The 143,409-nt window shown below is 47.3% G+C and overlaps 2 protein-coding genes and 1 pseudogene across 4 annotated transcripts; 2 read left to right on the top strand and 1 right to left on the bottom strand.

The window, feature by feature from the left end:
- The first annotated feature begins 25,659 nt into the window (after positions 1-25,659).
- LOC138992575 (tetratricopeptide repeat protein 4 pseudogene) lies at positions 25,660-27,480 on the top strand (annotated as a pseudogene).
- Positions 27,481-34,990: 7,510 nt separating this feature from the next.
- Positions 34,991-129,449, top strand: RYBP (RING1 and YY1 binding protein). 3 transcript variants are annotated; one of them, XM_070391028.1, is made up of 5 exons: positions 34,991-35,136; positions 35,777-35,902; positions 124,338-124,514; positions 124,605-124,703; positions 125,109-129,448. In XM_070391028.1, the coding sequence occupies exons 1-5, from the start codon at positions 35,105-35,107 to the stop codon at positions 125,359-125,361; spliced, it is 687 nt and encodes a 228-aa protein (XP_070247129.1). In that variant the 5' UTR covers positions 34,991-35,104; the 3' UTR covers positions 125,362-129,448. The 3 variants fall into 3 exon arrangements, with proteins under 3 accessions (XP_070247129.1, XP_070247130.1, XP_070247128.1); XM_070391029.1 differs by lacking the exon at positions 35,777-35,902 and having other exon boundaries at positions 34,992-35,136; positions 125,109-129,449; XM_070391027.1 differs by lacking the exons at positions 34,991-35,136; positions 35,777-35,902 and adding an exon at positions 107,493-107,728 and having other exon boundaries at positions 125,109-129,449.
- Positions 93,908-94,975, bottom strand: LOC138992307 (protein SET-like). Its single transcript, XM_070391026.1, is given in 1 exon segment — positions 93,908-94,975. A coding segment is annotated over 1 exon segment (870 nt). The 3' UTR covers positions 93,908-94,105.
- Positions 129,450-143,409: the final 13,960 nt, after the last annotated feature.

Genomic DNA, 143,409 nt, shown 5'->3' with positions numbered 1-143,409 from the left:
TGGGGGTGCACGCTGGGTAGCTCCTGGGCATCTGCATTTGTATCTAGAAGGAACCGGCCCCATTGAGGTGTCCGTGTCCAAGCCACAGGCACCTTCTGCGTGATCTGCTTGTAGCTCAGGGCCCGAGGTCAGCTTGCCACCGCTGGGAACACGGGCCAGGCCCACGCTTCTCTCTCAAGAACTGCGGGAGGTGCTTCGTGTGTGAGGCGCCTGGTGGCCTGGGCTGGAGCGGGAGGCTCTGCTCCTGAGGGCCCGGAGGCAGCGCACAACATGGGTCAGGTGCTGGGAACTGAATGTCAGGTCACCTGACTTCACCTCTGAGTTTTGTTGACCTGCCAGCCTCACGGTCTTCACCTGTGAAATGAGACCAACAATACTAAGTTGCAGTGTGATGCTGCATGAACGAGGCGCCTGGCACACCGTCCGTGCCTAAGAACATATATATTTCCCTCTGGGGATGTCTTTCTTAACCTTGACAATCTGAAAGCAGTGCCCGCCACACAACCCCAGGGCTTTTGCAAGAGGAGCTCATTGATGAATCCTGCCCACAGGTGGCCTCCTACCAGCAGCACTTGTATGCCTAACACAGACCCTCTCCCATGCGACTAGGAGATGCTAAGTACAACTCTAGGCCATGACACCAGTGGGCCACCCAGAAGTCCCGGGAGCTCACTCCCAGCACCGCCTGCGGAGTCAGGACTCAGAGGAGGCTGGTCCCGAGGAGGACAGCGGCTCTGCTTCTGGGGCCTCCTTTATCCTGCTGATGGGGACAGACAGCGCCTCTGCTGTAGGTTCAGGGACTGAAGCTGAACCTAGGAAGACCAAGGTCTCAGAGACCACCTGAGGGCCTGGCGCGGCGGGTCAAGGGGTCTCTGGGCTCCCTGCCAGTCTCTTGCTGGACCCTTTCCTCCCTCTGGGCATCACTGGCCTCTTTCACTATGGCAACTTCTTTCTTCATCAAAACTTACCTATTCCCAGAGTGACTCTAAAACTAATTGCTTTGGCAATCCAGGAGGAAGAGTTACCAGGTCATCGTTTGAATAGGTGACAATGTACAATGAAGTAGGTGTCTCCTGAAGACACCGCCCGAATTTGCTGGGCTGTAGGACTGGAAGGCATGCCCTTCCTGCCTCCAGGATGCCCCATCTTTCCACAGCAGCTGGGAGCAGTCACAGGGTTCATTGTGTGTCATCTTGGATCTAGACAAAGCCCAGCCTTACTTGGGCGATGAAAAACCTGAGATTTTTAGGACTTCTCTAAAGTCTCATGTTGACTTTGTGGCAGAATCACAGGGGAAAACAGATCTCCTGCCGTCTTTCCAATGGCCTGTCCCTGATTGTAGGGTCATTCTACTCAGAATGTTATCTGGGAGCCCGTGTTCCCGGGAGCTTGTCAAAGGCTCAGGATCTTATAACCAGCCCTGATCTGCTGGGCAGAATCTGCATCTAGCAGGAGCGCTAGCTGGTTCCAGAGTACTTGAGAATTTGAAAGCACTGATCTAGAATTTCCATGTTTTCCCTGATTCCTTGGTCATCATTGCTTCAGCCTCAAGGGTCTCGGGCCCTCTGAGGCTGACCTTAACCCAATCTTAACATACAATGTTCAAGAAGTCCTGGAGTCATTACCTATATCACAGTGTTCTGGTGGAAAAGATCTCTGCTCTGATTTCCGACATTTTTTTTCTTTGCCTTATTTAAAATTCTAAAAACAAAGGCCTCGTTAATGAAGTCCTTCTGATAAAGGTCAGGAGAATACAGCACCTTGAATTCCTGGCAGAAAAGGTAAGATAGACAGACACTTAGGAAATAGCCACTGGGTGGTGCAATGTGTGTGAAAGCGCTTAGTCAGTTCTAAGTCGGCATCTAAATGTCACTTCCTCCAACTCCAGACTCCAGGGCCATGGAGGGATTCTCGTGAGCCCATTCAGGGTAACAATCTTTCCCAGGAATATAATGCAGAACTCACAATTTTCTAATTATTGTCATTTTATTAGACATCTGAGGGAGCTAGAATAGTGGTTATCAACATGGCAACACATCAGAATTACTTGGGGAGCTTTATTTTAAAATACCTGATGAGAGAGAACCAAGATGGTGGCGTAAGATATAGACCTGTGTGTGCTGCCTCCCACAACAACATTGAAACTACCAACTATAAGACAAACAGCTATCATGCAGAACCACGGGAAACCTGCCCAGTGGAAGTTCTACAACTGGAAGGAAGGAACGAAAAAGAGCATTGAGACTGAGTAGGATATGCAGAGGCGCCAAGAACAGAGGTACGGAGTTGCGCGCCAAGTGGGTTGCAACTGGATGCATGGTTTTTTTCAATCAGAAGGGGTTACAAACTCTCGAATCCACTGACCTTGTTTGGGGCGGGATTCTGAGGTCCCAGACCCCTACGGGGAGAGGCGAGACAGCTTTGCAGCGGGTCAGAAAGTGAGGGTGGCTGTCTCACGGAGCTGCTTGCTGGCACTCGAGGACTTGGAGTCACGGAGAGGCGAGGAGTCGCAGAGACGCCATTGCTGCTTGCTCTGCCCTGGTGATTCCTTGAGATCCTGCCCTACTCAATTTACATCCCCGCCCAAGCTGTGCCAGAAGCACAAAAGGAACCACCTGTGCTTTTGCAGCATAACCCAACAAACTGGAGATTTCAACTCCTCGCACCCATAAGGGACACACTCAAGAAGCAGACTCAGGTTCAGAGGAAGCTGGCTGGGCCGGCGACATGGAACCGCTGTACCAGCAAACGCACAAGCAGGTCCACCAGATCCAGTCTCACATGGGACGCCGGGAGACGGCAGACAAGCAGTCTGTGCACTTAGTAGAAAATGAAACCCAAGCAAGCATACCAGATATTCAGCCACCAAGAACGCCTGGAGATTTTGTCCAGCAAGGAGCCTCCCAACAAAAGACAGAATGCCAAACTTCGTGTTGACCAGTTAAAGTATGATGTCCAGCACCTGCAGACTGCTCTCAGAAACTTCCAGCAGGAGAGACAGCAAGAAGAGCTTCTGACTCGCACCTTCACCCCCAACGTGGGATGTGGCGCCCCCTGCGAAGCTGTGGTGCCCCCTGGGAGGCTGCAACAGCCCCTGTGAGGCTGCGACAGTCCCAGTTAGGCTGAGATGGTCCAGGTGAGGTTGAAATGGTCCCAGTGAGGCTGAGATGGTACCAGTGAGGCTGAGTCAGTCCCAGTGAGGCTAAGACGGTCCCTGTGAGGCTGAGACGGTCCCTGTGAGGCTGAGGCGGTCCCTATGAGGCTGAGACGGCCCCCGAGAGGCTGTGACAGTCCCTGCGAGGCTGCAACGGCCTCTGGGAAGCCAGCAGAACCGCGCGAGCCACCCAGACGGCTTCGTCGATGGCCCGAGAACCAATGTGCAGCCCCACGCACAACTATCACCCGAAGGGCGAGAGGGGCGAGAGCAGCTGTAGTGTTGCTTTCTCCTCACTTTTGGTAACAAAATCCTCATTTTAAACATAAGAGGACACATTATTTTAAAAAGCCATTACGTGTCTCCGTACCCTTTCTGAGTAGAGTGTGAACAAGTCGTGAGAGACCTTTCCGAACACAGGGACATGTCACAGATGGAAATAGCTACATTTTCCATGTGTATGACCTTTGACCCTGCAACAAAAAGCGTACACCTATGGATGAGGACAGTGGGGGAGGTAAGGGCAGAGGGTGGGGTGGGAACTGGGTGGAGGGGAGCTATGGGGGGGGAAAAGAGGAACAACTGTAATAATCTGAACAATAAAGATGTATTAAAAAATAAAGATAAAATACCTGAGCCTAGGGCTCTGGTCATAGATTCTATTTCTTGAGATTTTGAGGGTCAGGGCTGGGCAAGGGTATATTTTTAAATACTCCCAAGTGATTCTAATACCCAGAACCACTGAGCTGAAAAGTTGTTATTTCCAGGTTTAGGGTAAATATATGTGACTGAGCATTTTATCCATATTTATGTAATGGCTAAAGCCCAAATTTTCTAATTTCTAAATCTTGAAAAACTACCAGGAGATACAGCCTGAATTGAAATATTAATGGCTGCTGGTTCGAAATGGCATTAACTTGAGAATGACAATTTCATTCACCGTTCACTCGCTCAGTCTGACAGGGCCAGCTAACAGGCCCAACGTGAGGCCGGCCTGAGACCCTGTCCGCAGGTCTGCATGCAGGCTAGTCCCCCAGTGTTCCAAGCAGATTCTCAAATCACTTCTGTTTCTTACTCCAGTGGTAAACATCTTCATAACACAAGCTTCAAAGAATATCAGTGAGGATTTAGGAGACCTAAATTCCAGGCAATATTCTTTCCCAGACTTGTCTGACCTTGGGTCAGTTTCCTGCTCTGAAAAATGAGAGTGTTGGACAGGTGGTCATCGAATCTGGCTGATCATCAGATTTCCTTGAAGAGCTTTGCAAAGCCACAGATTTCAGCATCCCAGAGCTACCAAACCTACACTTCTAGGATTGTGGGAGAGAGTGTTGGAAAGCAAGATTTAAAAATGAATCCTAAAAGTTGATTGGAGGATGAGCTGTGTTTAGGAGCCATTGGACAAGATAAGCTCCTAAGAATTTATGACACTGGATCTACTTAGTTATAGTCTTACATCGGAAGAAGCTGGTAGGGGGGCAGGGCCTGGCCAGCAGGCAGGGTCTACAGAGTGATCAGACAGAACACACACAGGAAGAGGCACCATCTTTGACCACCTTCTCCATGTATCTCAAAATTTTGTGTTCATGAAACTTCGCAGGTTTTTCATTAGAGTCTTGTTGCTAACCTTTGACCTGCCATCTCATCACATCACCAGGAAAAGCTGTTGAGAGGTGCCCCTCGTTCCTGCTGCCCACCTGACTGCGATTCTGCTCCAAGCCTGGTTTCGGGTGCCAGTCTCCCGGGAAGCCTGTTTAAACACAGACTCCTGAGCTTCACCCGATTATAATTCAGGAGTCTGGGTTGGGCTTAAAAAGCTTCATTCTTACAAGCATCTAAACTGCTTTTGCTATCCCTGTAAACTGAGTTTGCAGCCTTTCTCAACTTTCCCTAATGGTAAGAATCTCCTGGGCCCATCAACAAATGAGTGGATAAACAAAATTTATGGTCTGGAAGAACCAAGATGGTGGTGTAAGGTACAGACCTGTGCATGCTGCCTCCCACAACAACATCGAGACTACCAACTATAAGACAAACAGCCATCATTCAGAACCAGGGGAAAGCTGGCCCAGTGGAAGCTCTACAACTGGAAGGAAAGAAAGGAGAGCATTGAGACTGAATAGGTTGTGCAGAGGCTCCAAGAACGGAGGTACGGAGTCGTGCGTCAGGCAGGCAGCAACTGGATGCGTGGTTTTTTTCAATCGGAAGGGGCTGCAGACTCTCGAGTCCACTGAGTTTGTTTGGGGCGGGATTCTGAGGTCCCAGACCCCTACGGGGAGAGGTGGGATGGCCCTGCAATGGGCCGGAGAGCGAGAGTGGCTGTCTCACGGAGCTGCTCGCCGGCACTCAGGAACTCGAGATGCTGAGTCGCTGAGAGGCGAGGAGTCGCTGAGATGCCATTGCCCCTTACTCTGCCCTGGTGATTCCCCGAGATCCCACCCTACTCAATTTACATCCCCACCCAAGGGAACCACTGGCACTTTTGCAGCCCAGCCCAGCAGAATGCAGATTTCAACTCCTCTCATACATAAGGGACACACTCAAGAAGCAGAATCAGTTTTGGAGGAAGCCGGAGCCAGACCTGGCTGGGCCAGTGACATGGAACCGCTGCACCAGCAAACGCACAGGCAGGTCCACCAGAACCAGTCTCACATGGGATGCTGGGAGATGGCAGACAGGCAGTCTGTGCACTTGGTAGAAAACGAAATCCAAGCAAGCATGCCAGATACTCAGCCACCAGGAACGCCTGGAGATTTTGTCCAGCAAGGAGCCTCCCAACAAAGGACAGAATGCCAAACTTCGTGTTGCTGAGACGGCCCCCATGAGGCCGAGACGGCCCCCGTGAGGCTGAGGCGGCCCCCGTGAGGCTGAGGCGGCCCCCGTAGGGCTGAGGTGGCCCCTGTGAGGCTGAGACAGCCCCCGTGAGGCTGGGACAACCCCTGTGAGGCTGAGACGTCCCCGGTGAGGTTGAACTGGCCCCGGTGAGGTTGAGATGGCCCCAGTGAGGTCGAATTGGCCCCGGTGAGGTTGAGATGGCCATGGTGAGGTTGAGACCTGCTTCTGGGTCAAGGTTTTGTATATAGCAGAGCAGCTCCCTTGCTGCAATCTATTGAAAGGCAGCCTTCAACACAAGGGTTTGTCTTGCTCCCATCCTTTCCCTTCCCTGGGGGCTTCCCATGTACAGTGGCAAGGGAAGGAGGAGGCAGGGGAGACGGGGAACTGTGCAGTGGCAGGGCACTAACAGTGGTGTCAGCATCCGTTCCTTCAGTGCCCAGCTCGGCGACCTTTGCCTCCTCTCCTGACCCCGTCAGGGCCCTTGGGCCCAGGCTGGAACAGGGAACCAGGGATGGGTGGTGACGGATGCAGCCCCTTTCCCAAGGGGTCCAAGGGCCAGCTCCCTCCTTGGGGGCCAGAGGCCAACCTGCCACAGTTACCCTCCACCCTCCATGCACAAATTTGTGCACCAGGCCTCTAGTCCTATATAATAAAAGAGAAATATGTAAATTGACCGTCCCTCAGCTATGCTCACAAGCCAATCAGGAGTGAGTATACAAATTAACCCGACAAAGATGGCAGGCCTGTGGGCAGCACGCACATGCACAGGTGCCGAGTGGCTGGGGGCAGGCGTCCTGCCCTGCCCCGGCCGCTCTGGGCCGGTGCATAGCATGCGGAGGCAAGGAGCAGCAGGGGCGGGGTCGGACGCCTAGCTTCTGCCCAGCCCCAGTCACTCCAGGCAGGTGAGCAGCGCACGCCGGCACCCCGCCCCGGCCGCTCCGGGCAGTGCCCGTGAGAGCCTCTGGGCAGGGGAGGCGGGCCAGGGGAGGGTGGCCTGTACTCCCCACATGGCCGTGGTGGCAGTCGTGAGTGTGCCAAGTGGAGCCTAGGAGCCAAGCTGAAGTAGCGCCTGCAGGCCAACAGCGCTGAGGAGTGGCTGCGCAAGTCCCGCCTCCTGGCCCAGAAGGTGCGCAATCGCAGGGACAGCCACCATGGCGGGCCAGATTGACATCCTCCTGGCTGCGCCACGGGGGTTTGAGGATCCTCTCCTCCCCCCTGGCATGCAAACATCCCCCATCACGCTGTCACCCTCACACGCCTGCAACAGTCCCGAACCAAGGCATGCACAAGTTCCCCCAGCATGCCTCCGGCACACTCATGTCCTTTGGAGAGTGTCTGGGTGTTCTGGGTGCTGAGAGTGGGCGCCTGTGAGATGACAGTGAGAGGGCGGAGTGGTGATGCCCCGTTTCTGCAGAGGCCAGTGCAGCGAGGAGATCACCTCCATGGGGCTAATGCAGGTGCTGAGGCAGGAGCAGGTGCAGACAGACACACCTGGTGGGTGCGGGCGGCCCTCGCTGAGGTGCCTTCGGTCAGCGTTCAAGATCAAGAACCCAGAGGCGGAGAGGAATTCCGTCCTCTCAGTGAAATCGTGGGATAGTCAGGGTGACTGCAGAGGAGGGATGTGCACTTTAGGTGCCAGCACCCATGAGCGAAGGCTGCCCAGATTGAGCCTCGCTCGCTTGGGGCCTAGTGCACTCCTGCCGGGCAGCGGGTGACAGGACATGCTTTTCCGAGTTAATGAGAGAAAACATTGATTCTCCCACTGCCCCTGAAGGTGGAAAGTGGAGTGGGGAGACATGTGGAGAGTGAGTGGGGTTCCCTGTCTGGGGGTTCCAAATTTGCCGTTGGTTCCTTTCACTGCTGACTAGAGATATACAGGGTGTCCCCCCAAAATGTATACACACTTTGAATACCTACTAATTCCAATGGGTTTAAGCATGAAAAGAAAGAAACAACAATGGAGCTGTCATCTGTTAAAAGTGCAGGCACAAACCCGCAGTCGGACATCCCCCAAGGGGTCCGGGATTGGAGAGGGTGCAGGCCAGACTGAGGGGCCCTTTTCCCTCCTGCCCCCCATGCATGAATTTCGTGCACCAGGCCTCTAGTATCTTAATAATAAAGAAAGAATCCCCAGATGGTTTTTTAAAAAACAGATTCCTGGGATATACCCAAGACCCACTGATTTGGCACTTCCAGGGAAGGAACCTAAGACTTTGTCTTTAATGAGCCTCCCAGTGATTCTACTCAAAAGGGAAGTTTATGAAAAGCTCCTTGGTGCCCTGCGGGCTGAGCCCCTTCCCATGGGCCTGGACACCATCTGTGGCCAGCAGCCTCTCAACGGCCCCTTGAGCCCTGCCTCCTGGCACTGGCTCCACGTGACACTGGAATGCACTTTCTGACTCACGTCTAACGAACAGAATACAACAGAAGTGATGGGATGTCTCTTCCGATAACAGGTTTTCGAAAGACTGCGGCTTCCATCTAAAGAGCATACTCTACAGATGGCTAATGGCCTGTGAGAGAAGCTCAACATCCCTCATCCTTAGTGGTGCAGACCAAACCACAGTGAGATACCACCTCACACCACTACGTGGCCACTATTGAAGGAAAAAGAAAACAGAAAATAACAAGTGGTGGTGAGAATTGCAGAGATACTGTAAGGCACATGGTGGCACCGTTGGTTGGGATGTAAAATGGTGCAGCAGCTGTGGGAACGGTAGAGAGCGTCCCCCCAAATTAAAATAGAACTTTCCAGCAGTCCCCATCCTGGTATATATTCAAAAGAATTAGAAACAGGATCTGGCAAAGGTATTTGCACATCTGTGCTCACAGCAGCATTATTCACAAAACTCAAGGGATGGAAGCACCAGATACCCATTAACAGATGAACAGGTAAAAAAGAGTCTGTGGGCCACACATACCATGGAACATTATTCAGCTTTAAATGTATAGGAAATTCCACCTGCAATATGGATGAACTGGAAGACATTACACTAAGTGAAATAATCCAGTAACAAAACAAAAATAGATAATGTAAGATTCCATTTATGTGACATACCTAGAGTAGTCACAACCTACAGTTGTCTTCAAAAAGACAGAGAGTAGGTGGTGGCTGCCAGGGAATGGGGAGGGGCAAAGAGGTGCTCAGTGAGTATGGAGTACTGGTTGGCAAGATGAGAAAGTTCTGGAGATCTGCACACAGCGATGTGAGTGCGTGTACACCACTGAAGTGTGCACTAAAAATGGGGAAGGTGCTTGCAAAAGAAGAAAGATGTGGCTCCCGCCCAGGCTCTCGCGCTCGGTGCACTCACTCGGCTGCTCCCTGCCTCCGGCTCTGTCAGATCACTCACCCAACTCGGAGGTGAACTTTCTGAGGCTGCCAACATGTGATAAACTTGGAAGTAGATCTTCAACCTCTCAAATCAATGAAGCCCCTTCAGTTGAAACTGCAACTGGGTAACTTCATGAGAAACCTTGGACTAGAGCAGGGGTCCTCAAACTACGGCCCGCGGGCCACATGCAAATACAAATATTGTATTTGTTCCCATTTTGTTTTTGTACTTCAAAATAAGATATGTGCAGTGTGCATAGGAATTTGTTCATAGTTTTTTTTTTAAAACTATAGTCCGGCCCTCCAACGGTCTGAGGGACAGTGAACTGGCCCCCTGTTTAAAAAGTTTGAGGACTCCTGGACTAGAGGCACTCAACTAGCTGCAACTGATTGCTGACTCCCGAAAGGCTTATCTTGTGAAGCTGCTAAATTTGGGGGTAATTTGTTCTGCAGCGATAGGTAACTGACACAACATTAATTACATTTTGCTCAGTTAGTCAGATTGCAATGCAGATCCCACCAGGGCTCAGCTATAATGCTGCTTTTCAGGATATAAAAGTATATGGATATTGTGGCAGGCCACATAATGGGCTCCCCCAAAATATCAGTGTCCTAATCCCTGGAACCTGTGAATACGTTGTGTCATCTGGGACTTTGCAGCTGTAGTTAAGGTTACAAACTTTAAAGAAGAGAGATTAGCTGGGTGATCCACCTGGGCCCAATTTAATCACATGAACCCTAAAAGTACAGAACGTTTTCTGGCCGATGACAGGAGAGATTCCAAGTGTGAGAGGAACACCATCTCTGTGGGGTGGGCAGTGTGCCAGCTCGAGGAGGATGCAGGTGCCTCTGGAGGACAGAGCAGCAGCAGCGACTGGGGAGGAGACTGGGACTAGGTCTACATCTGAAAGGAACTGAATTCAGCCCCAAACGGGAATGAGCTTGGAAACCCAACCCAAAGTCTCCAGAAAGGAACACAGCCCCAATGACTCCTTGATTTTGGCCTTATGACAACCAGAGTAGAGAAGCCAGTCCGGCCAACCAGGACTGCAGATCTACAGAGGCGTGAGCTAGATAGAGTGTGTGCTATTTCAGGACACCACGTGTGGGGTCATTTGTCACGCAGCAACAGAAAACGCATACTTATATGTATGATACCTGTTGGTTTTCAGTACTTTCCTCCCAGGTGTCAGAGCTGCACAACTATGACAGCTGGTAGGAAACAGAGTGATGCCTTTATCACTTTCCACTTGTTCTGCTGAAGCAACCGCCACAACCTCCGTGCCTCTGTGCTGCGGGCTGAGGTCCAGGCGGTGTTGCCAAGGCTCCCTGAGAAAGGCCTGCTGCGGTGGAGACGCCCGTGTGCTGGCGGGCTTGCCTAAGGCTGCTAGCCGGCACCGCGAGGACCGCTCCGGGCCTCACCACACGCTGGCCTCTGCGCCCTAGAGCAGGCCCAAGGTGCCAACTATGTGCAGGCAATGGACATATTCCTCAAATGCAAGACCCACATCTCATTCATAGCTTCGCTGAAGTCAATGAATGTTAGAGCTTTGCCAATGGCGACGTAATGTTGCTAACAATGCACCAGCAAGCACAGGGCACTCGGGTGGTTGTATGGAAGTAGTTGTGTTTGTGGTTTTTTTAAAAGATATTTTAAATTGACACTGTGCTTGGGTTGTTGACTAACTTCTACACAACGGAGTGATGCTGCCGGACGTGTTCCTACGGCCGTGAAGTGCATGCCCTGAGTGCCTACGGCCTGGGGCGGGCAGCTGCCTCCCCAGCAGAGAAGCTTTCAAAAAGCTCCTGGAAAAGAGCCTGAAAAAGCCTAAAGATCTTGGATTGCACTTCTGTTTTATCTACAACTTTAAACATTTTATCTCCCCAAAGTGTGTGATTTTCAGGGAGCGCTCCCTAAGCCTGCCGTCACATAGAATAAAGGCGGACACCCTGATTTCCTGGGTGTGTTTAAATGGCTACAGCTGCCAAACAGTTGTTTGGATTAAAAACCAAAATAGTGAGTCCAATCAGGCTTTCTAGAGACAGTTATTTTGATGAAAGAAATCATATCTGAATGACCTTTGGCAACTTCTTATAGACAGTCAGTGGGTCCCACACATTCAGCCCTTCTGAGGAGCCAGGGGCGTTGATTGCTCAGGGAAAGGGGGTTCATGGGAAGAGAAGACTCGGAAACCTCGGTGATGAACACGTAGCCCGGCCTCCCAGGGACTGGGAGGCCATTAGGAACCACAAAAGGCTGCTACCGCCACCCCTTTCTCATCTCTTTTTGAACATGGCTTTGGGCCTTTCATGGTTCTGAAGTTTTCCTAAAACTCCTTTTAATTGAGTCTTTCCAGGCTAAGCTGCAGGATTTAAGTAATCCAACAACACTCGAAAAGGAGTTTCTGGAATGTCCCTGCTGTCTCTTCAAGCTGGGTGAGAATGTCCACAGCTTTCTGCTTTCAAGTCCTGGGAAACACTCTGGGAACGAGACTAGGCTGGATCGGGGCCACATTTCTTACTGTGTTCTGCACAATGAGGGCTGAAATCAGGGCTGCCCTCCACTCTCCACCACCTGGCCGTCCTAGGGCACTGGTAGTGAGGGGTGGGGATCTGTGAGCTAGGGGCAGCCTCGGACAGACAGCCCATCATTCTGGATCCCCTGCTTTAGGTTCTGATTGTGATTTGTGATAATGCCATTTCTAGATAATACCTCTAATCTCCAAACTGGAGAAAGGAACCCAAATTCTGTAAGTCATCTTGAAGGGAGAGGGGCTGACAGCGGTGGTTGGAACTGGGCCTCACTCCCCAGCCGTCTCCCCTCTGACTGAAGCAGGCAGGCCAGCAGCTTGGGAAATGGGAAGGAAAGAAACTGAACTCAGCAAAATGACCGCATGAAGACCCAGCCTGGAGCAGCCAGGGTTATCCGTAGAAAGGCCAGCTGGCCTTCGACCTCCTCCCCTAGGACACTCTGAGTGTAGCGTGGGTGTCATCTTGTACTTGCAGTCTCTTCACTTTTGTTCTGACTGTTACAGATGACTTTCCAGCACGCTGCCATGCATGTGTGCTCATCCTGAAATATACACATCTTGGAATATATTTGGAACAGAAATGGGATTTTAAGGAAACAAGGACTATGGGTTTCAGGACCACTTTGTCTGCCCCCAATCCCCCCACCAGCTCGCTCTGCCCAGGGCACCTGGGCCGTGGTCTGGAGACAGAGCCGGGGCACCGGGTTCATCGCTGGCTCTCACAAGCTGTATAGCTTTAAGCAAATTGCGTAGACATTCAAGGTCTCGTTTTCTGGGCGGTAAAATGGATAATGCAGGTGTCTCTCCAGGGCCTCGGTGAGGAGCAGGGAGATGCCCGGGTGAAGCTGAGCACCGAGCTGGGCCAGATCGCTCGAAGCCGCCTCTTCTCCCGTCTCAAGTGAGCCGAGCCGCGTAGGGAACCTGTGCAATTTCGACAGCTGGTGTCATCTGTTGTTGGATACTCTCTTTCCTGCGTCAGAATGTGCCCCTCCTGCCCCAAGTGTCGCCTGTGTCATTACTCTCCCTCGGAAAGAGTCCTGGCCCCAGACGGGCACTTAGCCCATGCGCACGCCTAACCGCCCTGTTCTCCAGGCCCCAGAGGTGCCGTGAAGACCAGTGAGCTGTTAACAAGGGTGAGAGATGGAAGGCACAAGCTGTCTGATGGATGTGCTTTAGTTGCAAAATTGTGTGGAACATGAAATGCTGAAGACTTGGACACTGGTAAACAGGATGCTTATGGCAGCCAATTCCCCATTCGAACATGCAATTGCTCCCCCTCTGGTCTAGCAGAGCTTGCCAGCAGCTTCCTCTTACTGCCGAGTGTGGGGGGCCAGGGTGTGACCTCTGAGACGAGGGCCTGGGGCTGGCTGCTGCTAGCCAAGGGCTCAGGCAAATGATCAGTCCTCCCTCCACATTCTGCTTTCTCTGCAGAACAGATACTCACAGCACCTGCCCCTCTCGCCGGTTTTGAGGAGAGACTGGGATGGTGACTGTGAAGAGCCTGGCATGCAGGAAGCGCCCCTTGAGCACAGCATCCTGTCACCAGCTCCGCCACCATAAGGTCACCCTCATCTTGGTGGTGCTCAGTGTACAAGATAAAATCGTAAAGCAATCCGCCTCCTGCCCCAAATGGGCGCTCAGTAAATGGTGGAGGTATCACGTCTGTCGTGAATATCAACTCTAAAATCTAATCCTTCTTTTCCTTCTAATCCTTCAAGGGCTTGTCCCTTCTGCAAGGTCTTTGGTTCTTCCCCACCCTCACCCATGGCTACCAAACGGTGTGGAAGGGTGGATTCCTATGGCAGACACTGCCAGTTGCCACCCCAGCAGCCAGCCCCCTTCCTCCTTGCTCAGCCGCAGGGGAGGAGTCAGGATGGGTGCCAGCCAGCTCTGCAATCCCAGTACCTGACCCTCAGGTTCCAGGGGAAGGTATGTGCTGAGCTCTGGCCAATGACACCTAAAGGGCAAGTCTCCCAAGGAAAGAGTGAGCGCTTCCTTCCGCCCGCCTCCTCCTGCCCACGGGAGGCGTGGTGCTTGGAGCTGCAGGCGCCGTGTGTGACATGTGCTCCCAAGGATGAGGACATGTCAGCGTGTGAAAGACAGCAGAGTGGGAAAGTAGAGTGAGTCCAGATGCGCAATGACGGTGCTGAGCTGCTGAATCCGTGATGGGCTGCTTGCCGCCAAGCCTTCTTTTCCACCAAATGAGCTGCGCTGTGGTTGGCCCAGTCAGTCCGGTTTTCTGCCTCTTTGTTGATATACTGGTTTCCTGTTTGCAGCCTGGACAACGACTGCTGTTCAAATCCTGCCCAGATGTAAAGGGGTTCCTTCCCACCTTCTTCCCCCGCATCTGGGGAGTCAGCGTCTTTAAGGAAACCCCACGCTCACCACGACGGTGAGCTGCTCGGAGAAGGTCGCCAAGGGCCTCGTCATCGGTATGTCCAACCCTCATCTGCCACCGCCTCCTGCCCCACCCCGGCCTCCTGCCCCAACCCCCGCCTCCTGCCCCACCCCTGCTCGCGGACAGCTTGACCTTTCTCATTCTTTCTTTGAGTCACTCACCTTTATGGTTGAAAGTGTCACAGAGTCCCCTTTGCTCCCCCTCTTGTTCCTAAAGAGGGTGCCTGCCGTGATGGAGTCATGCTCTTCCTGTCTCTCTGGTCTCGCCTCTGCTGCCCCTTCATTAGGAGTGAGCCCAGCTTCCTGCCCTTCGCCGCCTGGTCTCCCCAGACATTTCCCTAAATAGGTTCTCCACCTGCAAGACTGTGGAGACTCCCACGGCCACGGCGACCCCACACCCACGTCAGGAGCGCAGCTCTCGCCTCAGCACCTGTGAACAGGATGTGTCCCCTGCATGTCCCCACAGGACCATCAGCTCTGTCCCCCGCAAACCCCTTCTCTGTGATCCTCCTCACCACTCACAGGAGCCTCAGCTGGGAGCCTCGGAGCCACTACTCCCAACCACCCTCTCCCACAACCTTCATCAGTATAAATTGTCTTGGGTGGGGGGTGGGGGGGTAGCGGGGCCCATGGGTGAGGGGTACACATGATGTGATCCTTTCAACAATAAAGAGGATCAGTGAAGGAATGCCACGCCTCTGTTCTCATGAGCCAGCTGCTGCAGGCTGCCCAGCCACGCCTGCGCTCCTCTGGGTGCAGAAACCTCTCGACCTTTAGCCTCTCCCCACTCCAACCACCTGCAGTGCCTAGAGTGAGGGCTCCAAACCAAACTAATCTCACTGAGCTCCAGCTTTCCGAGGAGGTGAGGCGGGGAGGGCATTGGTGAGGAGGCTGCGCCAGCCACCGTGCCACCACCACAGGGCAGAGAGCCTCCCTTCACGCTGCGGACATGCTGGGATATGTGCTACCACCCCCTCCTTTCCACCTTCTCTGCACCCTCAGCTCAGGCTCCTGCGCCTCATTCCCCGCTGCTCCCCGCATCCTGAACAGCTGGCCTCCTCCACCTCTCACATCAAATGCACCTCTTCCCCAAGGACCCCTGAGCCCAGCCTAGGTCAGACTTCCCCCGCCTGGGCAGGGGCAGTGGGGCTGGGTAATTCGGCGGGGGGGGGGGGGGGGGGGCCTGGCAGGGAGGTGCTTAGAGGCATCCCTGGCCTCTCTCTACATACTAGATGCTGGTCTCCTGGGGGGTGGGTGGGGGGCGGGGAACTGTCCCTGGTTGGAAACCATGGACCCTTCTAATGATCTCAGTTTCCATTCCTCCAGGATCGCAATGCCCCGAACAGTTTTGAAGTGACTTGTCTGATTGTCTCATCTGTTTACGCAGCCTGTGCTCTCCCAGAGGTACCTCCCAGGCCGACACACGCAGGCGGCATTCGCGTGAGCTCCGTGGGGGGACGATGTCTGCCGTCTGCCTAGTGCCCAGGACAGTGCTGCACGTGATAAGCCTCCATAACTATGTGTTGAATGAAGGAAAGATGGAGCCAAACACTTCTTTTTCTGTGAAACTTGTATTAAGTATCTCAGTCACTTGTTACTTTGGATAATAATTACAATTGATTTGTTAATAAACGTCTGTGGAACTAAATCATGCTTTCTATTTCCAGGCCTCTCTCTGGAAACAGAAAAACTAGGCCCAGTGCTGTGTCCAGGATCTCATGCTCTCCCTTCTCCTTGTCCGTCTCCTGCTGCTCTCAGACCCCCTGCCACAGGCACAGTCACCTCCCTTCCTTAGCCAATGGTACAGAGGAGCAAGGTCTCAGAGCTGCTGAGAACCAAGACCCGCCTTCACTGTGGGCTGCCTCTGCCCTGCCCCTGAGCTCAGGGAGTGCAAGGCGCTCACTCACAGCTCCTCCCAGGACAGGAGGCCCACCCGGCATCATCCCAGCATCCCAGCACCCCAGCATCCCAGCATCCCAGCATCCCAGCATCCCAGGATCCCAGCACCCAGCAGCTTCCCAGCTCCTGGCAGCATCCCAGCATCCCAGCACCCCAGCATCCACCAGCTTCCCAGCATTCACCAGCATCCCAGCACTCACCAGCACCCCATCACCCACCAGCATCCCAGCATCCCAGCATCCAACCAGCATCCCAGCATCCCAGCACCCCAGCACTCACTAGCATCCCAGCACCCACCAGCATCTCAGCATCCCAGCATTCACCAGCATCCCAGCATCCAACCAGCATCCCAACACCCCAGCACCCACCAGCATCCCAGCATCCCAGCACTCACCAGCATCCCAGCATCCCAGCATCCAACCAGCATCCCAGCATCCCAGCACCCCAGCACCCACCAGCATCCCAGCATCCAACCAGCATCCCAGCACTCACCAGCATCCCAGCACCCCAGCACCCACCAGCATCCCAGCACCCCAGCACCCACCAGCATCCCAGCATCCCAGCACTCACCAGCATCCCAGCATCCCAGCATCCAACCAGCACCCCAGCACCCACCAGCATCCCAGCATCCCAGCATCCAACCAGCATCCCAGCATCCCAGCACCCCAGCACTCACCAGCATCCCAGCACCCACCAGCATCTCAGCATCACAGCATTCACCAGCATCCCAGCACCCCAGCACTCACCAGCATCCCAGCACTCACCAGCATCCCAGCATCCCAGCACCCACCAGCATCCCAACACCCCAGCACCCACCAGCATCCAACCAGCATCCAACCAGCATCCCAGCATCCCAGCACCCCAGCATCCCAGCATCCAACCAGCATCCCAGCATCCCAGCATCCCAGCACCCACCAGCATCCCAGAATCCCAGCACCCCAGCATCCAACCAGCATCCAACCAGCATCCCAGCATCCCAGCACCCCAGCATCCCAGCATCGAACCAGCATCCCAGCACCCCAGCACCCCAGCATCCCAGCACCCACCAGCATCCCATCATCCCAGCACCCGGCAGCACCCCAGCACCCCAGCATCTGACAACCTGAAATGCAAGAGGCTCCAGTGGACTTCACAGTGGAAAAGAGCTGGGATACTTTTTTAAAAATTTTAAAAAGAACTTTAAATTGCATTTTTCAATTACAATTTACATTTAATATTATCTTGTTTTAGATTTAGGTAGTGCTGTGGTACCACTAAAGCAGTGGTTCTCAACCTTCTGGCCCTTTAAATACCGTTCCTCATGTTGTGACCCAACCATAAAATTATTTTCGTTGCTGCTTCATAACTGTAATGTTGCTACTGTTATGAATCGTAATGTAAATATCTGATATACAGGATGGTCTTAGGCGACCCCTGTGAAAGGGTCGTTCGACCGCCAAAGGGGTCGCGACCCACAGGTTGAGAACCGCTGCACTAAAGTAAGCAAACCTTGGAACTGGTTGCTGGGAGAGCTGGGGAGCGGTTAGGCCCGCAGGGGGTCAGCTGCTCCTCCGGTCACAAAGGCCTGTGGGGAAGATGGCGGAGTTAGTACTTATATTTGGCATCCAACCTTCCACCTCAGTGAGCCCCAGTGTTGGTTTGAGATGGGCTCCACTTACACAGCCAGGCCAGGTGCAGATACACCTGCGGGACCTGTGAACTCAGAGCTGCAATCCAGATGTCTGGTGCTCTCTTCCAGCACCTTCCACAGGGCGCTCTGGACAACAGACTTGGTCCTAAGCCCACTTTCCTTGCCAGAGTCCAGAAACAGTAGCAGCTGCAGCCTCGCTGGTGCTGAGGGACCGTCCACTGGGCGGTGAGCCAGCGGGAGTGGGGGCAGGAGGCGGCAGGACACTGAGCCTCAGCCGCGCCCGCCCGGTCTGCCTCACAGGGCGCACTGAGCAGCGGAACAGTACCAGGCTTTCAATGGCAGCCCTGGCCAACACGATCCCTGTGACCGACTGGTCTCGGAAGCAGCTGCTATCGTTCATTAACGGTGGGTTTGCCCAATTGCTTAGGTCTAGGGTTTTCCTAGTCTCACACTTTGCCTCAAAAATGTGCATTCACTTTGCCTCAAGAAGGAGGAGTTTGAACTTTTTAAATTTAATGCAAAGTACATATGTTGTTTGGGCTTTGTTTGTTTGTTTTTGTGGTTGCAAATATGACTATTAAACAAGAACCACGTAGCAATGAAATAATGCAACGCAAGCCTCCGAAAGGACATGCCTATTTCTAAGGGAAGGGAACGGCGCCTTCGTTTATCCGCAGAAAAGTCCAAGTGCTGCCTCGGGCCTTCGAGGGGCGTGGCGCCTGCTGCTCTCTGCGCTCCAGCGGCCCTGGCCCTGGCCCCGCGGCGGAGGAGGACGCGGAGCGGGTTTCCGAGCTGCAGCAGCTCCTGGCTGGCGAAGGGCCCCTGCTGCTGGCAGCCAGGCAACTGGAATTCGGGGCTTGACATTGGCCCTGGCCCCTGGCTCCCAGCCCCTGCGCCCCATTCGGCGCTCTAGCCCAGGGCCCAGCGCCCTTCTGGCTGCTAAGTCCAGGGGGCACTTTTCAGTCTGCTTCTGAGCTGACCTGTCATCCGATGCGATCCCCGCGGGGGGGCTCCCCCGTCACTCTCAGACCCTCCGAGTCTGGTTTCTTTTCCGCCAAGAGAAGCTGCTGGGGCTGATGTCCTGTGAGGCTTTGTGTTCATCTCTTATCAGCTCTTTCCAGCAACCCTGGGGGGTAGGACTAGTGCAGTGATGGCGAACCTTTTGAGCTCGGCGTGTCAGCATTTTGAAAAACCCTAACTTAACTCTGGTGCCGTGTCACATATAGAAATTTTTTAATATTTGCAACCATAGTAAAACAAAGATTTATATTTTTAATATTTATTTTATATATTTAAGTGCCATTTAACAAAGAAAAATCAACCAAAAAAAATGAGTTCGCGTGTCACCTCTGACACACGTGTCATAGGTTCGCCATCACTGACTTAGTGGTTCCACTTTATAAACAGGGACAGCAAGGCTGTGAGTGACGCCGGGACCCTCACCAGGTCCCACTGCTAACGACGAGCAGCAGGACCGGGATTCCCTCCACTCCCTTTGAGTTCAGAGTCAGGCTCTCAGCGACCACTGTCAGGTCTCTTCTTCGGGCAGCCCCTCACATGGAGGGCGTCTCGGGGTTCTGCTAGGCACCCTTCTCTCTGCCTCCACTCATAGCTCCTCTACGATGTCTTCAGGCAAATGCTGGCCTCTGACCCTCATTTCCAACTGTTTCCTAGACTTCTCCACTTACGTGGGCTGGTCGCCACTCCCCCTGAGGATCGGTCCAAACCCGTGTGAGCTTAAGGAGTGGGAACGCGACCCAATTCTGCTGATGGGGAGATGGCTGGGACAGGCGAGGAGAGGCTGTCGTCCCGCTGGCCAGACTGGGAGATGGTTTCCTTTCTCCCTCTGGATGCGGAGCCTGTGGTATTGGGGTGGCGACAACCACCTGCACCCGAGGGCGGGTGGGGCCCAGTTAGAGAAGGAGCCGGGTGTGGCTGCGAGCTGCATCTTCGCTGGAATGGCCTCCTGCTCTGTGACCTAATGCATTGCCCACCATTTCGGGGTTTTATTACTTGCAGCCAAAGCCCCCTAAGTGACCCATCCCCTTCGTCACATCGTCACCTCAACTCACTGTCTCCTCTTCTAGCAGCCGCCCTCCCAGCTCTGGTCATGTCCCCGCGATGGACTCGTTTGCCCAAGTTACAGTCCTGGGCATCATCCTTGCCTTCTCCCCCTGCACCCCTCCACTTCCGCCCTCAAAGTCCAATCAGGAATTAAGTCCAGGAGATTCTACTGTTGAAAATCTCTCATTCTTTCTTTCCACTACCCTTTTCCTTGTTCTTTTCAGTTATTTGCCATTTTTACTGGCCTTCTGCCCCCCTTCTCATTTTGACCCAGCCACCACAATCTACATTGCTCCCAAAGAGATTCTAAAAACTCAGTACAAGTCCTGCAAACTGATTAAACTCTACCCTGATTTAAATGTGTGCACAGGCTACCTTTGTCTTCCAGATACAATCCAATGGACCTGCATGGCTGTAAGCTGCCTCAGGATGGGCTTGCTCTGGCCTCCCCACCCTCCACGTGCACTGAGCTCCAGCAGCTGCTGTCCTGCGTCCAGTACCATGCTCCTGCTGTCACTCTAGCTGTGCCCGGGCTGGGATGCCTCCCCAGCTGGTCTCCCGGACCATCCTGGCCGGCAGTCCTTCCTCGCACTGGGCTTGCCTCTGGCAGAACCCTGCAGGGGTGAGCTTCCTCACCCTGGACTCTCCCTTGTTTGTATGTTGACCCCCAGTCAGCTTGCTGCTTCCTGTTTCTCCAGTGCTTGGCTCAGGGGCAGACCCTGGTGCCCAGTGCTGGTCTCAGAGCATCTGCTCATCGCAGGTGCCACCGGCCTGCTTGTCTCTCCACGGCTCCTTCCTGTCCAGGAGGCGTCCTGACAACGCCCACTCCTCTGTTCCATCCAGAATCGCCGCCAGGCAGCCACGGCTGTGTCTGCACAAATGCCATTCCCGGTGCTCCTGCTCCGAGGTCCCGCCACTCTCCTGGAGGCCTGCTTGCTGACAGGCCACTCTGCTCGGTGTCTCTCAGCCCCTCCTTTTCAGCCCTCCCACCGCCCTCCCTCCCAAGGCGGCTGGGAAGGCTTTTTTGTCTGGAAAAAGCACTCCCCTCCCCTTCCTTCTTCCAAACACAGTGTCTGTCCGTCCTGCGCCTTCCCGAGTGAGTTCTGCTGTGGGAATTCAGGGGGAGGAGAGGTTAGGATGACGGAACACAAGAGACAGAAGCTGGCAGGCTTAAAAATAAATATACATTTCTATTGATTTCAGAGAGGAAGGGAGAGGGAGGGAGAGAGAGAAACATCAGTGATGAGAGAGAATCATTGATCGGCTGCCTCCTGACACCCCTCACTGGGGATCGAGCCTGCAACCCAGGCATGTGCTCTGACCGGGAATCGAACGGTGACCTCCTGGTTCATAGGTCGACGCTCAACCACCGAGCCAGTCGGCTGGGCACTGCCAGGCCTTTTGCTTCTACTATCACATTTCTTCCTGAGGACAGAGAACAAGAGCCCAATAAACCGCCTGGGACAGGGAAGAGTACCAGAAGACAAAGGCGCACAGGGGGCGATGGCGGCCACCTGGCCCTCACGACCCTCACCACCATTGTCATTACCTGTGTCTGTGCCCGTTTTCCCCGACTGCTTTCTAGAGGCCAAGGAATACTGTGTCCTTTACACGTGTGGGGTCAGCACCTGGCATCGGGCACATAGTAGGTGCCTCATAAATAGCTGTCAAACTTAAAAACAAAAGTAAGAAGAGTGGACTTTGGCGTCAAGGAGATCTGAATGCATCTCCAACTGCCTTCCTCGTTGTGTGACGGGGCAGATTGCTTGACCGCTCTGTCCATGGGCAGCAGAAACAGGGAGGAGAGGCCCTGAGAGGGGGGAGGGGCCCAGTGCTCCTCCAGCTCAGTCCTTTGCCCATTTCCCTCTTCCTCACCTTCCTGGCCCAATTCTACCATCTCTCCTGACCCTTCGAGTGGCCCCGCCTTCCGTGTCAGATGCCCCTGCGAACTTATTCCTCCTCCCTCCCTCTAAGTAAGGATGTGTAGGAGCCTTGAGTTCCAGGGACTCAGTGTGTGAGTACAAAGAACTGAAGTTCTGGTTCCACCTGCCCTGACTGTGGGATGTTGGACGAGTATCAATTTCCTCATGTGAAAAACAGGAGTGATATCTAACCTTAGAAGGTTCTTTGAGCCCAGGAGCCCTGGGTTCAAAGCCCAGCCCTGCCGCTTTCAAAATGTGCAGCTCAGCGCAAGTGAGTGCTTTTGGTCCTACTTTCCTTACTTATAAAAGGGGCCTCATCGGAGCACCAAAGCCCCATCAAAGCAAGTCTAGCCCCAGAGGGGTGTCTCCAGCACAGAAGTTCTCCCACTGCAGACACAGCTGATTCTCACAGCCAATTGGCCTGGAGGTCAATTCCTCACAGTGATAACTACAACAATCAAGGCTTAACTACATCAAGACTGTGCACAAAGCCCACAAGGGGGTGCACCAAGAGTGTCTACCTCAGGTAATTGGGATACTTAACACAGAAAGGCACTCTATTGACACAGCGAAGCATAAAAAATGCCGAGACAAAGAAACAGGACACAAACGACAGAATTGGAGGAAAGCAAACTGTTGGATATAGAGTTCAAAACCACACTTTTAAGGTCTTTAAAGAACTGTCTAGAAGCCGCCGATAAATTTAATAAGGCCCTCGAAAAGACTGGTGAGACCGCCAATAAATGTAGTGAGATCTTCAAGAAGACTGGTGAGACCGCTGATAAATGTAGTGAGATCCTCAAGAAATCTAATGAGACACTCGATGTAGTGATAAAGAACCAACTAGAAATTAAGCATACACTGACTGAAACAAAGAATATTATACAGACTCCCAACAGCAGACCAGAGGGTCGCAAGAATCAAGTCAAAGATTTGAAATACGAAGAAGCAAAAAACACCCAACCGGAAAAGCAATATGAAAAAAGAATCCAAAAATACGAAGATAGTGTAAGGAGCCTCTGGGACAGCTTCAAGCGTAGCAACATCCGAATTATAGGGGTGCCAGAAGATGAGAGAGAGCAAGATATTGAAAACCTATTTGAAGAAATAATGACAGAAAACTTCCCCTACCTGGTGAAAGGAATAGACTTCCAAGTCCAGGAAGCGCAGAGAACCCCAAACAAAAGGAATCCAAAGAGGACCACACCAAGACACATCATAATTAAAATGCCAAGAGCAAAAGACAAAGAGAGAATCTTAAAAGCAGCAAGAGAAAGAAACTCAGTTACTTACAAGGGAGTACCCATACGACTGTCAGCTGATTTCTCAACAGAAACTATGCAGGCCAGAAGGGAGTGGCAAGAAATATTCAAAGTGATGAACAGCAAGAACCTACAACTAAGATTACTTTATCCAGCAAAGCTATCATTCAGAATTGAAGGCCAGATAAAGAGCTTCACAGATAAGAAAAAGCTAAAGGAGTTCATCACCACCAAACCAGTATTATATGAAATGCTGAAAGGTATCCTTTAAGAAGAGGAAGAAGAAGAAAAAGGTAAAGATACAAATTATGAACAACAAATACATATCTATCAACAAGTGAATCTAAAAATCAAGTGAATAAATAACCTGATGAACAGTATGAACTGGTGATTGTAATAGAATCAGGGACATAGAAAGGGAATGGAATGACTATTCTTGGGGGGGGGGGGGAAGGGGTGTGGGGGTGAGTGAAGAGATTAGACAATAATTGTGCACCTATGGATGAGGACAGTGGGTGGGGAGTGAGGGCGGAGGGTGGGGTGGGAACTGGGTGGAGGGGAGTTATGGTGGGAAAAAAGAGTAACTAATGTAATAATCTGAACAATAAAGATTTAATTAAAAAAAAAGGGGGGGGGGCCTCATCACAGAACCTACAGGAGGGCTATCATCAGCATTCATTGAGTTAAGGCACCTGAAGTGTTCACATCCCGCCCGAGTACACACGCCACAGATTCTGGTTACTATCCCACAGCAATGTTTCGTTAGCCACACACACATTCAGAACCTGTGTATTAATCTGCTCGGCAGCCATACACAGACCACAGATGGGCAGCGTAAACACAGAGTCTATTGCCTCACGGTGGTGAAGGCTGGGAGTCCACCGTGAGGGTGTCCGCGGGCTGGTTCCTCCTGGGCCTCTCCCTTGGCTGCAGGGGCTGCCTTCTTGCTGTGCCTCATGTGGCCTTTCCCCTGAGCACATGTGGCCCTGGGGCTTCTTCCTGTGTGTGTCAGGCCACAGTGAGATGGGGGCAGGGCCACCCAAACAGCCTCATTTTAACTTAAGGCCCTGACAAGCCCTGCCTCCTAATGCAGTCACATTGTGAGGTCCCGGGGGGCTATAATGAATGTAAGGGACAGGAGGCAGTGTGAGACAACATTAGATGTCCCTGTGGTGAGCCTCTGTCTTCATCTAATTCGTAATTCATGAATCCCAGGATGCTTGGGTTCTAGGGACTCCATCTGTGGTCATAGCAGAAAGAACCTGGGATCCGGTTTTAAAACTGAGCTCAAAACCTGCTCAGGTTCTATGGCCTGGGGCCAGTCCCAGCCCTGCCTGAGCCTCAGCCAGCGTCCTCATCCCGAGGAGCCAGGGCTGCTGACAGCGAGGGAAGCGATGCTGGTCCAGGACAGCGTGTGTGTGTGTGTGTGTGTGTGGGGGGGGGGGGGGGGCATCTGTGACCTCCGCGCTCCAGGTTTCTGCCTCTGAACTCAAAGGACAGGCCTAGATGACTGGCCTTCCCTCACCTTCCCACCCTCAGAATTCTGTGACTCTGATTCTAAGGGTGGAAATTCAAGTGTCAAGGACAAGCTGCTGGGGAAGCAATTTCTGGGCCTGAGGCATCAATCGATATTATTGACTCAATGAAGGAAATCATGCCATTACAGGGAGCCCCCCACTCTGCATACTCCTAAGGCCCAGACAGGAGCAGCGCCCATGCGCTCCTTGGGTTCTGGCACCTGTGGCTGTCTGCTTTGGCAGGAACTCACAGTAATAGGGGCCAACAAACTAGGAGTGCAAGGGCCAGCGCGCCGCCTGTCTTCACGGGGACTCTGTTGGAGAGGACCAGGCCAGCGTCCCTGCCTGCCCACCGTCCTGGCCTCTCCAGAACCCTGGCCCTCCCAGTGCGTGGGCCGCAGCAGCAGCCTGGGGAGAGAGGTCAGGGTTGGACTGGGAGGTCAGCTGTGGGTATGAATTCAGATTCTGACCCTGACTCTGGCCAAATCACTTCTCTGACTCAGTTTCCTCATCTACCAACTAGGGCAACAATCGGTCTTACCCACTGAGTCATTTGGGGTTTCAATGGGGTAACAAGTATAAAAGTGTTTCATTCATTCTATACATAATTTTTGTGTTCCTGCTATGTGTAGGAACATTTACTGTATTGCTCCTTTTACTAGAGATATAGAATAAAACAAGACAAAGTCACTGTCCTGATAGAAATTAAGCTCTAGTGGAAGAGTCAGGCAAAAACAAATAATACACCATGAAATGCTCAGTCATACGACTGTAAAGAAAAAGACAGTAGGACAAGGGATGGTGCCAACTCGGGAGGCCATGTAGGACGGCTTAGGCAGGGCGGCCTCCTGAAGGGGGGCCATGAGCAGACACGGGGGAGCAGAGATGTGCCCTGCAGCTTCCGGGGAACAGGTGGGAAGGCCCAGGAATGACTGGACTTGGCAGACACAATCCAAGGTCAGTGCACCTGGAGCTGGCCAGCGGCCTGGAAGCTGAGGGCCAAGATTCTGAATTCTAATCCATGTCATGAGAAGTCATTGGAGGACGCCAGCAGGGGGTGACTTAGTCCCGTGCGCCTTAAAGAGCCTGCCTGCTTGGAGAAGAGGTTTAAGGGATCATGGCAATCACAGACCTGCTGGCCAAGTGTGTCCAGCTCTCCCACCTGGCACACGGTGGGCTGTCTCCTGCTGCCGACGGGGCCATGCAGCTTTGTGAGCAGAAGCCACAGTGTCACTTCCAGGCCAAGCGGTTACTGGCCCCTGGGAGGCCCTGCTCCTGGCTCAGTGACCAGCAGTGTTCAGGTGGTGCTGCCCCTCCAGTTGGAGTGCCGGGAGGCGCCATGGGCCCTGCAGCGCCTGCTGACTGCAGGGGACAGGCCACTTCAGTGAGCACCCGCCGCTGCAGGGATAGGTCATGGAGATTCGGGAGCCACAACCACAGCACAGGCTCGCATGTCCTGACAGGTCAGAGCAGAAGTAGGGAGGCCAATCAGAGTCTAGAAGACAAGCCTGCCCTGGAGTGGAGTGGCAGTGGCAGAGGTGATAAGGAGTCAGAACAGTGCTGGGCGCCGGGCGGCGGCCACAGCTGGAGGGCCCAGGAGCTGCCCTGGAGCGGCTGAGCCGGACGCCGCCTCCGATGGCGACCACATGGACTCGTTGCCGGGGAAGTTCCAGAGCCAGCCTTACTGTGGCGGCTTCTGTGAGGATGCAGGGGAAGAGGAATTTGAAAAGATTGCCCTGTTTATGAAGAAAGCACCATCAGAAACGGCTCCCAAGGAGAAGCCTGGCGTGCTTGCCTCCCGGCAATTATGTTTGATGCCGAGGGACCTCCAGAAGAACAGGCCAAGACAGTGAACACTCTACAGAAGATGACTATGAAAAGCTGTAACTTCGCAGCCTGGAGCTCACAGGGAACATGCACACCCTGAGCTGCATGCAGTTCTTTAGCCAACCAGGCAGCGCAGCATGGCCGGGGCATTGCTCCCATGATGTGACTCTGCCAGAAAGTGAAAACCCTGCCGCCTCAACGCAGCAGTAAGGGGTGCCTTATGCCATCTGGAACGGAAAAGCTGCTGAGGCCGTGAACTGGTGTGAGGAGGGGCTGTAGATAGATGCCAAAGAGAAGAAGCTTCCGGAAATGAGAACTAAAGCAGATAAACTAAAGCAAACTGAACCGAGGGATATAAGGAAAGCAAAGTTGAAAGAGAAGAAGGAGCAGAACCAGAATGAGTCTCCTCCCCCCACCCCCGGACCTCAAGGCTGGGAGCATCGGCCAGCCGCTGAAGCTGCCAGTGATGATGAAGACGCTGCCTCAGGAGGGCTAGTGCACTCCCGGGGCTCAGCTGGAGAGCTCCTGTGCCAGGCTGCGCGCCGGTGACCCGGCAGACTGAGCTGGCCTGTGCTCTTTCTGGACCCAGAGTATGCCCAGTCAGACTTCCTCTCTGCTTTTTGTGAGGACTCCAGGTTTATTGATCATCTAATGGTGATGTTTGGTGAAACACCCTCTTGGGACTTAGAGCAAAAATACTGCTCTGCTGCCCGGCCGGCGTGGCTCAGTGGTTGAGTGTCGACCTATGAACCAGGAGGTCATGGTTCGATTCCCAGTCAGGGCACATGCCCAGGTTGGGGGCTCGATCCCCAGTGTGGGGCATGCAGGAGGCAGCCAATCAGAGATTCTCTCTCATCATTGATGTTTCTATCTCTCTCTCCCTCTCCTTTCCTCTCTGAAATAAAATTAAAAAAATACTGCCCTTATAATTTAGAGGTCTACTTTGAGGATGAGGACAGGACAGAACTGTACCAGGTGCCTCCTCAGAGCACCCAGCTGCAGCACCCCAGGTCCCTTGTAAAAACCCTGACACCAGCATTTTTGGTCTGTGTGGGATCCTCTGCTTTTTTGTAGAAATCTCCAGGGGAGAAAGGTGTACCAGGTAAAGTGACTGAGCCAGGCTGATGAGCCAGGCCACCTGTATCTCCTCCCAGATCCGCCTCTGCCTGGAATACTGCATACGGGAATCAGCTGGACATACTCCTAGACTCCAACACTTTCTTTCTCTCACCCTGGACACAGTCCCTCCTCACACTGGGGGCGGGGGGAGGAAGATGCTGACTTCCTGGAGCTGCAGCCTCTGGTCAAAGTGCCGAGCCTCAGCTAGTCTTCACTCTCTTCTGTTGATGCAGAACTCTGCACCTTGATCATGACATCCTTGGACTCTGAGCTGTGCTAATGACCAGCCTCCCTCTCTGAAGGGACCATCTGTTGCAGTTACCACAGCAACTGACTCAAAGAATTCCTGATTCAGGATCCAGTGACCCAGCTCTGAACCTCTGTGGAGTTAGAGGCTTTGGAGAAGCTACCCCTCAAACTGCATATACCATGCATGCAATTTTAAGGCACTAAAGCTGACACGGGCCTCCAGTTACTCCACGAGCAAGGAGTGGATGCTGAAGATGCCTCGGGGGAGGATGGGGCCAGGAAAGCTGGGTCCTGCTGTTGCATCTGTAAACACCTACAATCTGGGACTCTCCAGAGCCCCTGGAAGCTTTGCCAGTTTTCCTGATCTTTGCCACATGAGGACTATGATACACTTGGACAGTGGACTCTGCATTCTCCCCCAGTTTCCACATTTTAGAATGTTGTGCCTTTTAAACTGGAAAACCCTTTGGCACATTGAGTCATTGTCATAAGTTGTACCTAGAGGGTTTCCTATGTCCTTACCTGTAGCCAGGTGACTTCTTGCACTGTCCACCGCCTCCCCGGGGGAGGAGTGTACTTCTCTGAAGAGCCATGGTGTGGAACATTCTGTTCTTTTCCCTTTGCCATGAGAACATATTTTCCAAATTGAGCTGTTCCTTCAACCTGGGTACCAGAATGGTGCAGCGTGTGGGGCAGAGCTGCAGCAGCCGCCTGTATTCCCCGATTGTAACACGAATGAGGAATAAAGGCTTGTTGTGGTAATGGCCAACAAAGGAGTCGGATTCAGGATCTATATTGAAGGTCAAGCCCAGAGGGTTTGCTGATGGGCTGATGTAGGGGGTAGGGAAAGAGAGGAGTTAGGAATGACTCCAAGACTTCTGACCTGAGAACACTCAGAAAAGCACAGGCTTACCCACAGGGGCAGGTACACAGCTAAACTACAGCACGCTAGCTCTATAGTTATTACTTGAAGGGAGCAGGCAATATGGAATGCAGAGGCTTGGAGAACTCTCCATTCTGAATGATCAGAAGCCAGATTTATTAAAGTGTAATTTGTATATGGTAAAATTTACTCTTCTTGGCATATAGGTCCAAGCTTTGACAAATGCATTTTTGTCTTGTAACCACCTCCACAATCAAGATGTAAGTTACGTCCATCACCTCTCCAAATTCCCTTTGCTGCTCTTCCTTTATATTCCAACCCTCATTCCACCTCTCACCCCGGCAACCACTGATCTGTTCTCCATCCCTATAGTTTTGCCTTTTCCAGAACGTCCCATAAGTAGGATAACAAAGTATGTGACCTCAGAGACTGGCTTCTTTTACTTAGGATATGAAGTCGAGGTTCCTCTGTGCTGCACATGTAAACAGTGTCTTCCTTTTCTCTCATGGTGTGGATGGACGCGCAGCCCTCGCTGAAGGGCCTTCGGGCTGCTGCCAGCTTGTGGTGATTGTAAATAAAACTATAAATATCTGAGTCCAGATTTTCCTGTGAACACAGGTCTTTATTTCTCTTGGTAAATCTCCAGAAGTGGGATTTCTGGCTCATGCTATAAGTGTATGTTCAACTTTATAAGAAATTGCCAAACCATTTCCCAGAGGAACTGTAGCATATTGCACTCCCGCCAGCACTGTGGGAGGGTTGCTCCACCTCCTCCCAGCACTTGGGATGTCAGGGTTGTTTGACTGAAGCTGTTTCAAAGTGCAGTGGTATCTCCGTGTGGTCTTCATCTGCATTTCTGCAGTGAATAATGATGTTGGGCATCTTTCATGTGTTCATGAACTATTCCTACATCTTTTTTGGTGAAATGTCCATTTAAATCTTTTGGTCATGTTTTCATTAAGTTGCTTGTCTTCTTATATTCTAGATTCTTTTATCAAATACGTGCTTTGCAAGTATTTTCTTCTAGTCTTTAAATTAATTGTTGTAAATGGTGTAAGGTATAACCCAGGACAGTTTTGTCTGGTGGTACTTCCCACAGTGCAAGAAGCAGACCAATAAAACCTCACCTCTCTGATCAGCACACACACAAGTGGCTTTGCAGCTGATTGCAAAATCCGGCTAAGGTTCGAACACAGATGGTCAAGGACGCTCCACCTCTCTGGCTCCAAGCTGCTTCTTTAGACGTTAATCCGCCCTGAGCATCTCCGCACGGCAGACCCCAGCGAGGTCAGCACAAGCCTGAGTCTTCAGGTGGAATGAGCTGGGCGCCCCCAGTTCCCGAGGCCCTCCAGGCACTGAGTTGCTTCAGGAACAATGTTCTCTCTTAAACCACTGAAGGAATATCCAGGGCAAAGTAGGACACTAAATCTTAGCAATTAGAATCAAAATCTTAGACCTTCCTAGTTACTGTCTCTCTTGGGTGGCTTTTTCAGCCACCAAATGATACTGTTTTCACCTTCCTTTTCCCTCAATACTAGCTCTGAATGTTTCATTAAAACCATTCAGATCTTGGTTACTTAAAATTTCAAGAATAAAATTGGTGACAAGAAAGAAGGTTAGGAAGCCAACACAGAATCATCAACTTGTGATCTGACCAACTGAGGACATCTGAAGAAAGGCCACTACCATCTGCTATTGCCATCCCTCCTCTAAAAGGGTCGCTCAGGCACCCGCCTCTAGGGCTCTCTGGAGCATGCGCATCTTTCCCTCCTTCCTCCAGGTGCTTTCTTTTCCTCTCTTTCTCCTTGGTTCCAAGGGCCCTTCCTTGGCCTCTGTAACTTGTTTCGTGAGTCCATGCAGCCCAGCTGGCTCCCTTCTTCTACAGCTCACTTCTACCTCTGTGACTTTCTAAATAAACTTTCACTTGTACTTGAAAAAAATGAAAAACATTTACCCAACCCTCCAAGAAACTATTTGGAAAGACATAATCTCCAAATAAAAAGCCCCCCCCCCCCCCCCCAGAGTCAACTGTTGGTAATTTACTTGGGTGTAAACAAGCATTTATACATTTACCCCTTAGTTTTCTCATTTCACTGCAGATTGGTGAAAACCCCGCCCCAAACCACAATTTGGAACTCAGACCATAAGAAGGTGTAACAGGGTGGGGTGGTGTAAGCCCTGAGCTATTTGGAGAAAGGCCTTTTGCTTTCACTTGTTTATGATAACTTTATTGGGTGTTCCTTGTTCTAAGGTTCAAAGTCCGGGTCTTAGTATTTACATTTTCTGCCTGGGAGTAATGTTTGCAAATAAAGACAGGAGGATGCTGTGCTGATAATAATCCAGATCCTGACTTTGCAGGCACCAGTAGTTTTTGCTTCTTTCTTGAATAAAAGAAAGGAAGGAGGCACAGGCAAGCTGCCCTTCCTGGTCCATTTCTCTGGCCAATCTAAAGTCTCCCTCACTACCTCCTCCCCAGGGCTCTGCATTCTCCCAGCATCTCAATCACTAAGGTAGACTGCAGACAGTCCCAGGTAGACAAATATTCTTGGCAAACTTACCAATGTTGTGGATAAAAAGGGGGTGCTGTACAAAACCACAGATTCCTAACTGGGCAGGCCATGGTGGGTAGTACCCTCAGGCCTATCACTTCTTCAGTGAAAGGTTTTTAAGCCAGCCCTGCCCGTTGTTCTTGAGCATCGAGATTACTGCACCTTTAAAACGCCAGGTTAACATCCCTTGAGAGAGCACCTAATGTTAACTAGCCTGGAATCTAATCCCCACCTTGCTTTCTTTCACCTCCATGTAATATTCCCATGTTCCTACCTTATTTCCAAATGCACAAAAGAAAATGCAAATTGTTATTCTCCAGAACATTTGAGATCCTGCTTTAGCAATTGTTGTCACTTTTGGCACAAATATACTCATAGAAGTTTTCTACAGGATGTTCCTTACTTAGACAATGGCTTCCATGTACTCAGGATGAAGACCCCATTCCCAGCTAAGCCTGCCCTCCTTGCAGGACCCAGCCAGAGCCTGTCTCTTCAGCCTTATCTCTCCTCTCCCTCAGGGGACGCTGGGCTCCAGCCCAGAGGCTGGCCTTCAGCTCCTCCAAAGCGCCCTGGCCCTCGGGAACCTCCTCCCCTGCTCCCCTCCTCCCCTCTTCCCCTCCTCCCCTAGGCAACAGAACTTCTTCAGGGCCTCCCTCTCTCCCTCCCTGCCCTCTGGCCTTGCATCCTATACTTGGCCTTTGCAGCAGCTGTCACCATCATAATTAATTAATTATAAAAAGTTTGGCTTCTCAACTAGAATGTGAACTCCAAAAGGTTAGGAATCAAGTCTATCTTGTTTATCCGATCTTCTGTCCCTGGAATAAGGCATGGCTCAAGATTTTTAGACTGGGTGACTGGGAATCCGACTTTTGGACAAAGACCTGAAGGAAGCGAGGTGGGGAAATGTGGTTATCTGGGCAAAGACATTTCCCCGCAGACAGAGCAGCAAGTGCGAAGGCCCTGAGGTGGAGGCTGCCAGTTCGGGAGCGGCAAAGAAGCCGCAGGACTGCACTGGAGGGCCCTGGAGGCAGAATGTGGTCTTTTACGCTGGGCTATGATCGGTGGAATCATTTACAGGAGATGCTTCTAAACAGCATCTATTACAAAACCATGGGCTTCAAATAATTTTTAAAGCAGTAGAACCCTTTCTTTAAGTGAAACATGAAATGGAAGTTCCAGATAGGAAGCAGGGGAGCAGGGGAGGGGCTCGCTCCTCACCACTTTCACACCACAATGCTTCCAAGCAGCACAGTAGAGGGAGGTCTGCCCCCAGGGCGCAGGCTTCCCTGCTCAGAGCCTGGTCCTACAGCGCCTGCCTCAGAGGCAGTCTGTCCGGCTCCTGTCACTACAAGGAGACTTTCAGGGGGTGCGAATGAAACTAGAGCCTCTACAGTTACAACCACATGGCGATGTGTGGGTCTGATATGTTCCTAGAAATTAGTTCTCTGTACTGGAACTTCTCTTTTTCCCCTTAAGCAGCGGTTCTCAACCTGTGGGTCGCGACCCCTTTGGTGGTTGAACGACCCTTTCACAGAGGTCGCCTAAGACCATCCTGCATATCAGATATTTACATGATGATTCATAACAGTAGCAACATTACAGTTATGAAGTAGCAACAAAAATAATTTTATGGTTGGGTCACAACATGAGGAATTGTATTTAAAGGGCCAGAATGTTGAGAACCACTGCCTTAAAGCATGTTTAAAACTATGTATTTTTTTTTTAAAAAGGTAAAACAGCTTAAAATACACACACAAAAAACAAAAAAACAACAACACTAAAAAAGTCAGTCTCCTATGGGTGACAACTAAATTATGTTGTATTTGTAGTGGAATTCTACACACTTAAGCAAGTAACAAAAATGAACTACTGATATAGGCAACAATATGGATAAATGTCACAATTATTATGTTAAGAAAAAGGTGCCAGACAAATGAGTACCCACCATAAACCCAGGTATATGACAATCACAAACAGGCAGAGCTGGTCTTTGGTAACAGAAGTTGAAATAGTGGTTACCTGCAGCGAAGGGATGAAAGGATGACAATATTCTATATCTTGATCTGGATGGTGGATACAAAGGTTTAGTATCTATCTGTCTATCTTTCTATCTATTCATTCACAGGGCTGCAAAATGATTTGTGCATTTACTCTACACTAATAATAATGATAATAACAGTAATAAGGTAAGTCTCCTTTCCACCACCTGTGCTCCCAGCTGCACAGTTCTCCTCCCCAGAGGCCACTTCTGCAGCTGGGATTGTTTTTACCACCCGCTTTCTCTCAGCACCTTCACACCAGGGTTGGAGTCCTGGAAGCATGCCAGGCCGACACCAGAGGTCAAGGCTGTGGGCACAGGGCCATGGCTTGTGTGCATGCCCTCGTGGCTTTCTCTGTCCCCTTGGGCCCTCTGCCCCATGCCTCCCTCCTCCTCTTCCTCCCCCCCCCCCCCCCCCCCCCCCCCCCCCCGCGGACTCTGAGAGAGTGGCCTGAGGGGCGCTGACCCTTGTGCACAGTGCTGTCCCTCCTGGGTGTGCTGCCTAGATAGGACAGCATGTGCTGATCAAGCTTCGAGCTGACACATTCCTTCCCTCTTTCGTTCTCGGGTTTCTGACCCCTGGACTAACCTAGGACTTCCTGCTCCCTGGCCCCTCAGCCTCAGTGTATCCCTCTACACTCTTCTCCCCACCCCCCAACCTCTCTAGCCGCATTCTTTGACTCGGTCCTACCCCTACCAGGGCTTCAGCCCAGCCACGCCTTTATCTTATCACCTGGGATCCTCGCCTCCCAGGAATACCTAGTGCCTGAGGGCAGAGGGGCCTGAGTCAGGTCGAGTCAATTTGGCAGGCAGCCTTAGAGAGGGCAGAAAGCCGTGGGTGCTGCCCGTCCACAGTGCGGGGAGTGGTGCACACTCAGGCCCCGCTAGGATAGCTCTCACCCAGTGTTTTGTATGGTCCTTCCCACGTGTCAGGCACTGACCTGCGTGCTTACGGTGCACAGGTCTCTGAATTTCCCAGACAATCCTAGGAGGAGGGTGATGAGCCTCATGCTGGAGATGAAGCGCTGAGGCCCAAGGTTTGACTGCTGGCACGTGGCTGCCAGGATTCCAGCAGCTGCTTCCCGAGGGAAACGCCCTATTGAGGTCTGGGCGGCTGCAGGGGGAGTCGGTGCGCAGCGGCGCGCCCAGCCTGGGGAGCGGTCCTCGTGCCACACCCTTTCTGCAGTTTCCCCGGCGCCAGCGGCCGGCGGGGCTGAGGGCTGGCGGCGGGCTGGGAGCAGACACAAAGCTCTGCGTGGCCGAGGCGCCCGAGGGCGCGGGCGAACCCAGGCCAAGAGGCCCGCCGGCTCCGGGCTCTGCGACCCTCCAGGCGTGGCTAGCGGCGCGGCTGCTGCCAGCCTCAGCGCGGAGCTACTTCCCCGGGGCGCGGTCGGGCTGCGGGCCCGAGGACCGCGGCACTCGGCGGCCGCGCGGGGGTCCCAGCCCGACGCGGGCTCCCGGTGCGGCCACAGGCGCCCTGCGGGGCACGCCCGCTCCGCCGCGGGGCCGCGGAGCCGCCAGCAGGCACGCGCGCCACTAGCGCGCACGGCAGCGCACGCACCCCGCCGGCCGGCCCACATCCGCCCGCCCCGCGCCCCGCCCCTCGGCGCAGGCCGTGCCTCCCATTGGCTGCACGAGGCGTGACGCGCGCCGCCCGCCCCCGCCCCTCGTCAGTCACTCGGAGGAGGCGGCGCTAGCGGGGACTAGTCTCGGCCGGAGACTGGCGGCGGCGGCGGCAGCGGCGGCGGCGGCGGCGGCTGGAGCTCGAGCCGCGGCGGCTGAGGGCGGGTGCGCGCGGGGGAGGGAGGGGGGTCGGTCCGCGACGACTCCCCGGACGGCGTTTCTCCTCCGAGGCGCGCCGGTTTCGGCTTTGGGGAGGCGGCGGTCCAGCCCATCCATGACCATGGGCGACAAGAAGAGCCCGACCAGGTACCTGCTCGGAGCCGGGGCGGAAGGGGAGGGAGGACGGGGCGGGCGGGGGCCGGCGGCTAGGCCCGGAGCCCCCGGGCGGGGGAGGCGCCGCTAAGATGGAGATCGGGGGCGGGGGCGGCGTCGCTGCGCTCCGGCCGGCGGCCGTGCGCGCCGCAGCCATGGCGGCTCCTCCCGGGCCTCCGCCGCCGCTCCGCCCAGACAAAGGGAGATTTAACCAGGTGGGCGGGAGGCGGCGGGCCGGCGGGAGGGGAGGGGAGGGGGCGGCCCGGCCCCGCCGCCGTCGCGGGCGGCCCTGCGCGCCCCCGGGTCCGGCTGCCGCTTCTCCCGGCCTCCGGCCCCGGTCCCACGCTCGGATCGCCGAGTCCGCCCGCTTCCTGCGCGGCCGCGGCCCAGCTCCGGAGCCGCCCGCCGTGGGAGGCCACGCGGCCCGGAGGTGGCAGGGCGCCGGTGGGGGCCGGGTCCCTCTTCTGGTTCCGGAAAAGGATGGGTGGGTGGTCGCCGGAGCGAAGTTTCCAGCCTAGGATTCCTGCGAAATTACCACGGCCTACCAGAGCCTGTGATGTGCTGTCTCCCCTTCCTGCCCCGTCCCTTCCCTCCTCGCCCCTCGCCCCGCTCCCCTCGCCCCGCTCCTCTGCAGGCCGAAGAGACAAGCGAAACCTGCCGCAGACGAAGGCTTTTGGGATTGTAGCGTCTGCACCTTCAGAAACAGCGCGGAAGCCTTTAAATGCAGCATCTGTGATGTGAGGAAAGGCACCTCCACCAGGTACTTGAACTGTGTTACCTTTTGTGAAAGGACTTTTTTGTTTTTAATGTGGAGGAGAGGGCAGTGAGCTATTCGTTTTGCCCTCTTTCCAACTTGTTGATTACGGCTTCTGCCATTGGTGGTGGGTGATGCGTGGTTTTGGTTGTATTTCGTTTTGGCTGCAAAGCCTCCTGTTGAATAAATGATGTCTGGTTTTTGTCTTATTTCAAACAGACACTGAATTTACTTTATACTTGTATCCATTGGCTCATTGGTATTGGCGCCCTAAAGAGAGGAAGCAGTACTTTGCTGTGGATTGATTGTAGGGCAGAAGAGCTTTTATTTTTGGCTTGCGCAGAATGTTTTTAATTTGCCGGTCTTGAACTATTTTTCCCTTTGAGACATTTAGTGGTGGTTATACAGTAACGCTGGTTGTGCTTTTCCTGTCTTGAGCAGCAAATGTTTGTTGTTTTCTTGCACTTGAAAATAAAGATTGAGCTTTGATAAAGAAAGCGCATTTTTTGGAAAGCCTAGCTGTCCGTTTGGTGTGTTTTTGCCTGATCTTGGCGCAGAGCGCTGATGGAAGACGATTTTGCAAAATGGTGAAATGAATTGTGTGACTATATTGAAGTTTGCGTTTAAAACTTGATGATAACGAAAAGTGCTGAAAGGATTTCTTTTTATTTTGGTGAAGTAGTAAACTGCATCTGATGTCACATCTAGAGGCACTGGAGTGAGAGGCCAGCGCTGATGTTGGAGTCTTCCAGTCTTCTGACTTCCATCTTGAGTTTCTTTCACTGATGGTATAGTTTGAGGTTAAACTATTCTTGATGTCATAGAACGTGCAGACATTGGAATATGTGTGTGAAAGTGAGACAGAATGAGTGCGTTTTGGTAAGTCCTTGAAGGCTTAACTTGGATTGCCAGAAGCCTCATTTCATCAGGTACTTGTTTTTGAGTTGGTGGTATTCCACTATGACTATAGTAGTACTCCATAGTTTTAACTGGATATTTTTCTTTCACTAACTCAGTGTGTCTATTAGGATATCATTGCTTTATTTATATGTGGAATTAAATAGGATATTGGGCAGGCTAAAGAATATAACAGATGGGAGGAGAGACCAAGATGGCGGCGTAGGTAAACACCGGAGACCGCTGCCGCAAACAACCATTTCAAAAATACAACTAAAAGACTGAACGGACATCACCCAGAACCACAGGAAGGCTGGCTGAAGAGAGACTCTACAACTAGAAGGAAAGAGAACAGCAAATCGAGGCTCAGAGGCGGCGCAGTGTGGAAAATACAAAGGTACTGAGGTGCGCGCGCAAAGCGGGCTGGTGGCTGAGGGCGCGGTTGTCGTTTTCTGCCGGGAGTGAGTCTCAGACTCTGGGCTCCAGATCCGGGCGAGTCTCTAGGGACCCAGACTCAAACGGGAGAAGCGGGATTATCCGGCATCAGTTGGAACCTGAGGGCAGCTTTCTCTCCGAGGTTTGCAGCGGCTGCCGGGGTTCTGAGAAGCAGAGCCTCTGGGAACGGGACTGAGCGTGGCCATAACTGCTCCCTCCGCCCGCCCTGTTGATCCCGCCCCGCCCAAAACCTGCGCACAGCCATTTGCCGATTGCCTCAGGCAAAGGCTGGATTAGCACCTCCCCAGAAGGCAGACGTTTTCCACACAGCTGATTTCCACAGCCAGCCGGCCTGGTGGTCAAACCCCTCTAGTGTTAACTACAACAATTAAGGCTTGGCTAGAACAAGACTGCGCACAGAGACCACAAGGGGGTGCACCAAGAAAGCATAAAAGATGCGGAGACAAAAAAACATGACAGAAATGGAGGATATGGAGCTAAGAATCGCAATTTTGAGGGCTTGCCATAAATTTGTGCAGAGCCTCACGAAAACTAATGAGACCCTCGATGCTACGATAAAGAAATTAGAAAGTAAGCATACACGGACTGAAATAAAGAATATTATACCCAATAGCAGACCAGAGGAGTACAATAATCAAACCAAAGATTCGACAAAAAACACCCAATTGGAAAAGCAAAATGAAAAAAGAATCCGAAAGTGTGAAGATAGTGTAAGGAGCCTCTGGGACAGCTTTAAGCGGTCTAATATCAGAGTCATTGGAGTGCCAGAAGATGAGAGACAGCAAGATATTGAAAACCTATTTCAAGAAATAATGGCAGAAAACTTCCCCCACCTGGTGAAAGAAATGGACTTACAGGTCCAAGAAGCGCAGAGAACCCCAAACAAAAGGAATCCAAAGAGGACCACACCAAGACACATCATCATTAAAATGCCAAGAGCAAAAGACAAAGAGAAAATCTTAAAAGCAGCAAGAGAAAGAGGCTCAATTACCTACAAGGGAATACCCATACGACTGTCAGCTGATTTCTCAACAGAAACTTTGCAGGCCAGAAGGGAATGGCAAGAAATATTCAAAGTGCTGAATACCAAGAACCTACAACCAAGATTACTTTATCCAGCAAAGCTATCATTCAGAATTGAAGGTCAGATAAAGAGCTTCACAGATAAGGAAAAGCTAAAGGAGTTCATCACCGCCAAACCAGTATTATATGAAATGCTGAAAGGTATCCTTTAAGAAGAGGAAGAAGAAGAAAAAGGTAAAGATACAAATTATGAACAACAAACATGCATCTATCAACAAATGAATCTAAGAATCAAGTGAATAAATAACCTGATGTACAGAATGAACTGGTGATTATAATAGAATCAGGGACATAGAAAGGGAATAGACTGACTATTCTTGGGGGAAAAAGGGGTGTGGGAGATGCGGGAAGTGACTGGACAAAAATCATGCACCTATGGATGAACACAGTGGGTGGGGAGTGAGGGTGGAGGGTGGGGTGGGAGCTGGAAGGAGGGGAGTTATGGGGGGAAAAAAGAGGAACAAATGTAATAATCTGAACAATAAAGATTTAATTAAAAAAAAAAAAAAAAAAAAAAAAAAAAAAAAAAAAAAAAAAAGAATATAACAGATGAATTGGTCCTATTACTGATGGAACAGTTCTGTGAATTCCACTCTTTTAGAAAGGAGACCTTTGAATAAAAATACTCAAGTGAAGATATTTCATCATAAGTAGTTTTTAAAGTAAATTCATGTCAATTTTTTTGTATTATAGAATAGATTAATTTAAAGTAAAAACACTCATTGTGAGCTTAATAGGTTTTTCTCTTTTTTTGTTGTTGTTAATCCTCACCAAGGATACTTTCCCATTGATTTTTAAAGAGAGTGGAAGGGAGGGGGAGAGACAGAGAAATACTGATGTGAGAAAGACACATTGGTTGCCTTCAGCACGCACCCAGAATCGAACCTGCAATCAAGGGACGTGCCCTTAGCCGGATCTGAACCCAGAACTCTTCAGTCCATTCTGAGGGGCAAGGTGGGGGAAGAGTCGGGCCAATGCTCTATTCACTGAGCCGGACCAGGGAGGGCTAGATTTTGTTTTGCTATCCAAAACAGGGAATTTGATCAAGTGGCATGGAAGTTTAGAAATGTATGTGCTATTTAAAGCAATTGCGATGGTATTTATGAGTACTTTTTTTTACACGTAGATTCCCTCAGAGGCCAGACCTCTTTATTGTGGTTTTGTTTTGATTTACTGTAGGTGATGTTCAAGTAAGTGACTAGGAAACTCATAAGAACTTGAGAACTTTACTGGTGAAAAGAAACTTATTACCAGATTCAAAAGTTTGCATATGATATATTGCTGGGAACACTTACCTCAATAATGAAAAGCATTTCAGTTTCTACATGTATTAAAAATCTGACTCAGCCGAAACCGGTTTGCCTCAGTGGATAGAACGTCGGCCTGCGGACTGAAAGGTCCCAGGTTCGATTCCGCTCAAGGGCATGTACCTGGGTTGCGGGCACATCCCCAGTAGGAGATGTGCAGGAGGCAGCTGATCGATGTTTCTCTCTCATCGATGTTTCTAACTCTCTATCTCTCTCCCTTCCTCTCTGTAAAAAATCAATAAAATATATTTAAAAAAAAAATCTGACTCAACAACTTTTTGGAAGCACATGGGAGATTTTGATTTTAAAAACAATACGGAAAAAAATATGGATGTTTAAAGTTTTTTTCAGAGTCACAGATGACAGTGAAATTCAGTTTTTAAGTAAACATTAATTATTAATTAAAATATTTTAGAGTCTATTTAGGAATAGGATACTCACCTAGTATCTTTAAGGACCTTTGTGTAATTTTTTTATTGAGTAGGCTTTGAACACAGACTTCAGAGACCTGAGGACTTAATGTCTTATCAGCTCATGATAGATATTCTTACATACCCTAAATTTGATTCATTTTGGTTATTGCTAGTATTTTGGTGTTTTAGAGCTAGTCTAGAAGTCATCACTAATGGAAGGCAAATAATATTGTTCTTCAAGTGGAAAGGTAAATTTCACAGGTTTTGATCTTATCCTACGTAGCATATTGATTAATTTTTCTGATCCTAGATCAGTGATGGCAAACCCTTTGAGCTCAGCGTGTCAGCATTTTGAAAAACCCTAACTTAACTCTGGTGCCGTGTCACATATAGAAATTTTTTGATATTTGCAACCATAGTAAAACAAAGACTTATATTTTTGATATTTATTTTATATATTTAAATGCCATTTAACAAAGAAAAATCAACCAAAAAAATGAGTTCGCATGTCACCTCTGACACACGTGTCATAGGTTCGCCATCACTGTCCTAGATACTTCATGTTTTTTTTCCTGGGACTTTTCCTTGTAATTTTCTCTGTACTTCAAAGGTTTGACATTTTCTGCCTTGCATAATGTTTTAGTCAGACTTGGTAGTGATGGTAGTAGAAATCCTGTTGCTCGGTTTTTGGATGCTTGGTAATATGCAAAAACTTGTAATTTTTAAATAATTTTTCTAACCTGTTAGTTTTTCTAACCTGTTGACTGGCATAGAAATTGGGTTTTGTGTTCTGAGCTAGTGTTTGGTTTTAGAACAGCAGCTGGTTAGCTAGCCCAAGGTGATTTTTGAGTTAGTTCATCCTCCTTGTCGTCATTGTTGTCATCATTTACCAGTCAACCAAGAAGTTAGCTTTGAATTAGTGGTAGTCCAGTAGGACTCAGAACTGTATTTATCCTCTGAGAATAGAATTGATATTCCTCAATTGGGTTAGGAAAATATTGCCCCTTATCTAGAGAACATTTTTATATTCTCAGGATGTGAAAGATACTGCTCAAGACATTGGGGAGAGGAGGAGGGCGTTAAAGGTTGGTAAGACGGGTACCAGGATGACCACACTCCAAGGTCTGAAGGCTCTAAGAGAGGTATAAAAAGCGATGGGAGGTTGGAGCAGTCTGGCTTGGGGATCAGTTAGGAGGAGTCCCCCTCCCTTTACTACTTCAGAACAGGAGAATTGATTTCTACAAAATTACCTGCCTACTCTTCACTATTACTGCCATATATACCAAATATATTTAATTCTGCAGGTGGAGTCATGAAAGTGATTCAGAAGTTATTTTATTCTTCCTTTTTGGAGCAGCATAGAGCAGAATGAAAGGAAGGTTGTTAGAAACTCCTAAGGAATATGTTAAGGGGAGAAGGAGGGAATATACTTAGACTACTTGGAGGTTCAGGGGGAAGTAGAGATCTTACATTTTTGGATGTAGTATCAGTTATGTGTTGGGTCTCTACCTCTTGCTGCTTATTTTTTTATTGCTTTGTTGGGGTATAATATACATACCATAAAATTCACCAGCTGTAATGATTTTTAGTAATTTTGAGGAGTGTGGGACCCTCCCTGCAAACCAGGTTAGAACATCTCCATCCTGTGGTCTCCCTGTGATTCACTTTTAAGTCTTGACCCTGGCACTGAGGAGCCACCTGCAGTGGGGAAGGCGGCCTCTCCACCAGCCCTGCTGACACACTCTCAGCCTTTCCAGCTGAAGATGTGTATGTAAGGCGATGGTGGGTGGGAAAGAAACACTTCCTTCCTGGGTAATAGCTAGTATTTCCTAGCCCACTTGGCCAGTTTCATGAAAAGAGAGGATACCAGCTTTGAAAAGGAAAAACAAAAACAAAAACCCACAAATTTGCACATTTAACTAACCATTAAATTGAAGTTCTTGACTGTTGGGCAGAGTAAGTATATTTTACTTTTAGTCTTGTTGTTTTTGTGAATGCAGTGATGTCTTTATTGTAAAGTAAAAATTACCAAGACGGGTTGCGAGTCTTGCTGATGAATGGTTCTTTACTTGCAGCTACTGCTTAAATCACACTCACTTGAAAAATTGGAATTTTTTTGCATTGCATAATTACCAGAGATTTAGAACTTTATTGGTCTTCAACTCCAGATTTTATCACCATGTTGAGTTGAAAATCATGTTTTATTTAATCCGTGTTTATTTTAATGCTACCCCTCTGAAAATGGTAGTTTCTAGAGATTTTCAGACAAGCAAAAGTGAGGAATTGACTTCAGATGTGTGATACGATTGTGGAGCTTAATAAAAAGCTGATACTTAGGGTATTGAATTGGAAGTTGGTATTCAGTTGTTTTGTGAGTAAAATGTTTCCCTTGTTCCCTGATTCTTTGCAGTTGTAACTGGACTTTTTCTCCCATTAAACTCCGACACGCTGACAACTCAAAATCTCTTCAGTAGTCATGAAGGACTTTAGAAGGTATAAGGGGTCACATACGTAATTAGTGATAATGTCAACATTTTCATCTTTGCTGAAGCTTCAAAAGTGCATCATCCTGTAATACTTTTCAGGGAGGAGAACGTCAAGAAAGCAGGAGTAGGTGCCTAATCTGGAGCAGGGGCAAGCCTCTTTTCCAGGGGGCTCAGTCACCCACCCACCTCTGGGCTTTTGTTCCTTAGGTCACATTGATTTTATTATAGTGTTTGTCTTTCATAAAATTTCTCCAAAAAATACATAGAAAATTACCTGTCTTCCAAATTTTCAAACCTTGTCTAACCTCTCAGCCGCAGAACTGATACAAAAGCTGGGTCAATTACTCTCACCCAGAAACAGGTGACCTTGAACCTACCGATTTCTTGGTACTGACATGATCTTATATATGCACAGTATTCTCCTACTTGGGGACCTTAAAGTAAATTACCTGGATAGTTGTGGTTATTGAACAGGTTTTTGTTGAGCACACAGCCATCTGGGCTCTGGCTACGGTGGTCTAAAGACAGGTAAGGTCCTTGTTCTCACGGAGCTTAAAATGCTATGGAAAGAAAATAAACAAGTAAACAAGATAATTTCAGCGAGTGGCAAGTGCTACAAAGAATTTAGAGGAGGATCGGGAACTTTATAATCAGGAATTTACTACAGTGGGGCCTTGACTTACGAGTTTAATTCGTTCCGTGACGGAGCTCGTAACTCAAATTACTCTTTGTCAAATCAAAAAATGAACGAGCGAGACACATGATGCTGGGCTGATGTTGTGGTGTTCACTGTGACGTTCGCTGCGCCAACTAGCGGTGGGGTATCTGAAGCTGGCTCGTAACCCGAATTTTAGCTCGCAACTCAAAGCAAAAAATGGGCCGAGAGACGGCTCCTATCTCAAAAAACTCGTTAGTTGGGACACTCGTAAGTCAAGGCCTCACTGTATTTTAATCAATTTTCAGGCCACAAAGGAGGGCAGAAATACCTTACTTTACAAAGCCTTTGCTTAACAAGAGTGCTTTTCTCTTTTTAAAAATATGTTTAGAGAGGAAGGGAGAGGGATAGAGAGGTAGAAACATCGCCGAGAGAGAAACATCACTGATAGGCTGCCTCCTGCACCCCCCTTCTGAAACCCGGGCATGTGCCTCGAGGATCGTGAACTTCAGTGATGAGAACTGGGTGAAGTGGCTGCTTTATAGATTGTGGAGACGCACATTTGCCTTCCTAAGAAACAGTGCTGCTTTCTTTTGGAAAAGGAGACAGTTATTCCTGTCGGCTGCCCAGTGCCATTTAGTTAATTTGTATGGAACAGTAGAGTTGGAGCCTTTGTGTGCAACGTTTTTTAGTTCCTTGTTGCAGACTAAACCTAGGCCAGCTAACTTGCCAGTATATCTTTTTTTTTTTTAAGAGAGGAAGGGAGAGGGCTAGAGAGATAGAAACATCGATGAGAGAGAAACATCATCCATTGGCTGCCTCCTGCATGCCCCCTTCTGGGGATCAAGTTCACAACCTGGGCATGTGCCCTGACCAGGAATTGAACCAGCGACCTCTTGGTTCATAGGCTGATGCTCAAACACTGAGCCACACCGGCCCGGCTGCCAGGATATCTTATTAGTTACTAGGTGGGAGATTCAGAATGGATTCAGTTGTGTATTTGTTAATGTGGCATACATTTACAGTGTGCTTCCATAGATGTTGAAGGAATTTTAGAATTAATAAAAAGTTCCTTAAGTGGCTATAATTTACCAAAATAGTTAGCACTAATTCATTGATTAGTACTTTAGGTGACAGTAGGTCTCTAAATGTCTGCTTTCCCACTTGAACTAAAACATTCTACAGTCTTTTTGGCTCTTTTCTCTTTTGCCCCATCACCAGGTCCTTTTCTTTGTGGCATCTTCCTTTATACTCCTCATCACTGGTGCTTCCTCTTGTTTTTTTGCCTGTTGATTTCAGTAAATGTTTTGAACTGCAGCACACATACAGAGAAGTGTGCAGTCAATAAGACTTGATGAACTTTCACTAAGTGAGCACACCTGTCTAACCAGCACCCAGGTTAAGAAGCAGAACAGTACGAGACCGCCAGAAGCCCCTGGTACGCTGTTGTCACCCCCCTTTCCCCCTCCTCTCCCGCCACTCTTCTAACACCCGAGATGAGTTCTGCTTATTTTTGAAGGTTATGTAAGTGGATCGCATGGTATGTACACGTCTGGGTTGTGAGACCCATCCCAGTTGTGTGTGGTTTGCTTATTTAACCAGGGTTGTTTAATCCTAAGAATATCTGAGAGCTCAACTGTGCATGCAGACCTTATGCATTCTAGAGATAGGATCTTTCTCAACTAGAGTCTCCTCCCAACAGTAGCATAAATCCCCACATCATTAGGTGAAAGGGACAAAACCTGGTGTGTGGCACTTTCTAGAATACGTAAGTGGAAGTAAACTTTGTCTCTCATCGGTAATATTGTTCATCAGTCATTTATATTTCAAGATATGGTTAAATAGACAGAAAATTACGGCTTTCAGGGAACCTAACAAACTTTTTGAAAAGGTACGACCCTGGAAAGATAACCAGTGGTGTGAAGCAGTGAGTGAGTGAACTTCACAGCAGGCATGGCGTGGATGGTACCTGGTAGAGAACACAAGTGCTTTTGGAGGAGGTAGAGGCCCTCAGTCTAGGGCATTGACGGCGAACCTACGACACCTCTGACACGCGAACTCATTTTTTTGGTTGATTTTTCTTTGTTAAATGGCATTTAAATATATAAAATAAATATCAAAAGTATGTCTTTGTTTTACTATGGTTGCAAATATCAAAAAATTTCTATATGTGACACGGCACCAGAGTTAAGTTAGGGTTTTTCAAAATGCTGACACGCCGAGCTGAAAAGATTCGCCATCACTGGTCTAGGGGGTGCATTGAGGGACTCGTCACTCAGTCTGGGCTTTAAACTAGGCCTTTATGATTCGTGGATGTAGGATTTGCTCTATAGACTGATTTATGCAAGTTAATTAGTTCTTTCTTTCCTCCTACCTCCTTATTAACTGTACTTACTGTCTTCAGATGGCATCCACACCTTTCCACTGCTCCCACAGGCTGGAATCCCCAAATACTATTGACGAAGCACCTGGCACCACCCCATGCACACATGCCCGTGACACAAAAATCCAGCTGGTTCTTGGGCCTCTCCTCTTGGGCAACTTAAATTATCTCCTGGTTCCCACTGCCACTAGGATACAGTCCAAATCCCAAGCAGCATCACAAGGGACTTCTTGGTCCTTTGCTGTTTTTTCTTTCTTTCTTTTTGTTTTTTTGATGTGTCTTTTTGTTTGTTTTCATGGCTGTGGTGTATTACAGTAAAAACTAAAAGGAAAGGGAAAGGTGCACGGGACAGAGCCTGGCTGTCCCTTTCTGTAGACTGTCTGGAAGCAGTCTGCCATCACGCCACCTGCCACCATAACAGTTTGTGCGTTTCCTACCACATCGCTTGGTGTTTTCCAAGCAAGGACCATGCTGTCTTGTTCCCATACCTTTCCACAGTCTGCTCCTCTGGATTGTCTTCTCACCTGCTTTTCCTTTCCTGTTGTGCCCTGGCTGACTCCTGTCTGTCCTTCTGGATGTCTGGCCATCGCCCTCCATTGGGGTAGACCTCCTCATTACAGTTGAACTGTATTGTCATTGATCACTTTTGCTGTTTTCATCTTTGTTGAGGACAGGACCTTTCTTTTCATAGCTTTATTTTCCTATGTCTGTCACAGTGCCTGGCACTTGGCAGGGGTTCAGTAAATATCTATAATAACAAAAGGGTAATATGCTAATTAGACCAGATGTCATTCTGGACGAAGCCGGGGCCGAGGGAAGCAGCCTGGGTACTGGGCGCTGGAGGCCAGCCGGGGGAAGGAAGGCCTACTCTTGCACAAATTTTCTTGCATCTGGCCTCTAGTGTATAGAATAAATGAAGACCTGGGGTTTCAATTGGAGTCCCCTGTAAAACTGTTATAGTTAAGAGTTCCAATAAATATTCTTTCATATTAGGGCATCTGTCTTGTGTATATAAATGTCACTAGATTAGGGGAAAGTTGTCTTTAGAAGTATGTCTGTAAAAGTAGTATCCTGCTTTTCTGGCTTTGTTTTCTAAATGTGTACTAGAAATTAAACAGAACTAGAGCTTCAAAGACTGTAGCCCAGGGGAGGGCAAACTTTTTGACTCGAGGGCCACAATGGGTTCTTAAACTGGACCGGAGAGCTGGAACAAAAGCATGGATGGAGTGTTTGTGTGAACTAATATAAATTCAAAGTAAACATCATTACATTAAAGGGTACGGTCTTTTTTTTTTAGTTTTATTCATTTCAGACGGTCCGGATCCGGCCCGCGGGCCATAGTTTGCCCACGGCTGCCAATGCACTTGCAGTGCTTCCAGGAGTGGCTTCAGTTTTAGAGCTTTATTTTAGCGCACTGGCCTACGTTATAGTAACTGGGATGCTTCTTAATCATTTCTGGTTGCTTATTTAAGCAACCAAAAGTCATATGGAAAAGCCTGGTAATAAAGCAGAGGCCCATTTTGTTCTGCAAAACCACTTTTGAGATCTGATAAGGAACTGGATGGATGTGCTGGTAAGCTGGCACCTAAAGATAGTTTTAAAATGGCTACTGAACATTTGGGCTATAGAAATGTTTTGCTGTCCACTTAGTCATAACTTGGTCATTGTACCATATACACGTTGTACATTACTAATCTGTTTAATAATTTGCATAAATTCTGTTAGGTTGAAATCTTGAGTCATTTGCTTTATTTAGTTATAATTTCACTACTATGTATGTAGGTTATGAGTTTATGCACTGTTCTCTTCATTCTTTTACAAAATTAAAAGTTGTTTAATTTCTTAAGTGCTGCAAGGATATTCAGGGCTGTAAGAAATGGAATTTAACTTAAACTACATTATTTTGGAAAAAAAATGAATTTATTGGCCCAGATAACACAAAAAAGACAAGGATACCATTTGAACTCAGAATTAAAGGAATAACTGCAGGAATCAGGACCCCTGTCACTTGCCCAATTCCTGGACCATTTTTAGTTGTCTGGAGGGTGGGATACTGTGATTGGCCAACCCTGACACATCTGCAGGAGCTGTTACTTGAAGGGAGAATGGACATTTAACCAGGTGGACAGGAAATAGCTGCCATAGTTTAGTACTCCATTTCGGTTTGTTACTGGGTTAATACTCATGATAGGCTCAGTTCTAAATATGAACTATAATTTCTTACCCCAGCACCTTAATTTTTATCACATAGTTAGAATAAAAATGGTCAGTGATGTTCTGTAGGTTAATTTCCTTTATCATTATATGCTAGAGGCCCAGTGCACAAAATTCATGCCCAGGGAAAGGGGAGTATCCCTCAGCCCAGCTGGCAACCTCTCCAATCTGGGACATCCCTCTTGCAATCTGGGACCACTGGCTCCTAACAGCTCACCTGTCTGCCTGCCTGATCACCCCTAACCATTCTGCCTGCCTGCCTGCCTGATGCCCCTAACTGCTCCCCTGCCTGCCTGACAGCCCCTAACCACCTCTGTCTGCCAGCCTGATCGCCCTAACTGCTCTTGCCTGCCAGCCTGTTCGCCCCAACTGCCTCTGCCTCTGTCCCGCCACCGTGGCTTTGTCCGGAAGGACATCCGGAAGGTTGCCCAGAAGATGTCCGATCTGATTAGCATATCACCCTTTTATTAGTATAAGTGGTCACTGGTTCTTTGTCCTTTAATTTAGTTAATGAAGGTAATACTTTTTCATTACAGAAAATTTTGGGGGAAACAACTAAAAACATAAACAAAGGTCACTCATAATTCTGTTATCCAGAATTATTTTTATTTATTGAGCAATTTATTCACCAAAACCACAAATATTTGAGAAACTATAGTTTTTCACATGCTGTGTTTTAATATACTAGTTTATCGAATTTTCAAAATGATGTAGATGATAGTTCCATGTGGGAGTTGGGAAGTCAGGCAGTATGTGATAAGCAAATCAAGTCTCTTGATTTGAAAAATATGTAGTAAATTCATTTTTAATTTTTTTTTTTTTGAAAATAGTTTGGCAGCTTCTTACAAAACTAAACATGTACTTATCATATGACCTAGCATTTGCACTCATGGTATTTATCCCAGAGAAGTAAAAACTTACATTCACATAAAACCTGTATGTGGCATCTTTGTGTATAATAGCTGGTTAGTTTATATGTTCATTTTTTGGATTCTTCTAAGGGAAATTTTTGTGAACACTTAATGGTTTTAGGATTCCTATTTGTAGAAAATAAGGCTAAAATGCAGTTTGTAGGTGTTTTTTTAATTCAATTTGGGGAAGAACGAAAATGTCATTGAATTAGTATCTGTAGCTTAATTTACTTCTCCCAAATCCTTTATCAGAGAACAATTATGTACATAAGACAACCTTGATTTAATGTTTTTATGTTAGTTTTGTGTAGATTGGCAGTTCTCAGACTGTAGTATGCATCTGAATCACCTGGAAGGCTGTGGAAACATGTTGCTGGGTCCCACCCCCATAATGTTTGATTAAGTAGGTCTGGGGTGCCTGGGAATTTGCATTTTTTAAAAATAAATCTTTATTGTTCAGATTATTACAGTTCCCCTTTTTTCCCCCCATAGCTCCCCTCCACCCAGTTCCCACCCCACCCTCTGTCCCTACCCCCCGCTGTCCTCATCCATAGGTGTACGCTTTTTGTTGCCGTGTCAAAGGTCATACACATGGAAAATGTAGTAGCTATTTCCATCCGTGATGTGTTCCTGTGTTCGGAAAGGTCTCTCACGACTTGTTCACGCTCTACTCAGAAAGGGTATGGAGACACGTAACGGCTTTTTAAAATGTGCCCTCTTATGTTTAAAATGAGGATTTTGTTACCAAAAGTGAGGAGAAAGCAACACTATAGCTGCTCTCGCCCTCTCGCCCTTCGGGTGATACTTGTGCTTGGGGCTGCGTGCTGGTTCTCGGGCCATCGATGAAGCCGTCTGGGCGACTCAAGTGGTTCCACCGGCTTCCCAGGGGCCGTCGGAGCCTTGCAGGGGCCGTCTCAGCATCGCAGGGGCCGTCTCAGCCTCACAGGGGCCGTCACAGCCTCGCAGGGGGCGCCACATCCCACATTGGGGGTGAAGGTGCGAGACAGAAGCTCCTCTCGCTGTCTCTCCTGCTGCTCCCTTGCGTATCACCCATGCTGGAAGTTTCTGAGAGCAGTCTGCAGGTGCTGGACATCATACTTTAACTGGTCAACACGAAGTTTGGCATTCTGTCTTTTGTTGGGAGGCTCCTTGCTGGATAAAATCTCCAGGTGTTCTTGCTGGCTGAATATCTGGTATGCTTGCTTGGATTTCGTTTTCTACTATGTGCACAGACTGCTTGTCTGCCGTCTCCCGGCGTCCCATGTGAGACTGGATCTGGTGGACCTGCTTGTGCGTTTGTTGGTACAGTGGTTCCATGTCGCCGGCCCAGCCGAGTCCGGCTCCGGCTTCCTCCGAACCTGATTCTGCTTCTTGAGTGTGTCCCTTATGTATGCGAGGAGTTGAAATCTGCAGTTTGCTGGGTTATGCTGCAAAAGTACAGGTGGTTCCTTTTATGCCGCTGGCACAACTTGGGTGGGGATGTAAATTGAGTAGGGCGGGGTCTCAGGGAATCACCAGGGTGGAGCAAACAGCAATGGCGTCTCTGCGACTCCTCGCCTCTCCGAGACTCCGTGTCTCCTCGTCTCCTCGAGAAAGCCACCCTCACTTTCTGACCCGCTGCAAGGCCGTCTCGCCTCTCCCCGTAGGGGTCTGGGACCTCAGAATCCCGCCCCAAACAAACTCAGTGGACTCGAGAGTTTGTAACCCCTTCTGATTGAAAAAAACTGCGCATCCAGTTGCAGCCCGCCTGGTGCGCGACTCCGTACCTCTGTTCTTGGCGCCTCTGCATATCCTACTCAGTCTCAATGCTCTTCTTTCTTTCCTTCCAGTTGTAGAACTTCCACTGGGTCAGCTTTCCCATGGTTCTGAATGATAGCTGTTTTGTGTTATAGTTGGTAGTTTCAATGTTGTTGTGTTAGGCAGCACACACAGGTCTATATCTTAAGCTTCCATCTTGGTTCTTGAGAATTTGCATTTTTATACGTTCCTGGGTGACGGTGGCGCTGCTTGTCTGGGGAGCGCACTTTGAGAACTGCTGGTTTCTATGGCCAGCCAGGCTTCCTACTGAAGCTGGTTGATAGTATTTGGTGTTTGTTATGGCAAATGATGCCTTGACATTCAAAGTGAACTTAGAGAAATAAGGGATCAGCGTTCTAGGAACCATCCTGGAGCTGGCACCAGAGGAGATGCCTTAATTATCAATACCTCGTGTGAAGTGTAGGGATGCTTATAAATTGTGAGACTCAGTTAACCTGGTATCTTATTTACATTCTAAAATCAGCTATTGTCTCCCATTACTAGCACTTGCATTGGATTTCAGGTATATGTATTTTAAAAACCTATATTTTTGTAAAATATGCTAGAGAAACAGAACTAGGTCTTTATAATCAGTAAATCCACATTCCAATAAAATGTTGGCAATGAACAGAATCAGGTAATTCATAAGAGAACGACAAATGGTTAGAAAAGATGAGAAATGTATAACCTTACCATTTCTCGAATACAAAAAAAGTTAACAGTTTTTTAGCAAGTCAAATATTAAATATTAAAAAAAAATTTGGTGAAGTTGGAAAATGGACATTCTCTCACAGACCTTTGGCAGATAGGTAAGTTGATGTATGTTTTCTGAAGGCTATTATATATGGTGGTTGGCATCAAATTTCTTTAAAATATTTGTACCCTGTGACCCAATTCTAGGAATTTGTGTGATCTGCATGTAAAAATTTTTGTGTACATACAGGTATATTAATTGTGTCCTTATTATAACAAAATGAAAATCACCAATATAGGAATCAGCAGGGAGTTGTTTAAACAGTATGGAATAGCCATGAATATTTTGCATCTCTTGAAAATGTTTTGAGATCTCGCCTACATTGGGAACGGGCGAGATCCCGCAGCTTCTTACAAAACTAAACATACACCTATCATCTGACCTAGCATTTGCACTCGTGGTATTTATCCCAGAGAAGTAAAAACTTACATTCACATAAAACCTGTTTGTGGCATCTTTGTGTATAGTAGTCGAAAACTGGAAACAACCTAACTGTCCTTCAGTAGGTGAATGGTACATTCATACTATGGAGTACTACTCAGTGATTAAAAAGGAGCAAACTATTGACACATACAACTGTCATGGGTCTCAGGGGTATTATTCTGAGTGAAAAAAGCCAATCTCTAAAGGGCACATATGAGAGGGTCCATTAACATTCTTGAAATGACAAAGCACCTAGAGAACTGGTTGGTGGTTACCAGGGTTTAGGCTTGTGGGGAGCAGGGAGATGAGTGTAACTATAAGGGGTAACAAGAGAGATCTTTGTGGTTCTGAATAGATCTGTATCTTAATTGTGGTCATGGTTACATGAATTGATGTGTGTGATACGATGGCAAAGACCTATGTACACTCACAGAGTACCAATGTCAGCTATCTGGTTTTCTTTTTTTTAAATATTTTTTTATTGATTTTTTTAACAGAGGAAGGGAGAGGGATAGAGAGTTAGAAAAGAAACATCGATGAGAGAGAAACATCAATCAGCTGCCTCCTGCACACCCCCTACTGGGGATTGCCCGCAACCAAGGTACATGCCCTTGACTGGAATCGAACCTGGGACCCTTCAGTCCGCAGGCCGGTGCTCTCTCCACTGAGCCAAACCAGCTAGGGCCAGCTACCTGGTTTTGATATTGTTCTGTAATCAAGAAGATGAAATCATTTCCAGGAAACTGGATGATGGGTATATGGGACCTTGTACTATTTTTGCAACTTCCTATGAATCTATAATTATTTCAAAATAAAAAAAAATTCAGGAAGACTGTGTAATAAAAGATAACATAATAGAAAGAAGCAAGTTACAAAATAAGCAGTGTGATTCCGCTTTAAGTAGTATTCATGCCGTTTAATATACTAGTCCACACTGAGAAGCAATGACTCACTAGAATATTCTGATTGGTAGCATGATGTATTTGTGTGTGTAATTTCTATAGTGTGGATGACTTGGTATCACTTTTGTAGTTGGAAAGACCAATTTTCATAATAGGACATTTTAAAAAAATTCTGCAATATTGAAATTTAAATAAGTGGAACTATATTTTTACACTAAGGGAATTTGAAGTTTATATTGGTTACATTAACTTGATATTAGAACAGCTATTGTGATTGGAAAGTATCTGTACTCTAAACATGTTGTTTGTAAATTTAAAATTGTTTTGTGCTCTTTGTATTTGTAAAATATCCTGTATGATATTCTAATCAGTGCTGTCCAGTATAAGTAAATGCATTGCAAGGCCACATGTAAATTTAAACTTTCTAGTAGCCACAGTAAGAATATAAAAAGAAGCAGGTAAAATAACTTTAAGAATACATTTTATAAAAAATATTTCAACATGTAATCATTATAAACTTGCAGTGAGATATCTCACATTCTTTTTTTCATAAGTCTTCAAAATTTGGTGTGCATTTTACAATTATGGCCATATTGGAGAGTAGTTGAGAGCCAGGGCTTTGGGTCACATCAGCCCTCTCTGTCACTCGCTAACCTTGTGACCTTGGACCTGCTACTTGAGCTTGTGCTTTCATGTTTCATGTATGGATAACTTCTCCACAGGAGTGGGCACTGTAAGGATAAAATGAGTGTAGCATACTAGGCATAGGACCTGGCACAGAATACATAGTATAAGCAGTATTCATTCACCTGTTGGTAATGTTATTGTTATTGCAATAGAGTATGTATTAGATTGAGTGACTAATCATTCTAAAGACATGATTGATTTCTTTTAATATTACTAGTGAATAAACATATAATTAGTACAGGAGGTAATCTTTATATTATGACTGGTGAATGGACAAATACTTGAGCACCAGCCATTTGAATATTTAGATTTAAATTTTAAGATGATATCCTCCAATACCATATATTTGCACAGTACTTTACGTTTTGCATGCCCATTTTATATGCACTTTCCCACTGTAACACTCAGAATCCTGAGAGAGACTCGTTATTCATCTCACAGATGAAAAACACCCAGGCTCAGACAAGCCTAGTGACTTAGTTGATTCCACACTCAGTAGAAGAGAAGAAATAGAAAGGTGGCTTAATTGAACGGACACATTATTCACTGCATTCTTGTGATTCTTTCCCTTGCACCTTGGCTGTTTTGGAGAGAGCGCCTCCTCCTCCAGGGCCATTTGAATGAGAAGAGGGGATGCAATTACCCCAGATTATTGGCCTAATCAGATCAGCTATGGTGTGAAAAGTTGACATGTGCCTGTATAGATTAGTTGGTTTATTATGCTTCTGATGTTTCTCTTTCATTCTGTCTCTTGGTTAAATATATCCATAAAAGTAGGCTGAGAATATGTAGTATATGCTGACTGCCTTAAAATCAGATTCTTGAAGTGTTGCTCATTGCTTGACTTATTCAGAAAATTACAGTTCTTTTTTTGTTTTATCCTCACTAGAGGATATGCCTTTTTATTGAGTCTAGAAGGAAAGGAAGGGAGAGGGAGATAGAGAGAAACATTGATTGGTTGTTTCACGCACGCCTCCTGACCTGGGATAGAACCAGCAACCTTTTGGTGCATGGGATGGCGCTCTAACCATGGAGCCACACTGGCAAGGGCTACACAGTTCTTCGAAAGAACATTGTGTGCCACCTTTAATCAGTGGTGGGAAGCAGTGAGTTGGTGAATAATTGACTCTCCCAAGGCAGGAGTGCAGTGGAAGGACTTGTCCCCTGGGTAGAGTCAGTATAGGATATGTCATTAGATGTTCAGTGTTCATGTTCTAATATATAGATTCTGCTTTCGTTTATTTCACATTTCTTCTCCAATTAGGAAAATTAAGGAAGTCACATGACGTCCATTTGTTGTTGGGTACTCTGGGACAAAATGTATGATAGTAATCTATCAGCTCATTTCGACAAGTCCTTTTGGTATGCATCAATGATATATATGTATTTATAATGGGTAATTTTATATTGGTGCTCAGAATTGGGGTGATGATAAGGGGAAGTAGGTGGTGTGTTCTTTGCCCCTTGGTTTTCTACCTTTTCAGATTTTTTTTCCCTTTGGCTTCACATTATTTGCCTGAAAATGCAGTCTCTCTCTTCTTGTCTACCTAACCTTTACTATAGATTTAAGACTATAAATCTTACAAAAAACCCATCAGAATCCTATACTAAGAACTGATCACTCCTGATCTTGGTGAATCTTAGCAACATAAAATTCTTCATTGGTGTTTTCTGTATTGAAGGATTGTTGTAAGGTTTGTGGAATGTAGCTATCCCAATTGAATTTTGGGATGAAATTTTGTGTAATGCAATCATGTTTCAAATATTTCTGTTTTGGCAGGGGGAATCTCAGTGCCTAGGATTTCTGAAAAGTCTAATTGTACGCAGTCTCTGCTACTGCAGTTATATTGTGAATAAAAACTTTAAAAGTAACCACATTGCAAGACACTATATATGTGCAGATAGATATCTATGCTGAGTTTGGATTTTAAAATGTGCGTTGCAATTAATATTTTAAATTTTGTGAAATTTCCAGAACTAGATGATTTCTATGTTTCCTTTGGTTCTAAAATACTGTGATTTGTGTAGCTTTGGCAATTTATAATAAACTAGAGGCCCAGTGCACAAAAATTTGTGCACTGGCGGGGGGGGGGGGGGTCCTTCAGCCCGGCCTGTGCCCTCTTGCAGTCTGGGACCCCTCAGGAGATAACAACCTGCTGGCTTAGGCCTGCTCCTGGGTGGCAGAGGGCAGGCCCAATCCCTAGGTGCAGCCCCTGGGGCTCAGAGCAGGGCCGATTGGGGAGTTGAGGCGCCGCCCCCTGTCTTGCACAGAGCAGGATGGATCAGGACGTTGCGATGCCACCCTCAGTCACCCTCAGGGTGGGGCCGATTGGGGGGTTGGGGCACTGCCCCCTGTCACACTCAAGGCAGGGTCGATGGGGAGGTTGCGGCGCCACCCCCTGTCATGCACAGAGCAGGGCCAATCAGGGGGTTGGGGTGCTGCCCCCTGTCACGCACAGAGCAGGGCCCATCAGGGGGTTGGGGCATCGCCACTGTCACACTCAGGGCAGTGCCGATGGGGAGGTTATGGCTCTACCCTGTCACACACAGAGCAGGGCCGATCAGGGGGTTGGGACTCCTTCCCCTGTCATGAACAGAGCAGGACAGATAGGGAGGTTGTGGCCCCGCCCCCTGTCACACACAGAGCTGCAGGGCGGTCAGGGGCTTTGGGCGCTGCCCCCTGTCACGCTGATCCCGGTGCTGGGAGGCATATTACCCTTTTACTATATAGGATAGAGGCCTGGGGGCCGGCTGGTTTGACCTGAAGGGTGTCCTGGATCAGGGTGGGGGTTCCCACTGGGGGCCTGGCCAGCCTGGATGAGGGGATGATGGCTGTTTGCAGCTGGTCACACACCCTTCAGGGTGGGGGTCCCCACTGGGGTGCCTGGCCAGTCTGGGTGAGGGGCTGAGGGCTGCTTTCAGGCTGGCGGTTGTTGACTGAAGCTCCCAACTACTCCTTTTTTTTCTCTTTTTTAATTTTATTCTGGGCCAGCTTTAGCTCTGGCTCTAGCTCTGAGGCTTCGTATCTGGTTTGTTTGCCATTCTATAATCGAAACAATGTATAACTTCAGCTCTGAGATCCCAGCAGGCTGAAAGCTGGTTTCTGGGGTTTTGTTTAGCTTCTTATTTGCAACATAGTACATAGTTGCTTAGAGTTGCAACTCAGAGGCCGGCAAGTCAGGCGGGGAATGTTGGAGTCTGCAGTCACTGGAGCAAGCAAGCCTCATGTTCGCTTCCAGATGCCTGGCTGCCGGCCGCCATCTTGGCTGACAGTTAATTTGCATAAGGATATGCTGCTTAGCCAATGGGAAGGGTATCGGTTGTACGCTAATTACCATGTTTCTCTTTTATTAGTGTAGATAATAAAATGACCCTTAGCTATCACAGTGCCAAATTGTCTAAAAATACATAGAAAATAATTTATTTGTAATGTCTCACCTCCCAAGATATATTCGGAGATATTTATACATTTCAGAGTATCTGAATAGGAAAGCTGTATCTTTTTTTTTTTTTTAAATATATTTTATTGAGTTTCCACAGAGAAGAAGGGAGAGGGCAAAAGAGTTAGAAACATCGATGAGAGAGAAACACCGATCAGCTGCCTCCTGCACACCCCCTACTGGGGAAGTGCCTGCAACCAAGGTACTTGGCCCTTGACCGGAATCGAACCTGGGACCCTTCAGTCCGCAGGCCGACGCTCTGTCCACTGAGCCAAACCAGTTAGGGCAGAAAGCTTTATCTTTTAACATGTTTTGGCATTGTAGAGTTTATGTGTAGCTGAACAGTTTCCTTATTGAAGTTATAGTTAATGTTTTTATTTCGCAGTCCTTCAGGTGTGGGTAACAAATCCTTGTTCCTGATATCCCAGTCTAAGAAATTCATTGCAGACTGACCAAAATACTAGATTCAGTTCATCTCCTGTTGAGGATGTTTCAGATAAGGGCTTTCTCTTAGAACACCTAGTATGGAAGAGGAAGATCCTTCTTTGTTAGTGTGTGTGTTTTTCCAAACTGTATCCAGCTTTATTAAAGACACTTTTCTTAAACAATTATGGTATTTCAGGCAGGACCAGGGCAGCCAATTGTTAACAGTATACAATTTTCAAACTCCCTTCTTCAATGAACTACCAAAATCAGAAAGCCACTATAAAACCCAATGAAGTCTTCCTCTGATGCTCAGAACAGGGAGAGTTTAGAGTGAGGGTTGACATTTCACATTGAGCATGTTGTTTAACAACTTTTCACAAGCCAACTGCGACTTTCAGGAAATGAAATGAATGGCAGAGCACATCAATCTGTAGATCCACAACCTTAAAAGGAACTGCTGCTCTTCTGAGGGAGGCCATCTCAGTGGTGACATTGGAAAGTCCAGGTTGCCAAACATACTGGAAACCAATTTTTGGGGGGGTCAGGTCCCAATAGGTCTCTGGGCTTAAGAGAGCCACAGTCTATACTTAAAGTGGAGAGGGAGGAAAGGACTTAAAAATGAATTTTAGTTTTCCCACACAACAAGGTGTTTGTGCCACGATGGCTATTGTGTGTCAACATCAAGAGATCCCTCCTCCCAGGAACCAAGAGGAAGTTTCTCAAAACTAAAAGGGAAAGGTGTTTGTGCCCCCATGCCAGTCCAGCTTTGGAGACATTCTATTAGTATTATATGTTCTTCCCCCCCAAAATAAGAATGAAGTGTTCTGTGTGCTAACAACATAGCTTTAAAAAAAAGTAAAACAAAATTCTGCATTTTTATAAAACTTGATAAAAAATAGTATTTTGGACTGTGCAGTCACCAGAACGGCACAGCTATCCAAAATGCACACACCTCACTGGCACCTCCCGCACCTGCAGCTTCCTGTGCCTGTCTGGCATCTCCATTTGTGCAGGGTCCCTCCCATCCTTGCCAGCATCAGCTTCCCCCTTCCCTTTCGATACCTTTTCTCCCTTCTTTGTAGGGGCCTTTTTAGTCTTGGGCTCTGGCTCTGGGGGAGCAGGTTGAGCTGATAACCTGGCGGATCTTCTCTGTGGTTCGTCCTTCACCTTGGCTTTAACTCCTTTAGCATCCCCTTCAGCCTTTCTCTTGGGCATGATGGCGATGGTGGCGGGCAGGACGCGGGGATGCAGCAGTGCACGGGATTTGCTACAGGTGTACTGCTACAGCCCTCAGGATCTTCCTACCTAGTCCTTGTTATGTCACTTAAAAGAATTACTTTGGCCCGAGCCTGTTTGGTTCAGCGGATAGAGCACTGGCCTGCAGGCTGAAGGGTCCCGGGTCTGATTCTAGTTAAGGGCACAGACCTTGGTTGCAGGCTCCCAGCCATGGTTGGGGGCATGTGGGAGGCAACCAATCAATGTGTCTCTCTCAAATTGTTTCTCTGTCTCTCCCTCTCCCTTCCACTCTCTCTAAAAACCAATGGAAAAAATATCCTCCGGTGAGGACTAAAAAAAAAAATGGATGACTTTGGTCCATCTTTTTTTTTTGAAACATTTATATTACTGAAATAGTTAGTACTTGGGTCATGCCCCAAGGCAATGCTTAGTTCTAATAGAACAGTTGTACCTTGGACATTTTTCATGCTTAGCATTTTTTAACAACTTTTCCTGAGTTAGCTAGGTGCTGTCAGTGTAACACAGGCCCAGAGGAACTTCATTAGATAACACGAATGCCAGTGGGACATGGCTCATCAAAGGCTTTATTGGTGATCTTCATCCAATCCAATGAGAATGCTTGTAAGGGCCAACATTTAATAGGTGTGATCATAGTGCAGTTACTATGTTAAATCCATTTCATGCATGGTCTCATTTAACCCTAAGAGTCTATGATGTATATACATATATTCCCATTTACAGGTAACAAACAGGCTTAAAGCTACATTCCTAACCCAAGTTTATAGAGCAGAGTTGCCCTGGACTCTGATCTTTTCCAGTGTCACAGTATTGTCTATTGTTTCTCTTTAGTTTTTTCTCCAGTAATGGCACTATCATCTGTAAAGCCACCCAATCTATAGACTCAACCTAGACATCCATCCGTAGCAATCAGACAGAAAAGGGGACCCTTGCATATTCATATGTTGCCAAGAAATCTAAAGTATTCTCATCACAAGAAAAAAAATTGATACTTATGTATGATGACAGTTGTTAACTACATACAGTATAGTGATGATCATTTCACAATACTGTATATATGAATAGTGAATTGTTATGCTGTACACCTGAAACTAATAATGGTAATAATATAATGTATGTCAGTGATACTGCAATATAAAATGCTTGGCCGATGAATCAGGAGGTCACATGCTCGAGTTGCTGGCTGGATCCCAGTGTGGTGCATGTGGGAGGTGGCCAATCAATGATTCTCTCTCATCATTGATGTTTCTCTCTCTCCCTCTCACTTCCTCTCTGAAATCAATTAAAAAAATATCCTGAAGCACCGTTTGTTTTAAAAAGGCGACCTTTCAGGAGAACTAAAGAATGCCTCCCTCTGGAATTCCATTCTGTTCTGTGTGGCTGGCTTAAGGTTTTGGAAACAGGTATCTCAAAAGGTTTGTAAAGCAGTGACTATAGAGAAGCGGTCACCAACCGGTGGTCTGCGAGGTCTGAAAGGTTGGTGACCGCTGCTATAGAGGACCTTTCAAGACAAAGAATATGGCTTAAGGAGGTAAAGGTGGGTTAAAATTGGCAAGATCACGAAGTCTATATTTTTCTTAGAAATTTTGTAGCTGAATTAGGACTCATAACGGTTGTTAATTCTCTTAGAAGATTTTCAAGAGGTAGGCTACAGACTTTTTTGAATTGATGAATAGTTTAGATACTAGAATTTTATCTGTTAGAGAGGCCTGGTGCACAACATTTGTGCACTGGGGGGTGGGGGTGAGGGAGGTCCCTCAGCCCAGCCTGCACTCACCAGCCATGAGCCAGGCTCAAGGCTTCTGGCTGAGCGGTGCTCCCCCTGTGGGAGCGCACTGACCACAAGGGGGCAGCTCCTGCGTTGAGCATCTGCTCCCTGGTGGTCAATGCACATCATAGTGACCCATGGTTCCGCTGTTCGGTTGATTTGCATATTTGCCTTTTATTAGATAGGATTCTTCAGGAGTGAAGTTCCGGATGGTCTTTCCCTCTTAAGAGGCTCCTTCCATTTTATAAAGTCTTAGGAAGACTTAGGAGTGGAAGTCTTAGGATTGCATGTTAGCATTTTCAGAATTCTGGCCTAATAATGAATTTTATGAGAGAAGATGTTTCTCAGGATGAATTGGGATGTTTTGTTAAAAAGAGGATTTGTTACATTAATCACTTACTGGAACACCAACTTTGAGAATAGATAAGTTCTCAATGAAAATAGAGATTAATAGTGAACCTCAGAGTTGGTTTCTAAGTAGATGTTATATGAAAACTTTTGTGAAGTCAAGACCTAGTTTTTAAAAATAGCTACAAAAAAAGAAAATAGCTACAACCGAAAATGTCCTATACAAATATAAATACATTTAGTACATAGCAACCAGGTTCCCTAGATGGGGGAACTTTCAAAAAATTTACTTAATCCCAATAGTTAAACTAAGTAATGGTAACTTGAGTCATTTTGAAAGGTGTACAGTATTTTCAGAATTAATTTTATTGATAACATGATCACGGGAAATTAGCATAAGGACATTATTTTGTCTCAGTGACAGTATCATCTTTAAAATGCGCTTTTTAGCTTTGCTTTACTGTCACCAGCAGTTTGTTTTGCTTCCAGTTGTGATTTTGTTAGGTAAATATGTCCTGATTATCTCTTCCTAATTCCCTCTCCTTTATCCAGGCTCTATAGTTTTATATGAAATAATGCTTATTACTGATGGATTGTGTGTGTGTGTGTGTGTGTGTGTGTGTGTTTTAATCTTTATTGTTCAGATTATTACAGATATTCTTCTCCCCCCCCCCCCCCCCCCATAGCTCCCCTCCACCCAGTTCCCACTCCAGGTCTCCCCTTGCCCCACTGACCTTGTCCATAGGTGTAAGCTCTTTGTCCAATCTCTTCCCACACCCTCCACAACCCTTTCACCCCGAGAATTGTCAGTCTGCTCCCTTTCCATGCCCCTGATTCTATTAAATTCACCAGTTTGTTCTGCTCATCAGGTTTTTTATTCATTTGATTTTTAGGTTCACTTGTTGATAGATATGTATTTGTTGTTCATAATTCTTTATCTTTACCTTTTTCTTCTTCTTCCTCATCTTAAAGAATACCCTTCAGCCCTGACTGGTTTGGCTCAGTGGATAGAGCGTCAGCCTGCGGACTCAAGGGTCCCAGGTTCGATTTCGGTCAAGGGCATGTACCTTGGTTGCGGGCACATCCCCAGTAGGGGGTGTGCGGGAGGCAGCTGATCGATGTTTCTCTCTCATCGATGTTTCTAACTCTCTTTCCCTCTCCCTTCTTCTCTATAAAAAATCAATAAAATATATTAAAAAAAAAAGAATACCCTTCAGCATTTCATATAATACTGGTTTGGTGGTGATGAACTCCTTTAGCTTTTTCTTGTCTGTGAAGCTCTTTATCTAACTTTAAATTCTAAATAATAGCTTTGCTGGGTAGAGTAATCTTGGTTGTAGGTTCTTGCTTTTCATATTTCACTTTGCATATTTCTTGCCACTTCCTTCTGGCCTGCATAGTTTCTGTTGAGAAATCAGCTGACAGTCCTATGGGCATTCCCTTGTAGGTTACTAACTGTTTTTCTCTTGCTGCTTTTAAGATTCTCTCTTTGTCTTTTGCTCTTGGCATTTTAATTATGATGTGTCTCGGTGTGGTCCTCTTTGGATTCCTCTTGTTTGGGACTCTCTGCATTTCCTGGACTGGTAAGTCTGTTTCTTTCACCAGGTAGGGGAAGTTTTCTGTCATTATTTCTTCAAATAGGTTTTTAATATCTTGATCTCTCTTCTTCTGGCACCCCCATAATTCGGATGTTGGTATGCTTGAAGTTGTCCCAGAGGCTCCTTATACTATCTTCATATTTTTGGATTCTTTTTTCCTTTTGATTTTCCAGTTGGGTGTTTTTTGCTTCTTCATATTTCAAATCCTTGCCTTGATTCTTGTGATCCTCTCGTCTGCTGTTGGATCTCTGTATATTCTTTATTTCGGTCAGTGTATGCTTAATTTCTGATTGGTCCTTTTTCATATCCTTGAGGGTCTCACTAAATTTCTTGGAGGTTTCTAGAAGATTCTTGAGTAGCCTTATAACCATGGTTTTGAACTCTGCATCCAGTATTTTGCTTTCATCCATTTCTTTCATTTGTGACTTGTTTCTTTGTCTCCGCATTTTGGCTGCTCCCCTGTGTTTGTTTCTATGTATTGGGTAGCTGCTAAGTCTCCTTGTGTTGATAGAGTGGCCTTGTGTGGTAGGTTTCCTATAGGGCCCAGTGGCTCAGCCTCCCCAGTCACCTGAGGTGGACGCTCTTGGTGCACCCCTTTGTGGGCTGTTTGCACAGTCTTGTAGTTAAGCGTTGATTGCTGTTGGTATCACTGGGAGGAATTGACCTCCAGGCCAATTGGCTTTGATGACCAGCTTTGTCTACACTAGAAGATTGGTTGTGCAGGAGACACCCTTATGGGGCAGGACTTCAGTGGGGCTTTGGTGCTCACTGAGTCTTCCCCTTGAGTGTGTCTCTTATGGATGTGAAGAGTTGTAATCTGGTATGGTCTCACTCTGACCACTGGGTACACTGACTCTTGGATCTCCAAGGAGGTGCAAGTTCAGCCACTGTCTGGGGCCACCCAGCAGGAGCTACAGAGACATCTACCGATTCCTCCTCTTTGTATGGGGTTTGGAAGTGCCCAGAGGAGGCCCAACTGTGAAGCAAGGCAGGCTGCTGCTGCCACCCTTGGGCCTTCTTTTGGAAGCTCTGGGACTCTCTGACCCAGTGGCAGTTTGACAGGTTTTAGGTGGAGAAAGGACAGGCCATTCATATGCTAAAGCCAATGCACACAGCTTGGGTGTGGTTGTAAATTGGGTGGGACGGGTTCTCTGGGAATCACCAGGGTGGAGTAAACAGCAGTGGCTGCCAGTCAGCCCTGCACCGGAGGGGTCCCCGGGTCTCTGCGTCCTGTGCACACGCGTAGGAACAGTGATCGCTGCGAGCACCTCTGAGAGAAAGCCGCCCTCGCGTTCCTGTCCTGATGCCAGACAGTCCAGTTTCTCCCCTTATGTGTCTGGGTCCCCCAGAGTCTCGCCCGGAACTGGAGTTCAGAGCAAGCAGGAGCTTCTGTCTCCCTCCCAATGAAGAGCAGCACATCCAGGTGCCAGCACCTTCTGCGCCTCCGCACCTCTTACCAGTCTCAATGCACTTTCTTCACCTCTAGTTGTGGAACTTCCACTCAGCCAGCCTTCCTGCGGTTCTGGGTGGTCGTTCTGCCTTTTAGCTGTTATTTTGATGTGGTTGTGAGAGGCAGCAAGTATAGGTGTTTACCTATGCCGCCATCTTGGTTCTTCCTGTGTGTGTTTTTTAAAAAATCTTTATTGTTGAAAGTATTACATGGATCCATTTTTCCTCCCCATTGATCCCTTCTAGTTCGCCCCTGCCCCAGGCCTTCTCCACCCTATTGTCTCTGTCCATGGGTTATGCATGTCTATAGTACAAGTTCTTTGGTTGATCTCTTCCCACCGATCCACTTCTGTCTTCTCTCTGAGATTCCAGTCTGTTCCATGCTTCTATGTCTCTGCGTCTATTTTCTTCTACAGGTTATTTTGTTAATTAGATTCCACACATGAGTGGGACCTTGTGATACTTGTCTTTCTCTGGCTGGCTTCTTTCGCTTAGCATAATACTCCATGCTGTACCAAAGGGTAAGAGTTCTTTCTTTTTTACAGCTACATAGTATTCCATGGTGTAGATGTACCACAGCTTTTTTAGCCACTCATCTGCTGATGGGCACTTGGGCTGTTTCCAAATCAGCTATTGTAAATTGTGCTGCTGTGAACATAGGGGTGCATACTTTCTGATTGGTACTTCAGGTTTCTTAGGTTATATTCCTATAAGTGGGATCACTGGGTCAAATGGGAGTTTCATTTTTAAATTTTTGAGAAAACGCCATACTGTATATTGTTCTTTAATAAGAATCAGGATATGTGTAGCATGCAGATAAATCAAACTTTTTAAAGTTCTGTACTTGAGTATATAATTTGACCTTTAGTTTAGCAAGTGTTTGCATTAAGTTGTGTTGTACTTTTTATTGTATATGAATGAACACATTTTAAATTCTTGTTATGGGCTATTTAGAATCAGAAACAGCAATCTTGCTGGCCTCTCCTGCTTTACAGCAGAAAGCAACATAAGAATGATGAATGCAGAGCAATTAGTCCAATTGTTTCCAGTTGTTTTATGATTTAGAATGTTCTCATCTAACCCTAAAATTTATTTAATCATTACCTTTGACCTTTTCATCACCACCACTACCTCCCAAAAAACCTAAATTCTGGAATTAAAGAAAAGAAGGCTTCCGGCAAATGAAAATTGATTTGCTGTTGTCTTTTTATCTTTACCATTTGCTTTTTAAGGTTTAGGGATTCAAAAGTAGTGAAAGAAGTCCCATCTCTCCCATTGTCCAGCTGCAGGAAAACTTTTATTTTTTTTGTTAATCGTCACCCGAGGATATTTTTCCAGTGATTTTTAGAGAGAGTAGAAGTGAGGAGGAGAGACAGAGTGAAACATCGATATAAGAGAGACACATTGATTGGTTGCCTCCTGCATGTGCCCTGACAGTGCCGGGAACTAGCCTGCAGCTGAGGTACATGGCCTTGATTGGCATCTTCAGTCCACGGGCCCATACTCTAGCCACTGAGCCAAACCGTCTAGAGCAGGGGTGGGCAACCTTTTTGTGAGTGCATGCCAAAACCAGCAAAATCTCTGACTCAAAATTCTTCTGCGTGCCAACCCTAATTTTTTGAGAACATGTTACGCCTACTTGATATCTCTTAAGGTGTACGTATGTGAAGAACTTTGAAGAAATAAAATTCATTCGAGCGACAAAAACACAGTATATGATGTTGAAAAATACATTTATTTTTTAATGTATCCATGTACACTGATAGTCCGACAGAAAACTTTATGACTCCGTTTGATATTATCAGTGGGACTTTTGCTGCTGCATCACCGATGACAGAGATTTTACGTCAGGTTTATATTTCGTGACCTTCAGAGATATGCATAAGCTACTACTTTCATCCGTCAGGCTACTCCTATTACGAGACTTAACAAAATTCATCACTGAGAACAAAGATTCACAAGCGTATGTGGATGAAACCAAAACACTGGTCGGATCTAGGAAGGCAGGGAGAGTTAAGGCAGAGGCATAGAAATTGCTCTTCCCCTCTCGTCAATCCATGTCTATGGTCTTTAAGATAACTTGTTATGTAAAATTATTTATTTATCTAAGATGCACCTACACTGAATTTATCTGAAAAATAAAAAAGTCGATATTAAGAAAAAAATTGTAAATGGAAGATTATAAGAGAGGGTTTCGAGTGCCAGCAAAAGTTACTGGCGTGCCATGTTTGGCACGCGTGCCATGTTTGGCACGCGTGCCATGTTTGGCACGCGTGCCAGGGGTTGCCCACCCCTGGTCTAGAGCTTGAGACAGCAGAAAGCAGGAAAGAGCTAACTAGGTAATTGACTTTGAGTAAACTCAGCCTGGTTGTGTTTCTTTTCTTTCACATCTTTTCTTGTGCTGTACATAAAAATGTTTGGACCAGATACTGGTGTGGAGATAAAAGAGTCAGATTACTCCGCCATAGGGAATATGATAAATAGCATAGTGACCTCAATTAGGTGAAGTTGTAAACAGGCTAGATTTATGATCTCTTCCGGTCATCAGGAAAGCCATTTATGCCTTGGTGAAACCCTGGCTGAACAGATTGTTTCTGAAGAGATACATGTTATAATTTGTAGGGTGTGTGTGTGATGGTAATAATGGTATTGATAATAAATTTTCAGCTAAAATGTTAGGCTCTATGATAATAACTAGGAATGAAGATAGAACATTTTGAAAATACTTAAAGGTAGTGAGAAAATACATTTCTCTATAAAAATATGTTCTGTTTTGTACCATTTCTAGAGTACATCCTCAAATAATTATAAACAAGTAGATTTTATCTCGATTTTAAAAGATGATAAACAGTAACCCTTATAAAATACATATTGTGCACTAGTGTATAATTTCTGTATTTCTGTAGTGATCACATCTTTCACCTCTAAAAATGTTCTCTTTTAGTAATTCCTTCTTTTATGTCCTTAGGCAACACTAACCTGCTTTCTGTCACTATAGGTTAGTTTGCATTTTCTTTAATTTTCTATAAATGTAATCGTGTATATACTCTTCTGGGGGGCGGGTCTATTGTCTTGCAGTCAGCTTGCTTATGAGATGCATCCATGTACATCCCTTTTCATTGCTGAGTAATATTTCATTGTGTTCATATTCTGCTATTAGTTCACCTTTGGCAGACATGTGAGGTTCCATGTTCTGGCTGTTGTAAAGCTGCTTTGTCCATTCCTGAACACCTCTCTGTAGACATAAGCTCTCACTTCTCATGCATGCTTTAAGGTGTAGGAGGGAATCAGTGGGTAAGTTTAACTTAACGCCAAACTGTTTTAAACTGATTGTATCTTTGCTAAGAGTTCTGATGGCTCCACATCCCAGCTAGCCTTGACGTGGTTAGTTATTGGAAGGGGGTTCTCTCTTCCTGCAACCGTGCAGAGAGAGAGAACTCGGGGGTTGATGAAATCTTGATTAGAACGCGACGAGGTTTAAGGAAAAATGAAAAAACACAAGACTGAGACAGAAATAGAGTGAAAGCTGGGCCTGCGTGTGGCGTCTGCCCTCTGATGGAGGGACAGACGCAGAGAGAAGGAGCGCGCGCCAGCACCGGAAGGAGTTTATTAAATACTCAAATAACAGGAAGTTACATCACATCTTGGTGGGCCTTGAGTTCCTGGCGACATCATGAGATTCACCCCCTTAACACTGGGCGGGAAGGGCAAACTGAGTGGCGTCCCAATCTCTTGATTAGGTCCACCCTGGGCGTGGCTCTGCCTTTGCTCTGAGTTTCAGCCACATATTTAAAGATGCCCAGTGTTTCCTAGCGGCCCTCAACAGTTAGTCTTTTTCATTTAGACCATAGCAGGTATCTCATGGTGGCCCTTTATGGTTTTAATTTGTGTTTCCTAATAACTAATTATGTTGACACGTTTTCATGTGCTTATTTACCATCTGATCTTTTCTTTCTTCTTTTGCTTATTCCCTTCACCATTTTTATATTTTCCTTATAAGTTATTTTCGTTTCATAGCTTTTACAAACCATTTTTAAATTTCGTTGTTTGATTTATTGAATTGTGCGGGCTCATTATTCTAGATTCAGATATATGTTTTCAAAGTCATTTGAAGAGCAGACTTACTAATTTTGATGAAACCCAATTATTTTTTTAAATAAGTTTCACTTTTTGTGTCATATTTAAGAAATCTTTGCCAAATCCAGCATTACTAAGGTTTTCTCAGACCTTTACTTCCAGTTTTATAGTTTTACTTCCTATAGTTCTTTAGTCTATTTTGAGTTAATACCTGTATACCAATTTGTAAGGGTGAGGCAATTTTTTATTACTTACGGCTATTTAATTTTTCCAGCACCATTTATTGAAGAGATGATTCTCCCCTCACTGAGTTGCCTTGACATTTCTGTTGAAAATCGATGAACTGTATGTATGTCACTCTGTTTCTAGACTTGTTTTGTTCTGTTGACCTATTTGTCTTTTTTTACATGGGTACTGCTGTCTTAATGCAGCTTTAGAATGTCTTGAAATCAGAGTATAACACTTGTAACTTTGTTCATTCTCAAAGTTATTTTGGCAATTCTAGGTCCTTTGCGTTTCTATATAAATTTCAGAATCATCTTGTCAATTTCTACAGAAAACCTGCTGGAATTTTTATTGGGATGTATTGAATCTATAGATAAACTTGGGGTAAACTGATGTTTTAACAATATTGAATTAAGTATTCTAATCCTTGAACATGGTATAGCTCTCCATTTATGTAAGTCTTCTCTCAGCATTGTTTTGTGGTTTTCAAGCCTTGCATATCTTTTGTAAAATTTATCTGAAAGTGCTTAACAATTTTTATGCTAAGTGAATGTTACTGCTTTAAGTTTCACAATTTCTGGTTGTAGCTGATGTATAGAAATAGTTATTTTTGTATATTTTGTATACTGCAACTTTGCTAAACTTAGCTATTCTATTAGCTGTTTTTTTCTTTGTAGTTTTTCTAGATTTTTTCTCAGAGATGATCTTGTATGTGAATGAAGGTAGTTTTACCTTTCTAATTTGGACGCTTTTTTTTTGTTTTTTACTTGCCTATTGCACTGGCTAACCCTTTCATCACAGTGTTGAATGGAAGTTGTAAGAGTGAACATCCTTATGTTGTTTCTGATTTTTAAGGGAGGCTTTTACTATTAAGTTTGGTATAAGCTGTAGGTTTGGGTTTTTTTGGGGGGGTAGATTGAGGAAGTTCCTTTCTATCCTGGTTTGCTGAGACTTTTTATTAAGGAATAGATGTTGGACTTTGTCAAAAACATTTTTCCTCCTACATTAAGATACTTTTATGGTTTTTCATATTAAATGATGAATTACATTTGTTGATTTGTAGAATTATAAACCAACTTGGCATTCCTGGGGTAAACCTCACTTTGTCATGATGTATTCTCATAGCAGTAATCCATGTTGGATATGTTTGGTGGAATTCACCAATGGAGCCATCTGGGCCTAGATAGATTTTAACTATAAATTAAATTTCTTTAAAATGCATAGGAATACTCAAATTACTCATTTCTTTTTGAGTGAACTTTGGCAGTTTGTGCCTCTCAAGGAATGTAGGACTTTGGCCATTCATTGAAATAAAGTTGTTCATAATATGCTCATACCATCCTTTTTAGTATCTGTAGAAATGTCACCTCTTTTATTCTTCAGTGGTAATGCATTTCTTCTCTTTTTCCTGATGAGTTTGGCTTACCAGGATTTTATTGATCTCAACAGCTTTTGATTTCACTGAGTTTTCTTCGTTTCACCTTTGTATTCTTTTGATTTCTTGTCTGATCTTTACTATTTACTTTTTTTGTTTAAATGTTATTTGTTCTTCTCTCTATAGTTACTTACTTAAGGTATAAATTGAGATCACGGATTTGAGAACTTTGTTTTTCAGGTTATATATTGGGTAATTTCCCTCTCAAGTACTATTTTTGTTACAACCCATAAAGTTAGGTAATTTTGTGTTTTCATTTTCATTCGATTCAAAATACTTCCTAATTTTCCCTTTAATTTATTTTGACTCATACATTATAGTCACGTGCTGCCTAAGGACCAGGATACAGTCTGAGAAATGTGTCTTTAGTGATTTCTTCGTTATGCAAACATCATGGAGTGCACTTACCCAAACCTAAGTGGTGTAGCTACTACTGTAATTGTATACACTGGTACACAACTGGCAGTGGAGTAGGTATGTTTATACCAGCATCACCAAAAAGCACATGAGTAATGTGTTGTGCTGCACCGTTAAGACTTCTGTGACATCACTAGGCTGTAGGAATTTTCAGCTCTATTACAGTCTTATGGGGTCACCATCATATATGTGGCCTGACTTTGACCAAGATGTCATTATGTGGTGCATGACTATATTTAGAATTATGTTATTTAGTTTGAGAGTATGTGTGGACTTTCCAGATAACTTTCTGTTTTAACATCTAATTATGCCAGTTTTGTTATTAGGTGCATAAACATTTAGAATTCCTCAGTGGAGTCTTTCGTCATTATGAAATGTCCCTGGTAATTTTATTGTTCTGATATCTACTTTGTCATAAAATAATGTAGCCACTCCTGCTTTTTTTGCTTGTTTGACTTGGGTTAGCATGGCTTACCTTTTCCCATTTTTTGTGTCTGTGTTTGAAATGGGTTTCTAATATATAGTTTACATATACTACATATAGTTGCATTTTGTTTTTCTAATCACATAGTCTTTGCATTTAAATTGTGGTAGGACTATTTACATTTAATGTGATTACTGATATGATTGGTTTTAAATCTACTCTTTTGCTATTTTTTATTTTTCCTACCCATTCTTTGTTCCCTCTTTTCTGCTTTCGTTTGGATTGAGTATTTTTTTTAATCCCATATATGTTTTTTCTTAACTTCTTAGCTATAACTCTTGGTTGTTATATAGTTGTTGCTTTTGTATATATCTTTAACTTACCACAATTTTCCTTCAAGTGATATTCTACTTCTTTACATATAGCATAAGAACCTTAGAGTAGTATGCTGCACCTTTCCTACACCAAGCCTTCACAAAATTTTAAAAATATTTTTATTGATTTTTAGAGAGGAAGGGAGAGATAGAGACATCACTGACTGGCTGCCTCCTGCACGCTCCTACTGGGGATCAAGTCCGCAACCAGAGCATGTGCCCTGACCGGGAGTCTTGGTTCCTGGGTGGATGGATGCTCAGCCTCTGAGCCACCCTGGCTGGGCTGCACCAAGCTTTTGTGGTGTTACTGGCATGTACTTACTCACACGCATGTTGTAGTCCCCCACAAATTAACAAATTAAGTTTGGTATAAGCTGTAGTCAGTTATCTTTTAAAGGGATTTCAAAACATAATGAGAGAAGTCTTTTATATTTTCCCACATATTTACTTGCCATTTTTGGTGTTCTTCATTCCTTTGTTATGGATCCAAATTTCCCTGTGGTAGGTGATTGGTTATTTTGTGTCTGTGTTTTATGTCTAACAAGTTTTTACTTTGCCCTTCAGTTAACAGCTTTATTAAAATACAATTCACATATTATTTAGTTCATCCATTTAGAGTATGTAATTCACTGGTGTTTCGTTATTCAGAGTTGTGACATCGTCACATTCCATCAACCCTAAAGAAACCCCATACTTTTTAGCTGTTACCCTCCAGGTACCCCAACTCCTTCCGCACACATCATCCCCAGTCCTAAGAAACCACTAATATACTTTTTGTCTCTAAAGATCTGCCTATTCGGGATATTCCATAGAAATGGAATCATGTCATATGTAGTCTTTTGTGATTGGCTTCTTTCACTAGTATAATGTTTCCCAGTCTGTGATTTGGTTTGCTTGATAAGTAAACTCTCATTTGCTACAAGGGGCCTTGGGGTGAACTTGCTCTATTAATATATTTATGTTTTTCTTCCCACCTGATTCTCTCAGTGGGAAGTATGTGTGTGGGTGCTTTGGCAGAAGTGGATGCTTCATTTGTTTTTATCCTTTGTGAAGCTTATCTGATTGATTGTACATTTCTATGCATTTGAAACATTATCTCCTAATGTGGGACATCAAGTCACTTTGTCTTGCAGTGTGGAGGTTTGATGAAGCTGGTTATATGAGGTTCTCAGAAGGTTCTTAGAAGTGCATGATGAAACAGGAGCTTTTGAATGGAAAATTAAAATGTTAAAATATTTTAGAGAAAACACTTAATTTTTGAGAATTTTTAAAGTCTGATTTATTGAGGAATTTAAATAGAGTAAAATTAACCCTTTTCGGTATGCCGGTCTGTGAATTTTGGTAAACTTTTGTAATTAAAATAAAAAAGAATATTTTTATTTTCTTAAAAAGTGCCATTTTGCTTTCTCATCAGCAGTGTAGGAAGTCCAGTTTCTGTGCAGCCTCCTCAGTATTTGGTATTGCCAGTTGTTTTGCCTTTAGTAGCCAGTCTAGTAGATGGTATCCCATTGTAATTTTAATTGGCATGTCCCTAGTGAGTAATAATAACCCTCTTTATGTGCTTATATAAGTCTCCCATATAGCTTTTGTTGAAGTGACTTCAAATTGGCCCATTTTAAAATTGTGTTGTTTATGTTCTGGATAACAGTTCTTTATCAGATGTATTTTGTAAATGTTTTCTTCAGTGTGTTTTAGGGGTGGGGGAAATTGGAGGAAGGTGGTCAAAAGGTATAACCTTTCAGTTCTAAAAGAAATAAGTATTAAGGATGTAATGTACAACATGATGATTATAGTTAACCCTGCTGTATGGCGTATAGGAAAGTTATGAAAGTAGATCCAGATAATTTTTTTGTAGCTATATGAGAAGATAGAAGTTAACTATTGTAGTCACTTTACAAACTCACTGTCATGCTGCGAGTTTGAGGTTTTATAATTAGATGTATGGTCTGTTTTGAATTAATTCTTTATGGAGATAGGTATGGATTGGGGTTCTTTTTTGGATTATGGGTCTTAATTTTTATATGGATATCCCAGGTTTATTGTTTGTTTGTTGTGTTTTTTTTTGCGCCATTTGTTGAAAAAGTCTTTTCTCTATTGAACTGCATTGGAGTCTTTGTTGAAAATCAGTGCCTGTATATGTGTGGATATGTTTTGGACTGTGTCAATGTAAGAAACATTCAAACCTGTAAAGAATTTTTGTGAGTTTATTTGAGTTTAACTGTTGACAATTGCTTGCTGGGATTGAGATAATGCTCCCGAGAAAGGTAGTTTTGCGCCTTATTTTATACATTAGAATAAAAAGAGGAGATGTAACTGGGTTACAATAAATCCGTTGGTGATGGATTAGGGAGGCAGGAGAAAGCAAAGGGGGGCAACTTCCCCTCTGGGATTAGATAAAAAGTAAAATGATAGACACATACTTTAAAAAAAAATGTTTTCATTGATTTCAGAGAGAAAGGGAGAGGCAGAGATGGAAACAACAATGATGAGAGAGAATCATCAATAGACTGCCTCCTACATGGCCCCTAGTGGGGATGGAGCCCTGACTGGAATTGAACCTTAACTTCCTGGTTCATAGGGTGATGCTCAATCACTGAGCCACACAGGCCAGGCTAGACACATACTTCTTTTACACAGGTGGTTATAGGATAGTTAACAGTCAATAATTCATTCATTCAATGACAATGAGGGGATTTGTGGTCTCCGCAGGGAGCCTGTGCTATGAGGGTTGGGAAAGGGGAAATGACTCTGACATTCCAAGGAGATGTGATTGTAGATGCAAAAGACAGCAGACAGGCTCAGTTATGGCAAAGATTGACCTTTGTCAGGGAAGATGCCCGCCTAGGACATGACGACCCACCATGAGCTGCTTTTAGTTGAAAAGTTTTCATTTCAGACCATCCTTCGTGGTGACTGTAGGTCTGAGTTTGCAAGACCACCACGCAGGCCTCCCCTGAGCCTGTCAGGTGAGCACGTGGCCCCTTCTGGTCCACAGCTGTATTGTTCCATTGAGTCTAGGTGTCTGCCAGTGCACACAGAATACTGTAAGCAGCCAACATAAATCATGAATTCAGGTAGTGCCAGTCCTTCAACTTGGTATTTCTTTTTCAAAATTGTTTTGACTATACTAGGTCCTCTGTTTGTTTGTTTTTTTTTTTTCCTAGTAAGTTTTAGAATTAACTTGTCAACTTCTACGAAACTTGCTGGGATTTTGATGGGATTGCATTTAATCTATAGATCAGAACTGTTCAGTAGCAATATAACTTTCTGTAATGGTGCTTATGTTTTGTATTTATACTGTCCAGTATATGGTAGTTATTAACAACATGTGTCTGTTGACTACTTAAAATGTGGATAGTGAGACTAAGGAAGTTAACTTTAAATTTTATTTGATTTTAATTAATTTAAATTCAGATGTATCAATTTTGGGAATTGATTTCTTAACAATTTTGAGTCTTCCAATTCTCAAACATAGTACGTCTTTTCATATGCTAATTTAAATCCTTCTGTATTAACTGTTTTCAGATTGTTGAAAGGGTTTAATCTTCTGGGCATACTTCCCTGAGTTATAATTTGAACTTTGTCCTTTCTTTTGATTGTTTTATAGTCTCATCTCATGTTTTCTATCTTTTGTCTTTAGTTGTCTGTTTAGTTTAGGGTGCAAAAGACTATATAGTAGGTGCCCATCTTAATTTTCTTTGTATAATTATAACTATCAGACAGTGTTATGGGTCCTTTAGAGCTGCTTCTTTTTCTTTGAAATGGAGACCCCCCCCCATTTACCTTGACTCCCAGCCCTCCTCCTCTTGGGGTTCACTCCATTGAAGTCTTGCTGGGTGTCATCAGTCAGTCACCATATTCAAGGGATTGAACTTTGCAGGATTTAAGTGGGGACAGTAGATGAAGATGAACTCTGGCTCCTAAAAGACTGAGTATAAAGAGAATGACAGTTTCTCGTGGTAGTTCTTTCCACTAACCAGATGCTCAGGTATCCTGTTAAATGTACTTTTGTGTGTCACAGTACTAAGAACTCAGGTTAGTGACTAGGGAGCTAAGAACCCAGGTTAGTGACTAGGGTGCTAAGAACCTAGGTTAGTATTAGGGTGTGAAGAACCCAGGTTAGTGACTTGCTTGGTAATGAAAAGTGTGCTGATTGTGTGTCTTAGAGTCTTGAAGGTTCTATACCACACTGGAGAAAACACTTTTCTGATTGATGAGATTTGTATTGTGTTGTGTGAAAGTTTTTAATCTACCTCCAGTGATTGTTTTTATGGCTTGGTATAGAAGTCATAAGTGTTGAATATCTTTACTACTTTTTTTCTGTGGTATTTAGGGAACAATAGTTAATGATTGATTTTGATCACAAATTTTGTTAGGTCTGCTTTACAGGAAAAGATTTATGACCCATAAAAAGAATGATATATTGCAAGACAAATATAATTTAGCCTCAGAATGTTGATATTCCATAGAAGTAGTAGTGCATATGTAGTGTTTTTTTTTAACTCTTTAAAGAACTTTATCTTTTTTAAAAAATATATTTTTATTGATTTCAGAGAGGAAGGGAGAGGGAGAGATATAGAAACATCAATGATGAGAATCATTGATTGGTTGCCTCTTGCACACCCCCACTGGGGATGGAGCCCGCAACCCAGGCATGTACCCTTGACCGGAATCGAACTTTATCTTGAAGCAATTGTAGATTCATATGTAAGAAATACTACAAGAAAATCTCATATACCATAAACCCTTTATCCTGTTTTTCCTAATGGTAGCATCTTACATGATTATAGTGCAGTGTCACATCCAGGGCACTGACAATGATACAATCTGCAAACTTTATCCTGATTCCTCTAGTTTTACTTGGACCTGTGTGTGGAGTTGTGAGGTTGGGAGGTGGAGAATATGAGAATGCATAGCTAGTTTTATGTGATGTTATCGTATGTGTGGTTTGTATAATTCCATATAGCCAAGATACAGAAGGGTCCCATCACAAAAATCCATCTTGCTACTCTTTTATAGCCACAGTCACCTTCATCTCACCTCCCCCTCTACTAGCCTCTCTGGCAGTTGCTAATTTTTCTTCAAGGATGTCATGTAAATGGAATCATACATACAACTTTTGATATTTTTTTCACTTCATAAATCCATTCAAGTTGTGTCTATCAATAGTTTACTCATTTTTATATTACTTTTTTGGTTTGTTTGTTAATCCTCACCCGAGGATACTTTTCCATTGATTTTTTTATTTTTTTTATTTTTTATTTTATTTTATTTTTTTAATATATTTTATTGATTTTTTACAGAGAGGAAGGGAGAGAGATAGAGAGTTAGAAACATCGATGAGAGAGAAACATCGATCAGCTGCCTCCTACACATCTCCTACTGGGGATGTGCCCGCAACCAAGGCACATGCCCTTGACCGGAATCGAACCCGGGACCCTTCAGTCCGCAAGCCGACGCTCTATCCACTGAGCCAAACCGGTTTCGGCATTTTTTTTTTTTTTTACGGACAGTGGAAGAAAGAGGGAAAGACAGAGAGAAACATCGATGTGAAAGAAACACATCTATTGGTTACCTCCTGCATGAGCCCCGACCAGGGCCCGGGCCAGGGAGGAGCCTGCAACTGAGGTATGTGCCCTTGACCAGAATCGAACCCAGGACCCTTTGGTCCGCAGGTCAACACTCTATCCGCTGAGCCACACTGGCCAGGCTTTGCTATTACTTAGTGGTTGGTATACCATGAATGGATGTCACACAGTTCCAAGATTCACCCACAGGACATTTAGGTTTTTTCCAGGTTTTGGCTCTGAACAAATGAAGCTGCTGTAAACATTTGTGTACAGGCTTTTGTGTGAAAACAGGGTGGGACAAAAGTAAGTTTACAGTTGTTCATATGGAAAATAATACAAAATAATAAATAATACAAGAATAAACCATGTCTCACGTGTTCGCCACTGTAAACCTACTTTTGCCCCGCCCTATGTAAGTTTTGTTTCTCTAGAAGAAATGCCAAATGCACAGTTATTGGACAGCACATTGGTTTTTTTGATCCTGCAGGTGAGACTGGAATATGTGTGCTGTGTTGGACATTTCTAAGCAGCAGGCCTTAACATGGGAGCTGCTACCATCTTTAGTTTCCTTTAATCCTAACAGTTTGTTTGAAAACATACTCTATTGTCTATTGGTAAATAAAGAATAAGATATAATATTTTGAAAAATAAATTAGCTTCATTATTAACACTTCTAGAGAATTGGGGTTTTTAAGTTTTTGCTTTGCTTGGCTGACGGTGCTCAGTGGTTTGAGTGTCGACCTATGAACCAGGAAGTCACGGTTCGATTCCCAGTCAGGACACATACTCAGGTTGCAGGCTCGATTGTAGGAGATAGCCGATCAATGATTCTCTCTCACCATTGATGTTTCTATTTCTCTCTCCCTCTCCCTTCCTCTCTGAAATCAATTTTTAAAAAGTTTTCACTTTTAACAGCGAATTAAATAATTTATTATACAATTCTCCTATCAGATAATTCAGTGAGTTTCAGTGAACTTACACAGTCACACAGTCATCACCATAGCCCAGTTGTAGAACCCAACACTTCAGAACATTCTTTTGTGCCTGTTTGCAGCCAGTCCTCACTGCAGGCAGCCAGCCATTGATCTCCTGGTAGTCTCTAGAAATTGCATGTCTGGCTTCTCTCAGTTAACACAACTGTTTTTGAAGTCTGTCCACCTTCTTACATTATTTCTGTGTAGTGTTTCTTTGCATGGGTAAACCACATTTTCTGTATTTACCTGTTAGGGGTTAGGATTGTTTCTGATTTGTGGATGTTATGAATAATGCTGCTGTAAACATTTGTGTGGACATGTGTTTTTAGGTAGATAACCTAGGCGTGGATTGCTGATTTATATGGTTAACCCTTTAGAAAACGTCAAACTGTTTCCAAAGTGGTTTTATTTTTTATATTAAACACCAGCAATATATGAGGGTTCCAGTTTCTTCCGTTCCTCACCAACACCTGGTATTGTCTTCTTGCTACAGCCCTGTCAGTGGGTATATTGTGGAGCCTCTTAGTGGTTGTAATTTGCATTTCTCAAGTGGCTAATGATGTCCAGCATCTCTTGTGCTTATTAGCCATCTGTATATCTTCTTAGTCAATTGTTCATTATTTTGTTCATTTTTAAAATTGGGTTGTTTGCCTTTTAAGAGTTGCAAGAGTTCCTTCTCTATTCTGGCTATATGCCCTTTATCAATATACTGAGTGGCCAGATTATTATGACCACACATCAGTACTTCGTTGGGCCACCTTTTGCCTTCAATACTGCGGCGATTCTTCTTGGCATTGACTCCACTAGATGTTGAAAAGGTGAAGCGAGGCATCTGACACCATGCCTGATGAATAGCACTGTCCAGTTCTGTGAGATTTTATGGTTGTGGAACCAGCTGTCTGATGGCTCTTTTAACTTTGTCCCACAAATGCTCAATTGGATTGAAATCTGGTGATTTTGGGGGCCACCTAAGCAAGGTAAAGTCTCCCTCATGTTCTTGAAACCACTCCTTCACAATATGAGCATGGTGGCATGGCGCCTTGTCTTGTTGGAAGAAGCCATCTCCATTGGGATACGCCATCCACATGATAGGATGAACTTGATCAGCAACAATACTTAGGTATGTTGTGCTATTCAGATGTTCCACACGAATTAAAGGGTCCAAATCATGCCAGGAAAACATGCCCCAAACCATAGCACTGCCCCCACCAGCTTGAAGGGTGGTACTCATGCATGTGGGGTGCATACTTTCATGTTGTTTCCCCAAAATTCTCACTCTGCCATCTGCATGATGCAACTGGAAACGTGATTCATCGGACCACATGACTTTTTTCCAATGCTCGACTGTCCAATCCTTGTGTTCCTGTGCGAATTGGAGACGTTTTATCTTGGTAACTGCAGACAGCAAAGGTGTTCGAACAGGCCTTCGGCTTCCATATCCCATACGATGCAGTGTACGGCTAATGTGCCTACAAACGTCAGGTGGTCATAATAATCTGGCCACTCAGTGTATATGTGTCTTTTAATTTTCTTATTGATGTTTTTTGAAGACCAAAAGTTTTAAATTTTGATAAACTTGCAATTTATCCTTTTGTTCTTCTTATCGAAGACTTTTTTTTAAAGAAGGCTGCTGTACCAGTGAGAGAATGGTGTATATGTCTTATGAGGTGAGCCTTTACTAGTCTGTTTCTAAAATGTTATTGGGTTGCTGCCTTAATTCTTGTTTTTTAGTGTTCTTACCTCCAAAATGAAAAAAACAGGTAATATTATCTATTTTTTTTGTCCCCAAACTTCTGAATGTATTATAAATCTTGTGTGAAATGTTGTGGTTTTCATCATACTACTTTATATTGAAAAAGCAAGAAATACTTTCATCCCAGACCTGTTCAGGACATTTTCTTGAAGGGCAAGTAATAAAGCTTGATTGAGATGCAGTATGTTTTTTTTGTGTGTGAGAAAGCTAGCACGGAGTGCCGTCAGGTCATCATGAGAAATGCAGGCTAGTGGGGAACAAGTGTCTCTATTGGAGCTCTGTTGTCATTCAGTTTAGAACTCGGAGAGAAGAATAAAAAGACTAATTTTTCCCTTCATAACTTTTTAATGTAGACTTGATTGTTGCAGCAAACTTTTTAAAAATTGCCACTTGGAGGTCAATTACAGCACTAATTTTGGCTTGAGAGATGTCAAAAAATATTTTTAATATATTTTTTATTGATTTCAGAGAGGAAGGGAGAGGGAGAAATAGAAACATTAATGATGAGAATCATTAGTTGGCTGCCTCCTGCACGCCCCCTATTGGGGATCCAGCCGGCAACCTGGGCATGTGCCCTGACTGGGAATTGAACCATAACCTCCTGGTCCATAGGTCGATGTTAACCATGGAGCCACACTGGCTGGGTAAGAGATGTCAAAGTTTTGTGATAATTTTTCCTCCCTTCATACCTGCATATCTCAATTCTGTCTTTATTTGTCATCGGCTCACTATTACTAGATTATCAAAGTACAAGCTAGATCTTGAGTAAAACTTTTTAAAAAATGGGGAAACTCTGATCCAGGAAGAAATGGTAACTGGACACTTAATTATGGCATCAGGGTTAGATTTCTTGCCCAGTTGTCTTTGTATGCAAAAGGCAACACAGTGATAACAGGTAATTGAGTGTGAGCATCTCAGGTGGGTACAAATTACATGATGGAGCGCTTTCCCCCCATCAGCTTAACCCTGCTCTGCAGCCGTCTTTTATGAGTCTCCCCTGCACAGTCCAGTCCTGACTCTGGGGCAGCGTGCAGCCATGTATGGACTGCAGGCCAAATCAGTGACTGATGAGGAGGGTCAGAAAGTAGAGCGGCCTGAGGTCAGTTCTCAGGTAAGACGCAATGGCGTGAACTAAGTAGTGTAAACTTCCTCCTAATTCATGTGCCTGTTGTGTCCTGCAGAAGCTACAACTGTTTCTTACTAAGAAGTCAAAGGACATAGCTAAATTTGGAGACAAGATTGGGGATGCGGGGGGCTGGTAAAAGGAATTGTGGTGTTGCTTCACTGAAAAGCTTCTTACTTGAGAGAATTCTGTGAAGAAGAAAGTGTGTGTGGCCTGTGGCATTCCCATCAGAGAATAGCTGTGCCTTTTTGCAAGGCGTCTCCTTTGTTCTTCATTGAACACAATTATGTGGAGGCTTCTAGCTGTGGGAACGAACGCCTGCTTGTGCAGACATTTAACTTCATACAGTTTTTTTGTTGTTGTTGTTTTTACATCATAGCTGATGCCTCGAAATGAAAATATGGGAAACTGTTGTAATATGCATGCTATAATCTTTTAAACACTACTCTCTTGGAGTTTTGTCGGAACCGGATTTCAATAAGGGCTTTCAGGCCTTCTCTGGTGGGGTCCTGCGGAGTTAACCATGAGCTTCTGCTGCGCTGCAGGTGCAGGCAGTCTGGTCCTGTCCTCCTCCCAACCGCACTAGGCAGTGGAGTGGCTAGCCCTTGCAGACGATTGAAGAAATGGGGGCATTCAACCAGCAGGTGACTGGATGGAACTGACGATTTTGGTCTCGCTGGCTACATTTTTACTGTCTGATTGAAGTAGGTCCATATCTTTGGGACCTAATTGAGGTTGTTTGGGGAAGGACTTTTTAATTTACCAGGAAACTTGACCAGATCTCTAGGCTGCCCTACTCCATTTAAGCATAAATATGTATAAAAAGGTAAATGTGCCAACAAGTAACCTCATTTGGTGCAATATAGGAAAATGTGTTAGATTATGTCATCTCTTATTCACATCAGCAGCCTCAACCTCCTCCCATCCCCCGCAGATTTTGGCCTTTAAAGCACAAAACAAAACAAAACAAAAAACATTTATAGTCCTGGTCACCTAAGAAATGGTTCCATGGGACATGGGAGATCATCTTTTTACATTAGCTTCACTGGTTTACTAGAGACAAATATGGAGATGGCTTCTCATCACAGGCCTACACATTGGCTGCACCATCCTTAATTTTTGTGTTTGTTGGTCTAGAATTTGTCATCTGGACTAAATGATTTCTCATTTTCCTTAAATACAGAATGTACTGGGTTTATATATTCTGAGGTGTCTATATATTTTGAAGTTTTTGAATAGATCAGAGCAATAACCACTGCTACAACCTGCAGCCCAGTGAAAGTAAGTCACTTTGGCTTGAGCCACGTAAATTCAAACTTCATTTATTCCTTCTGGTGAAGCAAAGGTGCTATTAAGGTTGAATTTGTAAAATATCTTATTACAGAAACCTCAAAGATGGAATTTGTATTTTAAGCTTTAATTTAAAAAATATTACTATAAAATTGCCTATATGTAAGTTAATGTTCTTAGCACATTAGATGACATTTCTCCTGACTAGTAATCAGTTTCTCACTGCCTAGGACATCCACATCAATAACAGAGTAAGCAAATTTAAAGGTATTTCAGACCTTAAAAAGTCAACATGGAAACACAACCAGATAAGCCTAGTTATTACAGTGCATGGTCACATGAGTATATATGCGGAGTCTGTGAAGCATACAGTGTAGAGCTCTTTCCCCCATCTTTGCTATTGCTGTTGATTACTCCAGCATGAAGTCCTTTTGTTTTGAAGTGAGCTGTGTCAGTTGAAAAGAGGACAAGCAGGGAACCGCAATGGAGAGTCAGGAGCCTCTCGAGCTCGGTGCTGCCTGTGCCTGAGCACCACCTGTGACAAGGCTTGCCACCTAACCCTCCCCTGGCTTCTGCTTTCTAATCAATACAATGAAAGGCTTATCCTTACCAGACCTCAGCAGTGCCTCCCAGCTTAAATCCTCTAATTTGTGGGCTGTACTTTTTTTTTTTTAATAAAGTTTTGTTTTAAATAAATACACCATCTGAGATAATTAGCGCATATCTCACTGTCTTTTCTCCTTCCACCTCTTCGAGAAAAATATAACAGCCATGGAAATTCCTTATTTACTAGCTGTCATACAAGGGCACAGAGCTCACATTGAGTTCCATATATTGTCAACAGATGGTCATTAGGGCCAATTCAGTGCCAATAGGAATTCCTAATTTGGGGTGTGTAAAGGAGGGAACTTTATGCAGTACAAACAGCTCAATTAGTAAGACTGCAGGACTAGGGAACAGCATGGCTCTGAGGTGGCCCTGGGGCTAGATAGCTCTGCTTCCTTCCTTTCTGCTCTGTTGCCAGAGAAATGCAGGCCTCAGTCTTATGTGGAAAGGGAAAGTGTCGTCGTCCCCCCCCCCCCCCCCCCCCCCCCCCCCCCGGGCTAGAGGGGAACTGACTTATAAAGAGAAGTCCCTGCCCCTGGTCCCTGATTGGTCCAAATCTTCATAGTTTGTTTTGATCCAAAAATCACTGTCCTAACTGGTTAATGAATGAGTTAATTCGGAGGGGGGGGCGGGGTAATAGCTGCAAATCGCCTATTGTACAAGGAAAGTCTATAGCCTATTGGTTGAAATAGGATTCCAGGAACTCTTACAGGTTGGCTCAGGTGGCAAGAACACGGTGCAGGAGGCTTCTCCCGCAGTGCAGTTTGTGTGAGAGGACTCTGTTTAGCATTGGCTGCTGGGCTGTTTATATATTTGAGCCCAGTTAGCCAGCAGGAGCCCTTCTCAAGAGTGCATTTATTCTTGGGATCAATAATGTTTTGTGTTCAGTACTAAGATAACGGCAAAGACAGTGTTCTTCAACCTAAAAGCCTTTCTTAACCGGTTTTGAGAGAAGTAAGCTCTATTGCTCTAAGTTTTCCAACGGAGATAGTGAATTACCTTCCCCTCTGTGGACCTAGAAGAGCACAGTGATACAGTCCATTCTCTTGTGAATTTAGAAATGCAAAACAAACTGGTAACATAGATGTTCTTTGTACTTGACACCCCCCCCCCCCACAATCCAATATGCGCGCCCCCCCCACCCCCTCCCCACCCCCAAATACTTAGTGAACACTTACAGTCCTTTCTTTCACTAGTGATACTGTGCCTTACAGGTATTTTTCCCCCTAGGGATGTTCCCTTTGTTCACCTGGTTGATTGACGACTCCCTCAGTCTTTTTGTTTACTCATCTCTCAGGGCAGAGTTGGTATTCACTCTTTTGTGCCACAACACCTGGCCTCATAGCCATCATCTTCCATATTAAAATTGTCTCCCGCTTCTGATCTTACTTGTCCCCAGAGGACAGGGACTATTGGGCTTGTCACTGTCGACTGTGTATTGGTTGAATATTGAATGATTCATTTATACCCTCTTGCTGTGTAGTGGTAGACACTTATAGTAAGGGTTTCTATAGTAACAGCAGCAGTGTATCTGGGCACCAAACAGCAGCACACCTTGGTCTCATGGAGATAGAAATACAGTCTTGGCTTCATTAACAGAACACTCAAATGAGTTGAACCCATAACTACTACTACTGGGATAAAGACATTTAAACATGTCCTGAGTGCATACTTTCTTTCTGATTGGTGTTTCAGGATTCTTAGGATATATTCCCAGAAATGGGATTGCTGGTCCAATGGAAGTTCCATTTTTAATTTTTTGAGGAACCTCCATACTGTTTTCCATAATGGCTGCTCCCGTCTGCATTTCCACCAGCAGTGTACTAGGGCCCCTTTTCTCCACCTCCTTGCCAAAATTATCATTTGTTGATGGTAGCCATTCTGACAGTGTGAGATGATACATCATTGTAGTTTTAATTTACATCTCTGATGATCAGTGACGTTAAGCATTTCTTCATATGTCTGTTGGCCTTCTATATGTCCACTTTGGAGAATTGTCTATTCAGGTCCTTTGCCCACTTATTGATTGGATTGTTTGTCTTTGTTGAATTTAATGAGTTCTTTATATATTTTGGAAATTAATCCCTTATCAAATGTTCCCCCATACAGTGGATTCACTTTTCATTTTGTTGATGGTTTCTTTTGCTGTGTAAAAGGTTTTTTAGATATATGCACCCCTGTGCTCATAGCAGCATTATTTACAATAGCCAAGATCTGGAAACGGCCCAAGTGCCCATCAATAGTAGATGAGTGAATTAAAACAATGATACACAGTGGAATACTATGCAGTTGTAAAAAGGAACTCTTACATTATGCAACAGCATGGATGTACCTGGAGCTTATTATGCTAAGTGATATAAGTCAGTCAGAGAAAGACAAATACCATATGATCTCACCTATAGGTGGAATCTAAATGAACAACCTAAACTGATGGACGAAATAGGACCAGAGGTATGGATACATGGAACTGACAGATTTCAGAGGGGAAGAAGGGAGGTGACAGGAAGAGATTAGCTAAAGAACATATATGTGTGTATGTCTAGCCCATGGACACAGACAATAGTGTGGTGAAGGCCTGGTGGGGGGTGGAGGTGGGCAAAAGGAGGGAAAATGGGAGACATCTGTAATGGTGTCAACAATAATTAAATAAGTAAGTAAATAAGTAAATGAAATAAGACATGTCCTGAGTGATGTAAGGCAATAACCAAATACTGACATGTATTTAGTGGCAGAGAACAAGTCAGTGGAGTCTTTTAACAAATGGATGGATGGGATGATTGACTTAGATTAGATTAGATGGATAGATAGGGCTTCAAAGGGAGTATGTACCTGGAAGACTAAAATGAGATTGCCTTCATTGTCAGTAGTCAGAAGGTTTTAAAGGTCAATACCATCTCTGGGCCTCTCATAGTTTTCTTACTTGGGAAATGGTTGTTTTTGAGAGAATTGCTTGAGAGTGTATGAGCAACTGTGTTGAAAGGAGAAAGCAACAAAATAGAACTTTGAAGTGTAGGGAAACCAAACAAATTCTAGGTTTCTAGCTATCTCTCTTGTCATTCAGTCAGGTTAATAAATATAGTGGATGTTTACAAAAGATTTCTTTTTTAAAAAAATCTTTGTTGTTCAGATTATTACAGTTGTTCCTTTTTTCCCCTCATAGCTCCCCTCCACCCGGTTCCCGCCCCACCCTCTGCCCTCCCCCCCCGCCCCCACCACTGCCCTCATCCATAGGTGTACGATTTTTGTTCAGTCTCTTCCCACACCCCCACACCCCTTTCCCCCTGAGAATTTTCAGTCCACTCCCTTTCTATGCCCCTAATTCTATTATATTCACCAGTTTATTCTGTTCATCAGGTTATTTATTCACTTGATTTTTAGATTCACTTGTTGATAGATATGTATTTGTTGTTCATAATTTGTATCTCTACCTTTTTCTTCTTCTTCCTCTTCTTTTTTTTTTTTTTTTTTTTTATAATTTTTATTTCTTAAAGTATTACAAAGAGTATTACATATGTCTCCTTTTTCCCCCCCATGACATTCCCCCAGCCCCTACCCCCCGCCCCCCCCCCCCCCGCCCCGTGTCTTGTGTCCATTGGTTAATCTTATATGCATGCATATAAGTCCTTCAGTTGGTCTCTTAATCCCCCCCCCAACCCTCCCCAGGCTCCCCATTGTAGTTTAACATTCTGTTCAATGTTGCTCTGCTTCTGTATCTACACCTGTTCATCAGTCCATACTGGTCCCCTTTATTTGTCCCAACCTCACTGGAGTAGTCTCAACCTCACCAGGGCCGTCTGAGCCTCACCAGGGCCATTTCAACCTCACCGGGGTCGTCCCTACCTCACGGGGGCCGTTTCAACCTCACCGGGGTCGTCCCTACCACGCCGGGGCCGTTTCGACCTGACGAGTCGTCCCTACCTCACGGGGGCCGTTTCAACCTGACCGGGGTTGTCCCTACCACGCCGGGGCCGTTTCGACCTGACTGGGGTCGTCCCTACCTCACGGGGGCTGTTTCAACCTCACCGGGGTCGTCCCTACCTCACGGGGGCCGTTTCAACCTGACCGGGGTTGTCCCTACCACGCCGGGGCCGTTTCCTTCTTCCTCTTCTTAAAGAATACCTTTCAGCATTTCATATAATACTGGTTTGGTGGTGATGAACTCCTTTAGCTTTTTCTTATCTGTGAAGCTCTTTATCTGACCTTCAATTCTGAATGATAGCGTTTCTGGGTAGACTAATCTTGGTTGTAGGTTCTTGCTATTCATCACTTTGAATATTTCTTGCCACTTCCTTCTGGCCTGCAAAGTTTCTGTTGAGAAATCAGCTGACAGTCGTATGGGTACTCCCTTGTAGGTAACTGACTTTTTTTCTCTTACTGCTTTAAGATTCTCTCTTTGTCTTTTGCTCTTGGCATTTTAATTATGATGTGTCTTGGTGTGGTCCTCTTTGGATTCCTTTTGTTTGGGGTTCTCTGCACTTCCTGGACCTGTAAGTCTATTTCTTTCACCAGATAGGGGAAGTTTTCTGTCATTATTTCTTCAAATAGGTTTTCAATATCTTGCTCTCTCTCTTCTTCTGGCACCCCCATAATTCGGATGTTGGTATGCTTGAAGTTGTCCCAGAGGCTCCTTATACTATCTTCATATTTTTGGATTCTTTTTTCTTTTTTCTTTTCTGGTTGGGTGTTTTTTACTTCTTCGTACTTCAAATCTTTGACTTGATTCTTGCGATCCTTTAGTCTGCTATTGGATCTCTGTATATTATTCTTTATTTCAGTCAGTGTATGCTCAATTCTAGTTGGCCCTTTTTCATATCCTTGAGGGTCTCACTAGACTTATTGAGGGTCTTACTAAATTTATCAGCGGTTTCTAGAAAATTCTTGAAAAACCTATTAAGTGTGGTTTTGAATTCAATATCCTGTAGTTTGCTTTCCTCCATTTCTGTCATTTGTGACCTGTTTCTTTGTCTCCGCATTTTTTATGCTTCCCTGTGTTGATAGAGTGGCTTTCTGTGCTAGGTGTCCTATAGGGCCCAATTACCTGAGGTGGACACTCTTGGTGCACCCCTTTGTGGGCTTTGTGCACAGTCTTGTTGTAGTTAAGCCTTGATTGTTGTAGGTATCACTGGGAGGAATTGACCTCCAGGCCAATTGGCTGTGAGAATCAGCTGTGTCTACGGTGGGAGAACTTCTGTGCTGGAGACACCCTTCTGGGGCAAGACCTGCTTCAGTGGGGCTTTGGTGCTCACTGAGTCTGCCCCCTGATGGATCTGAGGAGTTGTAATCTGGATGGTCCCACTCTGATCACTGGGTACGCTGGCTCTTGGATCTCGAAGGATGTGCTAATTTAGCCTCTGCCTAAGGCTACCCAGCAGGAGGTACGGAGAAATCTGCAGATTCCTCTTCCTTGTTTGGGGTTTGGAGGTGCCCAGATGAGGCCCAGCTGTGAAGCAGTGCAAGCTGCTGTGGGGCCTTGGGCCTTCTTTTGGATGTTCTGGGTCTCTCTGACCCAGCTGCAGTTTGTTAGGTAATTTTAGATTGCAAAGGGCCAGGGCATTCATATGCAGAAGCCTCTGCCTCAGCTTGGGTGGGGCGGGGTCTCAGGGGATCAACAGGGCAGAGCAAACAGCTATGGCTGATCCTCAGCCCTGCCCTAAGAGGTCCCGGGTCTCAGTGGCCCACAGTAATTGCTGCAAGCACCTCTGAGAGAAAGCCGCCCTCGAGTTCTTCCCAATGCCAGACAGTTCAGTTTCTCCCAGTATGAGTCTGGGTCCCCAGAGACTCGCCCGGAACGAGTTCACAGCAGTTGGGAGCTTGTGTCTCCCTCCTGATTGAAAAAGACAGCCGCGTCCTCAGTTGCCAGCCCTTTCCACGTGCGCCTCCGTACCTCTGTCCACACCTCCTCTGAGTCTCAGTGTGCTTTTCTCTTTCCTTCTAGTTGTAGAATTTCCCCTCAGCCAGCCTTCCTGTGGTTCTGGATGATGTCCGTTTTGTCTTTTAGTTGTATTTTTGAAGTGGTTGTGCGAGGCAGCAATTTCAGGTGTTTACCTATGCCGCCATCTTGGTTTCTCTAGCAGTAAATTTATTAAATAAATTTAAGGAAATGTAAGTTTTCTTAGAACATTGAGTTTTCTTAAAGTACTTAATATTTTCATTTTTAAAGAATTTTACTTAGTATGTACAGTCATATCTTCATGCTAAGTGTCTAAAATATTGAAGACTTTATACCAGCGGTCACCAACCCCTGGTCCATGAGGTCCGAAAGGTTGGCACCTGCTGCTGTAGACAGCACCTCCATTGAAGCTAGATCCTTCCCTGTCACCAGACGCCCAGGTGGGATAATGAGGGCTTTACTAAATGCTCGCAGCCAGCAAGCAGGAGACCATGTTGCCAGGTGAGTGCAGGACTTTATACTTTCACAGGGAGTATCCAGCTGTTCATTTGTGGCAGGTGTAGCTGGATCTTAATTTTTCCTATGGGGGTTTTCAGGGTCATTGATTGGCCCAACGGACTGACTTTAAGTGCTTTACTTTCACTTGAAGAGAGAACATTTAACAAGGTTTTATTCCGGGTGGGAGGGATGAATTTTGGGAAGATTAGTGGGTCTATAATTTAGAGACAGAGACAAAACACTGTCTTTTAAGTCAAATTAATCAAGGAAATTGGCATCCCCTTCAGAAAACATTTCATTGGCTTCTTAGAAAGAGAATTTTCCTGCTAGAGTGTTGGGGTCCAACCCCAACAGGTCCAGGGATCCCCAAAGGTGTGGACGGAGTCGGCGAAGAATGAATGACATGGAAACTGGTTTTAGTTCATCAGCATAGCGAGGTTCTCCCTCCAGGATCTCCAGCGAAGTTCTGGTTGGGAACTCCAACCAAGTTCTGGTCAGGATCTCCAACCAAGTTTTGGTGCCATGTTCTCTCGCTAGGTTCTCCAGCCAGGTTCTCCAGGTTCTCCAGCCAGGTTCAGTCACCAGGTTCTTTAGCCAGGTTCTATCCAGGTTCTTTTGCCATGTTCTGTCTAGGTTCTCCAGTGAAGTTCTGTAGCCAGGTTCTGTCCAGGATCTTTTGCCATGTTTTCTCGCTAGGTTCTGTCTCTAGGTTTTGTCTAGGATCTCCAGCCAAGTCCTGTCTCTTGGTTCTCTCTCTAGGTTCTCTGTCTTGTTGTCTTGTTACATCTGTATTTATACCAGTTGATTTTAATCCTGTCAATTCCTATTGCAAAGGTTAGGGCGTTTCTTATCTCCATTCCAGGGAGTAAAGATTATGTAGCTTAAGGGTGATTGTTTGTAGTTAAAGTGATTAACTACCCGCTTGGCACTTAGTTAAGAGGTTTTATCCCCTCCTTAACTTCAGGGAAAAATCCCTACCTGGGAAAACAACCTTTCTCAGAGAGGTGACCTTGGTTAAAACACATAGCGCTAAAGGGAGCAAACATATTAAGAACAGTATGCCATATACACCAGGTCCCTTGAAACATATGCTGTGCAGATGTTTCTTCTCTGCAGCGACTGTGTCAAGCAGCAAGGATGGACCGGCTCCCGGCACTAGAGAATCTAAGCAAATGAAATATTCTCCAGACCTTAATTTATGTTCATTGCCTCTTTTTTCAGTATAAGAGCCCTGCTTACCGACCACCTAATGTCAATTAAGTAGGCAGAATTAAATTATTTTAGGCTTGTTCATATTTGTTTTAAGTGTAAAAAATAGATTCTGGCCATTCAGAGAAGTCAGATAAACATTTTAGCTCCACCAGGTGAAGACTGTATGCCAAGAGAAAACGACTGAGCAGAGGCTGAGCAGCTAGTGCCAGTGTGGAAGAACTAGGCACTCAGTTGAATTTGTAGGGTTGTGTGTACCTTAAAAAATAATATGTAACTTGTGGGATTTTAAAGCCAGAGAATGTGATAATGGCAGTAATCGACAGTGAACTGCATGACTCCTTGCTGTGTTGGCTAACCAGAATGTCATGCTTGCTACTCAAACCCCTTACTTACGGTAAGTTTATTTGCTGGAACATTATGACCATCACCATTTCGCCCTGAATATTCTGACTGAAACAAATTTGCATTTTTGCAGTTTGATACAATAGGTCTTTGTTCTTAGGTTTCTGGTGTTGAGATAATATTAACTTTGGAATGGCAGCTCTTGCTTTCATGAAAAAGCAGCTATTCTAGTTACAAGTTTTGTTGCTGTTTTATTAAGATTTGCGACCAATGGGGGAGTTCTTTGAAATATAGACACTGAAAGTTTTGGATTTGCTTTAGTATGAGAAACCATATCTTTTTTGTGGCCTAGACCCGTGGTCGGCAAACTGCGGCTCGCGAGCCACATGCGGCTCTTTGACCCCATGAGTGGGACTCTTCCTAAGCCTTAAGAGTTAATTAAGTTAATAACAATGTACCTACCTATATAGTTTAAGTTAAAAATTTGGCTCTCAAAAGAAATTACAATCGTTGTACTGTTGATATTTGGCTTTGTTGACTAATGAGTTTGCTGACCACTGGCCTAGACTCTAGTTGTCAAACTATGGCTCAACACTTGTATTTTTAAATGGTCGTTAATGTGTCTACATAATCATTGTATTTTGCCTCCTGGCCTTTAAAGCTGAAATAGTTTGCTGACTCTTATTCTAAAGGAATACAATAAATATTGACAGTATTTGATTTAATGTCTGAAGAGTTGGCTGTGAGGTCAGAGCTAGGTTACTTACATTAATTGTTTCACTTCTGGCTTCCTCAAGTTAAGCATTATTCCCTTAATAGTAGATCTGATCAGAATGTTTTGTAGAAAGTAGTAGATGTATCATAAACCTGGAGCATTTTCTAGGCATTTTTCTATATTTAAAAATTAATGTGGGAGACTTGGGTCTGTTATGAGTTATCTATTGCTGTGTAACAAATCCCCAAAATAGCTATTAAAACACCTTTTTTTCTTTCAGTTTTATTGAGACACAATTGACAATCAGCATGGTATACGTTTAAGGTGTACAGCATAATGATCTGACTTACATATATTGTGAAATGGTTACCACAGTAGGTGTAGTTAAATACATCATTTCATTTAGTTACAGAAAAAACAAGTTTTATTTTTCCTTGTGATGAGAATGTTTAGGACTTACTCTCTTAGTAGCCTTCCAAGGTACCATTCAACAGTGTTAACTATTGCCATCATGCTTTACATAACATCTCCAGTAATGACTTAGTCTTACATCTAGAAGTTTGTACCTTTTGACCACCTTTATCCAATTTTCACCCCTTTTTTAAGAGTTAGGATTTTACAAGTGTTTTGGGCTCAGGCTCCCCAGTCAAGTTGTAGCAAGATGTTGGAATGGGCTGCAGTCATCTGAAGGCTTGACTGGGGTTGGAGGATCTGCTTTTCAAGACGACTTGCAGGACTTTGCTGAGACCTCCAGTGGCTTGCTGGCTGTTGGCAGGCAAGGCAGGCGTCCTTAGTTGCTCACCACCTGAACCTTTTCTGAAGGCTTTCCAAGTGTCCTCATGACAGGACTGCTGGCTTTCCCCAGGGGTCCAAGAAGCGCCAGGAGAGAGCCTCATTCCTTTATACTTAAGCTCAGAAATCACTTAAATCATATTCTGTTCATTAGGTGTATGTCATGAAGAGTGCCTCAAAATTAGGCTCCCTAGTTTTGGGGTGTTTTGTGTTTGTGAAGTGAGAAGTATCAAAGAATTTGGACAGATTTTAAAACCAGCATGATCTGTTTTAGTGATGATAGTGGTAGAAATCGGGGGTAGTATGTGCTTTGGGAGGTGTGAATGGGATCCGTTCTTGTGTGAATGAACGTATTACATATAGTACATTAAGTGTTGGCAGCCTTTCTAGGTAAGTGACAATGAAGGTGTAGAGCAGGGGTCCTCAAACTTTTTAAACAGGGGGCCAGTTCACTGTCCCTCAGACTGTTGGAGGGCCGGACTATAGTTTAAAAAAAAAACTATGAACAAATTCCTATGCACACTGCACATATCTTATTTTGAAGTAAAAAAACAAAACGAGAACAAATACATTATTTGTATTTGCGTGTGGCCCGTGGGCCGTAGTTTGAGGACCCCTGGTGTAGAGCATGTATCTTTTGGGTGGAATTAAGAGTACTGGTTTATTTGGGTGGTATATCTGCGTGTGTATTTTGTTGGTGTCCAGAAGAGGATGTGCATTTGAGGGATCTGTCTGCCTGTGTGGGGTGGATTTGGGGGTGGCTTGAGGGGTGTGGGAAGTTTCCCCAGTATCTCAAAGTAGAGTGTTCCTATGAAACCTCCCCTCCCCTTTCTTCCCTTCTCCCCTTTCTTTTTTTTTTTTTTTTTTTGTTGTTGTTAATACTCACCAGAAGATATTTTTCCCATTGTTTTTTAGTGACAGTGGAAGGGGGGGGGGGGAGGTGGAGGGAGGAAGAGAGGGAGAGAAATATCAATGTGAGAGGGGCACATTGATTGGTTGCCTCCTGGATGTGCTCCAACTAAGGCCAGGGATTGGATCCAGCCTACAACTGAGGCACATGCCCTTGACCAGAATCGAATCCATGCCAACGCTCTAACCACTGAGCAACCAGCCAGGACAAAACCTTTCTCAACGGCATAAATGGTGTAAAACAAAGAAGCAGCTAACCATTAGCCTATATGGAAAAATTTTTGCGTGATAACTTCTTGGAACACCATACTTTGCATGCCCATCAACGTAGTCAAACACTACTTTCTATTTTATCCATTACTTGGATGCCCACTAAAGAGACCACTTGGCTACCAACATAACCAACAGTAATTTCCGCAGCCTTCTAGATTTTTCTCTCTGAATATAAATAGCGCGAATGATGGATGCACACAACTTTTAGCACACACAATGTCTTTATTTCGTACTCCAAGATCAAAATGCTTAATCACGTCCAGTTTCACACCAGGCAGCTCTTAGGCATTGTGATACCTGAGGACATTGTTGCTGAATAAGTGGAGAAAAAGCCCAGGTCTCACAGATAGGCCCAAGCTCTGGTTCTCAGGGAAGGAGCAGGCCCCGGGTGCACACTGCCTCTATAGTGGCTGCTGCAAAACAAACATTATTTTGTCTTTCTTCATAGAAGGGATTGTTTATTGTGAAATACAGCTACTAATATAGGTCTTGTGTAAAAGCGAGTGGCATATGCAAATTTTCAAAAACTGAAGGGTGCCAGCACTTAGTGTTGCTGGACAGCATTTATAATCACGCACCTGCAATGAGATTGCCCTTGGAATTGTAATGAAAAAAATGTATAGGCTCATTACCCTCTTGGTTACTAACTCGGCCTTTGTATCACAAACACTTGGCACATTTTGGAGTTACTAGAAGAAAGGAAAACAGTGAATCACAACTGAGTACCACTTCCATCCCACCCTCATAGGTTAGCATGATAGCGACACCGATCGACACAGAAACAAACCCTGCGGAAGCTGGAAAGTCAGTGAGCAGGACCGGAAAACAGCCAAACCAAAGCAGATTCTGCGACCAAATAAATGTGGGATCACTGGGCAGGAACAAAGCACACATTTACTATAGAATAAAATTACAATAGAGAAATGTCAATTCCAAATAAGATCCTACAGGTTCTGCTGATTCTCCCATCGAGTGGCAGGGCTCAAGTCATCATTAGGAGAGAATTTTATTTTAAAAGTGTCATCTTAGACTGCAAGGATGTCCGTTAAACACCACAATTAAACATGCCAAAGGAGAAGCCATGTTGTCAAAATGCCCACTTAACCCACCCAAACATCTCAAACCCACCCTTTGTTGACCTTCTATAACCCCCCTTTTTTTAAAAAATTTTTTTTCTTTTTTTAAACAAGAGAAAGTAGACAGATACATGTTGGTAAATGCTAACTGTCCATATTCACATAGAGACACAGTGTAATCTCTGAGCCCAATATACAGAGAAAGGAGGAAAAAAGCTAGAATTCTATGCACTACTACACAGGGGCCTAGCCACCTCCAGCTCCCAGCAGAACTAAGGGAGCAGGTTTTTCTTTTTTCCCACAGAGCATGGTGGTGTTGATTCCATTAAGTTTTTCTTGAGACAGGAAGGGATAAAAATGAATTTGGAACAGAAAGGGGCAAAGATTCTTTTCCCACTGTATTCTGCTCAAGGTACATCCCCCCCCAAATAAGGTGAGAACCATGGTGTAAAGGAGAGAAGAGAGACCTCAAAAACAGGGCGACTGAGCACAAGAGGGGGAGAAAAAAGAAAAAGAAAAAAGACTGCAACTTGCTCCCAGGGACTGGAGAAAATTAAAAAAGGTTGGAATCCATCAGTGTTCATTAGTCATCTTCTCCTTCATCTTCCTCTCCTTCTTCCCCCTCATCATCATCTTCATCTTCTTCACCTTCATCCTCATCCCCTTCTTCATCAATATCTTCCAACCCTTCCTCTTCTTCATCATCATCATCATCTTCTTCTCCTTCCCCTTCTTCATCATCCATGTCAGGAACCAAGTAGTACTGTAATCGATTTGGCCAAATGTCATCTTTGATGACTTCTCCCAACTCATCTGCACCTGCATCAGAATGGTCAGTGAACCAGGTAAAGAAGCTTTCTGGTTCCTCATGCTGTCTCTTCCTGCTGGCTTTATTCTGTGTTTGACTTGAACGTTTCGTCAAATCCTTTCCAGATTTCCATTTGATTTCAGTGGACTTTAAAGATGGATCACCACTCTCATTCAGATGAAACTCTTTGGAGAGAACTTTATTTTCGAAGTAAGGATTTTCATCAAAATAAAAATCTATTCTGTAACCTGATTTAATATCTTCAAATTCTGTCACTTCAACTCTTGTCAAATAATGCAGCGCCTCTTCATCCTCTTCCCCAAGCAGTGCAGACACTTGTGGATGGTTGACAAATGTTGTTACCCCAAAATTTGGGATTTTGGCGATCAATTCTGACCTCTTCTGAAAAAATGGTTGGCGGAGTTTGTTATATTTCTGTTCTACTTTCAAAATCTCCTCACTGGCTTGTTCATTAAGTCTGTCTATTTCATTTTGTACTTCATCAATATGTTCAATCGCTTCTTGCTGTTCTTTTTCTCCCTTCGGCACGTCCGGAGGGGCCGGCTTCTTCTCCGGCTTGGGGGCTGCAGGCACTTTGGGTTTCTTCGCCTGCGGCGGGAGCTAGGACTGGGGTTTGGGGGCCATGCCGCGAGGGAGGTCCGAGGAGCCGATCGCAGGGAAGTGGCGGGGCTGGAAGGCGCGCGGAGACTCTATCTTTCTTAATGCTGTGGGATAGTTTTTGCCAAAGCTTAGTCATCAGACGTTCATCATGTTCTTCAGCAGCTGAAAAGGTTGAATGAAACTAATTCTGTTATTATTCACTACAAAACAGTTTAAATGATAATATTATTTAGAGCTTTGTACCTTCGTAAAAATTAGGGATTGATTTTCTAATTCTTTCAGAAGATGTGTCATTTGCTAGGTTAGGAAACACCTCTTCTATGATTAAGATTTTAATGGTTAGCCTGATGAGTCTCCACCCATATCCCTGTCAGTCAAACATACTGTGTATTTCCTAGCTGCTGTTTGAAGTGAAGGACTTTGGTGTTAAATTAATGTATTTGTCATTCCCATGAGATAATATTTCATACTTACAGAATGAATATGATTATTGATGTGTTTGTGTCTTCTTGAAGTTTTCCTTACTGGATTTTCAGTTTGGGACGTGCATACACATTGAGAAAGCATGGTTGTAGCTTATTTATTAAGAACAGTTAAGTATGGAGGAAGTTTAAGATATATTTTTATGATTGCTTTAATGTAGCAATAACTCATTTTCGAGAACAATTTTCTTTAAAAGACACTTGGAGAAGATGCTGAATTAGTGGTCAGAAGCATTGTAATCTGCTTCTGAAACAATTACATTCTCAATTCTAGTACATTATTTTAAGTGAATGTTGGTCTCCCAAAATGAGAGTGGGTGTGGATGGATCCTACATTACCAGCAGGAACAATGGACAGCTCCTAGGGCAGGGGTTGGAACATCTGGCCATGAGAAACCATTTGGTCTGGGTGAGTTAATTGAATGTGGGAACAGAGACAGCAGGCTAATTTCTAAGTTGATAATTTTGTATGGACCATGAATGATATTATATAAATAACCAAATGTCCCTTGGCCGTAAAAAGGTTCCCCACCCCTATTCTAGGGTAAGGATGGCATACTAGATGACAGTGTCATTGGTGCCTACCATGGCAGTGGTGGCCCAACTCGATGGGCTGCAGGAGTTCTGCATGCTTCTCCAGAGAATCTCGCTGTGTTTTCCATGTTGTGTTCAATAATATGAGGAATATGCAGAACCGGTTTTTAAACCAGTTTAAATAAACTATTTGGCATGGAGCAGATTTCCTTTTCCAGGAAATTCACTCATGAATCACAGGATAGCATAAGGTTTGTCCCTTTTTTCTTGTTGGAGTACTTATGTAGTGTCAACCCTTTGAGACGCATATTGGTGTAAAACTTGGAAAATTATTCTTCTGTTTTTGCTAAAACCAAAGTTTTTAAAACTTTAGTTTGCTTATGAATATGTATATGTGTGAATGTGAAAACCAAAATAACTTTTCTATACTTTGCTCCCCAAGTATTTGGCTGGTCCCAACATTGTATCCTCAGCCATGTTGAGAGATACGTAGAACAGATACTCTCTCTTTTAACAGTTGGGGAAACTGAGGCTGAAGACTGGTTCTTTGTTGTAAGTCATTCTGCAAATTGATAAAAACAACTAGGGCTATACGTTTGCTTTCTTAACATCTGCCACTCTTCACTGGGCCAGTTACATTCAGATTAAGAAATACAGCAAGGAGGTTATCTCCGTAAATACTGCTGCCCTGTCAAACCAGTAGCTGATCTCAAAGTCATTATTGCAATTCCCTGAACCCCTTCAGATCTCCCTTCTGTCTAAAGTGCTAGGTAGCCCCAAGCCACCCTTTCCAGCGCCTGTCCACTGATTTCTAAAAACCTTGCTCACTGGGTCTCCTTCCTGGGCCCTTGTACCTCAGTTCAGACATTAAGACAGCCCCTGGGTATGCATATTTATTTTTAGGTTTGTTTTTTTTAATGGACACAATTTAATACAATAGAGACAACAGTCTCTCTGCCAGTCACCCAGCTTTGTCAGTTATCATATTGACAAGGTTGTTGGTCTATCTACACAAATATTGTAAAAGCCATCAGTTATCTACACTAATAAAAGAGAAACATGGTAATTAGCGTACGACCGCTACCCTTCCCATTGGCTAATCAGCATATCCTTATGCAAATTAACTGTCAGCCAAGATGGCGGCCGGCAGCCAGGCAGCTGGAAGTGAACAGGGAGGCTTGCTTGCTCCAGTGATGGCAGACTCCAACATTCCCTGCCTGACTTGCCGGCCTCTGAGCTGCAACTCTAAGAAACATTGTAACAAATACCGCAACATTGTATCAAATACAGAAAGTTAAGGCCAGAAACCTGCTTTCAGCAACGAGGCCTCAGAGCTAAAGCTGGCCCAGAATAGAAAAAAAAGAAAAGAAAAAAAGGAGCAGTTGGGAGCTTCAGTCACCCGCCAGCCTGAAAACGGCCCTCAGCCCCTCACCCAGACTGGCCAGGCACCCCAGTGGGGACCCCCACCCTGATCCAGGACACCCTTCAGGGAAAACCAGCCGGCCCCCACCCATGCACCAGGCCTCTATTCTATATAGTAAAAGGGTAATATGCCTCCCGGCACCAGGATCAGCGGAGCAGCGAGGCCTCCCGGCACCGGGATCAGCGTGACGGGGCAGCGCCCAAACCCCCTGATCGCCCTGCGGCTCTGTGTGTGACAGGGGGCGGGGCCACAACCTCCCTATCTGCCCTGCTCTGTTCGTGACAGGGGAAGGCGCCCCAACCCCCTGATCAGCCCTGCTCTGTGCCTGATAGGGGGGAGCTCCCCAATCCCCTGATCGCCCTGCGGCTCTGTGTGTGACAGGGTGCGGCGCCCCAACCACAACCCCCCCCCCCCCCCCCCCCCCACGGGCCCTGCTCTGTGTGTGACAGGGTAGAGCCATAACCTCTCCATCGGCCCTGCCCTGAGTGTGACAGTGGCGGCGCCCAACCCCCTGATTGGCCCTGCTCTGTGGGTGATAGAGGGTGGCTCCCCAACCTCCCTCCACGGGCCCTGCTCTGTGTGTAACGGGGTGGAGCCATAACCTCCCCTTTGGCCCTGCCCTGAGTGTGACAGGGGGCAGTGCCCCAACCCCCTGAACCGCCCTGCTCTGTGTGTGACAGGGGGTGGTGCCCCAACTCCCCTATTGGCCCTACTCTGTGAGTGACAGGGGGGAGCTCCTCAACCCCCTGATCGGCCCTGCCCTGTGCATGACAGGGGGGAGCTCCTCAACCCCCTGATGGGCCCTGCTCTGTGCGTGATGGGGGCGGCGCCCCAACCCCCTGATTGGCCCTGCTCTGTGCGTGACAGGGGGTGGCACCGCAACCTCCCCATCGACCCTGCCTTGAGTGTGACAGGGGACGGTGCCCCAACCCCCCAATCGGCCCTACCCTGAGCGTGACTGAGGGTGGCATCGCAACCTCCTGATCCGCCCTGCTCTGTGCATGACAGGGGTCGTCGCCCCAACTCCCCAATCGGCCCTGCTCTGAGCCTGACCAGGGGCTGCACCTAGGGATTGGGCGTGCCCTCTGCCACCCGGGAGCAGGCCTAAGCCAGCAGGTCGTTATCTCCTGAGGGGTCCCAGACTGGGAGAGGGCATAGGCCGGGCTGGGGGACCTCCCTCTCCTCCCCCAAGTGCACAAATTTTTGTGCACCGGGCCTCTAGTCTACACTAATAAAAGAGAAACATGGTAATTGGCGTACGACCGCTACCCTTCCCATTGGCTAATCAGCGTATCCTTATGCAAATTAACTGTCAGCCAAGATGGCGGCCGGCAGCCATGCACTGAAGCGAGCAGGGAGGCTTGCTTCCTCCAGGGACTGCAGACTCCAACGTTCCCTGCCTGACTTGACAGACTCTCAACTGCAACTCTAAGCAAATATTACTATGTTGCAAATAAGAAGCTAAACAAAACCGGCTTTCAGTCAGCCCCGGACTGCAACATTGTATCCATGTTTTCAGCAGTGAGGCTTCAGAGCTAAAGCTGGCCCAGAATAAAAAAAAAAAGAAAAGAAAACAAGGAGCGGTTGGGAGCTTTTAGTCAACTGCCAGCGGGAAAACAGCCCTCAGCCCCTCAGCCAGCCTGGCCAGGCACCCCAGTGGGGACCCCCGCCCTGATCCAGGACACCCTTCAGGGCAAACCAGCCAGCCCCCACCCATGCACCAGGCCTCTATTCTATATAGTAAAAGGGTAATATGCCTCCCGGCACTGGGATCAGCGGAGCAGCGAGGCCTCCCGGCACCGGGATCAGCGTGCCAGGGGGCAGCGCCCAAACCCCCTGATCAGCCCTGCTCTGTGCCTGATAGGGGGGGAGCTCCCCAATCCCCCGATTGCCCTGCGGCTCTGTGTGTGACAGGGTGCAGTGCACCAACCCCCTGATCGGCCCTGCTCTGTGTGTGACAGGGTAGAACCATAACCTCTCCATCGGCCCTGCCCTGAGTGTGACAGTGGCGGTGCCCCAACCCCCTGATCGGCCCTGCTCTGTGGGTGATAGAGGGTGGCGCCCGAACCCCCCTCCACGGGCCTTGCTCTGTGTGTGACAGGGTAGAGCCATAACCTCCCCATTGGCCCTGCCCTGAGTGTGACAGGATGCAGCGCCCCAACCCCCTGATCCGCCCTGCTCTGTGTGTGACAGGGGGCGGTGCCCCAACTCCCCTATTGGCCCTACTCTGTGAATGACAGGGGGGAGCTCCTCAACCCCCGATGGGCCCTGCTCTGTGAGTGACAGGGGGCAGTGCCCCAACCCCCCTGATGGACCCTGCTCTGTTAGTGACAGGGGGCAGCGCCCCAACCCCCTGATGGGCCCGGCTCTGTGAGTGACAGGGAGCAGCGCCCCAACCCCCTGATTGGCCCTGCTCTGTGAGTGACAGAGGGCAGCGCCCCAACCCCCTGATTGGCCCTGCTCTGTGCGTGACGGGGATGGCACCGCAACCTCCCCATCGACCCTGCCTTGAGTGTAACAGTGGGCGGTGCCCCAACCCCCCAATCAGTCTACCCTGAGCGTGACTGAGGGTGGCATTGCAACCTCCCGATCCGCCCTGCTCTGTGCATGATGGGGCGGCGCCCCAACTCCCCAATCGGCCCTGCTCTGAGCCTGACCAGGGGCTGCACTTAGGGATTGGGCGTGCCCTCTGCCACCCGGGAGCAGGCCTAAGCCAGCAGGTCGTTATCTCCCGAGGGGTCAGACTGTGAGAGGGCACAGGCCGGGCTGGGACCCCCCCCCCCCCCCCCCCCCCCGAGTGCACAAATTTTTGTGCACCGGGCCTCTAGTCCTATCTAATAAAAGAGAAACATGGTAATTAGCGTACGACCGCTACCCTTCCCATTGGCTAATCAGGGCGATATGCAAATTAACTGCCAGCCAAGATGGCGGCCGGCAGCCAGGCAGCTGGAAGCGAACATGAGGCTTGCTTGCTTCAGTGAAGGAGGACTCCAACGTTCCCCGCCTGCCTTGCCGGCCTCTGAGCTGGCAGTTTGAAACATTGTAACAAATATAGAAGCTAAACAAAACCCCAGAAATCAGCTTTCTGCCGGCCGGAATCTCAGAGCTGGAGATGATACAGTGTTTCGATTATAGAACTGAAACAAACCAGATACCTGCTTTCAGCAGCAGAGGCCTTGGCCCAGAATAAAAAAAAAAAATGAAAAAAAGGAGCGGTTGGGAGCTTCAGTCACCCACCAGCCTGAAAACAGCCCTCTGCCCCTCACCCAGACTGGCCAGGCACCCCAGTGGACACCCCCACCCTGAAGGGTGTGTGACCAGCTGCAAACAGCCATTAGCCCCTCATCCAGGCTGGCCAGGCACCCCAGTGGGGACCCCCAACCTGATCCAGGACACCCTTCAGGGCAAACCAGCCGTCCCCTACCCTTGCACCAGGCCTTTATCCTATATAGTAAAAGGGTAATGTGCCTCCCAGCACCGGGATCAGCGTGACGGGGCAGCGCCCAAACCCCCTGATCGCCCTGCAGCTCTGTGTGTGATGGGGGCCGGGGCCACAACCTCCCTATCCGCCCTGCTCTGTTCGTGACAGGGGAAGGCGCCCCAACCCCCTGATCAGCCCTGCTCTGTGCCTGATAGGGGGGAGCTCCCCAATCCCCTGATCGCCCTGCAGCTCTGTGTGTGACAGGGTAGAGCCATAACCTCCCCATCGGCCCTGCCCTGAGTGTGAGAGTGGCGGTGCCCCAACCTCCTGATCAGCCCTGCTTTGTGGGTGATAGAGGGTGGCCCCCCAACCCCCTGATGGGCCCTGCTCTGTGAGTGACAGGGGGCAGTGCCCCAACTCCCCTATCGGCCCTACCCTGTGCATGACAGGGGGGAGCTCCCCAACCCCCTGATGGGCCCTGCTCTGTGCGTGATGGGGGGAGCTCCCCAACCCCCTGATCGACCCTGCTCTGTGTGTGACAGGGTACGGAGCCCCAACTCCCCTGATGGGCCCTGCTCTGTGCGTGACAGGGGGCAGCGCCCCAACCCCCTCATTGGCCCTGCTCTGTGCGTGACAGGGGGTGGTGCCGCAACCTCCCCATTGACCCTGCCTTGAGTGTGACAGGGGGCGGTGCCCCAGCCCCCCAATCGGCCGTACCCTGAGCGTGACTAGGGGTGGCATCGCAACCTCTTGATTCGCCCTGCTCTGTGCATGACAGGGGGCAGCGCCCCAACTTCCCCATCGGCCCTGCTCTGAGTCCGACCAGGGGCTGCACCTAGGGATTGGGCGTGCCCTCTGCCACCCGGGAGCAGGCCTAAGCCAGCAGGTCGTTATCTCCTGAGGGGTCCCAGACTGCGAGAGGGCATAGGCCGGGCTGAGGGGACCCCCCCACCCCAAGTACACAAATTTTTGTGCACCGGGCCTCTAGTGCTTGTATAAAAGTACATCCTTGCCCTAGCCCAGCCGTGGGCAAACTACGGCTCGCGGGCCGGATCCGGACCGTTTGAAATGAATAAAACTAAAAAAAAAAAAAAAAAAAAAGACCGTACCCTTTTATGTAATGATGTTTACTTTGAATTTATATTAGTTCACACAAACACTCCATCCATGCTTTTGTTCTGGCCCTCCGGTCCAGTTTAAGAACCCATTGTGGCCCTCGAGTCAAAAAGTTTGCCCATCCCTGCCCTAGCCAGTTGGCTCAGTGGCTAGAACGTAGGCCCCAGGACTGAAAGGTCCGGATTCAATTCCGTTCAAGAGCATGTGCCTCAGTTGCAGGCTCTATCTCTGGCCCTGATTAGCAAGTGTGGGAGGCAACCAGCTGATGTGGCATCATGTTTCTCACTCTCCCCAGGCTCCCCTCCATTCTCGAAAAAGCAGTGAAAAAAAAATACCCCAGGGTGAGGAGTACCTAAAAAATGTGTGGTTTTTTGTATCTAAATTCTACGTCATTAAAATTTATCCTAGACAAAAATTGGCCAGGTCAGCACACCTTAGCTCTTGTTTGTTACTCTTCCTAGTCCTCTTGTTTGTGTGTGTGTGTGTGTGGCAGGAGACCACGCGACCATAAGCAAGCAGGGAGTAATTGTAGGGATCCCGCTAGTCTGACATCTGTCTCATTCCTCCTTGCACTTTCTCCTCTGGCTGCAGAACATGATGTCTTTAGGACCTAGCAGATTCCTGTGAGTAGAGGGCATTGGATGAGTGCGTGCACTCTGAGAAAATGCTCTCATTAGACCAGAGTTCCCGCTGTGGTCCACACCACCCAGCTGCTGTCAATGGGATAGCATGCTATTAGGATGGGATGTAAAGGGTTATCATTTTGCATGACTGACACGATATTATATTCTTTCTCTAGCTGGTCTGCAATGTGTTTGCTGTGGTGGTGGTGGTGGTTTTTTGTGTTCGTTGTTTTTAATACAGTGCTTAGGACTGCAAAATAGTCTAAGGAACATTTATTTATTCCTAAAAGCTTCTTGATTCTAAGGGCTCAAGGATGGTAATCATCAAAAGATCTCGACCTGAAGGAAGAGCTCCTGGTGGCAGCTCCAAAAGCTGGGCACCTTGAGCAGCCAGCATGTAGCGCTGGCTTCTGACCCAGGGAATAAAATGAATATTTGTGAATTTGTACAGACATCAGTCATTTCCTGAGTAAGTAAGTGGGAAAGAAGAGACATTTACACAAGAATTTCAGTCAATAGATGCAGAGGAAAAGGGTTCCCCATTAGGCGAAAACAAACAAACAAAAATAGTAATTTTTGCAGAATCTACATCTGGATCCTAATCTCCAAATGTCTCTTCTAAGATATTAATTGAAAAAATAGTAAGTTTAAAGTGGAGAAACCTGGTAGACACCACTGTAGCCCAAGATCGTGGTTCATATCGCCCGTAATGAGACATAGAAATATCATGAACCCTTAACTCAGGGCACCAGGAGGACACACATCTTTGCTCTTGTGTCAAAACGCATCACCTCATTCTTGACCCTAAGAAAACGTCAGACAGCCCTGACCAGGAGGCTCCGTTGGTTCGAGCATCCTGTACACCAAAAGGTTACGGGGTTGGGTCCTTGCTCAGGGTGCCTACTGGAGGCAACCGATCTATGCTCTCTGTCACATCAGTGTCTCTGTATGCCCTGTCCCTTCCTCTCTCTAAAATCAAGAAAACACATCTTCAGGTGAGGTTTTAAAAAAAGAAAACTACAGACAAACCCAAATTGAGGGACATTTCTACAAAATACTTGTCTAATGTTTTCCAAAGTGTTAAGGCCATTAAAACCAGAGATGGAGGAGCTGCTTAGACGGGAGACAGGAGAACGACAGAAGGTGGCGTGGGAGCCTGGGTACAAGGCTGAGACAGCAGGGAGTTCATGGGGAAGCTGGTGTGAGAGTCAGAGTGTGCATTCAGTTAACAGTGTTGTAAGCTAACCCAGGGCTACTTTTCTGGTTTTGATAATTATACTATGCTTATGAGAGGTGAACTTTAGAAGCTGGGTGAGGTGGTACAGGAACTCTGTACTATATGACTAAAATTTCAGACGTATAAAAGGCATTAGAGACATCTGCTTTATCTTGTGACTTAGTGAATCATACTTTGGGTGAGTCTCTGAAGACAGTGAGCTTGCAGCGACTTAGCTTACGAGGAAAAGAAGTCTTTTTCAAGCACACATTTCAGAGTTGTTTATAGGACACAAGAGGCTCCTGACCTTATTGCAAACTTAGGATAAGGCATGCACATTGGCTTACTTTGATACCGAAGGTGATTGTGGAATACCAACTTGAAAATCTCTTGTATGAGGACGATGGCAACTCCTTGTATGTATGGACTGTACCACCTTCCCAGTGTGTCCCAATCTATGGAACTGGGAGCTTGGTGGTAATGTGGCACCCCCCTTGATGCCACAGTACGTACTCTTGTGACAGTGTGGTTTTCTAGGGTGAATGAGCAGATTATTGTGTCACGCTTTGAGAAGTCAGTTGTTCTACCCATAGATCTTTTTTACTTTGATAAACAAAAAATTAGTCCTGCTTCCTTGGCCTTGTTAAAAATACAGGCACTGGGAACAGAAGGTCAAAGCCTGCTTTCTTCCACCTGCATGGCAGTGTGTGTCGGTGGGATGTGTAAAAGTAGGTTGGATGTTGAGGCAGGAGCAGAGGTGGGGGCATGAAGGGCTTATGTGTAATCTAGTGAAGGAACCGATGAGAAACATCTTTTTTTTGGTTGGCAAATTCAGAGGCCTGTCTTCAGTCCACATTTGCTGCAGCTTTTAGTATTGTTGGCTGTTCTCTCCTGGAAACGTGCGTCCTGTCTCTCTCTTTAATAGTGTACCACTTTGCTTGTTCTCCTCACTGTCATTGGCTTCGTTCGTTTCCCATCTCAAGGTTCGTTGGGCGGGCAGTGTGGATTAGCGTAAAAAGCATAAACTTGACTTAAACTCTACTTGCTTAGCTTTCTTTTTACTGTGGAATCTTTAGGCTTTGGTTCCTTCAGCAACTTCAAAAAGTTGTGAGAATGTAGAATACTCATCACAGTGCCTCCTTACACGAAGAGGCACTCTATTCATTCCCTGTGAAGTTTCTTACTTTCCCCCCTTTTAAACTGGGAGTTCCTCTATCGCTGGGGTAGATATTTATATTCATTGAGAGCCTCCCATGTCCTAGGCCAGTGATGGCGAACCTTTTGAGCTCGGCGTGTCAGCATTTTGAAAAATCCTAACTTAACTCTGGTGCCGTGTCACATATAGAAATTTTTTGATATTTGCAACCTTAGTAAAACAGATTTATATTTTTGATATTTATTTTATATACTTAAATGCCATTTAACAAAGAAAAATCAACCAAAAAAATGAGTTCGCATGTCACCTCTGACACGCAAGTCATAGGTTCACCATCACTGTCCTAGGCTTTTTGCTTGGGGATGGCAGTATGAAAGATGAGTTATTCAGATTCCCTCAGTTCTGAGGCCCAGAGAGACTGAAGTCTAACATTATCACGCAGTGTGATGCTCCCTGCTGGGGCGCACTGGCTGTGTGCATCACTCTACCGAGGACGCACGTCTTTGCAGCCAGCATTAACTGAGCTGTCAGGAAACAATTATTTTGAAGCAGGTTTTGGGGGAGTGTAGCATAGAATGTAAAGGTCACTGTTGCCTCAGAGATGTTCATAATCTCTAGTAGGAAGAGACGGGAGCCGGGAGATGTTATAAGATAGACATTAAGTAGTAGAGGCATGTCAGGGTAGTGTGGGAACCCCACAGATCTGGCCACAAGATGTTATTTGGCAGGAGAAATGGAGAAAATGCTGGCATTTGAACTGGATTTTAAAGTAGGTGTGGGTTCTGCAGGTGCCATATGCAGAAGGACGTTTCAGAAACTTAGGGAATCAGCAGATGAAAGTGGCCGAGTTATCTTCTGAAAAGCTAAAGTCCTGTGTGGCTTGAGCGAGAACTCAGAAGCAATGTGGGGTGGCAATGGAGGAAAGGTGAGCTGGTAAGGAATTTGGACCTCAATTGTAGGAGCCCCGTGATACCAAGCTAGAGAGCTAAGATTTACTTCTGTAAGCCATGGGTGTTGGCAGACGTTTCAAGCATAGAAATAAGTTGCACTTTCTTTTTTGGACCTGTGGTCTCATAGTATCATGTAGGACAGGGGTCCTCAAACTGCGGCCCGCGGGCCACATGCAAATACAAATACTGTATTTGTTCCCGTTTTTTTTTTTTACTTCAAAATAAGATATGTGCAGTGTGCATAGGAATTTGTTCATAGTTTTTTTTTAAACTATAGTCCGGCCCTCCAACGGTTTGAGGGACAGTGAACTGGCCCCGTTTAAAAAGTTTGAGGACCCCTGATGTAAGATAACTAGAGGGAAGGCAAAAAATTAGCAGGCAGGACCTTGTGGAGAAAGGTGTGTCGGTCCTGGACTAAAGGGAAAAGGGTGACATAGAGGTGAGGTGGTGGGCAGTATTCGGATGTCCTCGAGGCTCCTGAAGAACGAGGAAGAGGAGAGGGAGTATACCCAGGAAGTGTGCGGAACATAGCAGTGGTACATGTTTGCCACTCACCACACTTCCTTGCTAGGAAAGTTCTTTTGAGAAGTTTGCTTAGGTAAGAAAAGTACTCATGGGTAGGGGCTGCACATGCTTGTTCATGTAATGTCCTGAACACCACTTCTTTAGGTCCTTCAGAATTAAAAGGGTACAGACCAAATTGGTTATCAAGATTTCCCCACAAATGATTTCTTTAGCTAAAGTGGCTTTTGATGTTAGCAGGACTGATTTTCTAGGCACTGAGATATGGTGATTTGTTAGGATGTTAGATATGACTATTAATGTAATCTCAAAATCTCTCCTGTTTGCTCAAGATTCTGTTCCTACCCAAATAATTTTCATGTTTCCTTATTATTTCTTAGAAATGTTTAATCCACTTAACAAATATGATCAACATTAATTTAAGATTTACTGTACTGTTTAAATTTATATATGAATTCCCATCTTCAACCTGTGTTGCATGCTCATCCACTGCCCCAGCAAAACAAAGTCCTATCTATTGAGTTAAAGGAATTCTCAAACTCAGTGCAAGTGTCTCTAGCTGAGAGCTGCTGGTGGTCTCAGAGTCTTCATCTTCATTCTATCTAATTCTTAAATATTTGAAGTAGTAAGACACCCTAAAATTCCCCTTCCCTTCCTAGAAATAACATGATTAACCTGAAATGCCTGAGGTATAGATGATATTGACTGTCAGAGTTTGTAATGGTGTAGATATCACCAAAGTAGTCTTCCCTCAAGCCTCTCTCTGGTGATTGGCCCAACTGGTTTTCATGGTCTTATACACAGAGGTTCTCTCTCTACGCATTGTCTTGGGTACCCCTAGAGTAGGTGCTACACATAGAAATAATGTTCTTTAGATCTAAGCAACTGACAGGTTCCTGACAAAGTGCGATGTTTAGAAGAACCAGAGGCATCATTTTTCATCAGTGTAAATGGTCTGTCTTACAATGAATGAGTTTGTATGCTGCTTTGCAGCACAGGACTTAATATTTAATAAAACTGCAAAAATTTTTTAATCTTTATTATTGAGATTATTACAGATGTCCCTCTTTTTTCCCTTCATTTCTCCCCTTCACCCAGTTCCCACCCCAGGCCTTTGCCATCCTATTGTGTGTGTCCATAGGTAATGCATATCCTGTATAATAAGAGCCCAATATGCAAATTGTTCAACCGGGAGTTCGACTGCTCACTATGACGTGCGCTGACCACCAGGGGGCGGCGCAGAACACGGTGGGCGTCGGTGACGCTGGCAGCAGGCGGCAGTGGAGGCACCGCCAGCCCCGATGGGCCCCAATGACAGTGGGATGGTGGAACAGGTGAGCGGGCGGCGCCAGGCCAAGGTGGGTGCGAGCAGGGGCCCAATTGCCCCTCTGACCGCCCCACAGACAGCAACTGGTGGTGGGGGGGGGGGCCGCCGCTGGCTCCCAGGCATTGAGGGAGCTGGGCAGGGGGTGGGGCCTGGCCCTAATGGATCGCGCTGCAGTTGGTGGCCGGCAGGCCCTGATCTCCTGATTGGGGCCGGGCCCTGGGCTGGGATTGGGGAGCTGGGGGTGGGTGGCAGCAACCAACCTCCCATGTTGCCTGGGCTTGGGGCTGTGACCTCTTGCTGGCTACCTGAGGGTGGGGGTGACAGATGGAGGTGTGGTGAGAATGCGGGGTGTCTGCTGAGCTCGCTCTCACTCCCCCTGCTACCCTCTTCTGGGATACTAGGACTCGCTAAGAAGCCCCCGGGATCAGGTGCCGGGCGCCCGTGAGGAGCCCACCCCGCACCTGCGTGGCTTCTTCTGGGTGAGCCGGGACCACAGGGACTGTAGGGGCCGGTCGGGCTCCCCATGGGTTAGCACAGGAGCCGGTCTGTGAGGCCAGCTGGGAGATAGCGTGCTGACCACCCGGCTTCCGTGCGGCACCACTTGGCGGCCCAGAGGCCCACGCTGCGCCCCAGCCCACGGCGTTGCTGCGCTCACTGCATCTCCAGGTGGGGACTCAGGCGCCATGACTCAGGTGGAGGGGGGTGGTGTGGGGGCCCAGGTGCTGTCCAGGGCCCAGAGGTCAGCTGGGACCTGCCCTTCCATGCCAGACGCTTGCACTTAGATCACTGGCCAGGCCTAGGGGCTGCACCCGTTCACAAATTGCATGCACCGGGCCTCTAGTATGAATATAAGATCTTTGTTTAATCTCTTCCCGTCCCCCATTCCCTCTGAGAATCATCAGTCTGTTCCATTTCCATGCCTCTGTGTCTATTTTATTCACCAGTTTATTCTGTTCATTAGCTTTCTTATTTGTTTATTTTGATTTTTAGATTGAGTTGTTGATAGGTATGTATTTGTTGCCATTTTGCGGTTCATATTTTTTATCATTTTCTTTTTCTTCCTCTTCTTAAAGAATACCCTTCAATATTTCATATAATACTGGTTTTGTGGTGATTGAACTCCTTAGCTTTCTCTTGTCTGTGAAGTTCTTTAACTGACCTTCAATTCTAAATAATAGCTGTGCTGGGTAGTATTTCTTGCCACTCCCTCCTGGTCTTCATAATTTCTGGTGAAAAATCAGCTAACAGTTTTATGGGCACTCCATTGGAGGTAACTAACTGCTTTTCTCCTGCTGCTTTTAAGATTCTCTCTTTGTCTTTTGCTCTTGGCATTTTAATTATGATGTGTCTTGTTGTGGTCCTCTTTGGGTTCCCCTTGTTTGGGACTCTCTGTGCTTCCTGGATTTGTAAGTCTATTTCTTTCACCAGGTAGGGGAAGTTTTCTGTCATTATTTCTTCAAATAGGTTTTCAATATCTTGCTCTCTCTCTCCTTCTGGCACCCCCATAATTCGGATGTTGGTATGCTTGAAGTTGTCCCAGAGGCTCCTTACACTATCTTCATATTTTTGGATTCTTTTTTTTTTTCTTCTCTTCTGTTTGGGTGTTTTTAGCTTCCTCATATTTCAAATCGTTGATTTGATCCTCAGAATTCTCTACTCTATTGTTGAATCCCTGTATATTATTCCTTATTTCAGTCAGTGTATGCTTAATTTCTGACTGTTCCTTTTCCTTTTTTTTTTTTTTTTTGCGGTTTCTAGAATATTCTTGAGTAATCTTATAACCATGGTTTTGAACTCTATATCCAGTAGTTTGCTTTCTTCCATTTCTTTCATTTGTGACATGTTTCTTTGTCTCCGCATTTTGGCTGCTTCCCTGTGTGTGTTTCTATGTATTGGGTAGAGCTGCTAAGTCTCCTTAGTTCAGTGGTTCTCAACCTTCTTAATGCTACGACCCTTTAATACAGTTCCTCATGTTGGGGTGACCCCCAATTTCATTGTTACAAATTGAACATAATTAAAGCATAGTGATTAATCACAAAAACAACATGCAATTATATATGCATTTTCCGATGGTCTTAGGCGACCCCTGTGAAAGGGTTGTTTGACCTCCAAAGGGGGTCACACAGGTTGAGAACCACTGCCTTAATTGATAGAGTGGCCTTGTGTGGTAGGTGTTCTATAGGGCCCAGTGGATCAGCCTCCCCAGTCACCTGAACTGGGAGCTCTAGGTGCACCCCTTTATGGGCTGTGAGCACAGTCTTGTTGCAGTTGAGCCTTGATTGCTGTTGGTGTCACTGGAAGGAATTGACCTCCAGGCCAATTGGCTGTGGGGACCAGCTGTGACTACAGTGGGAGAGTCTGGCTTCAGTGGGGCTTTGGTGCTCAGAGTCCACCCCTTGAGTGTGTTGCTTATGAATGTTTAGAATTGTAATCTGGTATTATCTGACACTGACCATTGGGTACACTGGCTCTTGGGTCTCCTGGGAGGTGCAAAGTCAGCCACTACCTGGGGCCACCCAGTAGGAGCTACAGCAGTGGTTCTCAACCTTGTCTGCACATTAGAATCACCTGGGAATCTTTTAAAAATCCTGATTTATAGGCCCCATCCTCCGGAAGTTCTGTTTCTTCGTTACTAATGTTGTGGCCTCACCCCATAACAAAGAAACAATTTCCAGAGGATGAGGCCCGGAAATCAGGATTTTAAAAAGATTCCCAGGTGATTCTAATGTGCAGCCAAGGTTGAGAACCACTGAGCTACAGAGAGATCTGCAGATTCCCCTTCTTTGTACCGGGTTTGGCAGTGCCCAGACGAGGCCCAGCTGTGAAGCAAGGCAGGCTGGTGCTGGTGCCAGCCCTGGGCCTTTTATTGATAGGTTTGGGGCTTCTTGACCCAGCTGGAGCCTGTTTGAGTGATTTTACCCTGAGCCAGGACAGACCATTCATATGCAAAAGCCGCTGCGCACAGCTTGGGTGGGGCTGTAAATTGGATGAGGCGGGGTCTCAGGGAATCACCCAGCCGAACAAAACAGAAATGGCTGCCAGTCAGCCCTGAGACCTCTTCGTATGTGTCCGTGTCCCCCAGAACCTCGCCCTGGTGCTGGAGCTCATAGGAAATGGGGCCTTGTAAGTTCAGTTTGTGGTGCCGGTCATTTTAAGAGGAGCAGCTGGGTCTCCAGCAGCCTGTGTGTCACTCGGCCAAAATCCACACTGGTTTTTACAGCCCGTAGTTCTTACTGCCCCTAGGGACTTCTTGTCCCAGCTCTGGGACCCTGGGCTGGGGGTCTGGTGTGGGACTGGGACCCCTTGCTCCTTCGGGCGCCTCCACAGAGAGGGTCTCCCTCCAGATTAAAAAGCTGTACACATGGGTGCCGGACCAGGCGTTCCGCGCCTCTGCACCTCCCACCAGTCTCAGTGCGCTTCCTTCTTTACCTCTCTATTGTAGGACTTCCATTCAGCCAGCTCTCCCGTGGTTCTGGATGGTGGTGGTTCTGTGGTTTAGTTGTAATTTTTATGTGGTTGGGAGGCGGCAAGTACAGGCATTTACTTACCTACACTGCCATCTTCCAAACTACTGCAAAATTTTTGAGAAGCATGAACATACAACTTAATATGTGTTTAAAAAACACACCCACAATCTCAGTATATTCAGAGTTCTTAGGATTCTTCTCCTAAATCCTACCTTCTTCTAACCTTACCAGTTAAGAGTGATGAACACCTTACAGGTGTTTTTGATAGATACCTTTGATAAATTTTTGAAGTGCTATTTTTTCTGGGATGCCTTCACACTTTTGTGAATATTTCGATTCTCCTATATTCTTGTATAGATTAATGGTTCTCTCTAAGGAGTAATTTTCCCACCCAGGGAACATATGGTTATGTTTGGAGAGATTCATACTTGTCAAAACTAGGGGTTGGTTGGGCTACTGTCTTCTAGTGGGTAGAAGCCAGGGCTGCCACTAAACACCCTACCGTGCGTAAGCACAGCCCCCATAGCAAAGACTGTGAGGTCCGACACAGCAGCAGCACTGTGGGCGAGAAACCCTAAATTGACATCTTCTGAAGTGGTGACAGGCTTTCTGAAAGCTTTGATCACTAGTGATTGAGGAGGCCCATTAGAACATGACTTGACCATGAACGAGGCTGTTGGTTAGAACTGTCATTTTCTAGTCTGCATGTTTCTATTGGAAGGAGTAGAATTGAAGGGATTCTTTCAAGAGTCGAACTCTTTAAGTTTTACTGGTGAGGAAACCAAGACCTGAAGAGAGCAACTGATTTATTAGTCCTTGGATTTCTTTGAATTACCTCATAGCTTTTTATTATTTGAAGAATTACTAATTCTTTTGTGTGTTTTGCAAGTGCCCAGTTTTTGTGACATGAGCTGTAATTTCAAAATGGTTAAATGCATTTTAAATGGAATTTTGACAACTATGAAGTAATTTGTAGAGCATATTGGATTGCTTTAGTGTAGTGTTTCTTGGAGAAAGAACTGATTCATCATCAAGTTTATTTGAAGATATGGTTTGCTTAGAGATTTGTAGTTTCTGTGATTCCTCTTAAATCATTGACATGACTTAAAAGGTAATTTTGTATATCTTTTGAGGGGGAGGACGAGGTCATATCAAAGTCACTAAACCAACACTATAGTTCTAGTTTGTAGAATGTGCATCATGATGCTTATTTCTGACTTTCAAAAAAAGGACTGAGTTACTAACAGCATAAACTGCAAGCTTGCCTGGTGTGCCTTAAGAACAAATACTATCTTCAATTGTCTTTATTAAATATTGAATACAAGTGTCTGAGTTACAGGAACGGTAGGAATGGTTTGCTCTAGTCTCTCTCCCAGTGAGAAAACACCAGTTTTGGAGAGCATGTAACTCATCTGAGGTCACCAAGTTCAATCCAGAAGAAATACAGGAAGTAGAGGGGAGCGGTCAGGCACTGCCTGTGAAGTCCTATGGCCCAGCTTGTGTGCAGGCTGCACCCCATAAACACAAGGGGCCTTCACCAGAGGTCCAGGCCGCTGATGTCTGTGGTGTCACGTCTTATCAGCTCCATGGGAATGAGCATATAGCCACACCATGCGAGCATAAGCAGCACCTGTCTCAGCACGCACTAGGTCCCGGGAAAAGTCTCTTTAAAGAATGTGAACCGGAAGCCAGAATGCCAAAGGGGAGACGGCAGAAGGCATGTGGCATCTCTGCTTCTTCACCCCAGCAGGGTTTGAGGAGCACGGGAGGTGGCCCAGAGAGAGTAGACATTGGAGGCCTCCATGGGCTTTCCTGCTCAGAGACATGGCCGGTGAAGAAAGGTGTGTCTCCACTAGCCCTGCTTGCAGTGCCGTCGCTGCTGTGACACTCACTCTGGCTCAGGTTGCCAGTGACCTTGCACTGCTGCTCAGACCCAGTCCTCAGCAGAGGTCTGGCCTTGCTCTGAGGGTTTGGCCCGCGTTGTACATTCTTTTTCAGTGGGCTTGCTTCTGGGGAAATGCTGTGTGAGATCCAAAGGGCACCTTTATTATGGGACATTTACTTAAACTATTTGAATGACCACAATAAAATTATTTTAGGCACCACAGGGGAGAGGAAACCAGATCTATAGTCTGGTTCAAATACCTTAAGCCCACTTCTTGAAAGTTGTTCCGGTGTTTAGTACGCTTAAAATTTTTATTTTCAGCCCTGGCTAGTAATGTCTTAAAATTATTATAGAAAACAAAACTACTATGGAAGTGGATGTGGCCTTGTAGCCTCCCCCCCTCCTGCCCCCACCCTCAAGGGTTTTGAGGACCCCTAGGAGGCTAACACTTATCTGTTGTTGCCAGGTTGGCTTATGAAATAGATGTTTTGTTTTTAAGAATCTAAGCTACTTGTAGCTCCTTTTACTGAATGTATGTTCCTGAGTTGCAGAAAAGTCCTACTGCCCACACTTAGTAGTGCTCAGTTATATGTCAACTAAGTGTGCTTTCAGGATATGAGAGACATCTGAATATTCAAAATGATAATTGTGAATCTAGAGTAGAACATTTCTGATTCTGCTGTCTATTACGTTAAGAATGATATGTTCTGTTGGAACCAGTTGTCCCTAACCAAGTTGTATGTGGTGAGTGTGCTTGTGGTACCATGTATATTGTACAGTTGAAGTCTGGTGGCCTCCTAAAGGCATCCTTTTTAAAAGGAATATCTGCAAAACCAAATTCTACCTGAAACGCAGGAAAAGCAGGGGTAAGTCAGTGAGCATGCTTAGTGCTGTTGTTGCTGCTGCACAGCCTGGCTAACTGTGAGGGCTCCACATCTAGAGCCAGGGCCTGGAGGGAGAGCTACTGCCTGGAGGGAGGGCCGCAGCCTGGAGGGAGGGCCGCAGCCTGGAGGGAGGGCCACGGCCTGGAGGGAGAGCTGCCATAGCTTCTGCTTGTGCAGCTTCCCACTGAGCCCAGCACGGAGGCCGGTGGGAGGTGCCTCCACCACAGGAGTAGTACTGCTTTGAAATGTATATATTATTTTTAAGGGAATTATTTTGTTGAATATCTACATGCTGTATATACATACATTATGGCAACAACTAAGTGAACTTGACCTTATTTAATTGACTTAAACACTGTTAAATTAGGTGTGTTCCCATTTTGAGTAATTTATCTGAGTTAGCTAGGTCTGGATAAAAGTCCAAAGGCTGTCATACTCAAAGTCCATACCTGCCTAGCATGTGAAGGTGACAGAAGGAAGGATAGGTGGAGAAAGGGGACAGCTTGTCTTCTCCCCCCACCTTATTTTATTTTTCCCCCGTCACCATTTATCTCCCCCAGTACCCTCTCTCCATCCCCCTCTTCACCCCACAACCACCACACTGTTTTCATGTCCATAAGTTTTTTTTAATTGAGTAATTTGTAGTCAGTTTGAGGGGAAATAACTAGTTTTCTGATACAGAGCAGCAGTTCTCCCGCGTGAAGGCTATGTACTGATGGGGAAGAGTAACCCAGAAGACAAACTTAAGACCCTTTCATATCACCCACTGGCTCATTCTAGAAGATGAGCCAGAGGAGTTGAGAAATTTCATGAAGACACGTGCTTACATGAGAGGGGAAAGAACTATTTAGGAGAGAAAAAAAACAAAAAGACAAGATGATTTGGGGAGCAGAGGGAAATTAATAATGCCATGTGTGATCCAGCACAGCGGCAGTGAGCCTCTGACTCATCCTTGTTTGATGATGTTGGCTTCATGGCCTGACACTATGGCAAGAGCAGCTCTGGCCATGAGCACTCATCTTCCCAGAGCAAGGCCCGCCAGGGCTGAGCCATGTAGACATGGGCCTCCACCAGCCAGCCGAAGGGCACCACTGTCACTGGGTCTAACCCCTAGTACGAGGTCTTCTTTCCTGCTTCAGGGAAGACTTAGGCTGGAGTTGTGGTGTGGATTCATCTCCCCATAGATGAACAGATGAATATGTGTCCAATGTTCTCAAGATCATCAGTCCTTTAAAATGACTGCAAATGCCCAGCCGGTGGGGCTCAGTGGTTGAGCATCGACCTATGAACCAGAAGCTCATAGTTCGATTCCTGGTCAGGGCACATGCCCTGGTTGCGGACTCGATCCCCAGTAGGAGACTGCAGGAGGCAGGCAATCAATGATTCTTCCTCATCATTGATATTTCTGTCTCTCTCTCACTCCCCCTTCCTCTCTGAAACCAATAAGAAAATAATTAAAAAATAAATAAAATGACCGAAAAGAAAGCACTTACCTGGAAACTCCCTGGGAATTTGCTTATAAACCAAATTATCTACCATATTTTCTCATGTGTTATTTATTCTTCATTGGGATCACATTGGTGATTCTTCGTAATACTGAACTATAACACCACAACAAATATGAAAAAGGTACAGAAAACTTTAAGGTATTAAAATCTTTTATTTAAAAGAACCATTCAGCCTAGCATGGTGTAGCTGAAAGGATATCAGACTAATAGTCTAGAAATTCTGATTCTCTTTGGTCTGGTTGTTAACCCTCTCTCTTTTTTAGTGGCTAACTTATCTTTTAGAATTGCTGAGGCTGAAGCGGGGCATTAGTCATTTAACAAAAAATACAGTTGGAGGGGAAAGAGCCCTAAAAGCAGCCTACTTACTTTAAATCTGTCCTATGCATTTCTAGATTTTTAAAATGTCTTATATCACCCGTTAGGGTCTCAGTGTGTGTGTGTGATTTACTTTTACATTTAAAGCACTTTTTACTTTTCAGTTGCAGATGACATACAATACTATATTAGTTTCCGGTGTACACCCTAGTGATCGACCTTACATAATTTACCAAGTGGTCATCCGATAAATCTCGGATCCATTCGACATAAGGTCTCATGGTTGTTAATGTTGGAGTTAGAACTCTTCTGGGTTCCACTCACAGCATTTCTCCTCTTCTCTTCTCCGTTATCTGTGATATTTTCCAAAATTGAATGAATTGGGAGCTGGGTAAAATAAACAGAAAACAAGTAGTTCCTGTTGGCCTCTTCAGTATTAGTCATCAAGGCCAGGAGCATTCTGTTCAGTGGAAGGTATTGTTGGGATACCAGCCTACCAGCCGTGGGCAAACTACGGCCTGGCCGGATCCGGACAGTTTGAAATGAATAAAACTAAAAAAAAAAAGACCGTACCCTTTTATGTAATGATGTTTACTTTGAATTTATATTAGTTCACACAAACACTCCATCCATGCTTTTGTTCCGGCCCTCCGGTCCAGTTTAAGAACCCATTGTGGCCCTTGAGTCAAAAAGTTTGCCCACCCCTGGGATAAACAAACCCTCCATGTTTAACACTTACATTGCCTTAGAGATAATGCAGGCTTTACCCACTTAAATGCAGACTTTACCCAATTTAAAAGTGGATTGTAGTCTACAAATGTATTTGCAGTTTGGTTGTTTACAACTTGGAATGCATTATTATATGCAGATTAGTTCAAAGATCAGATTTATTAACCTCATTGTGGTTTAACAAGGTGCTTTTGCAAAGAAAAATTTTGTTTCATTTATAAAGCATTTTTACACATTTGGCCTACCCAGTTTCCTGAGGTTGAATTTACTGTTATTCCTATCTTATTTTTAGACTGTTTTAGTGAGTGTTACTGAATCACAGCCATGCACAGAATACTTTGCTTTTTTTCCCAGCTGGTACTTATGTTTTGGGATATCAGTAATGCAAAAATTCATCCTTGGCCCAGCCGGCCCAATGCACATGTTTAGAATGATCTCTTGAGTCTAGGGATAGGACAATGGGTCACGTGGAGAGGCTTGTGCTTACAGCACCACAGGGTGATGTCATAAAGAACCAGGGCTCCTGATTGAGCTAAGTAGAAAGGCATCCACAGAGTTGTTAAACTCTTGAAGTTGTTCATTCCTCAGCAAACAGATGGCCAGGGCAAAGGAGGGGTTTGAGGCCTTGTAGAGGCCATGTCCAAAGAACTCCAGGGCAGTGGAAGCTAACCTGAAGATGTCACCCGAGGATATTTTCCCACTGATTCTTAGAGAGAGTGGGAGGGAGGGAGAGAGACAGAGAGAGATACAGTGATGTGCGACACGTTGATTGATTGCCTCCTGCACGTAACCCGACAACCAGGGCATGGAATTGAACCTGTGACCCTTCAGTCCATGGGCTGATGCTCTATCCACTGAGCCAAATCAGCTAGGGCCATTTGAATACCTTTTATAACCCACTCCTTCTTGATGGATGAATTGTCTGATTTTAGAGCCTTTGGTGATTTTAAATGAAAAGTGAAACACCAGATGGAATTCTGTAAGTTGGCAAAAGGCACAGATGATAAATTAGGAAGAGCTGACCATAAGGAAAAGCTAGGATTTATTAGAGATGCCTCTTGCTCTTGGTTGCCTGAACCACAGGACATGTCTGCCTTGTTGCTTGTGGTCACTGAGGTATGGAGAAGCACATTGAGAAACGAGTGGCAAGATCTCAGGTCCCCCAGTGCTCAAGAGTAAAGAAGGAAAAGGTATACAGTAGACTTGTCTCTTTAAAAAAGTAGGGTTTGCCTATGTTCCCCAACGGCACAGTACACATACCAAAACAATCCTGAAAGGGATCTTGTTTTGTGATCTCGTTCATGTATGCTCGAACTCTGAAATTTTGCCTTTTCAAATTGATGTCTCTAGATAAAGATTTACTTCATTTTTTATGGAATAGACTTTTCTGAAATATTAGCTGTTTAAATGCAAATAAATAGACGTTTTTCTGATGATGTCTGTTTATTGCAGTTTCACAACAGATTTTTATTTGTAAACTCTATTGAAGTAAAAATAGATCTTATAAAATAATTTTAAGAAGCCACATTTTTCCATAAAAAATGGTCTTATTTTTCAATTACAGTTGACATACAATATTATATTAGTTTCAGGTGTACAACATAGCAATAAGACATTTATATAACTTATAAAGTGATCCACCCCAGTAAATCTAGTATCCACCTGACACCGTACATAGTTAAACAATACTAGAGACCCCGTGCACGAAATTTATGCAGGGGGGGGGGGGGGTTGTCCCTCAGCCTGGCATGCATCCTCTCGCAGTCTGGGAGCCCTCGGGGGATGTCCAACTGATGGCTTAGGCCCACTCCCCGTGGGTAGTGGGCCTAAGCCATCAGTTGGACATCCTTAGCGCTGCCATGGAGGCGGGAGAGGCTCCTGCCACCGCTGCTGCACTCACCAGCCTTGAGCCCGGCTTCTGGCCGAACAGCGCTCCCCTTGTGGGAGCACACTGACCACCAAGGGGCAGCTCCTGTGTTGAGTGTCTGCCACCTGGTGGTCAGTGTGTGTCATAGCAACCAGTCATTCTGCCATTGGGACGAAACCAGCTCTCTGACATCCCCTGAGGTGTCCCTGATTGCGAGAGGGTGCAGGCCAGGTCGAGGGACCCTACTGGGGCAGGATCAGGGCCAGGGAGGAACGTGGGAGGTTGACCAGCCAGGGAGGGACTGTGGGAGGACTCTAGGGCATGTCTGGCCCATCTCGCTCAGTTCAATCATCCAGACCACAGCAGCGAGCTAACCAACCAGTGGAAGCATTTGCCCCCCCCTGGTGGTCAGTGCATGCCATAGCGACTGGTCAACCAGTCGACTTTCTGCCCCCTGGTGGTCAGTGCACGTCATAGCAAGCAGTTGACTGACCTTAGCATATCATTTGCATATTACGCTTTGATTGGTTGAATGGCCAACTGAATGACCGGACACTTAGCATATTAAGCTTTTATTATATAGGATTATTGACAATATTCCCTGTGCTGTACTTTACATCCCTGTGACTGTTCTGTAACTTCTTACTTCCTTCACCTTTTTCACTCATCCTCCCAACCCCCCTTCCATCTGGGAACTGTCAAAATGTTTTCTGTATCTGTGAGTCTGTTTCTGTTCTGCTTGTCTGCTTATTTTGTTTAAAGATATATAGTTTTGAAGAAGAAGACACAAAAAACTCGTTTAGTGCCAAACTTACTCATACAGGAAACCAGGCCCCCTATTGATAGCATTTCTGGTCAAATAGGGCTTTTTATTTGTTTGGTGGTAGTGGTGGAGGCTTAGGCACCAACAGCTGTAAGCCATGTGCTGTCATCTAGTGTTTCCCACTATATGGTGGCGGCTGTTCATTGCTCATTGAAGGTTTGTGAGTTGGGAAACTTGGGTCATTATGGAGACCCGCATCAAGCATTGACTTTCCTACAACAGGTTGAAAGTTCCGCCCATCAAATGAGCTGTTGGCAGTTCGTTGTGTGGCTCAGGGAAGACTTCATTGAGCAGCTAAACTGTGGGAAGAACTCTTTGTCAGGGTCAGCAGTGTTCACTGTCTGATCGGGGTTCATTCCTTACAGACAGGGGGAGACATTCTTGCCAGCTTCTCCTGCCCTTTTCCCTTCTCTGAAGGACACCCCAGTGGTCTCTTCTTGCCAGAGTAAATCTGGTGAGACGAGTGAGGACAGTGGGACTCTCGGGAGGTGTCTAAACCATAGCCTGGGGTTGACCTGGGCTTTTCATCCCTAGTAGCTTCTGCTGGAGCCGCGCGCGCCCCCCCCCCCCCCCCCCCCACGCACGCATACACACACCTAAAAACAAGTCTGGGCTCTTCCAAAGTAGAGAGACTCATTTGCAGTTCCTTCATAAGAGGAACCCATGGGAAGTCCAGATGGATTTGGGTTTAAAAATCCCAGCTCAGCCACTTAACTAACCCTTGGCTATGTTTCTGTCTTCATTTTAAAAGTGGAAATAGCTCTAACCGGTTTGGCTCAGTGGATAGAGTGTTGGCCTGCAGACTGAAGGGTCCCAGGTTTGATTCCGGTCAAGGGCCTGTACTTTGGTTGTGGGCACATCCCCAGTGGGGGGGGTGTGGGAGGCAGCTGATTGATGCTTCTCTCTCATCGATGTTTCAAACTCTCTATCCCTCTCCCTTTCTCTCTGTAAAAAATCAATAAAATATATATATATTTTAAAAGTGGAAATAGAATTCCTCCTCTAGAGGATGTGCTAAATCCAGCTGTATGGTGTGCCTGTCTGGGCTGCCTGTGGACCACTCTGCCTCTTGGACTTGAGGCGCAGCTTGTAATGTCTGCCCTGGAAACTAGCTGGCTTTGGGCCTCGCAGGAGTGAAGTGTGTGTAGCTCTGTTCCTGGAGATTGGCCCTTTCCATTGTGTCACACATAGTCAGAGCACATTAGCCTAGAAACACAGAGGGGACAGATGGCAAGCGCTGCCAGAGCAGTTGGGATACGTAGCGCCTTCACTGCAAGAGCAAGAGGTCTTGTGGGAGGTCTCTCACTAGTTTCCCTTACCTTCCCCTTGAAAGGGGCTGTGCTGCTTTTTGAGCCAATAAGTGTTAGTGTGCTCTTTGTTCAGAAGCACTGTGTGGGCCTTTTCCAAACAAGTCAGGTGTATTTTCCTACCTCACCCACATCCCTAGGCCCTGGGAGAATTAACTTGAAATAGCAGCTGTAATAATCTATATATATAAAAGCCTAAGGGACCGGACGACCAGCCGGTAGCTATGAGCACACACTGACCACAGGGGGCAGCCGCTCAACGCAGGAGCTGCCAGGCAACAGCAACTCTGCAGAGTGCCCTCTCGAACTCCGGAACCCTTCCAGAGTTGGACTGCCAGTTTCGGCCCAATCCCCACAGGTCAGGCTGAGGGACCCCACCTGCTGGAGGGACCCTGCTCACTCCACAGACACCCTTCGAGCCCCAGCACCGCCCCAGGTGAGGCCGGCTGGGGAGGGACCGTGGAAGGTTGACTCCAGGGCATGTTCGGCCCATCTCTCCCAGTTCCGCTCCACCCGACCACCTTCTAATTAATTTCCTTTCAATATGCATGAATCCGTGCACCGGGCCTTTAGTATATATAAAAGGCTAAGGAACCGTCCGGTAGGTATGACACGCACTGACCACCAGGGGGCAGACACTCAGCGCAGGAGCTGCCGAGCTGCAGTGACTTGGCAGTGGTGGTTCTCGGGTGGCGCACCCAGAACCAGAGAGGAGGGAACCCGATTCCTCGCAGGGCTGTACGAATCCGCCTTTGGCCACGGGTTATGTTGTTGCTGGAGCACTGTCGGCCCGAACCTGGTTTACTGCTGAGCTGCGGTGACTGCAGATGCCCCTCGAGCTGTGGCTCTGCCCCAGGTGCAGCCGACCCGGGAGGTTGGCTCCAGGATGTGTCCAGCCCGTCTCGCCCGGTCCTGCCCTGCCAGCCACTTTCTAATTAATTTCCTTTAAATGTGTATGAATCTGTGCACTGGGCCACTAGTTTCTTGATAATAGGCAGATCCCAGATAGCCTTGGCTCCTCCTCATTTGTGAAATTTTGTTTGGCTGACCATTAGCAAGAGAGGCACTCGACCATTCGACCACTCATTTTCTTAGGCGCACGGGAGAGAGTGCGCATGCTGGGCACACGTGCTGCCTGCTGAGAAGTGGAGCTCATCTCACTGCCTGCACATGTACATTTGCACTGCCGATCCTGGATTGTGGTGCTGGGCTGAAGAATTCTGAGGGTTTGTTTGCCGACATGTAGAGGATTGCCCTTGGCAGAGACATGGTGATGGGCAGCTCCCCTAGTGCCCAGGATGCCCCTAGCCGAGTGGACTACCTGGTTAGGGGATGGCCCTTCTGGATAAGCTGGTCGGGCAGCTGAGAGCGTCCATAAAGCACACTGCACTCAGGCCATTCAGGCCGTGTGTGAGATGCAGAAGTCCCTTTCTCTGCTCATCACCAGCTCTCTCGCTGCTCTGCCTGCTGCCCACCAACTGGCGCCATTTCCAGTGCCCATGGTTTCTGAATCTCCTCTCTGCTTTTTCATTTCCATATTCCGCGACAGCCCCTCTAGTATCCCCCTTCTGTCTCAGAGGAAAAGTGTCCCCACATCTTCCCCAGTTCTTGAGTGTGTGCTTTCTCTCCTGCCCCTGGATTAACTCCCAACTCGGAGCACAACACAGCGTGTCTCCCTTTCCTATAGAAACCTCCAGCCTGCTCACCCTTCTAGTAGGTTCTCGAAGAAGGCTCCCGTTGGCTCTGAATTACCCCCTGGTGGTCCCCGGTGCCCTGGTCTCTGCTCGCATGGGGCCTGCTCTAAAAGTCGGCAGTGACTTCCTGTATCACCAGAGTTTGGCCCCTCTCCTCAGTCCTCATTCTACTTTGTTTTTCTCTGCAATGTTGTTTATTCTTTATTTACCCAGTAGATAATGTTACTAACAAAGATGATTAGGATGCAGTTTTGCCATTCAGGAGTATACAGTTGATTGGCAATTACAGTGCCCAGTGGTAGTGACATCATAGATGGGGCAAGCGTCCTGGAGTGGACTGGTGCCCAGGTGTCCTCCTGTTCTCATGTGAGATTTCCCTGGAGTAAAGCACACATACTGGCGAATGGGAATTCTCCCTCAAGGTGTAGTTTTTCTTAGTTTTAATGGATTGTTCACAGTGTTAGCACTGGCTGAGTCTGGTTAGTGTGGATGGCACAAGGACGGACATGCTTGGTGATCCCTGTAGACGGCGAGCTGTTGTGTCCCCAGCTAGCATCTGTGAGAAGCATGACCTTCTTTATGAGGGTGCCCGTAGTCACCTTCTCCTGGAAGGAGGAGAGGCTCAGAATGGCTACTGCTGCTTGGTTAGAGCCCGAGAAAGAGGCAGCTACTGCCCGGGGGGCAGGGGGTGGGGGTGGGGGGGCGTGGCTGTGCGTGTTTGGGGGCCAGGCTTAGAGTAAGTCCCTCCCTCCCTTTCTAGGGACACTCCCACCTGTGTTTGAAGCCCTTGCCCAGTGACACGTGCGGCCGTTTGTGATCAGGGCTGAGGTGTACCTGACGGGCTTCCATGGGGCGGCAGCCGACCGTGGCCTGTGCTGCCAGAGCCCAGGGAACTGGCTCCTAGCGTGCCTCTTTGTTCGCATGTTTCTGGCGAAGGCACACGCCACTGAGCGCTCGGAGCAGACTGTGCCTAGCTCGGGGTGGCCATGGATCCAGCAACTCTCGTTTTGTTTTCTTTTTCTTAACGTTTGCTTTTCTTTTGTCCAGGCCTCCATCCTGTAGGGTCTGAGGGCATGGTTAATTGTGGCAGCTAGTCGTTTCACCTCGTGAACGGATCCATTTTATGTTTGCTTCCCTACCTTGTACTTGGAGAGTTTATTACACGGTACATGTCCGTCTAGGTCAGTGGTTCTCAACCTGTGGGTCGAACGACCCTTTCACAGTGGTCACCTAAGACCATCGGAAAACACATATATAATTACATACTGTTTTTGTGATTAATCACTATGCTTTAATTATGTTCAATTTGTAACAATGAAATTGGGGGTCACCACAACATGAGGAACCTGTATTAAAGGGTCGCAACATTAGGAAGGTTGAGAACCACTGGTCTGGGTGGACTGTCTTTGAAGATGAGTACTGTATAGGCTTTCCGCTCTGCCTTCCCACGTGGGCCTGCATGGTCGTGCAGAGTGAGAAGTGTTTGGCACCACTTACAATTGGCAAACAATGGTGTGTGCTGAGAGCCAGCGTCAGCTGGAGGTTGGTGAGGACATGATGGTTGCTATCACAATGAATGTATCATCATCTCAGGATTTTTTATAATGACTTTCAGTCTTCACCCCCTTTATTGCTCTGTGTCGTCCGTTGTCCGTGCCAATCACAGAGCTGCAGGGAGCAGACCACATCGGAATCATTGCATTGAGGGGAAATGTCACACTTGTAATTTTATCCTCTTTTTGAGGGAGTACCAGTGCCCACCTAATGAAATGAGATGACCTTCTGCAGTGGGAGTGTTTGTGAGCTGACAGGCATATAATCTTGGCAGCTCAAAAGCACTGGTGGTCTCAGCACTCTCAGAACAAAGCCGTGCCCTTTATGGCCGAGAGACACTGCACTGCTGTGTAAGCACCTGCACCTGTCCTTATGGTAGACATACAAGAAGTGAATGTGAAAAGGAAAAAGGTCTTACGGACTCCTCTATGCCACATGGAGATAGGAATGTAGAAATAGCACCATGTAATGGAGCTTTGAGCTGCCAGATACTAGTAATAAAATACCTGAGGAATTAGGAGACCAAAATAAAACCTGATATTTATAAAGCAAATAATGGTGTGTCTTTCCTTGAATGTTTTAGAAAACCTCGAATCAATTCTCAGCTGGTGGCACAACAGGTGGCACAGCAGTATGCCACCCCACCACCCCCGAAGAAGGAGAAGAAGGAGAAAGTTGAAAAGCAAGACAAAGAGAAACCCGAGAAAGATAAGGAAATTAGTCCCAGTGTCACCAAGAAAAACACCAACAAGAAAACAAAGTAAGTTCCGGGTAACTCAGGTTGTATGTTACTTTGCAGGTGAAGCAAAGCTATCTTTTTAATACCTCTTTTGGCACCCCGTCCCTTTAGACCAAAGTCGGATATTCTGAAAGACCCTCCTAGTGAAGCAAACAGCATACAGTCCGCCAGTGCGACAACCAAGACCAGCGAGTCAAATCACACCTCAAGGTACTGACGCAGACTGCAAAGGTCAAGTGCTGCTCTGGTGGGCTGAGTCCTCAAGAACCAGATGGTTTTGTGCCTGTGGGTTTATAGGCTGAGGGCTAGGGTGGAGAACTAGGTCTGAGACTGAGCTGTGTGCGCGTGCGCGTGTGTGCGTGCTTGTGTGCGTGGGTGTGCAATACTTTATACCACTGTGGCCAAACAGGAGACAGATATGTTGATGATAACTTTGGAGTGGTTCGAAGCTTTGCTGACGGGCAATGGTTTCTGTTGCTGCTGAGGTTAAGCTGCAGGTTTTGTGGTAGCTGTGGTATGTGGGGGTGTCCTGGATCTCTGTGTGGATGATGTCTGCCAGACCGCTTCTAACCCAGAGCTTATGTAACTGGCTGTTCCCTGTGGTGTTGCTTTCAGGCCCCGACTGAAAAATGTGGACAGAAGCACTGCACAGCAGTTGGCAGTGACTGTGGGCAACGTCACTGTCATTATCACAGACTTTAAGGAAAAGACTCGCTCCTCCTCCACGTCCTCCTCCACAGTGACCTCCAGTGCAGGGTCAGAACAGCAGCACCAGAGCAGCTCGGGGTCGGAGAGCACAGACAAGGGCTCCTCCCGCTCCTCCACTCCGAAGGGTGACCTGTCCGCAGTGAACGACGAGTCTTTCTGAAATTGCACATGGAATTGTGAAAACTATGAATCAGGGTCTGAAATTCAAACCTCCACCTGCCCATGCTGCTGCACCTGGAGAACCTTCTGTGGACATCGACCTGTTAGTGATGCTGCCAGGATCATTTCTGCTTGCCATGGGCATTTGGCCACCAAGGAATTTCGCACCCTGACGATTACTCTTGACACTTTTATGTATTCCATTGTTTTATATGATTTTCCTAACAATCATTTATAATTGGATGTGCTCCTGAATCTACTTTTTATAAAAAAAAAAAATCTGCTGTGCACAATTTTCCATGTACATTACAACTGGTTTTTGTTTTTGTTTTGTTGGGGGTGGGCTGGGAGGGGGAGGGAACTTTTATTTATTGTGTTCACAAGCTCCATCCTCTCAGCATATCCTTCTAAGTTTATTTCTTTCTTCCAGTTATACTATGTACTATCAGTTTTGATATAACTATATATAAATATAAAATTATATATAAAGGGTTATTTGAAACCAATCCATGGCAACGCTGGTGCTTGATACACTGTGAAGTGAGTACAACCTTGAACAGTTACAGACCCGGGACAGTCCCTTCTACGGAAGTGCGGACATTGCATTAGAATCGGTCTTACACGAGGTGTGTTCCCGCCCACGGGCAGCTTGGCTCTCTCATCTGTCTAAAGAGCACTGGGTGATAGGAAAACAGAGGTTTTTAAACAATGTGATCTCCCATTTCAGGACTGCTCCAGAGAGCCGGCACTTGCAGCGGAAGCGCTGACCCCAGGTGCTGGCTGGGAGGCTCTGTCGATCAGCAGCACCCAGTGCGCTCCCATGCCAAGGGCTGTGCGCATCGCCCACAGCACTGTAGTGTACACAGTGCTGTTCTCACATGGCGCTCGCTCGTGAAAACACGGTGTTCCATACGCGATTCCACCACTTCCCAGGCCTCTGCTCGGGGCTGAGGTCAGTCTATAAATTGTCGCTTAGCTTTAGGATTAAAACGGACTCAACTGCATTTTTGGTCCATACAAGAAGCAAATCCGTGACACCACTCGCACAGGGCATTGCCCTGGTGGTTTTGTCACTGAAATTGGTTTGCCTCCTGCCCTCCTGTCCCTTATGCCACCAATTCAGTTGTGGGAATTGTTTTTCTTTCTTAAAACTCCACTCCTTTCTTGTCCTGATGAACAAAGGTGTTCCTGCCGCAGGCCTCGCCTTCCTGCTGGGAAGGGCACTCTGGGAGCCTGCCGTCCCCTTCTGGACCTGACAATAACGCGAGTAAACTCTGTTTTAAAGTTTCTTTTCACCCATTTTTACTATCTCAGTGGAAGGGTGGAGACAAAAACAAAGACCACTAAGGTTTCTACCCACTGGCATTTTAAAATGCTTTGTTTTGCCTCATTTGGATTAGGGTCTCTCTTCTGTGTAACTCCCACCACTCGTGTCCAGGTTCCCAGACTTCAGAGTCACTGCGGGGACTTGATGTCACCTTCCTTTATTTGGTCATAACTTAAGGGAGCCTGGGAGGCAGCTGGTTGTGAGGAAGCCCCACAGGTGGGCATGAGAAACCTGGTATGCTTAAGAATAGAAGTCACTTCTGTCTGGAGGCCACAAGTAAAAAGAAAAAATGAACAGCTTGATTTGAGTAGCCGACAGGAAAGGTTCCTTTCCCATCTACATCAGACTCCGCGTCCCTCTGCGCCATGACCTCCATCTGCTCTCCAAGCACAGGGTCTGCAGCAGTGCCGTTGTTGTGTGGTCCTACTCGCAAACGCTCGGACAATGTCCCCTTTCGCAAGGATGCTTGCATCTGGGATGCAAGCTGTGCTTATCTTTTTAGATACCTTTTTCAAGTATTTATTAATGAACCAAAGGAAATCAAATGCTTTCTGTAAGTATCAGAATATATAATACATAGTGATTTGACTATGAATTTTAAATCCACAATTTAATATTAGTGGGATATTGCAAAGACATTCCTTCTAAAGTTTTAATATTCCTTTTATTAAGGGTCTCAGGGAGGGTAAATTAGTCAGCCATATTTATTTTCCAGAGATATAAGGAATTGCTAAGTTTGAAAATTAACTTTTTAATAAGAAAAATTAGATGTCACCAAACTCGTGGGTTGCACTGCTTTCCGAACCATAAAGTGTTGGTGTGCATTTCAGAAACACTGTGTAACTTCTCAAAATTAGTCTCCTGTACAGTGATTGGACTCCTAGACTAGTGGGGGAAGCTGATGAGCCAGCTACTCGGCTGCTGATTCATGATTGCAATGCCTTGGTGTTTTGGCTTTGCCTCTGACATGAATAGAGGACGGGAGGTGACGGATGGAGGGTGCTTTAGGACAGGTGGGATGACGTGGCCATTGTGATGGGACTGCAAGTGGTAGTGGAGCCTCGGGCCTGTGTCCTGGGCTGGCCCCTGCTGCCTGCGAGCTGCTGAGGCCCGAGGTGGTGGGCACTGGAGGCTTAACTTCTGACATTGAGGTCCCTCAGACATGTGATCTGGAGACAGAATTCGTGGAACTTCCCGTATTTGCAGTTTGCCCTACAACAGGTGGGCAATGTGTAAAAACACTAGTGTAGATTAGAAAGGAACATATTAAAGGGTCAGAAATACCTGGTGTTCGGTGGCACAGTAAGCAGGTTATAAAGCCAAAGCAAAAAGCACAGTGTTACCCTTGCAAGGTTCCATTTGTTTTAACACCACCTGGTCTTCAGGCGAGCACAGAGCTTACCTGACATGCTCTGTTTGAGTTGAGCAGTTCAAAGGTGAAGTATCTTGACACCCACAAAACATTTCAGTCAAAGCCCTTCTGTTTCAATCTGGATATTTGAAAACAATGGCAGAAGCTTCTGGGAGTTGCGTGCCACAAAGACGTCTCACCTGCCTTATCAAGACCATTCTCAGCCTACTTTTCTAAGCTACCATATCGTAAATTATTGAAAATCTATTAATTGCTGAATATATAATAACCTTTGCTTGTATGTAACCGAAAATGGTTTTAAGAGCCAACATTTAGAGTATGACAATGGAGCTGAACAGTTTTTAATGCGCAAGCAGTTCTGTTCTTGTGTATGACTCGTAACCTTAATTTACTGTGTAAAGATGGTTACATTATTTCCTTAGCTTTGTTTGTTGGAGACAAATAGAGAATGCTTGTTAAGTATGTCCAACATAATCTTGTGAATTTTTGTTACTGTATTATACAGCTATATTTCTCATTTGCCCAGGAAGACAGCTTGTCTCGCTTCGGAGGTTTCTGCTCTGTCGTCTTTATAGCTGAGTCTTAGGTCTGATTTTTCTTCATGCGAAAGTGTCAGTTGGTGGTTTTGTGAACTGGTCAGAAATTCGCAGGTCTGAAATGTTGGGGGGATTTATATTGGACACTGCTCTCCGTCTAGCAAATAAAGATGTTAATATATTCCTGTCGCTGGCATGTGCACGACTGTGTGATTAGAAGCCACTTTATCATTTTCCTGCTTTAAATAGAAATGTCTATTTATGAATTCTGCTTGTAGTTTTTTCACAAATAAAATAGTAAAATTTACATTGAAATCTTAGTTTTGTGTGGGAAATGGTTCCTTTTTTAACTTAGTTTGTGAACTGGTAGAGTATGCCCACTGGGAGCAGGAGGCACAGGGCATGTGGGGGGCCGGCGTGGCTCAGGGCGTGGCACGGGGCTGCAGGAAGTGCTTGGGCAAGGGATGGCCAAGTTCTAGAAGGAAACGAGCCATGTCACGCGCATCCTTTGGGTGGGAGCAGTGAGCTGAAGGAGGCAGTGATGCTGAAAGCCTCCGCGCTGCCTCCAGAGCGCCAGGGCCATCCCCGGGACTGCTGGTCCTGTCAGCGCTTGCACCAGCACTGAAGGGAAGGGACTAGAAATGGCTAAGGACCCTCATTTGAAAATAGGTTGGTCCTGGTAACAGCAAGCTTGGCACGCTCCCTTGTCCTTGTCCTAATTTCCCGGAGTCAAACCCAAGTCCAGCCTCTCCAGAATCTGGCAGGTTGAAGGGTGGGGCTCATGGTGTCTGGTGTCTCCCAGGGGCATTGTGGGTGCAGGTGAAGTGACAGGCTTTCTGTGCTACCTGAGGGTCAGTCCTTGCTGGGCACTGGCTTCACCATTTGGGAGGATGAGAGCTGTCCCCACACTAGACAGCGTGCAGCAGGGGTGGGTCCCGACAGTGAAAGTACACGGGGATCCTTTAGGGGAGGGAGGGTGGGGAGGGAGGCGAGGCTCACCCCAGCGTGGGGCTACGTTCAGATGTCTGGGGGAATGCCCTGGCAGGAGGGGGCTCCATTGTGCTAAGAAGCTCTTGCTGGGTTAATCTTGGTCAAGGGTCAGAAGATGTTTTAAGCTGGAGAGTGCCCAAGCTTATGCTCTGCTCTCAGCATCTTCCTGGGCAGCCAAGAGGAGATGAGAGCAGTCAGGGGGGCCCTTGGTCTCTCACTCCAGCAGTTCCGAGGGGCTACTCGGAAACCTTGAGGCCACAGCAAGGAATGGGTTAGAGGCCGTCCTGTGTTGGGATTAAAAACGAGCGTCTGCTCAAACTCCTGTTTGCTGAGCATCTAAAGGAGCCAGTCCAGTCGGGCCGCCCGACATGGCTTTTGTCAGGAAGGGCCGTTAAGCTCAATAAAGTGGGCCCCTGAAGGCTCTGATTTTTATTAGAAAGTTCGTAGGGCACATCTGGAAAGATGGGGTGAGGCTCAGAGCCTGGACTGAAAGGAGACATTCAGATGTGTGGGGTAAAGCCGGGTGGGCTCGCTGTGAGGCAGGCAGGGTGCAGGGGGGACACTGGGCGGGCCACTCCCAGGGCAGGTGCAGGTGCTCTTGATGCCACCCCGGCTGCCCCCTCAGCTGTGCCAGGCATCACTAATCAGCACTCCTGGTCAGCGATTCACTGCGCATCTCCACCTGCTCTGGTGCCACGACCCCGTGTTCCTGTGAGTTACAATTCGTGTCATTCCCGCCTGGACACACCCACCCAAAGCCCCTGGGACCGTGCACAGCGTGTTGACTCGGCTCTTGGATTGTGGGGCGCTCCCTGGAGGGAGCTGGCGAGCGGCTTGGAGGGTCAGGAAGAAGGGAACTCGGTATCCAACACCCAACTCTTGCAAAGGCTCGGCCCCTCTTCAAAAGTGGACCAGACCAAGCGGCCGGCGCAGCTCTAAATACCAGACCCACGGCCTGCCAGCCATGCAGGCCCAACGGGACCTGCCCCAGCTGCCACGCTGGGAAAGTCGGCCTCTGGCTCGGCACAGCTCACAATGCCGAGGGCTCCTGGAAACAGCACATTCTCCTGTGGCGTCAGCCACACCTCACCTGCCTGGGTGCCAGACCAGCCTCCGGCTCACTGTCTCGTCTGGAACGCCTCCCCATGCCCTTCCCCTGCTCCAGGGCCCTGGGCCAGTGCCCGTGCTTGCTTGTAATATGCTTTGTTTTTAACGGGAAGCAATGATTTTTTCTTAACAGTTTTTCTAATGCTTCACTGATGTCAGCACCTGGCATGAATGAAAGGGCTTCTTTTGTTTTGTGATTGTTTTATCTTGTTTTCAAATGTCAAATGTCATTTATTTATGTATTTGTTTTCTTGGCCCAGAGGGAGGGGCAGTTCACATGGAAATAAAGCCCCTGGTACTGTTGACAGCTGCCCCGTGTGTCTGTGTCTGTGAATAGTGTTTACAATGAACATGGCTTTTCTTCATTAAAAGTGCGTGTTTTATGCTGCTTACTGCCCTGGTGTTAGTAAGAGAGAGCCAGTGTGGAGCCCGTGGGAGAGGAGTGGTCTGCAGAGTGCTGGCACCCCGCACAGTGGGCGTGTCGTGAGCGTCAGTGCTGGGTTACATGTATGCACTTGACACACACACAGGAGCGGCGTATTAATTAAGAGTGGGAGTCAAACTTTTATTTTTCAATTACAGTTGACATACGATGTTCTGTTAGTTTCAGGTGTTAGTTCTGCCACTGCAGGCTAAGAAGAATTCAGATGATTTTGGTATGGCTCTCTTTTCTCTTCTTCTGAATGATGTCCTCCATGAAAAGAAAGAATCCAAATTATTCAGAGAATGTGATGGCCATATGAGTTAATGGGGCCCTGTTGAGGCAGCGGTGCACAGATACACCTTACAACGCATCACCCCGAGTAGTCTCGTGCCACACAGTGGGGTTTGTTAATTCAGGCACGAATGGCGCGAGCTCCTAGCACAGAAGCGTCTGGGCTGCAGATGCACTAGACCAGCCACCGTGCCCTCAGGGACACCCTTCCTCCACCTTCCTGTGCTTTTGGGCCCTCCAGGGGTGGGATGGGGCCTCCCACACTGCTGAGGGCAGATCTTCCTGACTTGGTCACTGATTCCACTGCTAATTTCTTCCAGACACACCCGCACAGACACACACCCAGAAATAATTTTAACCAGCTGTCTGAGTGTCCCTTGGCCCAGGCAAGTTGACATGTAGAATTGACCACCACACACTGTTATTGGGGGTTTTTCTGTTATATGCAGGTGATAAAAAAATCCTAGTAAAACTGGTGCTTCAGCAAAATGTGCTACATTTCTTTTCTTTTTTTTAAAATGTATTTTATTGATTTTTTTACAGAGAGGAAGGGAGAGGGATAGTCAGAAACATCGATCAGCTGCCTCCTGCACACTCCCTACTGGGGATGTGCCTGCAACCAAGGCACCGGAATCGAACCTGGGACCCTTGAGTCCGCAGGCAGACGCTCTATCCACTGAGCCAAACTGGTTAGAGCAAAATGTGCTACATTTCTCTCATGCAGGGTCCTGTGCCCAGGTTTGAGTGGCAGGGTCCATGGGCAATGCCAGGTCTGAAGCCGGTAGATTTAGGGTAAGATCCAATTCTCACTTGCCAGCTGGATGGCCTTGAGTTTTCCTATACAATGGATGCCTCCAAACACGCTGCTGTGCTCAGTTCAACACACTGGTCATGATGGTCTGCTTTGTGCTGACACTGGTGACCTGCAGCTAGGGGAGGCCGTCCGCGAACGGAGGGCTCTGACGTGCCGCGTCAGGTCTCAGCTCTCCAACGTAGCTCTGCTGCTGGAGATTTTAGAAGAAAGACTGAAGTTAGACCTTAAATCAGAGGTGATTCAGAGGTGCGGTGAAGTCCTTGAAAGTATTTACTAAACGTGTGTCTTTTATTGCAATTATGCATTTCTACAGAGGGCAGTGTTTTGAGGTTTTATTGGATTCTAGAATGGTTCCATGATCCCAAATTGAAGTGCCACTGCAGGCTAAGAAGAATTCAGATGATTTTGGTATGGCTCTCTTTTCTCTTCTTCTGAATGATGTCCTCCATGAAAAGAAAGAATCCAAATTATTCAGAGAATGTGATGGCCATATGAGTTAATGGGGCCCTGTTGAGGCAGCTTCAAACTGAAGAAATCCTCACTGTAGTCAGCTCAAGCTATATTTTGCTGCTATAACAAATGCCCTTAAAGCTCCAAAGCTGACAACAAAGGTGGGTTGTCACCCACACTGAAATCTCTCACAGCTCCATTTCGTGTCGTCTTTGCTCTGGACACCAGCCAGTGGAGCAGCCTCTCTCTGGGATGTCAGAGTCAGTGTTCAGGCAGAAGGGACAGCGGCCCATGCTCGGGCCCGTTGAGCCTCTGAGAGGTCACTTGTGTGTCTGCTCACATGTGATCAGCTAGAGTCGCATGGCCGTGCAGGACTGGGCGGGAGCTGTCCCACAGGGAGGGCAGCAGATACTTGGGGCATTAATCAGTCTGCCACATCATTTTGTTGGAACATAGGAATGCAAACAGAAATTGACGAGAACTAGAATGAACTAAATCTAACCTAGTTCCCTCCATTCCACTCCCCTAAGCATATTCCAAGGAAACTGATCAGAAACACCTGTTTTTCCATTCTTTTTTTTAATCCTCACCCAAGGATATTTTTTCCATTGAGTTTTAGAGAGAGTGGAAGAGAGAGGGACAGAAAGAAACATCGATGTGAGAGAAACACATTGATTGGTAACACATTGATCAGGGCCCAGATCAGGGAGGAGTCTGCAATCGAGGTATGTGCCCTTGACCATTATTGAACCCGGGACCCTTTGGTCCACAGGCCAACGCTCTATGCACTGCCCCACACTAGCCAAGGCCCTGTTTCTCCATTCTGGCTGTGTTGTTAGAGTTGGAAGGAGAGGGAAGCCAGCGGTTGCAGGTGGCACTGGGAAGAGCCACGCTGGGGGATCAGCTCCACGGTCGCAGCCACCTCTTTGCTTCCAGTCAGACTTCTCTAAAGTGAAGACTGAGCCTTGCTAGAGTGGGGAGGCTTGTGCTGAGCTTCGGGCCGGGAAGAGATGTACTTTTAGTCAGGTTCACATCCTTGCTTCTGCTCTGGAAGGCCTTCGTGTGACTCTAGTCCCTCTTTGTAGTTCTTGGCGGTGACTCTGTGCTGACCTGAAGGACTCATGGTGTCTAACAACGTCCACGGTGAGCCCGGCTCTCCATGCCCACCTGGCGGTAAAGCAGGAGGCCTGACATGGCCGTGCTCCAGACACTCCCTATGCAAGTGCCCAAGTCTAAAGACTCTCCTTGGTCAACAAGGAAGGTTAAATGTTAGGACTGAATTATTTCTCAGAATTCATAGGTGGAAGCCCTAACTCTATTCCATATATTGTGTGATTCCATTGCTATGTAATGTCCAGAACTGGCAAATCTATAGAGACTGAAAGCAGATTAGTGGTGGCCTAGGACTGGGGAGTGGGTTGGAGAAAAATGGGGAACAACTGCTACAGTGTGTGTTGTGGGGTGAAGAAATGTTCTGAAGCTTATTTTGGCGATGCTTACACAGCTCTACAAATATACTAAAAGATCATTGAATTGTACACTTCAAATGGTTGAATTGTATGGAATGAACTATATATAATATTAGAGGCCCGGTGCACAAAAATTCATGCACTGGCCTGGCCTGCCCCCTCTCACAGTCCAGGAGCCCTCAGAGGCAGGAGGCGACCCGGCAATCAGGGGAAGGCGACGCCCCATCACACCTCTGCTGTTGCCATTGCCAGCAGAGCAAGCCTCGGGCGGCCCTGGATACCTGAGCCCCGGCGGCCCTGGGCACTTGGGGGGCTGAGGGGACTGGGGGACTTGAGGCAAGCACTCCAGTGGGGCTGAGGGGACTGGGCGCTGCCATCTTTGCGATGGTGTGAGGGTCAATTAGCATATTCCCTCTTTATTAGATAGGATATAAGTAAATCTGTGTGAAGAAAACATGGGCATCTGGCATCTGCAGGTCTAAGCAGCCTTTGGCAGCTGAGGAGGTGGCTGGCTGTGTTGCGAATCAGCATCACACACTGCAGATATGGAGGTCGTCGGTCCCGGACGGTGGGTCAGGCAGACCTGAGGGGCTCTTGGATGAATCACAGCGTCTCAGTTTCAGAGTCTGTGGAACAAGATCAATAGAAAGGACTTGACTCCAGGAAGAATGCCTGCGGGACAGCGAAGCAGGTGCCTTTGGCTGCAGGAGACGGCGAGCAAAGCGGCGGGGAAGAGAGTGAACTGGCTGTGTCACTGGGAAATCAGCTCTGGCAGCCGGCCAGGGGCTTCCCAACGACACCTCCTCCTTCCCTGTTCACTCGACAGAGGGGTTGAGAGGAAGGACTCTAGTGCCTGGATTTCACACTTGCTCATCATGGGACCTTTTGCAAGTTACATAACCTTTCTGTGCCTCGGTTTCTGAGCCGTGTGACATGGTGATGGTGGTAAGAGGAAAGTCGTGCGGATTCGCTGAGGTAATATATGCAATGTGCTTAGAATAGTGCTGGGAACAGTAACACTATGTAATATTTAACTGTTTTCCCCTCCTCCTCCTCCTCCTCCTCCTCCTCCTCCTCCTGTCCTCCTCCTCCTCCTCCTGTCCTCCTCCTCCTCCTCCTCCTCCTCCTCCTGTCCTCCTCCTCCTCCTCCTGTCCTCCTCCTCCTCCTCCTCCTCCTGTCCTCCTCCTCCTCCTCCTCCTCCTCCTCTTTGGTTAGCCAGCAGTAGCCAGAAACATTCTATCAGGCAAGAAAGTTGGTTCCTGGAGGCTTGGGTGTAATCCTGACAGCAGAGAATTAAATCTGTTTTCTAAGAGGAGGACTGTCTACGTACACCAGCTCTCAGTCCTAGGGAGCCTGGTAGGTGCCATTCCTGACCACACCGAGGGCTGGAACCTGACGCTCGGCCCTCTCAAAGCCCAGGGCAGGGATCATGATGGCAGCCTGTGACCACGTGTGGACACATGGGGTGAGGAGGGGCTGGAGGACGCACAGAAACCAGCATTGCCCCATCTTCAAGGACACCACCCAGCAGAGAAATGGATTCTGGGAAGGCTGTGATGGGGAAGGGCTTGGCCGTGGTATGGGGCCTGCTCTGTGCTTGCCATCCAGTGAGTGACCGCTGGAAAAGCGAGCCCTCTCTCGCTTCCCGGAGGCGGAGGAGGGAGACCTGAGAGAGTGCCCGGGATTGTCTCACTGTGGCCCAGAACTGGAGACCCCTTTACTTTTGCAACCAGACCAACAGGTTGAAAAAGATGGTGGTCTTCAGTCTAAATGGAAAACGAGCAAAACCTACGTTTTCGACAGTTTGGGAGGCTCGGCGTGGCCTCTGGTTCACCCAGCTCCCTCGGGCCACCAGAGAGGCAGCTCCAGGCCGTGGGGGCCGTGGGGCATGGAGGGCCGTGGGGCGTGGGGGGCTGTGGGGTGTGGGGTGTGGGGGGCTGTGGGGTGTGGGGGGCTGTGGGGTGTTGGGTGTGGGGGGCTGTGGGGTGTGGGGTGTGGGGGCCTGTGGGGTGTGGGGGCCGGGTTCTGCTGGGCTAGTGAGCCCGTACCCCCTGGCGTGGAGGTCGAGGGCTCCTCTTGGAGAAAGTGAAACAGACGCTTCCACAAAGGGGTCTGGGAGGTTGGTTGTGTGACATGAAATGTCTCCACTGAAGGGCGGAGAGGTCAGGCCTTGGAAGCAGCAGCCCAACGGGCTTTCCGGAGGGTGAGTGCTGCCTGCTGGGTGCTCGAGGGCCGTCCTGTCTGAACAGCCCATTTCTCTCCGCTCTGGGGGGTTCTCGGGTCCCTGGCACCCAGGCTGTGAGGGGCAGCGCCCAGCTTTCGGGCGGCACCGTCCTGCCCTCGTGTAGTCAGTGCCACTGAGTTCTCCTTTGGTCCGCCCGGGAGCGCAGCCTTGCCTGGCCACGGCGTGGGAAATGCCGGATGGGAGTGCCTCTGGGTGCTGCCTGGTCTGCTGAGGCTGCCGGCCCTAGGGAAGCACCAGACTGGGCGGCTTAGGAGGATTCATGGCGTCACAGTTCCGGGACCAGAAGTCCAAGGTTAAGGTGGGGGTGGTTTCTTCTGCGGCGGAGGGAGCAGCTCACAGCCTGGCTCTCCTGGTCTTAGGAGGCCATTTTCCCTGTGTCTCTTTAAAAAAGTCCTCACCAAGGATATGCTGTTTCACTGATTTTAGAGAGCGAGGGAGGGAGAGAGAGAAATATCAACATGAGAGAGAAGCAGCAATCAATTGTCTTCCCTACTCACCTCAACCAACCAGGGATGGAACCTGCAGCCTCGGTTGTGCCCTGACCGGGACTCAAACCCGCAACCTTTTTGGTGCCCCAACCAGGCTCCGCCAGACGGAGTCACCGCCAGGGCCCCGTGTCTCTGCCCGTCAGCTTCCCCCGGGCCAAGTCTCCCCTTCCCGGAAGAACAAGGCGTCTTGGCTCGGGGCCACCCTAGTGCCTGTCTGCATCCGCCTTCTGCAAAGATGCTCCTAGGAAGGTGACATTCTGGGTGCTGAGCGTTAAGGCTCCGACATACACATTTTGAGGGAACACTTCAACCTGCAGCATGCTGTCCTTCCACTCCTGGGCCAACCCTGGCGCCTCCCACTCGCACATCCCCAGCCTCTGCTGCTCTTGGACTGTGGCTCTGCCCTCATTTAAGTGCATTTCTCACTCACGTGTTCAATCAATCAAACATAAGAGTGCCTACATCGCAAGATTGCTGAGAAAATGAGACAAGGTATGTTCACGTTAGCTTAATGTCTGCCACATAGTAAGTGTTCAACCACATTTATTCATCTCTCCATTTCCAATGTTTAAGTGTCAGGAGCCAGGCTGGGCTGAGCGGGCAGAGCCAGGCCCCGCGTGTTGGCCACCGCGGAGGTGTGAACCACCTGAGGTAAGGGCTGGGCCGGAGCTGCTGAGCGGGGCGGAGAGAAAGAGGCAGAAGCACGAGACAGGCCTGTGGCCCACAGGAAGGCGCTGGGCTCCCGCTGGTGCAGCAGCGGGCACAGGAGCAGATGGCACCGAGGGGTCAGGTTGGAGTGGAGGGGGAGCCCTGGGAAGCTGCAGATGTTGAATTTGAGGCAGAGGACTCCAGTCTTGCTCAGCACGAAGACTGTCAATCATCTGTCCGTCATTGCATGGGTGTGCCTGAGTCCTTGTGCACGCACGCACCTGCAGGCGCCCAGGAGTGCAGCGGACGAGCAGAGCGCCTGTGCGAGGGGCACTCTGTGGAGAGATGGACCACAACCCGGGCCCGCAGGTGAGTGTCCGACGACAAGGAGGAGACGAGGCCAGATGAGCGGAGGGAGTGGGTGCGGTGCCTCGGGAGCGGACAGGAGGCTCCCTGAAGGTGGCATTGGAGCGGAAGCCGCATGGTGAGCATGAGCTGGAGCAGAGCGTGCGAAGGCCCCCAGGAAGGAGAGCGAGGCTCAGAAGGCCGGCCTCGCAGACGAAGGGTGTCCCTGGCTGGGCCGGGAGAAGCCTCTCGCAAAGGCCTGATGCAGGAGTGCGACTTTGAAAACCAGCGGGAACGCTGGGGCCTCGGTCCACACAGTCCCCCTTAGGCTTAACTTGGTTTCAATTAAGTTTTGCCACCCAGTGTCTTGATGAACACGTTCGGGGAAAAAAACTTGTCTTGGAACTTGTTAACAGTGTAACAGTGCCTGGCTGCACACACGAGGCACAGGAAGTTGGGGCTGTGTGGGCCCCAGGGCTGAGCGCAGCCAGCAGCCCACCTGCTCCCTGGGGAGAAGGGCGCCAGGGCCCGGCGGCTCTGCACAGCCGCAGGGGAGGTGTGCGTGCACCTTCACTGAAGGGTCACTGTTTGGAAACCCCGGAGACAGTGCATGCCACTCTTTTACAGACGGGGACACTGAGTCCACGGAGATGCATAGGGCCGCACAGTGGGGAAGGGGCTGCACCCAGGGCCGGCGGTGGGTGTGCCGCCCTCACCCCAAGGCCGTGCAGGGACATCTGCCCCCCTGGAGGCCTGGGCTGCCGTCCTTCCCAGGACTCACAGGCTGGGGCTGGGGGCGCGGGACAGGCCCAATGACCTGTTGAGCTTCTTTCTGGAGCTCCACACAAGTCTAAGGTGACTTCCCCGACCCAGCATCCCCTGGGGCTGGCAGTACCCAGGACCATGAGGCAGAACCTAAAATAGGGACTTGGGGCACAAGCTTGGTCGTCAGATCTGAGTTCAGGTCCTGAATCTGCCTCTTGTGCCTGAGGTGGGATGTGGGCACATCCCTGGGAATCTCTGAGCCTCATTTCCTCCTCTCAGGAAGGACGAGTGCAGCCCAGAGGGTCCTGGAGAACCAAGTGCGACTCTGCACACATGCGTGCACCACAGGGCCTGGCTGCACACACCCGTGTCACAGGGCCTGGCTGCACACACCCGTGTCACAGGGCCTGGCTGCACACACCCGTGTCACAGGGCCTGGCTGCACACACCCGTGTCACAGGGCCTGGCTGCACACACCCGTGTCACAGGGCCTGGCTGCACACACACGTGTCACAGGGCCTGGCTGCACACATGAATGCACCACAGGGCCTGGCTGCACACATGAATGCACCACAGGGCCTGGCACCAGGGCCCGATTTAGTTGTTGCTCTGCTGCTCCCGTAGACGAGGGTTATTGCTGCATCCAAGGCCCTGGCCGGCGTCTGTAAGAGCAGAGCCTGAAGCCTGGACTGGGGCCTGGTCTGTCACTGGCATGAAATCTCAGCCCGCAGTGGATTTCCGAGGGAAATGAAGCGGGGCGCTCGGTGCTTCCCACAGAAGGAATCCTGCCCTTTCTTCCAGCGCTGGCTCTGGGGTTAAAGCTGTAGCGATGCTGGCACTGTTCGCCCGTCTCTGTTTATTTTACTTGTGTGATGAACAATCAAAACACATGAACTGGCTGTGTGGTTTCTAGGAGCTAAACAGAAAACAGAGAAGGAAAGCTGCCACCGGTTCGGTTCCCCTTCTCCCGGGCCGGCCCGGGAGTCTTCCCGAGGGATATGCTTGCTGCTGCCTCCCGTTCCCAAGGCCCAAGAGCAGAGGGCGTTCGCACAGCTGCTCCTCCAGGGGCGTTAAGGGCGCGTGAATGTACAGCTGACATGTACTGAGCCAGCGCATTGCCCTGCACGGTCACTGCTCGTGTGTATTCTCTGAACTCGTCCCCAGCTAAGGACGGTTATGACTCCCTTTTGCAGACGTGGACGCTGTGGGTGAGGAGGCCAGTCACGGTGGGGGGACCGAGAGGCCGGTGGAGGCAGGGACTGCAGGCTCCAGAGATGGTGCTGACGCTCCGGCTGCGAAGACTGGGAGCTGAAGGTCGGCGGCCAGGCCTTCCTGCTCACCACAGTGTTTCCCAGGCACAGATGGCGCAGCCCGAGCGCTGGCTCCCGGGAGCACTGGTGACTTCACAACAGTGCCCTCCTGGCGTGGCCCTCCTGGCGTGGCCCGTGGGGCAGGCCTGCTGGGATACGGCCACACTCCCCACATCTCGGCACTCACAACAGCCGCTGCCCGTGTGTCTCGCTCTGGTCTGTGGGTCATCGGGGAAGGTCTGCGTTAGGCTTGGGGTCTGTGACCAGGCCTGTCCCATGTATTTCTTCACTGGGGACCAGTGGTCACCCCACGAATGATGATAAAGGGACGGGGCACAGAGACCAGGACAGATGAAGCAGACACACTGGGTGCCTCTGCCCGCACACCCACGCACCCGCTGGCCACACGCAGTCCAACGGCCAGCGTCACCGATGTGGGAAAATGGACCATCGGCTTCCGCGTGGCCCCGGCCCGCTGCAGGCAAGTGCTTTGTCGCTCATTTCCCCACGGGCAGGCTGAGCGTGCGGAGGAGCTGCACGGAGACTGAGGGACGAGACAGCAAGGCCATTGCGGAGCCGCTGCCCGGTGCCCGTTCCGGAGGAAGCGGTCTGAGGAGTCGCCTCGCCCACTCCCAGTCTCTGTGATTTGCGGTGAGTGCTGTCCTCACCTGCCGACTTCAGCGGTGACACCCGATCCATTTCTGGCCAGTAGGAATACTGCATCCCCTTGACCAAATGATTGGTTAGACCGGTCATGTGACCCACACTGGGCCGATGAGAATGACACTCGGGACTTTGGTAGAACTGCTGGATGGACGGCCAGTTTCCAGTGAGTCTGTGACACCAGCAGAAGCCCGGGCACCTCTGGGACCCACATAACCGCGGAGAGCAGGGCCAGAGGGTGAGAGGAGCTGTGAGGAGGCTGTTGACATCGGGTCCAGCTGAGCCTGAAAGCCCTTAATTTTACAATAAATCCTTTTTGGGGATGGAGGTGGGCCTCAGCCAGTTTGAATTGGATATTGCTCCTTGCACCCATAAACACTTTACAGATGCAGAAATAGAGCTGCAGGTGGTAAAGCGAGATGCTGAGATCAGCCCTGGGCTCAGACCTGGTCCTCTGCAGAGAGCTGCGCCGCCTCCTGGTGAGACCTGGAGCACTTCCCTCGTGCTGCTGTGCTGGCTCCTCCCTGAGTGACTGAGGGCAGGGCAGCCAGGCTCGGGCTCCTGCTCCCTGCGAGCCCGGCTCACAGCCTGTCTGCCCACAGATCCCAGTCGCAGGACATCCCCACCGCCAGCTCCCCGCAGCCCCAGGCTCGCAGGGGGGGCGGGGAGCCTGGCTGGGGCAGGCTGAGGCGCTCAGAGCTGTCAGTGGTGCCCCCAGAATTCACACCTGGTCTCTGCCTCACCTGCTGCCCTGTTGGTCAGAGACAATGTTAGAGGAAACGCGAATGGGTGCTTTCAATGGCAACAGCTTTGTATTTATCTGGTCCACTGTCCTCCAGCCCCTCCCACATGAGAATGCCAGACCCCGGGACAGGGGCTCGCTGCTGCGTCCTGGTCTCCAGAGCCTGGTGGCCAACACTGGCGCTGCCCCCGAGCGTCCTGCTGTCCTGTCGTCCTGCCTGTGAGTCCAGGGTAGGGCAGGGGAACCGCGGGCGCTGGCTCTTCCTTCTCCGGAGAAAGTTCTCTCCAGAAACTCGTGTGCCAGGAAGAGAGGTCAGCTGGAAGGCAACGCGGAGGGAGGGCAGGGTGGTGTGTGCAGCGGGGGAGCCGGTGCCTGGATTCAGGAAAGGCCGACGGCCCCGTGACCCTCGGCAGGTCTGTGATCCTCACAGCGCGTCCCGTGGCCGCAGCGGAGCCACCGTCCGTCCAGGTGAGCCTTTCCTGGGCGGCTGCAAGGATTGCCCACGCGGAGGGCTGCGGCCATGGGAGTGCGTTTCCGGTTCGGGGCGAGATGTCTGAAAGGCGGCAGCCTCCCAGGTCCGAGGGAGAAGCCTCTCTGGCTCCTCCCGCTGCTGCTCAGGCTCCTCTCTGCTGTCTCCATGCTGCCTGGTCCCATGTCTGTGTCTTTAAAGCACACGGTCCGTTGGATCAGAGCCCACCTACCAGGTCACCCAGCACCGAGGTCCTAACAGCCACAGCCATTGCACCCTCAGTTTCAATGCAGTCCCAGCCACAGGCTCCAGGGCAGGGCTGGGCACACCTTCTCCTGCAGCTCCCTGCCCCTCCACTCGGGATCTGCGGCCTCCGGGAAGGGGGGGGCGGGCGTTTGGTGGGGCCTGAGTGAGCAGGGCTCCTTCCTGGGGAGGCTCCTCCAGGCACCATCGGCTCCCCTCTGGCTGCCATTCCTGAGGGAGGAGAGGCTGAGGGGGGGCTGGGCCCGTGCGCTGCTCTACAAGTGTCCTGTGGCCACAGACTCCGAGGCTGCTCTCTGGATGCCGTGGGGGGAGCAGGCGGGAGCAGGCGGGAGGAAGGGCTTGGGAGACCACAAGCCTAGTGCCAACATGCCTGTGCTGTAGCCCCTCAACGAAGATCCATAGCCCCCGCCAGTGCCAGGCGATGGCCAGCGCCCTGGCAGCACAGGGTAATGCCAGCCTCATGGGCTGGCAGCTGGGGGAGAGAGATTGAAAGGGAACCTGCAGACAAGCGAGGAAAACCTTCCCACGGCGAGACAGGAAGGAGACTGGGCAGGGAATGGAGAGTCAAAAGCTGGGACAAGCATTCCAGACATGGGAGCAGTAAGTGCAAAGGTCCTCAAGTTAGGCAGCGCCTGAGCCATGAGCAGGCCCAGCGTGCGGGACCATGGCCAGTGGGCAGACGTGGGAGGTCAGCAAGGACGCGTCCTGCTGCCCCTGGGCTGTGGGAAGAAATATGGATTTTATTCAAAAGATTTAAATGTGGTGTCATGACTTAAGTTAGCTTTTTAAAGGATCCCTTTGGGGAACAGGCACAGACAATTACAGGACAGAGACTGGCAACCTTTCTCTGTAAAGATTCAGACAGTTTCCCTGGCCAGTGGCTCAATGGTTAGAGTGTCCGCCCACAAACCAGTATCTCAGGTTTGATTCCTGGTCAAGGGCATGTACCTGGGTTGCAGGTTTCATCTGCAACCCAGTTCATATCTCTCTCTCTCTCCCTCCCTACTTCCCTCCTTCCCTTTCTCCTTCTCTCCCTTCCATCCACTCTCTCTCTCAAAAAAAATATCAATGGGAGAAAAATACTTGGGTGAAGATTAACAGAAAAAAAAAAAGATTCGGACAGTAAATGTTTTGGCTTTGGGGAGCCTACAGTGCCATTATCTGGCATGGAAGCAGCCAGAAGCAAGTCCTAGGCAACCAGGTGTGGCTGTTCCGGGGAAACTTAGTAAACATCGGCAGCAGCTGGACTGGCCTCCAGCATTGGCTTGCTGAGCCCATGGTAGGGTAACAAAATGGAAATGAAAAGAGCACTGTGGCCCCAAGCAAGTG

The sequence above is a fragment of the Myotis yumanensis genome, unplaced genomic scaffold, assembly GCF_028538775.1.
Source record: "Myotis yumanensis isolate MYYU_CA2020_CCGP unplaced genomic scaffold, mMyoYum1.0.hap1 SCAF_14, whole genome shotgun sequence".
Lineage (NCBI taxonomy): Eukaryota > Metazoa > Chordata > Mammalia > Chiroptera > Vespertilionidae > Myotis > Myotis yumanensis.
This window is presented reverse-complemented; position numbering and strand designations above follow the sequence as displayed.

Bases quoted from the DNA above. Each gene is read 5' to 3' on its own strand.
- RYBP (XM_070391027.1), top strand. From the start codon at position 107,568: ATGCAAATTGTTCAACCGGGAGTTCGACTGCTCACTATGACGTGCGCT. The intron at 107,729-124,337 runs GTGAGCGGGCGG...TGAATGTTTTAG, and splicing joins ACAGTGGGATGGTGGAACAG to AAAACCTCGAATCAATTCTC. The intron at 124,515-124,604 runs GTAAGTTCCGGG...CCGTCCCTTTAG, and splicing joins AACACCAACAAGAAAACAAA to ACCAAAGTCGGATATTCTGA.